The sequence below is a fragment of the Daldinia childiae genome (genome assembly GCF_008694065.1).
Source record: "Daldinia childiae strain JS-1345 chromosome Unknown Scaffold2, whole genome shotgun sequence".
In the NCBI taxonomy this organism is placed as follows: Eukaryota; Fungi; Ascomycota; class Sordariomycetes; order Xylariales; family Hypoxylaceae; genus Daldinia; species Daldinia childiae.
The window spans coordinates 2,139,589-2,245,316 of NW_022984643.1; the positions used below are offsets into that span (position 1 = coordinate 2,139,589).

A 105,728-nucleotide genomic window follows, 5' to 3' on the forward strand; every position below is an offset into this window, starting at 1 on the left:
AGTTACTTCCTAAGACCTATTCAATCATTTCTTCATCAATTACGCATCGTTGTTCAAATCCTACAGAATCATCTAAGACAAGTCGTCAGCATCGTTGTTTTAAATTCAACGTGCCACCAAAGACCGTTAGATATCAGAATCTAAAGATGGTCTAGGTTATGTGACTCGCATTTTCGGATGATGCACTTGACTCTCGCGTTAAATGCCCTACGGTTGATTCGTCAATAACTTTCCTGATGTATTTTACCGTCACTGCATATGGCTTTATATGGCCTTAAATCGTCTCCAAGGGAGTTCAATTTAGTACTCACAATCTGCATGTAACCCCTTTTAACTAAGACTCCTACAACCTCACATACCTCGTAGCCCATACTACCGTCACCGTCGACACGAATCGACTTGCACTCAAATGGATCTTTTTAATCTACCAACTCCAATTTTAAATGCCGGCAGTATTGATTTTTCACTTTCGGCATTTCAAAGGCAAGTCGGGGTTTCCTTTGCTGGGCGCTTAATTTGCTTTTGCAGAGATGTTAGATATTCTCACTCAGGATCTTCTGTCCTCTTTTCGATCTAGAAACTGACAGTCCGCTAGGTTCATCCAGACCCTAGCATTGATTCGAGGTACTCATTACAATGGGTTGGATTCTACAGTTTTACATTCACAACTCCCGCATCGTCGGGTGTACTGCCCGAGTTAACCTGTCGATAGACTTGGGTACCCCCAGTCCGTTATTAGACAGTCCGGCGCATGTCTGATTTAGGGACATTGGATATGTCACCGTGTCATCGTGTCCGTGACACGTTTCTAGATTTCTTCTACATGTCAGCGTCGACATGTACACTCTGGCCAGATGAGTCGTTGACGTGGACCTGATGGGTCGGATTTCGTCAACTATCCTATCCCCAGGCTGAAAGGTTCCCTTGCTTATATAAATCCGAGTCACGATCTTACCGGTGGCATGTTTTGGTAAGTGGTCCCAGATCTGATGAATCACAATATGTTGTAATATAAGTATTGCTATTGTGATTTGTATACGCTAGAATTTCCTACTTAAATAACAATGTGGCGTGCTCTCTTGGGAGTTTTCCTCTCCATCCTCAGTACAGGCACATTCTTGTCTCATATCTTACCCGGCTGCTACTATCATGACCGTCGGACAACCAAAAACGGCGCTATCCGCTACCCGGGAGAGGCCCGGAATCTATTCGGTAAGTGAAGGCGCAAAGGATGCCTTCAACTATCTCTTGAAATCCACCAAGACAGAGCTTCCGAGAGGGTTCCTACAATACGCTGAGGATGTCAAGTTCTTGAGATATTCTCGTACCGGGGATACGGCGTGTTTTCCGTGCCCCTTGCGTGAGCAAGAAACAGTAGCAGCACTTAAAGCACTGGAAGGATGCGCTGCTGCCGCGATTGCAGATATCCGGGGGCAAAAGCGTGAAAGATCGATTAGTGTCACCTTAGAACGTGTGACGTCCTTTCTAATGTCTACATATCTCACCAATATCGACGGCTTGGATAAGTGCAACCCCAAAGTTAAGGAACGAATTCCGAGTTCGTCTCACCTGATCCCCGTTAGGTAAAATTTAGAAGCTATCTAGCTAACTACAATGTTAAGACACCGATCTAAACCAAGCTCAGTCAATTCTATATCGACGCCTATCAGCAGGCCTATACGAAACAAGGAACCAGGGCGAGTACTATCACATCCACGGATCATTGGAAGCCACCAAATCTCTAAAGATGATTGGTCTTCCTGCTTTTTCCCCCGGTCTAACAGATTACCGTGATTGTATTAGCACTATCGAGGGGGCAGTCGGGAAGTTTTCCGGAGCTGAATTAGAAAAGCTGAATCGAGAATATCGCCAGGCAGGCGTCCCCGTCCTCACCAATGAAAATTTCCAGAAGAGCAGCCATGGCCAATCGATGGCATCTCTTCCATTATTTACCGTAAAGCCCTTGAGCATTGATACGCCACCTGTCCCATTTACGGAACAAACCATTTGCAGACCAAGTCAGTGTCTGCAGGGACTTCGTGTTATCGAACTGTGTCGGGTAATTGCAGGACCAACTATTGGTCGATCCCTAGCAGCGCATGGCGCATCTGTCTTGAAGGTTACATCGTCGCAGTTACCAGACGTCCCATTCTTCCAATTGGATGTCAATATCGGGAAACACACGACATCGTTACATCTCAAAAACGCAGATGATGTCGAGATTTTCGAGTCTCTCCTCGAGACAGCCGATGTGATCATCGATGGGTACCGACCGGGCGTTATCGCGAGGCTCGGTTATCGTCCCGAGGATCTTGCAGCGAAAGCGGCTCAACGCGGCAGGGGTATCGTCTATGTGGCAGAGGACTGCTTTGGCGGTATCGAAATTGGTGCCGAATGGGCGGGCCGTCCGGGTTGGCAGCAAATCGCCGACTGCGTCACGGGCGTGGCATGGGAGCAAGGTAGGTTCATGGGCCTCGATGAGCCGGTCATCCCACCTTTCCCCATGTCCGACTATGGCACGGGGTGCGTCGGTACTGTTGCGGCGCTCTCAGGTATCTATCGTAGGGCTACGCAAGGTGGTAGCTGGATTTGTCGAACTAGTCTATCACAGTACGACATATTCCTTCTATCTCTCGGCACGTACCCGACTGAGGTCCAGAACCAGCTACGCCGCGAGCACGATCCTAACTTCTTCGAGCTACGTCACAACGATTCTGTTGACGAGATTAGCCAACGAGCCCTAGCCAGTGTCAAGTCGCTACATCCGACGCTCTTTGCTAACCATCTCATGCAGAGCACGTATAGCGAGGGGTTCGGCGGCATTGTAGCGTGGCCGAAGGAGCCACTAGCAGTGAGTGGAATTCAGATTGGCTACGTGAGGCCGACACGACCGAATGGCTATGATAAGCCTACTTGGGAGCATTGGGAGAGAGATGAGTCTCTATTGGATGCCTGATATATTGTTGTCTAAACGGAAGCTTGCTTACTGATGGTTTACGAAGGATCTAATGTGGTCACACGGCAGTAGCGGCGGTTATCGTGCCTTTTTTATCATAGCGGGCGTCGTGGTATTAATTGTAGCTAGCGTTGCATAAAGTCTCGTGTGTTATATGAAGTCAGCAGCTGAAGGATATCATTCCCAGTGTGATATTGAAAATGTATCACCACTATTCAGAAAAGCATCATACATGTACGCTAGTTTCTTACCGACACTTTCTAATGTAGCGCTCTCTTATTATCATACTATACACGATGTACCAAGCTCCTAAATTCATCTATACCTACCTAGATGTATCCTCTAAACATAATTTAACTATACTAAAACCTGAAGACTAGAACAAAACTAACGATGCCTAATGCTGTGAGCTCTCAACAACAAATAAAAAGAATTAGCTTCTCGAAGTATACCTAAAGTACTTATTCTCCACAGTGAATTATAGTATCTCATCTTAATATAGATAGGGAAATGTGGTTGGAAGAACACCAAGTGCACAACATCAGAATCAACACGTGACCCAACACCTAGACGAGTGAGAACCTACAAGATCGCATATGATAGCCTAACAGGCGATGGCGGTGATACGGACCTCTTAGGTCGGGACCGAAGGGATTGGATAACCTGATCTAGTCCACCCTTCCACCCTATCATTGATAACCCATTTTGATGTTGTAATCACGGGGCAAGAGTATAGTGGTCTGTGGACAGCATGAACTCATTTGTGTGATAGAGGTGATAGAGGTGATAGAGGTAACTTGGTAGCTGTGACAAGCAAGATTGATCACGATGTTTCACCACAAGATCTTCTATCTCACCAATAACGTATTAGGATCAAGAGATTGCTTTACATAGGACGGACTCGTCAGCTCTCGCACAGGTTCCACCGAATCTCCCCTCCTGCCCCCCCCTTTTCCCCATAGTATAACTGCGAATTGTAGTACGAATGTACAGTTCGTAAACGAGCGCCGGCTTCTTGTGATAGGGAGGAGCAGATAAGACGTAAACGGCAACAAATGACCCCCAGGCTGGAAGAGGTACAACGATACACGTATAGAATATCAAAGAAACTGGAATACCCCGTCTTCGAAATGAGCCTCTTACTACGCACGAAGCCATCGTACATCGGCAAATCACATATGACGTGCCCTCGAGTTCGCATGAGAGTCAGGCGATCTGATCTGCCCTACGCGCCCATATATATTACCTCTCTCACCCACCAAAAACAGATATTAACCCGATAATCAATGCCCAAACACCTATAGTCTATTAGCTGCCAAGCCCAGCTGTCGCCGGCTACATGCAGGCAGGGGGGAAACCTTCCAAACCAACGAGTAAGCTCATTACGTCGCCAGCCATTCACTCGTATTGTCTTGGATTTACCGAGGCAGGCATAGGCGAATGCGAACGAAGCCACTGATTTATGTAGATACCTGTGAGTGGGTAGGTAGGTAGGTAGGCAGGCAGGCAGGCAGACAAAGAAAGTCAGTTACAACATAAGAGGTAGGTTGGGTAGTTAGGTAGGTCGCTCGAACACTGCAGGGTTCGAGATCACAGGCCGAATATGTAGTGCACTACTAGATATGTGGAACGATCGCAGTATGCCAGCCAAGATGTCAGGTCGTCCAGTGCAACAGCCCTACATCATCATACTTCACCTACCACATAGGAACCACAATGTAATGCCCTAGATATCTGTTGGTACTCCGTCTCCGAGCGCACCGAAGCTACGGAAACGGATATTCCACGAAGTTATGACCTATCGTTATTTTCCTGGTCAGTCATATCTTTCTGTTTTGTAACTTCTGAACTCAGTAATTATCTATCAAAATCCAATACTATGACGAATACTATGACGTATATCTAACTTACTTGCTCATTCAAATTACCATACCACATGCATTAGGTAGGTAGATATGATATACATCCATAGAGTAGGCATAGGGTAGGCATACTGTACGCGCCCATCCCCTGTCGCGAGCCGAAACTATACCAACGGAATGGCGTGACTGGGATACGAAGTAGCATGCACTATAAAGCCTCTCAACACGGAGATTATATAGACGCCATTCTGTCAGCGCCCATTTCGTATTCGACGGCTGGCATACAGACAGCGGGCGTTGGCATTTTCGAAGACACTGACTGCGCCACCCCTTTCTCGAGAACACATATCTACCACATACTTGTATTAAGAACGAACGCCCATCGCATTGTCGGACAATTATTACTTACCGCTGACAACGGCCTCTTGCATCAAGTCTCACTTTTAATCCATCACTCCTTTTTTGCTGCTGTTAACCGAAAGGGGGTATTGAAAAACATCTGATTCCAATTCATTGATTACCTATGTGCTATTTATTTTGCATATGTCGGAATTAGCTGTCCGAATATTAAGGGTTAAAATATACTTAATGAGTTTTTAAATCCACATAGCACGGTGTACAAAAATAAAATAATCAGACATGGAATGGGGGGAACATAAAGACAAAAAGTATATTCATCACTGTAGTGAACACACGCAAAAAATATAGTCACGCCGTGGATCGAACACGGAACCTTCTCGGGACTTTGAACACATCAATGTGAACGAGAAATCATAACCATTAGACCACGCGACTTGTTAAAAATTTGGGCTATTATTAGCTTACTTGTAGGTCGACAGCTTGGCCGGCAGTTCTACATTTTCCTAGCTTATTTCTGCTTGGCCGGTTTTTTAAAGCTTGATGACTAAAGTGGGGCATTGAATTTATCTTTCTTAAAGGGTAGAAGCGGTCTGAGGGATCAGCCTATCACAAATGCGATAATGTTGCTATCGAATTCCTATTACAAGATAGCCTCCGTAAGTAGGACCCAAAAGAAGCAACCGCTGGGGGGGAGTATTTAAAAGTTCAAGCTCCTATTAGAATATCAAGCTCTAGCGACTCTAGCGACACCGGTTGAATCGACGATAACGTCACAGTAGATAACTTAGGTATAATAACTCCACCGAGAATCAATCTCAGAGAACCAAAGTATGGAGAAATCAGACGAATAATCAACACTTTCGACGATCGACTGGGATTGTAGCATTGCGTCGGCCCGAGACAATGCTGCAGCTACAGTACGGCTTCATAACTCTTATATCGTAGACCTTGTGTTATGAGTAATACGTAGCGCTATCGGATTTGATTTCATTGACAACTGATATATCTATTCTACGTGATGCAATTAGTCTATTGCGACCTTGATTATCAAGAAATACCTGTCTTCTGATAGGATAGAGCCAGACCATCAATGCCTAAGGGGGACATCGATGCTCCGGTCCCGTTCTAGTCCTCGAAATAGTTGACCGCAAGACGTCGGCAGTCTTGGTTCGCCTATACTATCGGACGTACGCATACACAAATCTATACTGAGGACGCCCTTATGGTGGAGTTATAATATTTCATAATGTAGACTGCATGAGAAACATTATAGTGTAAATAGCGATGTCGGAGCGTCTGAAATACTGTGATAATTTGAGTTTAGGGGCGTATATCGCTTGGGGAGCTTATATTGTCTGAACGCGCCGTAAGGTTTTGGCTATGAACATCTATAGCCATAATTTGCCCTGTTCTGAAGCCAAAATCTTATTAATAACAACATACATTCTTAAATCTTGTCAATAACAATATCAATGCTTTCGATCATACCTCATCAATAAACATGACGACAACATCCTCCTCAGAGGGAAGCTCGAGCTCCCAACCCGAAACGAAGACTAGCTCTACAGTACTTGTAAGAGAAAATGCCACAAAAACGGACGTTCCTTTGGATACTATACCTTTTGACGAGCCACCAGATGGAGGATGGCTTGCGTGGTCTCAAATCATACCAGCCCACATCGCCAATATGATGTCCTGGGGTTACGGGACGGGTTTCTCAGTCTTCCAGCTCTATTATAAACAGACAATGAATCTGCCGGCTTCGCAGGTGTCTTGGATTGGCTCGATACAGATATTCTTATGTTTCCTCGTCGGGATGGTATCTGGACGACTGTCAGACGCAGGATACCCACGGCACTTGTATGCTATTGGAGCTGTAATGTGCATATTCGGCATGTTCATGACCAGTTTAGCGAACACGTACTGGCAGATTTTACTTGCCCAGGGGTTCTGTCAAGGTATCGGTGCTGGGCTGATGTTCATGCCTGCTACTGCAAATGTCGCTACATACTTCAAAAAGAAGCGCTCGCTTGCCGTGTCCCTTAACGGATGCGGATCGAGTAGTGGCGCTATCCTATACCCAGCCATTGTCCAATTCTTGACACCAAAGGTTGGTTTTCCCTGGGCAGTTAGGATATGCGGATTCATAAGCATTGCTTTGGCTATCGCTGGATTCAGCCTCTTGAAGCCGCGGAAACTGCGGAGAGCCCCTGCACCGATTCTCGACTTAAGTGCTTTCAAGAATATCCCATATACCTTGTTCACCGTGGGCGCATTCCTCGTATATTTCTCTCTGTTCACCATGTTAATATACGTGAGTCCCTAACCGTTTTGTTTTGGTAACAACATGTGGTTTAGGTGCTAACCATATTCCATTAGATTAACTCGTTTGCTCGCGAGAGTATTGGACTAAGCGACCTGGAGTCCATCAATTTCGTGCTCATTAATAATGCAGTTGCCATGCCCGCGCGTCCCTTGTTTGGCTGGATCGCCGACCGCTATGTCGGCCCTGTCGAAACTTATGGCCTGAATTGCTTTGCCTTAGGGATCATGGCGTTTGGTTGGATAGGTGTCCATAAGCGGGCAGACATGTATGCTTATTCTGTCGTTATGGGGTTTGTGAACGGAGCTGCTCAGGGAATATTTTCGAGTGCAGCTAGCAGCTTTGTTGAAGATGTGGGAAAGATGGGGACATGGATCGGGATGACGTTCGGCCTTTGCGGCTTTGCTACTCTATCCGGACCTCCTACTATGGGCGCTATCATTGATGCTAGCGGAGGCAAATACATATGGGGGCAGATTTGGGCGGGATCAACAATTGTTATTGGAGGTACAATTATCCTCATAACATCTAGACTGGTAGTACGGAAGTCGAGGAAAACAAGCATTGTATAAAACGGGATGGGCGTGGAATATCAAACCAAATCTTTACAGAGGTTGAAGCGGATCATATGTCTATAGTAACTGACCATATTTCCCTGGGGCCATTGGGCAGGTTATTTATGAGTCAAATAAAATAGTTGGAAAGGGAAAGTCTTCCTATAATAGCTAATGATAGACTAGATATTAAAGAGGAGAACACATTACCTCTTAAAATAAAGCTGACTTTTTGGATTGTTTCTTATAACACTCATTTCTGGGGACTAAGGAAACATCTTTACACCTATCGTTTATTCTGACTGATTCTAGTGGCGAGAATGTCATCGTAGAGGGAGGCCTCGAGACATATTGTGTGGTTTGTTTACAGGATGATGATGATCACGGGACGGATGTGAATTGGAGGGTTGTGTGGCTGATAGCTGCGCCACAAGCCACATTGAGTTGACTGCCGCTAGCAGGACAGGGGTCTACATGTTACGCATAAAGCATGGTAGATCGATTAACCTTAAATGGGTTAATGCATTTAATCTGCCGTTTGACATCATCATTTCTCTGACTTGTAATGACTTGGCTGGGCTGCCTCTCGCATGATCGATCACCAATCACCGAGGGAAAGGGAAAACTTGAAAAACGTCACAACCACATTCAGGGTTACGTATGTACCTAGATAGACCGCCATTGTCTTGTTAGTTGTCATTACAAGTTTCAATAAATAAAAGTCTTTCAATCTTCCCTTTGTTCCCACTGCTCTGAGGGAGAGTTTAATATTTTGAAAAGTGTCTTGGCTGCGAATGCGCAACTAACAAGTCACTTAAAATCAATAAGCAGCAGAAGTATACCATACACTCATCGAACGACACGACAACCGTATCTTCCTTATTTAACCTACTACTTCGACCATATTTAACAACTCTCCACCAATACTTCTACCATTAGACAATCAATTCTACTTCGATTCTAAGGATAAAATGGCGGGCGTTATCGCAAAATTTGTATCGAAAAAGATCCTGAAGGAGACAGCAGGGAACCAATTCGGAGCAGCAGTAAGCGACATGGTTTCTCTTTGTTACTGCTATTGACTTAATAGCATAAACACGGCATTAGGTCAATCGTATAGCAAACGATACTAACATGATATAAATTAAAGGACCCGTACTTCGAACAAGTTCCAGCGACAAGACTTGATGGCACACCAACAGGGAAGATTAAGAAAGTTCGCAAAGCCTTACCGCCTGGCCTTTCAGAGCACGATGCGATGATCTTGACCAAGGTGAAGAGAAGAGCATACCGACTAGATATGAGCTTTGGGAGCTTCATGGGGCTGAAGTTTGGTTGGGGTAGTGTTATCGGTCTCTTCCCTTTGTAAGTAACTTGGTTCATTTGTGAATACTTTATTCGCGTGCTAATAAATATACTTGATAGTGCTGGAGATGTCGTCGATGCCCTTCTCGCGATGATGGTTGTCCGTACTGCCAAGCAGGTTGAAGGAGGGCTTCCGGTTCATATATGGGCCTGGATGTATGTGCTGGTACTTATAGATCTTATCGCCGGGTTGGTCCCGTTTGTCGGAGACATTGCCGATGCCGTCATTCTTGCCAACACGCGCAACGCGGTGGCATTAGAAGATTATCTACGAAATAAAGGCAAGAAGAATCTTCGCGCTAGTAAATTACCGGTGCCAGATGTGGACCCCAGCGATCCGGCCGAGTTCGATCGATTTAATTCGGAGTCACCTGAGCGCGCGTCGTCTCGAGTTACACGTCAAGGTGAAAGGTCTGGAGGTCAATTACGAACAGACCATGTTCCCCAGGAAACTGGTGTCGCAACCGAATGGGCCCAACCGTCACAACCCGCTCAAGCCAGGGTTCATAACGATCGACGAGGAGGCTCGAGCAGAAGTTTCTTTGGATTAGGTAGCAAGAGATCTCGTCCAGCTGATATCGAGACTGGTAGACGGAACTAAGGACCCGCTAGAAATTACGAATTATGGGGTTCAATTAAGAAGAAGATCAGATCGCGTTAATTACTTTGGAGGGGTTTCTACATACGCGTCACGCCACTACGAGTTTGGTTATTCCGTACGATACCATTCATTATTATTATTCGATTTAACTTTTATGCTCTTCACTACCTATTCTTGATTATTTCGAAATTGAGAAACGGTAATTCATAATGTAGGATGAGCATAGTAGGTCTAGGTGCAATGGCAAAAAAAGGTAGACGAAGATACCATACAAACGGGCATTATGTCATAATGGAGGGGGTTCATATTTAATGAGATAGCGGCTGGTATTAGATTTTTATGAGACAATGGATTGGATTGCACTATCTGAAACGACAAGTTCTGTTACTCTGTACCATTACGACTGAACACTGTGTTGAAAAACATAGCCTATCGTATATTTATATGGTGTAGCTCGTAATCCGAGGACAAGTAACCGACAAGGCCGATATTAGGTCCGGAGTCAACCCGTCCAAAGTCGATGATGATTCGCAGTGTCGAGTAATCATTAGCTGATCTTGAATCAGCTAGAAACTAGGGATCTCACCCATACCCCATTGGGTTTGCTTGTTTATCTAATGACTATGATCTGATAATCCTAGTTGGTGTATTATACATAGGTAAGTACGGATCCGTAGATATCCCTGCTTTGTGACACATGAAGCCAGTGCCGAGAGAAAAAAAGGGAACAGCTGGGTTAGCTGTAAGGTCGATAATAGGCCAATTGTGAAAACAGTCCTTACAACTGTTTTACACTAGGTTAGTACCTTGCGTTGTACCTTGTATGCTATATGGTATTTTGGTACGGCGTGGGTTGCGTGGGTACTTCCATACCAGGTTTTGGTGGATCGAATAAACAGTTCAATAACCGTTTACTTTTTTGACCCATATTTATACTGTTTATTTCATTTAAATATTCAAGATCAAAAACGTTAGCCATTCTTAGCGTTTACCACTATTTTAATATCAAATAATATCTAAACGTTTAAATTTTTTTAAACGTTCAACTTTTTAACTATTTAGCCTTTCGAATATTCAATATAGCTTCAAATATTCAAGCATTTATACGTACTCCCGTCGTTCCCGTCGGTCTAAAGACCTTTATCACGGCCTTATACCCTTGTCAAGGCCATACAAAACAAGGTCTAATTTAAAATCAAGGTTGTACAGGCAAATCTGAGGCAATACAGGTATACAGGTCTATATAAAGGGCCCTCCTTTCCTTCCCATTCATCTTTTTTTTCTTCTGAGTTTTCAACTTCTTGACCAACCAGCCAGCCAGTCAGTCAGTCAGTCAGTCAGTCAGTCAGTCAGTCAGTCAGTCAGTCAGCCAGTCAGTCAGTCAGCCAGTCCCTCGGCCATCTAATATTTTGGCTAATCATACATAGGTAACCAGTCTCCTAGCTAGTCTTTTACATAGTCTCCTAGATAGTCTCCTAGATAGTCTCTTAGATAGTCTCTTAGATAGTCTCTTAGATAGTCTCTTAGATAGTCTCTTAAATAGTCATATATATAACCAATCTTTCAACTAGTATCTGTATTTATAGCCATCGTAATTTATTGACTGCCTACCTGCCTGCCTACCTGCCTGCCTGCCTGCCCCCGTATCTGTATGATACACGTACCTAATTTATACCTTCCCGTGGCTCCCGTAGCTCCCGTGGCCTTCCCGTGGCCTTCCCGTGGATTTTGTAGCTCTTTCTATAAACGCTATAACGCTTGAAAGTAAGTGAAACGTTTGGGAATATAAATAGCTATATACGTAAACATTCCAATCACTTTCAAACGTTGAAAATAACTTCAATAGATATAAAATCTTATTCGTCGTTCACTTAAGTCTTGATTTTTAAACGTTTAAATATGAAAATGGTGAAATAACGGTAAAATAACGGTTTATTCGATCCACCAAAACCTGGTATGGACCTTTTTCATAGTGTATGTTAGGTACATAGGTAGTCTGGTAGTGGAAGCTGCAACCCCTGGGCAACGCGTGAAAAAAAGTGGCGGGGGGGTTTAGTCGCGTTTTTTTATCGCGTCGATCCCAGCTAATATTAACACGTGACTCGGCGCGAGACAGCTTTTAAAAGATCTTGGATCCGACCTATTCTAAACACGCTTCTTGTCCTTGCATCCCAACAATAACGATTACTTCCACTTAACGCGTGATTATCATTCTTACTTGGTGATCATTGCAAGTCAATTGTCTACTCCCCTTGTTCAATCTTCAATTGCAATTCCTACTTTCAACCTCACATCTTCACAATGGCCTCTACCATCACTCCCTCCAAGAAGGTACATACCGTCGCTCCCTTAGTTATTTTCATGCCACTTGAAAGAATTGTTGCTAACTTATTATGCTATATAGGCTACCTCTGCCATGGAGTCATTGAATATGGACTCTCCCATCAAGAAGCTAGACTTCTCCTCCGGCAAGGAGAATGCCCCTTTCGACTCCAACATCGATGCCCTTGCCAAAGAGATTGATTCACACCAACAAATTGAGAAGAAGCAAGAAGTGAAGGTCGCAGTTGCACCCACTATCAGGCCTGAGGAGGCTGATGAGCCTATCCTACAAGAGAACCCTCAGCGGTTCGTCCTGTTTCCCATTAAGTACCATGAGGTGAGTAACGCGTCTTAGACGCGTAAAGTGCTTTTTGACGCGTCATATACTAATTTACCCCACAGATCTGGCAGATGTACAAGAAGCATGAGGCGTCCTTCTGGACTGCCGAAGAGATCGACCTGTCCAAGGATCTTCACGACTGGAACAACAGACTTAACGATGACGAGAAGTTCTTTGTTTCTCACATCCTCGCCTTCTTTGCCGCGTCAGACGGCATTGTCAATGAGAACCTAGTTGAGCGATTCAGCGGCGAGGTTCAGATCCCTGAAGCACGATGCTTCTATGGTTTCCAGATCATGATGGAGAATATCCATTCCGAAACTTACTCTCTGCTCATTGACACCTATATCAAGGAGCCCGCCCAGAAGACCCATCTCTTCAATGCCATTGACACTAGTAAGTCTGCTTTCATCCTCATCTAAACTACCATATGACTAACCTTTATCTAGTCCCCTGCATTCGCAAGAAGGCTGATTGGGCTCTGCAATGGATCGCTGACAAGAACTCTACCTTCGCTCAGCGTCTGATTGCCTTCGCTGCTGTTGAGGGTATCTTCTTCAGCGGTGCTTTTGCCTCCATCTTCTGGCTAAAGAAGCGTGGCCTAATGCCTGGTCTCACCTTCTCTAACGAGCTTATCTCGCGTGACGAGGGTCTACATACCGATTTCGCCTGTCTTCTCTTCACACACCTCAAGAACCGCCCCGGCAAGGATGTCATCGAGAAGATCATTAGAGATGCCGTCACTATAGAGCAGGAATTCTTGACAGAGGCTCTACCTTGTGCCTTACTCGGCATGAACTCTAACTTGATGAAGCAATACATCGAGTTCGTTGCCGACCGTCTACTCGTCGCTCTCGGCAATGAGAAGATCTACCGCTCTTCCAACCCGTTCGACTTCATGGAGAATATTTCTCTGGGTGGCAAGACTAACTTCTTCGAGAAGCGTGTTGGTGACTATCAGAAGGCAGGTGTCATGGCCAGCACTAAGAAGAATGAAGACGTGGCCACCCCTGCAGAGGGCGAGAATGGAGGTGATTTCACCTTCGATGATGACTTCTAAGCTTCTCACCAGCTTGATGATCTCGCTCCTCTTTCTATTACGTCTTTTTTCGATACCCCCTTCTCTCATTCTCGATTAGATCCGCCCTTGTGTAATACCACATTCACGCTACTACCCTCAACGCCACTCCTACCAGGTAGAGCTTAGAGGGTCTTATAATACAAAACTATAGACCAGTGAGCAATTGTCTCGGCGGTACAATTAAGGTTGGATCCATTGACCGGGTGGTCTGTTGGATCTTCAACCCTATTTTTCCCTTTTTATCTGTCACAATACGGTCATCATCATTGGGCGTTATGGCGTTGCTGGCCTCTTTACAAATGAGAGATGGCCCACGGAGGAATGAATGAAATAAACAATAAGCTCCGAATGGATGGACGGACGGATGGGGCAAATGACTTGATGCATGAGACGCGGACGTAGTGATAGCTCAATTGATGCAAATGAAGATACATTATATCGGTATTATGTGATTTGATGTTGCGTGATATTTGAATTGTAGGTAATGTTGGTTTAAGGCCATGTTTGTATATACTTATAAGTCCACTGGCATGTGTCCAAGCGCCGGGCTTTCCCTAACATGTCTCGTAATCATCAAGCTTTGAATATAATTCCAAATAAGTAACCTTATAGCAATGCTATAATGTAGTGCAAGGAACTATACGTCCCTCTAGGCTCTCTTTTGACTGGATACAGCCCAACATATGTAGACCTTCCGATCCTTTCCTTCCCTCCCTCCGTATTCATCATCTATCTATCTCCTCATTTCTTTCCACGCTTCTTCTTCCCCTTCCCACCACCACCACCACCTCCCGCCTGTCCCTGCCCCGGCGCCTTTCCACCACCTGTACTTCCTTCCGGCTGCGCCGGTCCTACCACATCCTCCCCCTTCTTCTCTTCCGCCGGCGTCCCCGCCGCAAGCGGCGCGTCGGCCATGACCTCGTCCGCGGCCTCGGGGAGCGGCAGCGCGGCCATGCGCGCTCCTAACGGCCGGCCTAGACTCTGGATCAGACGCGATACTTCGGCTGCCTTGGTCGTGCGGTACTTGAGACAGGCGCCGGAATGCGGGTCGTAGGCTTTGAGGGTGAGGGAGCCGCGGGGCGCGGTGGGAGCGGAGTCGGTTGTTGTGGAGGGGGAGGAGGTTGGAGCTTTTTTGGTGCGGCGGGGCTTGGGTTTGCTGATGTGGTATTTGGTTGTTATGCGTGTCTGTGTATGAGAGTTAGTTAGTTGGAAAGACTTCTGGCGCTAAGGTTTTATTATTTTTTATTTATTTTTTATACACAATGGGCGGTGTTGGAAGCGCTGCTGCGATGGTATACGTATGCAAATGTTATGGTATATTTGGGAGTTAAATGTGTGGCAGGCAGACATACGGTTGTTGGTCGCGCTTCGAGGAGGAGCGAAGACTGGTGCAGCCATTCCTGGCTCGTGGCGAAGTATGGCATCGCGAGTGAATACCGCTTTGCTGCGGAATAAATGCTGTCGGTTGTTCGTATAATAGTATGCAGGATAATTGGCAGGTTAAGGCACTTCCGAGATCTTCAGGCGCAGCTTATACTCGGTATGATGATTATAGATATACGATTTCGTGTCGTCGAGGTGGATTGTGGAGCTGGACTTGAATTTTGGCACTTTCACCCAATCGAATGACGATGAAGTTTGGTGTTGGTGGTGGGCGGTGGGCGGTGGATGGATGTGGGGGTCAAACAGCAAAACAGCTAGACAGGGATCTAGAGCTCTATGAAATCTCGCGGGGTAGCTCGAGCCTCATTTAAACTATACCAATACTTCATAATTGCATACCTAACATACCTTAGGTACTAATCGTCACAAAATGTTACGTCTTATATTGTGAGACAAGCCAAATTTCTATATTTCATACAAGCATCTACAACAAGAAGTTGCCGAGACGATGCCCTTTTAGACGCCTTTCGCAATGCAAAATCGGGGGTATCTTCCGTACCTAAGCCAGCCGCATCCTCACCTCCGTTCACTACTTATACTACTTCATGACGGATCCTGTCCATCTGCTGGTGGCCGGTAATCATATTCGTTCAAGTTCACAAGATCGCAATCATAGATGGACGCATCGACATCGACGTCGACTGATGAGCCTCCAGCCGCCTCCTAGGCATGCGGATCCGGTAACCAGAACACTAGATCTTGATCTGCCGTCGCGAAGAAGTTGAATCGGGGGTTGATGGCAACTACTGCCGCGGGCCTCTCGTCTTCTAGAACGTGAACTGGGTCCAAGATTTTATCGGACGCGTTACCTAGTGTATCCCACACCATAACTCCCTTTCTCCCACCACCGATGACAAATCTTCCATCATGTGTGAAGCAACAGTCGCCGCTACTCTCCACGCTGGCACCACTCGGGCCACCTCCATTAAGCATGTATTCTTCACCAGGCGCCAGCCTATTACTTCCGCCCTCGGTTTTTCGTAGGTATCCTTTCAGGCTGCCATTAAACGAATCTAAAAGGAAATGACCTCCTCCCTTCGTGCCTAGTAAGATAGAGCGTCCGTCGTTGGCAAACTCTAGCGTGGTCCAGCCCTGCATAGCATTATGAGGTTCAATTGAACCGCATGCTTCCACGATGTCGAATTCTGCAAATGGTGCCTTATCGAATTTTCGATGGTCATAGAGCAAGACCGCGCCACTGTTAGGCGATCCTACGGCGAAGACTTGTCCACTTGGATCGAAAGCTGCGAGATGTGGTGTGTTCAGATATAAAATGCCGGTCTCATTCTTCGTTCCGGCGTTCCATAGCCGTATAGTGTTGTCCTTGCTGCAGGAGATGAAGTCGTCGTTACCGGGATGCATTGCCAAGCATGTAACGGCAGCTTGGTGGCCTTCGAAATAGCGTATAAATGCATTATCGTGAGTCGTTAGGTATCGGATCGCATCTATGAAGTGTTGTTGTCAGCAAGTTTCCAATCAATGACAGGTACCGAGAGCTATAGTATCCTAACCATTCTGTTTTGTGCTCGCGTATATTATACTGGAGCTGTTATGCGTGAATTTAGCGTGTTTGACTCCGTATTTCTTGCTAAGGAGCTGCTTGTCATGGCGACCCTCTCGGACCTTGTAGATCTGGATGGTCTCGTCGCTCTCGGATGTCATCAGAAGCTCTCCAGGGTCGTCATAATCGAGGCTAAGGATGAAGGGTTGAGGCCGTCCATCTTTAATATCGTCGCGCTTAAATAACTGTAATTCGTAAGAAAAGGTTGTTAGACTGGGGGCGTACTTAAGGAGGGTACCTTCGTAGGTCTGAAGCTGTGCAGGTTGTCGGAGATAGCTGATGTGCTAGGTAGACCACCGCCTAGAGTACGGGTGATATTGAGGGAGGTGGATGGTGTACCGTTGGCAGGGGATGCGTTATCGGGAACGTCGAGGTCCATTGGCGTGGACGCCATAATGGAGATGGTTGGTGAATATTTCACCAAAACAAGCTCCGAAGAATACAAGTAACGACTTGTGTTTAGATATAGATCAATTGGGAGAGAGACGCGAGATAGATGTAACTTCGCAAGATGAAGCGACAAGGCTAAATTGTAGCCGCGCTTTAGTGTTTATCATTTATCGATTCATGTCCCAAGGACAGCAGACTGGAAGTACGCTAGTTACATAATGCGGTACCTAGGTAGTATATAATGTACATATATATGCTTTTACTGAAATACATGTGCGCATTAATATATGCATATACTCAGGTACTAACCTACCTAAGGTTACACCTTCAGGCAGGAGCAACTTTCCGAACTTACTAGATTTAAATATCATGCTACATACAAAATGTAACAGCTTTTCAGCTTTTATCAAAAGGGACTTTGTCCTAATACTAACTTAATCGCATGCTCACTACCTAGGCGATATGTCAGTTGCCAAAACCTATGGAAATTCAATCCAAGCTTCATTATGACCACAAATGATGCCTTCACTCCTCGACCCTTCGGGAGCAAAGTGAAACATGACAATGACAACATAATGGATTCATCTGTACCAGAAGTGTGGCATAAGCTCTTTGGACAATTGGTCTCTCATCGCAAAAGAATTGCTGCAGCACAGGATGTACCCGCCTATGTGATAGCCTCAAATAAAGTCCTAGAGCAGCTAGCTAAAATCCGCCCGACTAATAAGATCCAACTCCTAAAGGTGAAGGGCATCCGAGATCGGAAGGTTGAAGCATATGGCGACGAATGGCTAGAGATAATTGCACAAGACATTGCCAAGCACCCCAGGAAAAGCATTGCTCAGACGAATCAGGCTCCTCTTCACCCAAGGGACGATTACCAGAAACAGCAGGAATCGGGGCCATCCAAGGAGTTATATAGGCGTCTAGCAGAGTACCGGACGGTACGTGCTGCTATAGAGGACCGACCCCCGTATATAGTTGCTTCCAACTCACTCCTAGAAACCCTCACTAGGGAGCGTCCCTCGAACCAACGTGAACTTCTAAATGTTCACGGTGTAGGGCCAAGCAAGGCAGCTGAGTATGGGTCGGACTGGCTCCAAATAATCGCAAAGTTCAAGGCCGAATACAAGTCTGAATCCCCTCAACCGTTTATTACCGATACCCCAGCGACCTCGTATGCTGTGGAGGATATTCAACAACCGCAGCTAGGTGATCGACCATCTAAACAAAATCGGATCAGAAATGTTGGCCGATCAAAGGAGATTATATTGTCACAGCCTCTACCGGGTAACGGGCTATCATTAGAAGTTGATGGGACGCAGTTTAATGTTGCCGAAGCGTCGGCTGAGAAAGACGATGATGATAATTATGATGATTCAGACATCGAGGAAACATTCATGTCACTTATCGCGTCTCGTGAATCGCCACAGCCAAAGCGCGAGTGATCTAATAGCCCGGTACCTAAGCTAACAGAGTAGATTAAGTATCTGGAATATTATGTATAACTAGACGAAATGATCGGTTCTAGAGACACTATAAGCTCGAGGTGGTATAATCGACCACGGTTACAGTGTCATTGGGCTGAGAAACGTGGATAATATAAATTCATGTGTCCTTCATAGCCATTTAATAGAAGTCAATTAACGCCACTTCGACGGCAAACAAGCAAGAGCCCTTGAGTGTCATTTATGACATTAGCTGCAAGGAGAGTTTCTTCTATAAACCTGCAGGTAAGTCTTCCTCCACACCACATAGCTAGTACGGTCCGTAAAAATTTGTAATAAACATTTATATCTACGGGTACTTCATAATAGATATATAATTGTGAATACTTCTTCAAAGCCACACCCATATATCGCGGGAAAACATCTTGAATGTCGTTTAAATGGACCTATCAACGCTGTCTATCGAATCTCGCGCTCTTCAGATGCTACGCATTCCTTGATTGAAGGAAACGTGCAAGACTACCGAAGGGTGCAAGGATCGCTAATAATAGAACTATTTATGCACACCAGTCGCATTTCTTCACCGTTTTCAGAATAGCATATTAGTCACTTCTAAGGTAGGACAAGGCTGAATTGATCAATTATAGCTGGGCTTTACTGGTTACGGTTGAGGTCCTTAGCTGCGTAGGAAGAAATCCCGGATAGGTCACAGCGCAGGGTACCATCACCTCATATGTCAAACTTGCTGACAACTATGTAGACATCCTTACTACGCAATTTGTACTATAGTATATCCTAGACACCTCAATATCGTGTAATCATGGCTAATACGATTTTATAATCATAGTTACTTAGTCTAGATAGGTAATTATATCTTTATATTTATGCTCATTACTAAATTCAAGTTGTAAGACACTATTGAGTGCCAGATCAACAGTGATTACTTTAAGATCTAAACTAGAGACGCTATAACATACATTCTCACATTTACTACCTATGTATAAACTCAATATCGACCCCTTAAATTTGGGGGTTGCATGCAGATGCAATGCAGGTAGCATCACAGCGACTGTCAGGGGCCGGCACAGGGCATCGTAAGGTAGGTAGGCAGTATCAATGGTGCCTATGAATGCAAATATAATGAGAATGGCTCTGGATATTAGCCGTCTTCATAGTTCTCGTATATCTGCCTCTGAGAATCAAGATGCACTCGACGATGGAGGTCGTGTCGAGCACCACACCACAGCTCGCGACGGATTCTTTGGCGCCCGAGGTAGCTCCCGAGACCTACCATCCGCAGTACTACGAATATAAGAACTACAGCGAGGCGCAACCGCAGACCAGCCCGGTACCCCGTAAATCTGAGATAGCCGGGTTAAGGAAACCTACATTCTGGTTGCTAGTAGCTTTGTTTTCGGTGGTGGCGTTAGCGGCCGGATTGGGCACGGGGCTAGGCTTAGGTTTGAGGAGTAATGATAGTGCAGTTAATAACACAGGTTAGACAAGCCATGGTGGATGAACACAGCAGAGATGGTGATTCTGATGACTGGTCTAGGTGCTTCTGCGGATAGCGAAGCTATAAGCAACAGCGCTACTTCATCGCCGCATGCTGCCCCCTCGACGACCTCATCTACGAGCAGTGTATCAACTACCAGTACCAGCAGAACTAAGAGCACCAGCCCAAAGAGTAGCAGCACTAGCACGGCAATTATAGCCGAACCGACACCGACGGTCCTAGTGGATTCCAGGTGTCCCAGCCGAAGCGGCAGTATGATATTAGGGAAAAACAACCGACAATACAAGATAGCCTGCGACAGCGATTTGACGGGAACAGACCAAGCGTCACTAGTGGTAAACTCGCTCGAGGAGTGTCTTGCACTATGTGACTCGCTGAACTGGACTCAGAAGCGTGCCGATGTTGGCTGTGTTGTACGTGATATCGAGAAACCCTCCCCAAACTCGAAAATACCTTTTACTGACGAATTATTAGTGGAATGAGAAAGGGGTAGTCGGGCAAGTTGCTGGTACGTGTTGGTGTAAGGGAGGTAATAATATCAAGGTTACGTCTTTGGCAGGAATTGTGGTTGCAAGTCCGACACCATGAGAGTCCATCTCTGTTTTCTAAGGTTGTTTTAGTAACCTACATAATTCATTAATAGAAAAAATAAAAAAGTAATAACTAACTGCCATCTAAAAGAATCGCTAGCAATAGTTACGTAATTTAGGTACTACGTCAGAATAGTAGGTACCTCCTTAGGTAGGTAGCGATAAGATAAGAAATAATTTCTTAGTTACTAAAAGTTACGATGCATCGGTATCGATAATTCACTTATACGAATCTATATGCGTTTCGAATTGGCCGTAAGAGTCATTCTTGATAGGCTCATCCGGCATAAAACCTGATGAGACATCGTAATATTATTAATAAGACCCCGAGGTGGCTTTTCTATTTCAGCGAAACTTCAAATCCGCATATCATAAACCCGCGAAAATATCGCGACCCGCCCCCAAGGTCTATATTCGCAAAGGCACCTCTCCCAACCACACTTTTCCGAAATCCTGACGTCTCCTTACTACGAGCGTCTCCTAGAGATCAAAAGTATTGTGCGCAATTCCTACTGTTTAAGACCGTTCCATTTAACCAGCGCACGACGCTACGGGGGTCCGGTATGTTGAACTATGTTCAGGTCATTACGACCCCTACTGCCGACACACATGGTGCTTGCTTGTTGCTTCACTTTGACAACAAGCGCTATATAATTGGAAATATTGCCGAGGGAACGCAGCGTGCTGCCGTCCAGAGAAACATCGGCATACAAAAGGTCGAAGATGTTTTCTTAACAGGTGTGGTTAACTGGCAAAATGCTGGTGGCCTTCTAGGCACTATCCTCGTCCTTGCCGATACCCTGGCTACTAAGATAGATAGCCTCAAACAAAATATCGAAGAGCGTAAGAAGAAAGGGCTTGGAGTTCGTAATTTCCGTGATAATAGCGACACTGTCATGCCGAGGCTTAGGATTCATGGAGGCAAGAATTTGACACACCTACTCGCTACGGCTCGTAGGTTTATTTTCCGGAAAGGACTGCCTTTAGACCCTCATGAGGTTCGCGACGACCCTCGCTTAATCGAACAACAAGAGCTTAAACCGGATTGGGAAGATACCAACGTCAAGGTGTGGTATATACCTATCCAGTCGACAACGATTGTATCGACTAGCCCCCGAAAACGAACGCACGAGGAGTTCACGGAGACATCTGAAGTGGATGAGCAGCAACCTACCCTAGACAGTGAAGAAGACAGAAAGCTAGTTCAGACTGTAGTCACCCAAATGTTTGATTCAGACTGGAAGATGGACGCGCTGGTAGAGACTACTTTGCACCAAGTGAAGCAACCCGCGAAAATATACGTCCGGGGTGATAAAGGTCACATCCAAGTATATACAGGTCCCTTACCAGGAAGTGGAGAGGCGGTACCAGATATACCTGTGTTAATACGTCGACCATGGCCCGGAGCAATGGTACACGCACTGCCGCATACGAAACCTTCGAACCAATCCTTGTGTTATATTTTTAAAACACATGAACGACGAGGAAAGTTTAACCCTCAAGTAGCTGCAAAGTACGGCGTACCTAAGCAATCCTATAAACTGCTCACGAGTGGTCAGAGTGTAGTGGGCAATGATGGGGTCGTAGTAACTCCAGATATGGTTTTGGAACCGAATATTCCCGGGAATGGGTTTGCTGTTCTCGACATACCGGACCCTTCTTATATCGATGCGCTCGTGAACCGTACGGAGTGGTCAAATGATAGCCTTATGGAAGGTGTTCACGTTATCTACTGGATTCTTGGCCGTGGGGTCGTGAATGAACCCCGGCTACAAGAGTTTATGCAAAAGAAGTCGGCAATCAGACACATCGTGTCCTCACCAGACAGCTGTCCGAATAGGCTCGCGTTTGATTCGGTCACAACTCAAACTTTCAAATTACGATGTATTGACCCTGACCGGTTCCGCTTACCCATTTATGACAATAATGTCTCAATTTCGAACGCCTCGACGACGGATGTCTCTTCTCTCTACGAAAGTAGCAAGCTTGGGAAGGTTGTGCAATTTGCACCTCAGTACGTGCATCAAGATGACAAGATTATTCCATTCCCAGATATCGAAAAGTTAGCCCGAGCGGATATGAATGATGAAATATTAGAAATGGCTCGAAAAGCCAAGACGAGAGTTTCAGATCCTGAATTTCTAGCCAAAATCGAAAAGGTGGAATCAGACATCCCAAACCGAGATGCAGAAATAATTCCTCTAGGAACTGGCTCTGCTCTGCCATCTAAGTATCGTAACGTCTCTTCTACATTCCTTCGCGTCCCGGGATACGGTAACTACCTGTTCGACTGCGGCGAGAATACAATTGGCCAGTTACAGCGGGTTTTTGGCAACGAGCTCCCCGAAATCTTGCGAGATCTCAAAGGTATATGGATTAGCCATCTCCACGCAGACCACCACTTAGGCACTGCCTCCGTTATTAAAGCATGGCACAACGAGACGATTCGGTCAAACCCCTCTGCTAAGCTCTTCGTCGCGTCCCACACACATATGATAGACTGGCTGCGAGAATACGCTGACATCGAGAACTACGGTTTCGACCGTCTTCTGACTGTTATCTTTAACAAAGGGGATTCTCGTGTATTCTCGGAGGCGGAGACAGGGGCCATCGGGTTAGAACGGATTACGGCTTGTCACGTGAAACATTGTTTCGGTGCGCTGGCAACGGTATTTACTTTCCCGTCTGGGCTCAAGGTCGCGTATTCGGGCGATTGCAGGCCGAGCGACGATTTCGTCGAGATCGGAAAGGGAGCCACCCTGCTCATCCATGAGAGCACGTTCGATGACGAGCTTCAGGGTGATGCTATCGCTAAGAAACACTCGACTATGTCTGAGGCTATCGATGTCGGCCGCCGCATGGGCGCGAGGAGGATCCTACTGACGCACTTCTCGCAAAGGTATCAGAAGGTGCCTATAATGGAGGAAAACTTGGAGATTCGCGCCGATGCGGAACAGAGCAAAAAGGCGGAATTAGATGAGGTGATCCTAGTGGCATTTGACTACATGCGAGTTAAGCTAGGGGACTTCAGAAAGGCGCAGGCTTTCTTGCCGACCTTGCAGAAGCTTCTTGAGGGCGCGCTGGATGACCAATGATAAGTGTATAGATATTAGAAAGGTACTACACTGTCGCAACCAGTCCTTGTGTATGATCTAGGGTAGTGGTAGCTCACTCGCCTCGTGACTTGGATTTTGATATTAGACAATCTCCACTCCAATGGTAACACATTCGCCATATGCTCAATGGGGCGAGTAGGGGAGATCAAACGAATATGAAGATGTCGTCTTATATAGTATAAAATAGCACAATCATAGTTGGCTAGTCGTCTTCTAACAAGGATTAGATAAAATAAAAATAAATTCGACATTACCTGATGAATTCCCCCATGGTAAAGTATCGAATTAGCCCGAGCCATCCGATTGTTCACATTAACAAATTCCGTAGATTAAGCAATAGAAATCAAATTATATCTACGATAACCTATTCTAGCTTTCCTATAGCTATATGATTAGGTATCAGCACACTATTGGGACGAGAATAATATCACGATTCTGATAATATATATTGTTTTATCTATCTCATTGGCGTGCATATAAGGGGAGTAAGAGTCAACTAAATGGGCAGTTCCATAAAAACCAATCATCTATCCATATATTTAACCTAGCTACACCCACTACTCAAGCTTCCGAGGTCAAGCTCATTGTTGCCAGCTGTCCCGTCCACCCAGCGTCCTTGCCACCAACCCGCTTCAGCGGCGCCTCGATGGCGATAGGCGTCCACACAAGGGAAACCCCGTTGACGCCTAATACAGCTAAGAACTCTTCTTCCTTCACAACCGCCGCTGCGCCATCGGGGCTCACGCGCGCAAACGTCTGGTTGCCCCGCCCTACGATATCCAGGTCGATCCATGTCTTTAGAGGGACAGTAGTATTCAACCGGTAGTAGTTGCCCGAGGCGAAGAGAGTTAGGTTCGGGGTAAGCATGAGCGCGGAGTCCCGGCCGGAGATCAGAGTGGCGTCTTTATCTACTTCGTCGATGAGAAGGCGGAGGGAAAGAGTGTAGTCCCGGCCTTTGGAGGAGAGGGGCGTTTTCAGGAAGCAGGAGGAATTTATGGCGAAGGTGGAATCCGCGGTGAGTGGACAGTTTACTAGTCCGTCGTACCCGTTTCCGGACTGGTCGGTGACGATTATGTCGCCTAGTGTAGATAGGGGCGTGAAGTATTTGTTACTTAGGACCGACTGCGAGGTGTAGTTGAATATCGTCGAAGTAGCTGATGGAATCGCTCGGTCAAGGTTCTGTGCTGGGATAACAGGATGCAAAGTCGAAAACGCTTCCGCGAATTCAGACGCCGAGAGATCTCCTCCCCATTGCTTGTCCGCGAGTGCCGGGATCCCGTCTTTCCAAGCATAATAGGCTTCGGAGAAGACAGATGCGTTCGCACCGTAGTCATTCCATAAAGGCGTAACGGCCCCAAGGACCAGAGGGTTGGACTTCTCCGGGTTGTTGGCGGCGACTTTCGTGTCGAAGACGTAGGGCTGCCATATCCCACCTGTCTCTGGGTTGCCGTTGAATGTCCGGGCGACGTTTACGACCTGTGGATAGCTCCCGGAATATTTAAGGACGGTGTAATAGGTGTCGTCGGAGTTGAGGACGGAGTAGTTGTTCAGGATGTAATCGTGGTACGGGTTGTCCTCGAAGAAGGCCCAGTGTTGTACCGAGATATTGTTGTAGACGTTGTTGTATTCGGGCTTGGGAGGGAAAGTACCCCAGATGCGGATAGATTTCCCGGATTCTTGGTAGATATAATCTGCCATTTCATTAACGAATCGATTATAGTCGTTAGGATCGCCGGTATACTCGTCCGCGCCGATATGGACGGTCTTGGAATGGAACCAGTCGAGGAAAGTGCTCCAGATGGTTTTCATAGTAGGTATTGAGTCCGGATGGGAGATGTTTAATAACGACAATCTGCCTTCAAGTGCTAATTCCGGCTTCCATTGTATTATGACTAGTGCATGTCCTGGGGCTTCGATCTCCGGGATGATGGTGACTCCTCGTGAAGCACAAGTTGACTGGATCTCTTCGAACTGTTCTTTCGTGTAAGACTCATTCTTATACTTATTCAAGCCGGCCAGAGATTCTGAATCAGACCATAGACGGAACCGAGCGTATAGTTCCAAAGATTGCTCTCTAGTGTATAGGTCGACATTGTTATATAGATTATCACTCAGATGAAGCTGGAATGTATTTTGCTTGAAAAAGCTCATGTAAGAGCACAATTCGATGATAAACTAACCAGCACCTCCTGTTAGCCTAATCACTCAAATTCATACCGGATTGAACTTATACATGCCTCGGGAGGATAATAATGACGAGCTGCGTCGAGCATCATACCTCGAGTCTTCCACCCGGGAGCATCATCTGCTTCCCCATAGGATAAAGAGCCATTTGAGAGAACTGCTTGCTGCAAGATAGTTCGTGTACCCCACCATACACCCAAGGGACTGGCACCGGATACGACAACTCCTGAAGAGTTGACTGAGAGTGTATACCCTTCAGAAGTCAGAGAGCCGCTGGCATCGGTATACTTGCTGGGATCACCCAGTGTGAGAAATATGGTATCTGATGTAGATTCATCGCCAGCGGAGACGTCAATATCGAGACCCAAGACACTGTGTAAGTCGTCTACGAATGTTTTGGCGAAATCTTGTAGACTTGGTGGAATCAACGTCTCTCCGGTTTCATCACGACTTTCGGTATACTTGGAGTCTACCAACACTCCTTTAAGGGAAGCAATTGGATATGCTCCGTCATTAGAGATGGCAAAGGGGACAGTAGGTATTCCCGTCACCCTTGAGGTAGCAAGGACAGCTTAAAAATTGTTAGCTTTTAATTTGATAAGACTCAAATCATAGCGTAGTATCGACGAACCATTAGATAATGTGGTGAGCCACAGATAATAGGGATGAAGAAACACCATCACGTCAGCTAATTTCTATTGGTATTATATCTGCAGGAACAGGAACAGAAATCGAGATCAGCGAGACATCATACGGGGGAATACAGATTCTGCCCAAACTACTACATACGGTGGCAGGCTTATCATTATATCTATGAATGTCTTTTACTTGCAGCATGGCTTGCAGGAAGGCCTGCTTCTTGGCCATGGCCATATTGGATAATGGACGAATCATCTTGCTGTCAAGTTGATGAAAAGGAAGTCGGGCTTGACGATCACTTGAAGATTCATGTAACCTTAGAGAGCGGGGTTGATAAGAATCGAAGGAATAATAGTATTGAAATATAGATTATAGCAGGGTAACAATGAGATGTCTATCAATTGCTTGACCTTTGATTCTAATTTGCGATTGAGATGCATTCAGGTACCTTTTGAACATTAGGTACGTACCTCTCAGGGGTACATCATGATATGTTAAGTAGGTACCTAACTTATGTACCTAGCATTACCTCATACGACTTATGCAAGTCACACGTAACACGCGAAGGCTTAGTAACACTATAGCCCTAAAAGTAAGTCAAAAAGAAAGTGCCTCTTCTTAATCTCTAAGTTCGATAAGTTCGATAAGATAAAGTTGGTGGGGTTACTTTCAAAGTTAGTGGGGTTGACCCTGCCTGAGTCTGTGTCACCTCCAAAATTGTAAACCGCCATTCGACAGTCAAAATGTTATTTTGCAAACTTGGAACTTTATAACCTTTTATCAATCTTCATAAATTCCATTGACCTAGTGCCTTTACTATTATTATAAGTAGAGGCCTTACCAGACCAGACCCGTGGAAAACAATCCGAAAACAGAATTCCTCAAGTAGCTCTTATACACTCTTATACATACCTATATTAGGACATACCAAGCCAATATTCCAATAGTATTTCCAACAAAAGAAATTACACTTGTCGTCTTCAATAGCGCCGTCGCAAATATATATTCAACTATCTATCATGGAGAGCGAAAACTCCACCACGATACCACCATCGCAATCGCCTCACTTACCTAGCACCAATTCTCACGATGAAATAGCGAGCCGGGAAATCCCCAGAAGTCTAGCCGATGCCGATGCCGTCCCAGAAACTTCTGACGATGATGACGATCTAGACTCCGTCTTCAACGATTACGATGATTTTGATGATGGCCTCGGCCCAGATGGGGAACCAGACATAACGCGAAACTTCAACCGACAACAACCCCTGCATTCTAATCAGCAGAAACCTGCTGCTAACACCGCCGCTAGCGTAGATGATCAGATCACGGCTCTCTCAAGACATGCTGCTAAGATACGACTAGACGATGTCAAGGAGGGACAAGACAGGGAGAAGGATAAGGCCGATAGGGCTACGAGCGAACAGGTCCTTGATCAGAGAACCCGTATGATTCTTTACCAGATGATCAATCGCGGCGTAGTCAACGAGATACATGGCGCAATTAGTACGGGCAAGGAGGCTAACGTATATGGTGCTATCGCCTATCCTGATATCAACGGACCGCCCGTCCAGCGCGCTGTCAAGGTCTATAAGACAGCCATATTAAGCTTCAAAGACCGCGAGAGATATATTACTGGCGAGCACCGCTTTAAATCCGGCTCAAACAAGGGCAACAGTAGAAAGATGGTCCAGCTATGGGCAGAAAAGGAATATCGTAACTTGCAGAGAATACACTCCGCCGCCATTCCTTGCCCTGAACCTCTACAGCTCAAGCTCCACGTCCTCTTGATGAGCTTCCTCGGAGATAAGAAAGGATACGCGTACCCGCGATTGCGCGACGCCAACATCTCTCGCGATGATGAGGATCAACTCTGGAGAAAACTCTACGTTCAACTCTTAAGTATCATGCGACGCATGTACCAGGTTACGCGGCTAGTACACGCAGATCTGAGTGAATATAATATTCTTTACAATGACGGACAACTCTACATCATCGATGTATCTCAAAGCGTGGAGCACGATCATCCTCGGTCACTAGAGTTTCTTCGAATGGATATCAAGAATACAGGCGACTTCTTCCGCAGACAAGGAGTCGACACGCTACCCGATCGTACTGTCTTCGACTTCATCACGGAGTCCAAGGGCACGGTGGAAGAGCCAAGACTATCAGAAGTGATAGAGGAACTATACGCTTCGAGGTCGCAACCCGCTGACGACGAGGCGGCAGCAGCCGAGCTGGAGGTCGACAATGAGGTCTTCCGAAATCAATATATCCCCCAGACACTAGAACAGGTCTACGACATCGAGAAGGACGCACAAAAGATCGGGGAGGGTGAAGGGGACAAGCTCGTCTACAGAAATCTCCTCGCGGACCAGGTAGTAACGAAGTCGAGAGAAGCAAACCAGAACTCAGAAGACGATTCGGATGAAGGAGCAGCTCTCGATAGTGACGAAGACGACGACGATGAAGACGACGAGAGTAGATTCGAGAAAGGGACACCGCGGGGGAAACGGTTTGAAGATAAGGATGAGAAGAAGGTATGCTATGCATTAAATCGATATCCCATTTTCATTGCATTTCCCCCCTTCCGCCAACACGTATATCAGATTTATTATATTATTCTAAAGTTAGAGACATGTCACACTAATAAACTACAGCAACGCAAGCAAGCGGCTAAGGAGGCCAAGGCCGAGAAGCGGAAAGAAAAGATGCCGAAGCATCTCAAGAAACGCCTAGTTGCTGCAACGTCAAGAAAAAACAAGTAGATCCGGGGCTGCAGTCAAAATAAAAAAGGTAAAAAAAAGAAAACGAGGGTTCAGCCTGTCATTTAGTATATAAATACCAGCGTCAATGCCCTTAAACGTGCATAGTTCTTCGTGCCCTAGTATTCGGAAAAGGTAAGTCGTTTTGATCTCGTACTTTTCCTACCTCCAACCCAAAGCACTTAAGCAATCATATGACGAAATCTTGAAGCGCACAGTCTAGGCCGACTACTGCGTTTTTGCCAGTTTATGGTAATAACCGTGGCTTGGTTTTTGGCTGGAATGCGTACTGAGCTAGCTGTCCCCCCTTTTTGGCGGGAGTTATATGCGGATCAAAGAGAGCCCTGATGATTGCTTATTTAAAATTATGAGGTCTTCAAGCAATTCTCAAATTACATATGTTAATCTAATAGCCTATGAGGTACTTATTAAATGCCAAAGTTTAATCTCTTAGGAACAAATATTACTCTTCCAAAATATAGATGCTGAGGTACTGAATATAACTAAAGTATTAATATTTGACTATCTACAAAGAAGAATGCACAATATCAACTCTATGGTTCTCCGACACGCCATTCTATTTATGATCCTCCATCCAGTCTTGGGACATGCCGATTTCGAGTGATACTATCTATCGTTCTGCTTCAATGTTATATATGTTGTTATATATGCGACGAGCAGTACAGCTGGTTAATTGAGCCTCCGCCGAATAAGCCAACGGGTACCGTTAGTTATTCGTGATACGTTTATGTAGACTCGTGAACCACTTTAGTCAATCTGGAGTCTGATCCTAATTACCTCCGAAACTTTTCCTTTCTCTGCACACCATCCCAACCCTTATGCCCCCCACCCGTCCCTCCTCGTTTCCCGAGCTAGAAGCACTTCGTCACACATCATCGTCAATCTCATCTCGCAAGGCCAACACTTCCTCTCCTACCCATTAGTACTTCCATCTCGACGAGTTCGACGGCATACTCGGGCTCTCCCTCTAGTGTATCTCGTATTAGGTCCACAGCTGCTACTGTTGTCGTGGATTGATTTTCCCCTTCTCCGGTTGTGACTTGGATATCGGTATTGGGATCCGCGCCGTGCTGTAGTAACGCCTTGATGGCGGCAACCCACCTCTCACGATTCTCCATAAGCCTCGCGCTCGATGACGTCTCTAGCAAGTGCGTCATCGTAACGCTACCCCTTGAGAAGTAATTCCGTCCTGCTTTCAATGCCTTCGTCCACAGCCTCTCGTCATCGCGGGCGGATGCTCCTGCGTCGAATAGAATATCTAGTAAGCGGGAGTCGGGCATGTCGTGGTGGAACTCCGAGTAATCTCCACTAAGAGCAGCACAAGCGCTGATACCATCAGCCTTGGGGCTGACGACAAAAGGCAGAAGCTCCTGGGCCTTCTTCCTTTTTGCTTCACCACTTAATTTATTTAGTTTTGTATCGACGTATCGGACTAGGCTAGCCTGAACGGCGAGAGTCAGGAAGTCTTTCCGTTTAGGAGGCTTGCCAATATCCATTGGTTCGTAACTGGACCAGTGTTTCTTGAGAAGACTTGGAAGCCGACTCTCGTACCAATCGGGATCCTCGTGGAGAGGTTTGTGACTCTGCAGAGATGCGACCCAGACCCGTTGGCATGTACTATCTACCTCGTCCAGCAGCTCGCAATATTTCTGTAAATCATCAATCTTATTGTCAATCCTCTCAGCATACCGCATCACGTTCGAAACCAATAGCCACGCATCAGGTCGGACTCGCCAGCTTGGCCATGCCAATACCGGAGATCGCGTAACTCCGAAAACCTTGATGTGCCTTGCAAATCCGCTAAGTAGTGAGAAGTCCAGCTCTATATCATTGACAGGTTTGACACCAGGGAGTTTCTGCCATATGTCCTTGCGCCGTACCCATTCCTTAGCTGTCTGATCAGAAAAGACGACTCGCTTTCCCGTTTCTACAGTGTTGGAGTTGGTGGAAATCCCCGTCTCGGCAGTTAGAAGGCCGACGCATGATGTTTGTAGCCGCCTCTGCATTTCATCGGCCAGACCTTCGACAGCATCATTGTCATAAGGACGCTTGTTATCGTAAACCATCCTCAGCTCGCCCGTGTCAGGGTGCAGGTAGCCTTCTTCAGCAAATGCAAGTGTAATTAAGCTCAGCGGCTGCTGTGCTCTAAGGACAATATGAAAAATCCTAGATGCGCTGTGTTGGTCTTCGTGGCTTAGGTTTTGCAGCATACGCATGTACAGGCCGTCCGGTCCTCCGAGGTGCGACGGTAAAGAGTTCAACATGCCCCTTAAGCTGCGCAAACTGCAACCGACCACCATATCGATCGCTAGCCTCGCCCATAGAATATCGCCATGACTCTTCTGGGCTATCTCCCTGCAGAGATTATTGGTATCCGGTAACCCAGGAGCCTCATCTTCAAGTCGGCCTGCCACATATTGCGTAATGGACCGTTCTGTGTGGTCTTGGAGTTTGATTCTTGGAAAGTCAGCAAAAGCTTCCTCAAACACTGATAGTTCACGTGAGGTGATGATGAATTTCATATTGTCTTTGTTGCCCATGCTGTTGACGAGTTTCGAGATCTCCACGTGAGAATCCATAGCCCATTTGCTTTGGCCCCAAAACTCATCTCCTGTATTCTTGTAAGTGACGTCAAGTTCCTTTGGTTCATATTGATCCTTCCGATCTATAATGCGATATTCGTCAAGCCCGTCCATGAAAACGAAGAGGCGTAGGCTGTCGGACATCTGGGCGAAAATAGAATAGAATGCTTGGTTAAGATTGCGATTGCTGGTGAATAGTACTGGAGGTGGCCAAGGGCCATCGAAAAAGCTAGGAAAGGCGACTCTAATGAGATCACGTCTTGCTGATAGGATTTGGTATAAAATGCTACGCTGGAAGCCTTCGTAGGATTTCTGGATCGGACCACCACCTTCGAACATGAAGAAACAAGCCATGTTTAAATCACCGTTGCTCCCCCAGCCGTCGAGGAGTTGCTCTCTTAACTGTTCGGATCGCCATAGGTGCCTCATCAACGTCGACTTTCCAGATCCAGCAGTGCCACTAATCCACTACACAACCAGTTAATCAATGCTGCAAAAAAGTCTTACAGAAACAAAAATAAAAAATAAGTTGGCTAGTTATCTTAGTCCCGAAATTAGGTAGCCGTAGCTGAGGACTATATAGCCCTAGATGAATGGCAAGAATATATTAATAAAATTAAGGCACTTACTAGGACGGTATCATTAGATCTGAGAAATTTGGGGAGGGGAGATTGGTGAGGGTCCAGGATCCAGTCACACGTATCGCCATAGGCTGGGTCAATTCGAGACTCGCGTTCATTCATAGTGTCGAAGTAAAGAGCATTCAGGATTTCTAAACCCTAAGAGTTAGTAATGAAGGAATTATGTATATAAGGTAGAAATATTGGGTATTCTGTACCTTGATTTCGGGGTTCCCTCGCCTCGATTTCGGCGGGTGATAGGGCAGTTGCTGCTTTGACGAGATACTGAACAATCTGTGCATATCCTGGGTCGTCTCTGCTCTTACACCTTGCGAGGTCCTGATGGGTTACCATCACGTCGAGCTTTGATACGTTGAAGCCCTCGTAGGTCGCACAGTCTCTCGGGACCATCATCTGGATCGTCCCCCTTCCCAATTCCATTCCATCAGCATCCTTTACCACATCAGCCGAAGCCGTTATGGTCGTTGGCAGCTTTTCTCGAGCACATATAATTCTTATATCTCTCGAAATCATAAGAAATGTGCTGTGAAGGTTCTCGAAGGCTTTGTCGCTCTCCCTAAAAGCTTTCAGGAGCTGAGGCGTCGGCGGAGTCGGTGATAACAGAGCCGTTGTAGCAATGCATTCACCTAGAGAACGCTTTCCACCTCTCACATGAGGCGTACCTAAGAAGACGCATCCAATAGTCCTGGGGTATACGTTGCCTAGCTCGACGTGCGCACCATATATCCGTGACATTGCCGCCGTGACCAAGGCCTCTTTGACAACAAGACCACCTATGCCATGGCCTACAAATATGATGGGACGTTTTGTCCCAGTACGAATACGAGCAATATCCGCCAGCAGGTTTTCCGCTTGTTCGGAAAATGTACCGCTGGTACTCAAGGCTCCGACCCATCCCCATACAATAATTCTAACACCGGGGATGTCCTGCCCGAGAAAGTCGCGAGGAAAGCAGACGCCGGCTTTTGTCCAGGTCCCGCTGCGTTGGCCGTAGAGTCCATGGACGAAGACAATATCGATGCCATCGTCGCCGTGTTGGGTGCCGTCAAAGAGGATAAGAGGACCTCGGCCATCTGGGCGTATTAGGATCTTTTCCCGAGAGTCGAGTGTCGAGCTACTCGACCGGCCTACGCGATCTAGGCGTAAGCTTGAAGAAGAAGCCGGGTCGCGCGATCCACGAGCGGCACGAGCTATTCTAGCCAGAGTTTCCTTAATCCTATTCATTTTTCATCGGCGGTATCTCCCCCTCCTCTAAACATCCTAAACATCGTCAAGAAAGGATTGACGTAAATGATAGAAGAAAAGCAAACTAAGTGAGTGAAGTTTGCGCGATGTCAGACGGGGTGGGCTTTTAGTCGTGAGCGCTGACCTACATAGGGTCTAGGGCATATGACAACGACCCGTGCCGAGTCCATTCAATAGCTACCGGAAGGCTGCCGTTGGAGCCGTGGACTAATAGACTGCGTGCTTTGGGGATAGACATGCAGGCAAGGGGTCACGGACAGGTATGGACAAGTATGGACAGGTAATGTACATAGACAAGTACATAGACAGGTAGACAGGTAGACAGATAGACAGATAGACAAGCTGGGATTCGTGGGCCTGGCGGAGCTGCAAAAATGATACTGACACGTTCTCATACCCCTGTGTTTCCTCCCTGTCTCCAGACCCTTGTTCTAAGTAAGAAGCCCTGCTTCTCGACATAATTATCTTGGCAGCCATGTGCTTTTTGCGTGGTTTTGCGTTTTGCGTTTAAGGATTTGTCACCACTCAAGGAAAAATACTGCAAGTCATGTTTCATCCGTCGCATGTTACTCTTTGTTGCCCGTACCCAAGGAGGGGGAAGTGTTAAGATCACCAGTCCGGGATATAATTCCTGTAAGATTTTATTCCTAGTTTAGGTAGTTTATAAGATTTAAGTCAATCAATTATTCCTGCAAGTAAGAACTTAAGAACTTAAGAACTTGTTTTCATAATCAATCTGCATCATATACATAATATTATGTAAGTTATGTATAATACCTAACCTACCTTAGGTAACCTACCTAAGTCAGGTAAGAGGTATGTAAGCACTTTCTCTTTAGGTTAAGGTCCTTTTTTTCCCTTTCCACACCTCTGGGAAAATAGCGCGACAGTTGCATGAGTTAGTTGCATATTTAACCACGTTTATGTATGTTTATAGTGTGATTGCACTATTTGCACCGAACTTAAGGAAGTTACCTAACCTAACTTATTTAGACCTACATACCTAGTACCTCATAAGAGCGAAGTAGCCTACCGTATAATGTTTAGTGGATACAACATTTCGTCAGTTGTGTCACAAAACAAGGGTCTTACCTTTTCACCTTTCACCTTTTACTTGACAGGTCACATTTGTAATTCGGTCTGCATTTCGTATTAGGGTAAATACCTGGGTACATCTATCGGTTCGTGTAGCGAGCTTGCATTCCGTGATATCGGAACATTCAATGGTAGGTTACCGAGTATTATTCGCCACTTTTAAGCCTTTAAGCCGCGGCTCTGCAGCAAAAACTGTCATGTCTCACTGTCATGTCTCACGTACATCGTACATATGTATGTACCTAATGTATGTACCTAACTTTATCATATTTACATAATACCTAATATAAACCTCACCTCCTATTTAGATAACTACCTGTTAGAGTTAGGGTTTAAGACCTTAACGTCTAACTCCGCTAACCGCGCCGATGAAAAGAAAAGAAAAGAAAGAAAAAACCCAACAACCGCAAGATAATGGAACTAGTTCCGCTAGTTGAAAATAAATTGACAGGCCGAAAACTCCCTACAAATGTGGGTATAGCTACCCAATGTACATAGTATAGTATAGTATAGTATAGTATAATATAGTATGGTATAGTGTATAAGATAGTCCCGTCTCGACCGACTATATTATACCGTGCGATCCTATACTGTCCATACCTTGTTCCCACACCTTTTACACCTTCAGACTGACTAAAAAGTTACTTGACTCTCGAGAATCAAAGAACACCCCACGCAAACCTCCTATGTACATACATACATACGAGCCTACATACAACGTGAAATTTTGGGGTGGATCACGGGAACTGGAGGAGCCCCCTCAAAGCCCCTGCTACCCTGCTAGAGTTACGGCCCCGATTATTATTTAACTTCTAGCCATGGATGGTCCAGGTTGTTTTCCTGTTTTAGGTAGTCCGGCTTGGAAGTTCTAGAGGCTGGTCGACTTACAAAGATCACCGAAGCAAACATAGTGCCGAATCGGGTATCTGAGGATCAGAGGTTGGGGTTAAACCCGCGATCCTCATATTATTCCTCATATTATCACGAGATTCTAAAATTGTTCTTCCAGACAAGCTTCCGCATTTATAGTAGCCGACCAATCAGATAACTTTATGATAATTTATTACAGATTGTCAACCGTGTGTAACTAACACATGTTCGCTTTGACCGCTGATTTAAGCTTCTTTCAACTTCATAAATATATGTGTGTTTTTTTTTATTTACCTGTGTTATTATTATGTCCACTATATGGATCCCTAAGTCTAATGATATATCATGTGTGCTAGATCAGATATACTAGTCGTTGGCGTATTAGCTATGTTACCGTGTAATCCGCCGTTCCAACATCAGACGGTTTTATTCCTCTTGGTCTTCCGGCCATATTTCACATTTCCGTCCTAAGCATAATCTAGCGGATTCGGAACCTTGTTGGTAGAATAGCACATGAACCATCAAAGTGGATGTTCCCGTCGTTTTCCACGTTTTAATCGATCCTAAACTGGGGAGGAAATATTTCAATATCGCTTTCCGTGTGTTACATCACGCGAGTAGAGCCGCCGGAACCGTTATCTCCTTGTAGTTGGTTCTAGTTATTAGTTCTATATTCTAGACCCAATCTAGGGCTTCCTACTACCTCCCTCTACAACGCCACATGGTGTTAAACGTTTCTATTCCCTATTACGTTCCTCTTATGAGCTTCCAAATACGACTTGATGACGACCATCCGGTAGCTCATGAAACCGGCCGGCGAGAGTACGGATATTGGCATCCTGACGTACCGTGGACCAACATACATAACCCTTACCTACAAGCCGATTACGTAGATAGCCTCCCGTGGATGCCTCCCTCTATGCGGCTTTTCTATAGCCCAACTATAACTAACTAGGCTTTGTTCGACCAATCTGTTCCAAGAGTGACACACCATCATACTGTTTCTAGATATCACACTGCATTAGGTTGTACTAAAAGGTAGTTCTCATCGTTCATGTTTGCCAATATTGGCAACGACTCCTCCCTAGCTTTGAGTTGGCGTTGTACCAACCTGCTATCATCTTTAGCCGAGTCTTAGACTATATTCCCGAGTCAGCGGAACGCCAACATCGGCTCTCACTTATAAGAAGAGGAGAGCCGTGAGGAGGGCAATATGTCTATTCAACAAACACCAGCTATTCTCCTCTAACAACCCTCTAACAATCCTCTAAAGGACAAGAATAATATACACAAGATGAAGTCCCAAACAACAAAGACACAGTTATTACGCCTCCTGGAACGGTTGCAGTACAAATTATTATCTATATTTCCTCGAAGTCCCCTCCCGCAAACTATCAAGCCTAATGTCCACTCGGACCTTCGCAATGAAGCTCTGACCTTAGCTACTCAGCTAGATGGAAAGACCTTTCGCCTCCCTGACCTATGGAAACTCTTCTCAGAATGGCCACTCGCTGCTAATCCACACGCAGAGAGGCTCGAGGGCCTCGTGGACTCGATGCTCGAACGCATTATCACCAATGAGAAGAAGTTAAAAGCCTTGAAGAAGGCGGACTTTGGTCGTCTCATGTCCCTGTAAGCTAGCATATCCTAGCCTATTTTTTTTTTCTGTCAAACAATCGACTAATTTAGTCTTCCCGCACAGTTGGTATCCTGACGCGGAATGGCCCGAGCTTGAAATAGCCACCGCCTATTCAGTCTGGATTTTCGTGTGGGACGACGAGGTCGATGCCGGAGACACTGATGTGTCTAACGATGAGGAGCTCGCTCGAGCCTACTACCAGAAATCCCTTAGCACAGTCCACCGCCTTCTGGGCCTCGACGAAAGCGAGGGATCCCAGGAGATAATCACACAGGAAGAGCAGTCTTTACATCCCAACATGGCTTTATTTGCCGATGTTGGTCGGGGTTTACGCAACTCAACGGACAGAATACAACGAGAGAGATTCTACCGCGAGTTGGAAAATTTCATGATCAGCGTGGGTGTGGAACACGGACACCGAATGCGAGGCTCTATCCCTACTGTGGAAAAGTACCTCCATATTCGATCCGGGTCTGTCGGCTGTGCTCCTCAAATTGCACTTACAGAGTAAGCATCGAGAAACTTACCAGCATCACAAAGATTCACTAGTTACTCACGATTTGCTTTTTAGTCACATGCTTAAAGTAAGACTTCCCGAGTCTATCATGGAGTGTGCTCCTATGAAGGAGCTCTGGAAGGAAACCGTTGTTATGTGTCTTATTCTCAACGACATATACTCGGTACAAAAAGAAATAGTAAGCCCTACAAACAAACAAACATACAAACTTCATATGTATTAGTGCTAACGACTATCAGGCACAAGCATCGCTGTTCAACCTCGTACCAGTGATGTACAAAAACTGCAGTCCAGAAAAGCAAAATCTGGACACAGTAACTAGCGGGATTGAAGCGGCTCTGCGGGAATCTATGAGGGGATTTGAGGAGGCCGCAAAGGCCCTTGTGGAGATGGCGTCAGATAACGCCGAAGTAAGCAGGGACGTGCAGGCCTTTATCAAATGGTGTCGATATTTCATCACAGGGGTGTTACAATGGAGTTTGGAGTCGAAACGGTATGGAATGGCAGACTGTTTGCATAAAGACGGCTCGCTTAGCATAGTGCTTTGAGCAAGTCTGCATAAATTCTTTTTTATATACAGTACAAACGGTACATAGTCTCATTTGTACGGATTGGATATTCCATACATGGTATACATACCCCTATATAGGAGGTCTACTATAGGCTATAGGTTACATAGGCAGACTGAGAAATGCCTTAGCTCTAATACAAATACCCCATTACAAATACCTACCCCATAACAAATTGACGGATGGCGCGGATACAACGACGGGTAAATGCTTTATGTGCATTTCCTCGCGTGCTTTGACGGAGCGCTGGGACCTTCTGCATTTCGTATGTGGGCACGATAAACCCACTTCTACTGGTTTATCAGCTGAGCGTTATTCTTCCAGGGCTAGGATGTTAATACTTTTTCACACATAGGATTCCTTGCCCTGCATGTGTACGCCACGCGTATGTAGCTGGTGCTGCTGCTTCTGCAGTAGCAGGGGCGCCTTTCCTGAACTTCGGGTCGATATCACGCGGCTCGTCCCGGATGTGGGATAGTCCCCAAGCAAATCCGCGCTTCCGGACATAAGGAGAAATTAAGATTTGATGTAGTATCGCGAAGCATGTATTCCGCTTGAATTGTGGTTGCGTACCTCCTGATGTAGTATTTGGAAATATTATAGAATTGTCGTCACCGCTATGAAACCAAGACCCTTGAGGGTTCGTGCGGCGAGCAAATATCTCCTGCCGATTGGCGATTGCGTATTCCGATTCCCAACGTGACCCGGCCCGGCCCGGATTGCTTCCAACGCTCCCGTACGCCGGCTCACGACGTATACATACTATGTATACAATGTAGCTACCAAGTTACCAAGACATTACCAAGACATGTAGGTACCTTAGGTATCTCATACATACATATACTACGTGCATAAGGGATGGTACGTTAATCATTAGCCAACAACGAGACCGCTCTACACGTGTCAGTACCATGTTTCTTCTCTCCCTTCCCCACTGCTGGCCGAGCTAATCCTAGATATGATCAGCTTACATACGTATTTACGTGGTTATGTGAGATGTAAAGTGGGATATTCGGGTAGATCAATATGATTAGTTGATAAACGAGATTCTTACTCGGCTATACTACGTAGTATGTAGAAAGACTTAAATCTTCAACAGTCTTTTCAACAGTAACTATACTCTTTCTATAGAAAAAAAAAAAGACATCAAGCTGTTAGATAGTCTAGAGCTAACTCAGCTGTTTGCCTTTTATGTATGTTAGATGTGGGACCTCAATCTCGGTAGCTTTAAAAGCAAACATTTACGTGATCGTCATATAACCCTAAGTTAATACTATAGTAATACTGGGATAGTTATCTATTGATGCGACTTAATACTACTCGCTCACGTTTACCCCAGTTAATCGTGGTCAATAATTTCCCCGGATACAGTTAGGTATTACAGAAACAAAATGCTACCGTACCTATTACGACGTAAATAATATTATACTGTCTACGCTATTCGTGCTTCTATCCTAATGCTCTACGTAGATCTAAACTCGGTTAAACCCTGATTTTCCTTATGATTTAGTATAAACTAGTACGTACGTACATATGGATTGAGGAAAAAAAGAATGGGGGAGTAGAGTTCATATACTCGTCCAGCCTACAACAGACTCTGGACGCCACAAAACCATGTGCCATTCTACGTCACTCGTGAAGTTTTTTTTTTTCCCTTGCCATCATCTCCACCAAGACTATTAGAGAAGGGAGCCCGTAAGCTCAAATAAACGAGATGTCATGCCGATAATTCAAGTGTACCCTCCTCAACGCCATTCCATGCCGTACGTAGATAAATATGTCTTGCTTCAAGCAATGCTTACGCCGGCAGGGGGCAGAGGGTGTGCATCGAGATCTATCTCCTCGACTAAGCTGCGTTGGTGGGCACTCTCGCGTACCAGGTTCCCAAAATACTTGAGGGCTACCTCGCTTTCGCCCCGCACCTTCATAGTCTCCTCCTGTCGCTTACCAAGTTGTTCGACGGAGCGCGATAAGGCAACTCGAAGATTGTCCGCGGGGTATCGGAGTACCTTGCGCACTGAACTCGAGATGCGATTGCTATTTGCATGGACGTAGTCGATTGCTGTTAACTGCGCTGAGATCTTTTCAGACAAGCGGTGAGGTAGTGAATGCGGTATTTGCTGAACAACGTAAGCTGTAGCTGAGACGACTAGGAAATAAGAGTTAGCTTTAATTCCGTATCAATACACCATGGTAATACATACCTGCTAGGACTAAGCCAGGGACAATTAGCCTTCGAAGGTTGTCATTTCCGACGATCTTCACTATGCTCAGAGTGTGATCCATCCATCCCATACCGCCAACTAAACGCCCACCAATTGCAGTAGCAACGGTTAAGGCCATTCCAGTGCCAGCCATCTTCTCTTGCCGTTGCATCAGTGTAGACCAGTCGACAAAGTCCAAGAACTCGGTAGATACGTCGACTTGTTTCGCTAATACGTCACGTCTCCTTCGGAACATGACGTCAGCGCGGAAGTTGAGATCGTGATATTCGTTGCCGAGATGCATTATGCCGAGTTGTTTGATCATATTTACGCCGCCAACAGTCTTCGTCCGTGCGTACTCCTCACAGGACGTGACTGACTCTGAGATCTGAGATAGCATTGCTTCCTTCAACTCTTCGGCGTACTGGAAAACGTGGAATAGACCTGGATAAGGTACACCGGAATTGCCATCACCAGCGTGGGCAATGACTGAGTTGAGAGTAGTCCGGGTGTGGTCATAAATATCTTTACAAGTCTCCTCGATGGTTTGGTCCACATCCTCACTCACCTCAGCTTTTGCTTTCCTTGAAGCTTCTAGCTGAGGCTCAATGACTTCTAACTCGCTCAGCACTCGCTCCAATTCGGATGTGGCCATCTCGGAATTGACAGTAGCCAGTACGTTGACATCGTTGAGGATGTTGAGGAGGTAGGTTTTGGCGGGCGCAAGCTTAGACCGTGCTCGCTTTTCTAAGACGAACCGCCTTAGGGACTGTTCCAGCTTCTCAAAATCCCGAACCTTCTCCTTGTCCTTGCCTTTTCCTTTTGGATCATCACCAGGGTCATCGCCACCTCCACTCGAGCTACCGCTGCCTCCTCCATCTGGACCGCCAGGAGGTGAAGAAACCGGTATAGCATTGCTGGACACGAAATGTACGAGTTCGGTGGACTCTTTGAATGTACGAGGACTTAGACCATACACCTGATCTAGGATCATCTTCTGGCACCGCTCCTTGTCTCTGATGAGGTCATAACCGTTGACTACCATGAATATGTACGCTTTTTCTGCCGCAGCAGCCCAAATGAACTCTTTTGCAGACTGGGTGAAATGATTCGCAGCAGATACAACGAAGACAACCACATCAATCTCTTCCTGGCGCGCAAATACGGCCGTCGTCTTGGTCGTGTCAGAATTGAGACCCGGCGCATCAATCAAAGCAATATCGACAACGCCGTTATTGAGCAACGATTCATCAATCGTTCGCACATCCTTGATGTAAACTTTGCATTGCATATAGGTAACATTGTCGAGGACTATCTGCTCTAATTCATTTAGGGGGAAGACGTCATAGGTCGATTCGTCGTGTCGATTGTAGATCGAATCTTGATGGACTGCGTGGACCTCCTCAACTCCAGCATTCTCCCTCGCATCCAAGACTTCACAGAAAATGCTTGTGCATGGCTGCTGATCTTCCGGGAGTACCTTTCGGCGCAGTAGCGCATTGCAAAACGTAGACTTTCCGGCATTCAGGTCTCCAGTTACCAAAACCTTGCTCGATGTGTCCTCGATTCTTTCACGGAGTACCTGTAAATGCTTGATGGTAGAGCTAATCTTTCCATCCAGCAATGCGGCAATAGATCCTTTCTCAAGAGAATGGACGAGCTCAGTCTGATGTAAACCGCCTAACTTAAGGTCCAACTTTAGAATCGAAAACTCCTGGGCAATCTGCGGTGAAACTAGTCTCGGTAAATCTACTGCGTTTTTATTCTCCGCATCCCTACTAGATTCTGCAGTTTCGTAGTCTTCTGTAGTCGTCATGGATCGTCGCAATGGGCGCGAGCGGTGCGAAGAGGACTCTGGGCCCATAGTAGAGGTATGTTGAATTCCTGGACGTGGTGCGGACCGTTCGGGAGAAGCCCTTTCCGCTCTCTGGACTGAAGGATAATGCGCAGGCCAGGTGATATTTGTCTCTTGGAGGGTTTTGAGGAGATCGACGACTTTACTGATGGCGCGATTTAAAGACGATCGATGCTGATTGTACCACATCTGGTGAATAGCTGCTGCTTCCTTTCGGTGTTCAGAGTCCGGGCTGGTGGAAGAACGGCGTTGTAGCGGCATATCCCCCGACAAAGACGGGTCAGTTCGAGAAGAACCGACCTGTCGCCTAGATGAACTGGCATCGTCGCCTGCGATGCTACCGCCGTAGCCTGAATCATCGTCTATAAGTGTTTGTAGTCGTGAAGCATACTGCGAAGAACCGCTGCCGACGGTCATGTAGCCCGGGGCTCCGGAAGAAGACGGAGCTGATGCGGATTCTTCCTCACGATTCCGTCCGCGGCGGCCTTTGCCCTTGCCTTTTTGATTGCCACTCATCGCTTTCGTTAAATTCGTAAACTCATAAGTATTGCCAACTTCGAAATCGATGGTGAGGAATTAATCCTCTGGCTCTCGTATTGATTCGCGGGGTAGTTGTAAATGAAAGATTATTTGAGTAAAAAGATGAGCGGTGATAGCTTTTTGCTTTCTAGAATAGAGGCGACCTCGGGAAATTATGGCATGGTGATGCAGAGAAAAAGCTCTGATTGGTTGAGATGATGTGCGCTTAACAGTGAGTTGCAGCACCTATCGACCCATAACCCTGGATTACATCAGACTTTTAGACATATTGACCTACCTATAAATTGGGTCGGGCATTATGCTCTTTTATATGCATATATATCTCATATATGTATATAATAGTGTTTAGTTGCGGGTGTTAAGCGGGTGCTAAGCGGGTCCTATTACGCAACAGGATTGGACGTTATAAAGAGGTACGTACCTCCCCCAGCGTCACTGCATGTGAGGTTGATCTAAACTCAAGGTTCTCATTAATTGGTACGGATCCGTATTTACCAGGCTACACATCGCTGACCGCTGAGAACTTATTGGGAACCTATTAGGAATCAACCGAGATTTATGCCTATTGGGACTCCATCGACGTAACGATACGCGTACTTCACTTAGACTCGTCAAAATTACTAGAAATTAACGACTTATTCGCCGGCAATCCGATACCTTCTCTACTTGAGCACGGTTCCCAGCCGACTTGTGTGAGATACTTCGACTTCCGTAGCGATGAACGTAAGCCAGCAAACACAATAGCTCGCAAATGGTTATACGGGAATGGAAAACTGACTATCTACGGCTAGATCCTAGAATGGGCCTTCGGCAAGCGCATGACGCCTGCCGAGCGTCTACGCAAAAACCAGCGCATGATCGATAAAGCAATCCGAGAACTAGATCAAGTGCGAGTTAAACTAGAGAAGCAAGAGAAAACCCTCGTCGGCCAGATTAAACAGAGTGCGCAAAAGGGGCAAATGGGGGCAGCTAAGATCCAAGCGAAGGATCTGGTACGCACGAGAAGGTAAGAAGCTCTAGGACCTTGAACGATTACGTGGAGGATCCCACTAATACCCGATCACCCTTCTGCAGATATGTCGAGAAGTTCTACGGGATGAGGAGTCAACTACAGAAAATATCATTACGACTACAGGTCAGTCACTCCTAATCGCAAACCTATTAGCAGCACCACGCTGACGAGCACACATTTTAGACCCATCGAACCAACGAGCAAATGATGCAAGCAATGAAAGGAGCTACGGTAGCTCTTGGCAGCATGAATAGGTCGATGAACCTACCCGCATTACAACGTATCGCCATGGAATTCGAACGAGAGACTGCTATTATGGACGAGAGGCAGGAGATGATGGATGATGCGATTGACGATGCGATGGACGTTGGCATAGAAGAGGAGGGTGACGAAGTTGTGGAGCAAGTCTTAGAGGAAATTGGTGTCGACCTGAACCAAGCCGTAAGTATACTACTCACTATAAGTCGCAAACCTCGCTGTCTAACACTAAATAGTTCGGAGAGACCCCGACAGGCCTTCAATCCGAGAAAGTCCCTGAGGGTCGGATTGCCCAAGCTATCGGTGGCCCTAGCGGCGGTGGTGGAGACCCCGGGGATGACGATCTCCAGGCTCGCCTTGACAGTTTGAGGAAATAAATACGGATTAGGTGTAAGGCTTTACGTGCGACAGCGAAGGATTTACCAAAGACTGGACTTGTTGAGACATTAATATGCGTGGTTATGAGCGTGAGGTGTGGAAGCTTGGGATCTGTTTTTATGGACATTGTTTTATCTCATACGGGATAATATACATTACGAACACAGCTCATTCGAGTACCATCCTCAGTATCTCTAACACGCCCTCCTTATCTAGAGGAGCGGGATTGGTCTGCACCCAGCGATCCTTTAAACTGTGCTCGGCGATGCCGCTAAGTTTATCTTCCCCAATACCAAACTCACTGAGCGTTCTCGGCAACTCAAGAGCGCGGATGACAGCATCCATCAGATCACCAAGGTCAGCCGTCTCCTTTTCCAGTCCTTTTTGAGCAAAAATCTCTCTGGCTTTGGAGTCTTCCCAGAGGAGCTGGATAATGGCGTTCTGGCGTTCGACATTTGCGCCCTTCTTGTAGTTATATTTACACACGGCTGGGTTAAGAATACAACTCGTCTCGCCATGACTCACGCCCGCTGGACCTAATTGATGACCGATGCCGTCTGCAGTAACCAGAGTTAGAAAATTATATCTTCAAGAGCTTTGGAGTTGATTTAATGACGGGTATTAGTTTTGAGAGTTTCTAGCTACTTAAAGTAGACTAATAGAGCCTAGTTAGTTGAGGAAAGTCTGAGATTTCACTTACGACTTGCTCCTAAAGGCACTCCCCGACTGCATGCGCCCATAGCGTCTCTAGCACCGAGTTGACACTTCAATCGTGCCTCGAGGTCTTTAGGATTCTGCTTGCTCTTGATTAAACCTGGGATAAGCTTAGATAACCCGTCTCTAGCATCTTGATCTGCCGCATCGTCACTCTTCAGGGAACAAAGGGTTTCCACGCAATGATCTACGGCCTTGATACCGGTGCTTAGCCAGACTTTATCAGGCGTTGTCGTACTAAGCTCTGGGTCAAGGATAACTAGTGCAGGACCCTGTAGTGCTCCCGAAAAAGAGTATTTTTGTCCTGTCTCGTCGTTCGTCGCACCTGCAAAGGACGAATACTCCCCACCCGAGAGCGACGTGGGAATGCAAACAACTGGCACTTTTGATGGCTTGATATCATCACGCTTTTTTGGGCTTGTTGGACAGAGAGAGTCTAGCTCAGCATGAGTTGAGACATCGTTTGCTAGTGCCTAGTACATGTTAGTATCGTGGCCCCTTTATCACCAGTCACGGGATGTAAGCATACGAATGAGACTATTTTGGCCGCATCTGTTAGACTCCCCGCACCTAGTGTGATGATTAGGTCTGCATCGAGTTTTCTTGTGTCAGCTACAACTTCAAGTATCTCAGACCAGAGAGAATGCGGCTTCATGCCAATCCTAACACCGGCAATTTTATTGCCCAATCTTCTTTTAAGCTCGTCGAGATATGTTGTGTTTCCTGCAAGAGATCTAGAGCAGATAACATAGATTTTAGTTGCATGAAATGTAGTGTCTGCATGCTTAAGGAGTGATTCGACGAAGGGTAATCCGAAGCTCAGAAGCGGTCGCTCTTGATCTTTGAAAGCTGGGCCAAATGTCTCTGTCATGTTGGGCAACGTAATTTTGTTTTTTTGAATATTGTAATTATTGTAGTTACCGTCAAACTTTCAGTCTCATCCCGAGAGTGAAAATGAGTGAAGGCAGATAGAAGGTAGACAAGCGATTGCTTATATGAATGCTATTATTATGTCACGGTGAGACCTAATATACGTATGAAGCTATGAGATATATCGAATATGTCAGTAACAATATTACCAATCCATATGCAGAGTCCCCATCCAAACCTATTAATAATATTGATAGTGTAAGTTCTTTAGTAACACGCTCGGTTACTAGAAGTAGTAAATATTCTTCAATATTTGGTAATATCATGGAAGACTTGGTATGAACAACGTTTCTATATACTTCTAGGTCATAACAATGAGACTCATTGAAATAGCTTGTTATTATGGTAGTACTATCTAGGCAGTCGGTCTCGAAAAGTAATGGCGCAGTCTTGGCATTTTCTTTCAAAAATAACACCATATAATATATGTAAAGAAAGGCATAAAAAAAGGTAATAAAAAATAGAAAAAAATACCTATTAACTTTTTGGCTTTTATTGTTATTATAGGTATTTTTTATAATTTTATTGCTTTAGAAATAGTGGAATTATAAGTATATTAATATGGTATATTAAACCGATATTAAAGATATTATATTTAAAGCTATATTTTTAACGCATTATTATTTTGACAAAAAAACTAAAATGATAAAAAGTATAATAGCCTTTTATAAATAAAATGATATATATTATAATTTTATTACTATTTATTTTGCTTGTATAATTGGTGGTTTTATAAGAAAGGTTAAATGCCAAGACCGCGCCATTACTTTTCGAGACAGGCTGCTAGGTTAGGTGGATTAAATAAAAGTCGTCATTGTAGAACAAGGGGCGATTTAGACGTGGCTTTTTCGGATCATGCAGCTTTACGCCGTAGTGGGTAAATGATATCATCTGCGCGTTTGTCGGGTTCGCATTCGCTATTATAGATTTAGGAGACCGAATCTGTATTCTAACCTCCTTTTTACACATTATCCCATAGATGGTATCGACAATCATATTATCAACAATCACATATCCGAGTAGTTTAACCTAGTGGATTGGAGATGTGTTGAAGAAATATTAAGATAACTATACATATGTAGAAACGTGCATACATTATGAAGACAGATATATAGATGCATGTAGATAGATACCGAAAGTTAGGTGGGTACATGTAGTGATCGTCAAGTCTCCCAATCGGATTTCCCAATAAGATTTCCCCATTGGCTATCATTCCCCTTAAGGTGATTGCGATTGCGTCCCGGATGCTATTGTAGCTCCGAAGCGCCGGCGCCTGTGGTACCGCTTTCTGTGCACAGACCAATTGGCATTCTCCGTCTCAAGGTATCACCTTCCTTCAAGCAAGAAGCAAGCAACCTATTGAACCTACTAACCTAGCAGCCTAACCTAGACAGGTAGGGGTGGACCTGCTCAATAGATTCCTCCCCTCGTTCGTTCTCAATTCTACTATCCATCCGTTACATCACACCCAAACACCCCACGATTTATCGCTGTTGGACTTCGCGACAACTCTTGTATTTGTACCATACCACACCACATAAACTCTACACGTCTCAGATACCCTTTTCATCCAGAGCCAATGAGTACGTAACATAGATTAATTATTTGGTTAGTCGCAACTCTCCTTTCATTATCCTCTTAAATACCTAACCTAGTGACTTGACTTGATTCGAGTCTCAATCCCTGTCTCCTCGTCTCTACTTGTCTCTACTTGTCTCTACCTAATCTAACCTTACATTGCCCTACTTATCGCCCTACCTGACCTGACCTATCTTATTTTGCGCCTGTTTACTATTGCACAGCCCGATCACTCCCCCATTGTCCCTCGGTATTGTCTTCTTCTCGACTCCTCCATCCTGTCATTCTCTTATATTTGGTATAATCGCCTACCTTATGCCTTATGGTGCTAGGCGCTCCATTTTTAGTTCTACTTATTCATCGCTCCCTTACGGCTAAAGCTTCTATATCCCCCGAACAACAGGGTTCCTATACGATACAGTACAACATATTATGATTACAGTTGTCTAACCTAGTCTTTCTTAGCGTCCCACCGTCACAAGACTTTGGCCAAACGCCTCATATATGACGACAGTTCTATACAGACTCAAGTATCTTGTGCGCCCAATTCTTTGACGCCAATCTACAATAAGCCTTTGTGCAATCTTTCTTTCCCGCCTATAACACCTCCTATCACCATATCAAAGACCAAAAGATCTGCGCATTTCTCCGCATTGCTTAACAACCTAGGCGCATCTACATATTGACCTCATATCCCCCTTCCACAATCGACGACTTCAACTCCCGAAAATCTGGCAGGGAATAAGCGACGCAGTCTCTCTTCACAGGGAGGTCTGCTTAATAGAATGTTTGGCGGCGGCTCCAGTTCTGCTGCGGCCAAATCTGATACTGTTGTAGCCGACTCTACGAAGTCGGAGAAGAAATCCCCGTCTCCGGACCGAAAGCACGAGTCTACTTCGGGTGTTACTCCGACAAAATCTCCTGATCAAGCGACTAGCGGCGAGAAGCGCAGTGGAAATGGTAGCCCACCAGGGCGACATAATCCCGATACGGGTAATTCGGAGAAGAAGCGCAGGAGTTCTGGCGTCGGGAGCAAAGCCAGCAGTCTTATAGCCAGTGCCAAGAATAGCTTGAACTTCGGCCAGGCTGGAAGGACAAATAGTGACGCTAGCTCTCAGACTCCTCTACAGAAATTAGGCAAGCAAGATCAATCTCTTGCGGTACCTCAAGGCCAACACAATAACTCTGCTGGAGAATCCCTTCCCGGTCCACGATCTACCTTCCGCGTCGGTGTCTGGGAAGATAGGAACAAAAAATGCCGTCGTACAATGGAAGACACGCATGCGTTCCTCTACAATTTCCTGCATACTCCCGCACCCCTTATTGCCCTAGATTCGGGTAACAAGAGCCAAAAGTCCCAAAGGTCTACATCAGAGGACTCTAGCCAGCCTGAGTTGAGCGCGCAGGACATAGTAGAAACCGACAACGGCTACTTTGCGATATTTGATGGGCATGCTGGTACCTTCGCTGCAGACTGGTGTGGAAAGAAGCTGCATCTTATCCTCGAAGACACCATACGACGAAATCCCAATGTGCCTATTCCCGAACTTCTTGATCAGACCTTCACCAATGTTGATGCACAGCTCGAGAAGCTTCCTCTTAAGAACAGTGGCTGTACCGCAGCAATTGCCGTCTTGCGTTGGGAGGACCGGGTTCCTAGCTCAAACTCTGCGACCGGTTCTCAAGCCATCGCCCCGGCGGCTGCTGCTGCTTCAAAGACGCCGGATACGTTAAAGCCTCGGGATGCGAAGCTTGAGAATGATAGCGGTAACAATGCTATCGTCGAATCAGCTCATGCAAGGCTGAAGGGTACTGCGGTTCGGCAACGCGTTCTATACACGGCAAATGTGGGTGATGCTAGGATCATTCTATGTAGAGCTGGTAAAGCATTACGTCTTTCGTATGACCACAAGGGTAGCGACGAAAACGAAGGAAAGCGGATCGCGAACGCTGGAGGATTGATCCTCAATAACCGTGTGAATGGTGTATTAGCCGTCACTCGAGCTCTTGGAGATACATACATGAAGGACCTTGTAACAGGTCATCCGTACACCACCGAGACCGTTATCCAGCCCGAAATAGATGAGTTTATTATCATTGCTTGCGACGGTGTAAGTCCATTAGATATCCTTTTTTTCAGACTGTTACTAATAAGTGCCTAGCTCTGGGACGTTTGCGAAGACCAGGATGCGGTTAATCTCGTTCGCGACGAACGAGACCCGGCGGCTGCGGCTAAGAAGCTTGTTGACCATGCCCTAGCTCGCTTCAGCACAGACAATTTATCATGCATGATCGTTCGATTCGATAAGGCTGCCCTGCTAGAGAATCAAAACAATAAGGAGAATCCCATCGGTGTGGAGGGAGATATCTCTGGTGTGGGAGGCAAGATAAGCGAAGCCGATAAAATCGTGATTTCTACTAAGCAAAAGATTGCTGAAGGCGATTCACCGGCCGTTGGCGTATCAGCCAGTAACAGTGGTCGAGGCCATGATCTTATACCCATCGACGACGGAGATGCTTTCAAACCGACTATCATTGAAGGGCCGGTCGAGGAGGAGCCGTCGTCGATAGAAGACAGCGATGCGCCGGAGGTCACTGCAGACGCAATCCCGAACCCAGGCGGCCTCGCAACTTCGGATTCGACATCTCCGAACACGACTAGCCCATCATCAAAATCCTAATTCCGGTTCTTTTATAATGGGATTAGTGTACTGTTCTTAGGATCTCTACCAACAATTACAGACCTATTTTACATCCCGCCTCCGAAAGTTGCTGCCAAACTCGACTCTCGCGATACACTAAGGTTTTCGTTATTCATAAGGCAGTAGGGGGCATGTCTAACGTTTTTGGCATGATGTACATATTTCAGGTGAACCTTAGTCGGTACACGACCACGAAGCTACCATAGTCAAGCTGATAGCCCATGAAGATGGTTGGTTCCATTGGCCATTTCATATTTGTATTAGGGAGACGTCTTTATGGAGTAAACGAAGACCCGACCATGTCGGGGGACGAGGATAGCAAGTGGGCTGTAGAGCCTACCGGCGATGATGATTTAGCTTAACATGGGCTTATGAAAAGGTGTACGTTATAGGTAGTGGTCACAGCAATCAATGAAATATTGACAATATGAAAGCTTATATCCTCACCCATGGGAAGACCAGACTAGAGGGTGTGAACCTTTGGAGGAAATTCGGGTCAATTGTCTATCCTCAATGTTAAATTCGGGCTTTTGCCATCTATCAACATTAAAGCCATATCCTAGCTTCGACCTTACCTACTTAGTGTTTTTGCCGAGCAACCCTTTTCCGTCTCAGAGGAGCAAATGTTTGATTTGTCCGTCCCGAGTAGGTTGTCAGCCCTAAAGTATATTGTAAGTATGTATTGGCACTCGATTAGATATAAGAGGCATAAGAAAAAAAAGCTATTCTAGACTTCTCTCCACTGCTAGCGCAAACCAACACTATATTAGACATTCATTCTTAATAGTAATATTCTTTGTAGGATAGAAAATCTAGACTCCTAAAAAAAATTACGGGACATAACTGGGAATTCCTATTATAAAAAAAACAGGCAAGTTGTAGGCGTTAGTAAATAAGGTCTTGCTAAGTACGAGAAAACTCTCTCGGTGTTTCTAAGCCAGTCTTTCGGCTAGAAACGACTTAAGGTTCTTACGCCTCATGCATGCAGGTCAGTCTATTATATTGATTTGGCTGACAGTTGATATTAATTCTACATATACGTTTATCCTATCAGCGTACAGCCACATCGTCATACTCGGTGGTACTTTAAACAAAAGCATAGTGATACGAATGTGATTATAAGCCGGAGTTTTGGTACATATAACTACTCATTCAAGTCAGTTCTACTTGCTTAACAGGTACATATATAGGTCGGTAGTCAATCCTCTCATTTAACATGGGATACAACGTCTTGACAAGTCCGGTCGGTTTACGGTTCTTTCGGGTAGGTTTCTAGTTAATAGGATGTGAGCACACGAAAGTTTTCGGCCATCCGAATATAATATGCAAGTTATCTCATCCGTCGAGACGAATGTTCATGAAGTAGGCAATGACACGGGTTGTCCCGGGTCGCGACGATGTCACCCTATAATATGTCTTATGAACTAAGAACGCGGTATATTAGGTACCTACATGTGTCTCTAGAACTGAGCCTATGCCCTTTTTAGAAGAAGTAGTTTGAAGTTATTTACAAACACGTAAAGGTCGAATACTAATATACGATAATACTTGTCTTAACGGGTATCCTCATAGATTGCTGCGTATTCAAGATAATTTATTGAGGATCTTTTGCAATGAAAAGGAGATGGCCGAACAAAATCTTGGCGCCTTTTCCGAAAAATCGAGTACCTAGAATATTAAATAGGGGATCAATAAAAGCGAGAGACGGCCCTCCACGTTGTGCCCCTGAAAGAGGATACTGCACCGTATTAATTCTAACATACTGTGTAAACTATATCCATTTGCATTGTGCAAGCTGATTGGTTTATTTCGTAGGTGTCTCATTGCTAGAACTGTAAACCTTGAAGATTGCGCAAGGTCTATGCGTCGAAAAAGTGTGCGGGGCTCGAAGTTGCTCATCGCTCTAACCTGATATTATATACATACCTAGGTATGCACGTACATACATATGTGCAACAGGCACAATCTACTAATGCAAGGTGGTCGAGATTAGCGCTTCTCCGTTGTTACAGATTTAGGCTAGTGTTGGCCGAGATTTAAACCTTCTAAATTATTCTTCTACCAAGATCAGCTTAGCAATATATTGTTACATTGTACTATGAAGTTAATTCTAAAAGGCTTCTCAATAGAAAGCCCCAATGTTTAAGATACGGCATTCAACCTTGGACCTTGGAATGGAAATTGAATAGAAGACAGTACCTCTACCGGGTATTTCTTCCCTGTATTATCATGTATTTCGTACTTCGTACTTCATACTTCATTATGTACCTGTATATGAAATCCCGATTACTTAATACATCTATTCAGTACGCACTTTCCTAAGAGGTACCCAATCAGACAGTCTGGGTAGGGTAATCTCCTGTTAGGTAAGTACCTCCACAAAACAAGTGTGAAATCCCAAGTGCACTTCCGATGTTCCCCCTTTCTTCAACCGATCAGCTATCATTGGCTCATGTCTAAACTTACCACCACATTTTCACCCTGTTGAAATCTCCTTACCAGGCTCTACATACCTCCCAGCCGTATCTTGTCTCTCTTTCTACATACACATTGCTAGAGGTGGAAAGATAGAAGGTAGCTATTTGTCTTCTATCTTACTATTATTGTCACTCGTTTAATTCTTTATTAATATTATCCTATAAAGTACATTAAAGGACCTTACGTTTGTTTGTACAAACTTCGGTGAAAGCATCTTCGGCAGTTTCCTTAAATCGTTCCTCGCCACGGATCAACTCACCCTTTTATTATATTCACCAATTTTCGCTTCTATCGTCGTTAATAGTGTCTTCTGTCCTACATAACATAGCTGCAGAAGATTATCTGAGCCGTAGATGTCTTACTAGCGCTCGGGCTTCCGCACCGGGCACCACCCCCTGATCCCTGGTCTATCTACATAGCATGTGTAGTTAGCTACCTACCTACGAACGATATTACTATCCTTCAACCCCTATCGAAATTTCCCGCCCCCTGGTCGAACCCCATACCGCTATCCCGCCTATTTTCGTTTCGGCCGCTTCAACTCTTCTTCATCTGTGTACAGAAATTCGATTTATGTTATGCGCCTTGTCGTCGACACCATTTTTATGGTGACATCTCTGTAAATACTTTATCACCTTCGAATGGTGTTGTCTCAATGTCGAACCAGATTGCCGGTCCCTCGAATTGGCCCTGGTTCTGGTTCCGGATAACTACCTATATCTAATCCATCCTGTATCTCGCCTGCCGATAAGTTGGTTGTAGGCCGGTAGGATCTCGAATCGCATATAAAAAAAAATTTACAAGTCGACAAAATTTCCAGTGTAACACCGAATCCTACTAGATTAGCTGTCGCATTGGACGGCATCTTTTAAGAATGTCGTTGAATGGATTGGACGATGCTAAGGTTATAGAAGCCCACGAAGTCGCTACCACCGAACCTGGCGGATGGTATGAAACTTTTTTTTTTTGTTGTGCCAAAATATTCCTCATGTGGTAAATGTGTCGTGATCTACGTCGCTGTTCTTACCACAATGTTGCCTTTTATTTCCCGTCCCAAATCGTTTGTCTAAGTTTGCGCCGCTGACCTAAGTCTGGTCCAACTAACATAGGTTCCTTCTCAAATACGCCAATCGCGACGAAATCGAGCTTCTTGACCGTGGGAGTGGTGGCATCGTTGATGTTCGTGGTGCAATCGCAAAATACGAAGAGGCATCGCCATTGTACGGCTTCCTTAAGTATAGGCGAAGGAGTGTCTTATTAAAATACCAACCTGAGGATTGCTCGAGACTTATCCAAGGTGAGCTATTCAGCTAATCATACTATGCACCTATTGTCTAGTCATTTTCAATCTAGCTCTAGAAATAGAAGACTAAGCAGGATAAATTGCTAATTCGATTTGAATTGTCATGTATAGCTCGTGCAGCAGTGCATTTCAATGCTATTTGTGAGCGGTTTGCGCCGTACGATATCACTTTCGAAATTTCGGTAGCCAAAGATCTGAAAGATAGTAAGCTTTCTGCAGCTTGTTCGCTGCATACCGCTTCTGGATCGGCATCATCGTCCACGAGTTCATTACGACGGCGGAGACTGAATGAGATTGCTGAGGAAGAGGAAGAAGAAGAAAGGGAGAGAAAAAGGCAGTCCACGGTTAAGGAGGAAGATAAACGCGCATCATCTGTGTACTCGGTACCCGCTCACTCACCGCCTATAGAACGCCCTACCGTACTCGATAGTCAACAGATCTCCGCCCCGCAAGAAACCAGCTTTGCCTCAACAGCCAACGTCCCAGAATTTACAGGAGCTGACAGACCGACATCTCCTACACAGTCCGAAAGTGCTCCACGTCTATCCTCCCAATCCACGCGCCCTGATTTATACGGCTACGCGACATATGCATATGGTAAACCAAAAGTGAAGCTCGGTCCCCGACCATCTCTAGATACAAACAAAAGGCCTTCAACGGCGGAAAACTTTCGGCCCACTGCAGCCTTGCCGGCAGGATTTAAGCTATTCTCTAAGGGGACTAAAAAGGGGCAATCTCAAGATATGGAACAAGTCGAGAAGACTGAAGAAGCTGAAGGGGTTGCTTTGGATACCGCCCTCGCGCCATCTAAACTTATCCCTGAGGTTCCACAAGGCACTGGCCTTCAACTGCCCCCACGACCCGCAACGAGTTCGGGAGCTTCTATTAAATCAACCACTCAATCGCTAGCGCCCCCACCGACAAAGGAGGTGAAAATTACACCTGAGAAAGCACGACTTATGAAGGCCATGAAGCTGAGGGAAAAGAAGAAGATGATGAGTACTACAACGTCAGAACAGACAGCACCGTTAGATAATATACCTCCAGGCGAGGAGAAAGAAGGATGTGATACTGAATCTAAAGATTCTCTGCGAATCAAGGGCGACACTGGTCACCGCGCCGTATCCAACGCAGATTCGGGTATTGCCATTGATCCACCCACCCCGATGACGATCAATACTGAGGATACATCCGACTCCCGCCCAAATTCTCCGACGGGTGCAACATCATCTGAAATAGGGGCATCTACGAAAGCATCCTCCCTATCCGAGTCGACTGATGAAACTGTCCAAGCCTCGAAAGACATAAGGAAAGAGGCTGAGGAGGTTGCGCCCAGAGGTCTTCCAGGAATGGAAGATAGGCTAGAGCAGACTAAGACGAACACGGATATTTTAGACGCGAAGAATACTGAAGTTAGTCAGAAATCTCAAGAGAGTCCAGACCATCCTACACAAACAACAGAGCATTCGATCCCCAGCTCTGTCAAGGCGGATGGTCTTACTGATACCATCTCGCCGCCCAATTCAAAGGGTAACGAGCAACCACCGAGCGAAGAGGACACGCCTAAATCACCTTTGAGGTTACCGGTTTCGAAATTCTCTTCCAACGAGCCGCAAACTCGAGCTGAACAGAGATCACCAACAACTCCCCGCCTAAAATCAAAATTCTCTATACCAGATATATCTCTTCCCGCAGAGCCCATTCCCTCTCTACCGAACACATCCGTAGAACACCGTGAGCAGACCGGAGGCGAATCATTCCCGAAGGCTGCCTCGGAGATCACGCTTCCCCCGAAATCAGCTAAGCGCATGACCGTCGTCGGAACTATTCGAACTGACTTGACAAAGACTACGCCTCACTCTGAAGCCTCCGATCCTCTTCTTGACGATGCTTTGATGGAGGAGCTACAGTCAGCGACGTTACAAGAAGCTAAACCCATGCTCGTGTCCAAGTCGCCCATTACTCCCGTTTTCCCCAATTCTAGTTCTGTCCGGCCAGGACCGCCACTATCACGTGCTGTTTCGAATCCGATGCGTGGGCCTCTCCTGGCACCCAGTGATGTATCGCAGAGCAGCGCCAGAAGTGTATCGGCAGGTGGTGCAGCTCTCCTGCACAATATTACCCGACAGTCGTCGAGCGCTGGCTTGCAAGCTAAGAAGAACAATCTCGGCTCGAGCATTTCGCAGAGAATCAAGGCCTTAGAGAAACTTTCTGGCCCTGGCGGCCCTGGTAGCCCAGAAGATGTTCGTCCGAAAACCGCTGCACCATCTTCGGCTTTCTTCAGTGTTCGTAGGCAGAGCATTAGAGAACCGTCGAGATCTTCTTCCGTGATGGACCATGCCGGCTCTTCGGAGCTGCATACTCCCACCGCCGAACAATTTCAAGAAAGGCCACCTAAACTTTCCGGCGCAGAGAGGCGTGAGAGGTCTCGCTCGGTGGCCAGTCGATTGTCTATGTTCGAAATGCCAACGCAGAATTCACCTCGTGAGCGGCCTGAATCGATCCAAGTTACTGCAAGAATCGTCCGCGATCCTAGTCAAAGTCTACCGAGGAAGCCTGAAGTAAATGCAAGCCCCGGTGACTACCCCCAGCTTGAATTGAAGCAGTCACCACTCATTGTAGATTTACAAAGACCGGAACTATCTCAGCCTGTTCCCGAGCCAGTGCCAACCCCATTAGTACAGGTGTCCAAGGAGACAATTCAAGAGAGACGTGATAAAAAGTCAATCTCTGATGATGGCGAGAAGAAGCATCGGCGTTCTTCTTTGAGCATAGTCAAGGATTTTATCAAGGACCGCCGAACATCAACTGCTAACAAATCGACTGATAACTTAGCGATAATGTCTCCTAACGGATCAAAGTCTCCAAACAGGCCACCGTCAACCCATCGGAGCAATGGTGGTTTCGCGCGACGTTTGTCAATTTCAAGCCATCGTTCATCTTTCAGTCGTGAGCGGGAGAACTCAACGTCGACGCCTATCGGGTCGCCCGCCGTCCTAAGTGATAGTGGTTCTGGAGATGATGATAAGAAGAGTGATAAAAAGTCTGAGACACGGGCGTCTCGATTCATGAGGCGCTTGTCAAACTCTCTTAACGGAAACAGGAAAGTTACTAGCCCGCACATTTCTCCTACTGTCGCTGAGGAAGATGCGGATCAGCTTGTCGCTCCTACGACTGATGTCACCACGTCTTCTCAGCTAGCAGTTGTGACGTATATGGGAGATGTGAACGTGCAATTTCCGGACAACTTGCTATGGAAACGGCGCAGCATGTCTCTAGATACTCAAGGATTCTTATTCTTGAGTGCTATCCAAGGCGCTGCAACGGGTGGAAAGGACAAGGCTGTCGCTGCTGGTGCTAAGCGTTATCACTTGAGCGACTTCCGCGCGCCCTACATCCCCGATGTCGAGATCCAGGAACTCCCCAACAGCGTTGTCTTAGATCTTGTGGAAGGCTCCTGTCTGCAGATTGCCTGCGAAGACCGAGCCGGTCAGTTAAATATATTACATGGTAAGTGACACAAGCTCTATTCAATCTACTCTCATTTCTAGCCAGCTTTTTTACTGATATCATATATAGCTCTCCAAGACTCGCACCAAAGCCACAGCTCCTTCAGACAATAAATTCTTCGAGGTCTTTCTATTATTTCGAGTGGCCTACTTCCGAATGGCAAAAATTTCCTTGATTACGACAGATACCCGAACCTCTTTTCATCGTTGTGCCAATAAGACGCATTCTCTGCATTTCCTTTTGTACCCTCAGATTCATACAGTCTAACGACTCTTTTCATTCCGACAGCAATTGTCACCTCTATTTCCATTTTCTATAGAGTCGACCCAGCTTAGAACGGACATACGCTTGCTTAGTATGTTCCTGTGGAGCCTTGTACTTTTGTAGTTTCTCTTCTGCCTTGCCTCTACGGGGACTGATGTGTTTTGTTGCATCGCTAACAGCGGAAATGTGTTGATACTTACTATTCTGCAGTCTCAAAACTAAGGGGGGCTTCGTGGAAACCGGTGGGCAAGAGACTGTATGTAGAACGAGTTGGTATCTGGGCTTCTGTACATAGCAACAACATTGGCGTGCATTACAAAAGCCCGCAATGTATCTATTATTAAAAATTAAGTATGAAAGTCATCTAATGTAAAATCCCCCCATTAATTCACGTCGTGTCTAGCACGATGTTTCATGAGTCTAGAAAAGATATTACAACATCAAGAGGGGTGTGTCTGTCTGATAATATTTGGTGAACAAAGGAGTTGTCAATCCTTTGTTTGAGGAATAAATTAAGACTAAGAACAAGGCATTGTGATTTTGATACTACCTCTTTATTTATGATAGTCGTGATGAGGAAGCATCATTAACAAACTCCTATAACGGCATAACAAGTTATTATTGGAATATTTTGCCGGGTAGGTATTTAGCCAAAGATGCGGTCTTCATGTGATAGTTAGGCGTAAAACCCAGCATTTATCAAAACGTAACATCAAGATTCATAAAATCAAATCACAACTCCAAGATAAGATACTTTTAAGCCTTCAGCAGGAAACAATGGATCCTGCCTCCCCTAAGCCTCGTCCGAAGGGTGTCTTAAAGACGCTATCAATCAGCGTCAAACTCCCATCTCCTAATAGAGTCAAGTTCGACGACGTCGCCCACGACATCCAGACGGGAGACGAGGTGCCGCCGAGCCCTCGGACCCGCGACCAGTTCTACGACTCAGTGCTGATGCGTAGGAGAAGAACTAAGGCGCTTGCTCGGGCTCAGCAGATCAGGGCGGAGGTCGAGACGAAAAAGGCTTTTAAGATATGTGCGGAGGCTGCGGCGGCGGCTGCGGTGGCGGCGGAGGAGGAACGGAGACGGGCCGAGGAAATGAGGAACAAGATCGCCGAGATGAACCGCGCGGTCGAGCAAGCCCGTATTAAAACGAGGAAGTACGATAAGATCGTCGGATTCGGCTTGAATGAGGGGTGGTATTCGAATATGATCCTGTGCATGCAAGCTGTCTATTGCTAGGGGCTACAGATAGTTGTGAGCGCTTGGAAAATACTGTCGGGGGTAAGCCACTGTTGTTGATATTTTCCTTGAGCGTCTATTGCGTTGTTTTGTCGTGTAACTAGAGCAATGTTTTCTGTTGTGTTTAGAATCTTGGTTTAGATAACTATCAGTTATGAGCTTCATAAATATTTATGTACTTGTTTCAGATGATTAGACAGATAGTTTAGACATATTTGCAATCATGTCATCGATATTTTCGTCTTTACGAATCATCAACTCCTTACGATCGCCCGTAATAACTCCTGTAAGCACCATACGCAGTTCTGTCCGGTCGTCGTTCCACGATGATATATTCCATCTTAATCTTGACCGGTAGGGTATGAGCCCAGAAGCATCTCTTTGCTGTTCTTCTAACTCAACAAGGATCCTCATGCCGACAACCATCGCCTTATTCTCAAACCAGGGCCCGGATAGCTTCTGACAGAGGGCTAGTGCCCTCGACCGAATGTCGTAGTTGCGGCATTTGCATATTAGGGAACGCAGCATCGGTTGCAGTTTGTCTTCGAAAAGAGGCGGCATAGTACCAGTAAGCGGACTCCCTTCTTGTAACACCGACTCCGCGAGTACGATGATTTCGCGGCAGGTGGGGAGTTGCGAATCCCATATAGCTTCGCATTCTTCTAGGTCGTGGCTGTAATGAGAGTAGATGTTGAACATCTTCGCCTCTACTAGCATAGTTTTCCAACTCCAGTACTGGGCGAGATCCTTCTCTTGGTTTACTTTGCCTTCTAAAAACTCGCACCAAGTTTTTGATTGATCTTTAGCAAGCATCTGTTCCTCTTGGAATTTTATGAAATCTGTCGGGTTATTGAAAAGTCTGGCTTGGATAGTACGAAAGCACCAGAATAACATATATGTCGTGTGCCTTTCGAAGTTATGCTCTATCTGCTGTATGCTTTGGTCGCTGCTAGGAATGGCGTCTTTGCATAACCAGGTTCTTTGATATGCTTTATTTCTCAGTATGGCGGGATAAAACGGGGATAGCAAAGAGTTGAACGCAGACAGGCGTGCGAGGAAATAGTCCGCTTCACGGACACCCTCATCGTCTAGATTCGGTGGTAACCGAGAACCAAAAATCATGCTACCAGACAAGGAACTCTCCAAAGCGAGTATGGCAGAGTGCATAAGCCGATCGATGGTCTCCGTGTTGCCCTGCATCGCCTCGAACATGATGAATAAAATGCTGATGATCAGGATCGTTCGTGGCGCAATAGACGAGCCCTCGAGCAGCATTCGCCTTCGAAACTTTGAGATGGCCGTGGTATAAAACTGGAGTGCGTCTCTGTGGTATCTAGTATTGATAGGGTTGAGAGTATCTGTTGGGACCATCCAAAGGGACTTCGCCCCTGGCTGCTTCAGACGATGGATCTGGTCCATCATTGCCCGACACAGCGCACCGGTACCCAGAACGCAATCCCGTACACATTCATCTCTGAGGCTCTCGCGAAGTACAGTCCGAGTCCAGAAATTCTTGTACCCGTTCAGAGAGAGATTGCCTACAACGACGTTACGGAATAAGTCGAAGTAGAAGACCTCGTGCCCTTCAAGATCATGTAAACGTATCCCTGGAGCTAACTGCGAACCGGCATCGCCGCTATTAGATACCGGCACGGAGCCATTTTGAGTCCTACTATTTTCGTATTTGCAAGGCAGCCGGCTTCTCTGACAGCGAGCACAGGTCGGCCGACCTTCATCGCATTTAATCCTTCGGGATTTACATGTAGCACAGCCTTCAGCTCAGGTTAACAGAGCAGGTCCTCATGATAGACATGAGAATCAAAATAGACTTATAAAACGAGACCTACCGGAGCGGACTTTGGGCTTGCGAGTTCGTATACGAGGTACGGACGGGGCCGTCATGTTTGCAGATACGTAATAAGCAACAACGGCGGTGCCAAGCCTTCGAAAGCGATCGCAGAGACGCCGATGTAGAGGGTATTCAATAATGATATATTACCTGCAATTCAACAGAGTGATGGGATTACCTCTAAGCCAATCTGCCTTATCCTGACCAAGGCCGGCATGGCGGGGATCTACGTAGAAGTAGAAGTAGTATCATTTACGCTTACGCCGGACTAACGTCTCAGTCCGTGCTGGCGTCCTAGGTGGACGTAATCGGCCGGAATAGCTTCGGTGGCCGACGGACAAATTATTATCAGTGAACAGCCAGAAAGGGCGTTGGTATCATGATAATAAGAAGCGGTTAGACGTGTCAGTTAGAACAAGCCAAGGTTCTGTGCCGCAATGGGAAAACCCTTGGCATATACCATTTGAATACACTGGATGTGGTCTTCTTCACGTAGCGTAACATCGGCGTGCTGCGAGATGGATAGGGCTGAACCAATATAAATAAGGTACATATCTTCTATTCTTGGCTCTTTTATAGAATGACTAATTGATTTTCATTGCGATATATATGTTATGTATATGTTCTTTTATAAGAACTCGGTCTCGTGTCTAAATGGCGATGATAATATAGTTCCTTGTCTTGTTGGTGATAGTCAACACTGGACTAATAAGTTTCTAAATAGCTTATTGATCTATTTTACGTCGTAGAAACACTCGTACAGTCATATTCGCTTTGAGGCCCTTTCCTTTTCTTCGAGACATGTATTATATTACATCTCTATTACTTAATTTAGTAGAGTATCCGTAGAATGTCTTACGACTGAGACAGCAATAGACCTACTAGCATCTCCAGTATACATCTTAAATAATATATGATAGTAAGAGGCTCATCTTATATTTAATCTTTAGAAGAATACAGTGATAGTTTAGGTATACATCTAGATCACGGGGCCACACCCAAGTTCCAGCTTAGACTTCAATAAGATGCTCTAATTCCGAACTTGCAAGTGGGAAGTTGGATCATACGTAAGATGCGGAGTTTTACGAAAATTCGTTCATTCAAAACTCCGAGATCAAATACCGAAGTCTTTGAATTCTACAATATTTACTAAAACCATTCTAGTCGCGTTGCCGTCGATGTTTGCTACTCGCTACCGTTCAGTAGGACGTAGATACCCATCTATAGGGTTCACATTATGCCGGTTAACACAACATAAACGTATCACCCGGTAAAAGGGATAGCTATAGAAAATATGTTGGCTCAACTATCAATCCGAACGTTATACCCAGCATCATGTAAAGCCTTTTGCTAGGCTTACTCAAGACTACTCTGAGACATTGTAGACAAAGAGGGGTTAGATGGATATCTACGGACCCAGGCAGATGGGGTCGCAACTATTTACGTGGTGACATAATAGTTTTCATAATGATAGGCTCTAATCATGACGCTTCTTTATAAGTGATGATCACTGATCACTGATTGCGGCTCTTCGATCTCGAGTTTCCCATGGCAGCACAAACCCTACGAATTGTAGAAAATCGAAGCGAAACCCGAACCGAGAATACGATTTGTGGACAATTCCTAAGATCTGACCGCACTTTGAAGTTACATGCGGGTTGACTATCTAGGTAAGCAGCCAGGCACCTCCACTAATAAACCGGGATAGTATCTAGTCAGCATGCAATGCGACGCCGTGCAACTTTCCTAACTAAGGAATTGTTTGCGTTACTTCTTATCATATTTGGCGAACTCGACTAGGTAGCGCACGCAAGCTGACGTGCTAGAAGATGATCTCTAGGTTAGTGTAGTGTACTTGGTTAAGCCATCAGCTCCCGTCGATCCGGATCTTCATAGCATATAATTCCCAACCTTGGCACTTTGCTATCCATTTTCTTGGTATCGCATAGTCTTTAAGCCAGGGACATGAAGCTGAATTGGTTGTCGATTGGCCTCTTGGCCGCCCTATCCCAGGATGCCGGTGCATTGCAAATAAAGCGTGAAGCACCTCGGGATAAGCTTCAATATGGTGTCCACTACTTCGATCAGAAGATCAACCACTTCCCCGGCAATGAGGTGTTCTCCAAGTCCAATCTGAGCCACGGTACCTTCAAGCAGCGATATTACTTTGACAGCTCTTACTATAAGCCTGGTTAGTTTACATGATGTCCTATGCTTGATATAACAATGTTAACCTCTTTGCAGGCGGGCCTGTCTACTTGTACATCTCAGGAGAGACTAGCGGTCCGAGCAGATTCTCAAATCTACAGACTGGAATTATTCAAATTTTGATGCAAGCTACAAATGGCTTAGGTACGTCTCATATAGAAGAATAGAGATAAGATGTGGAAGAAAATAGAACTAGTACTAACGAGTTTTAAAGGTGTCATTCTTGAGAATCGTTACTATGGAGCTTCTTACCCCTTCAAGACCAGCACCACGGATGAGCTACTCTTCCTCACTACAAACCAAACCATAGCTGACAACGCCCACTTCGCTCAGAATGCTGTGTTCCCCGGTGTTAATGGAAGCCTCACCGCACCTAACACGCCATGGATAGTGTACGGTGGTAGCTTGGCAGGAGCGCAGACGGCTGCATCGATTAAGGTGTACGGAGACATCCTCTACGGCGGAATTGCCGCTTCAGCTCCGATTAAGGTGAATGTGGGCTATCCTGAATGGTATAACCCTATCCAGAAATACGCTCCTCAGGATTGTGTCACGCGAATTAATAAGATCGTGGACAAGTTTGACTTCCTTGTGGCCAAGAACCATACCAAGGCAATCGAGCAGTTCAAGGCTCTCTTCGGTCTCGAATCTCTAACGGACCACCGAGACTTTGCATCAGCTATTGCAGTGAGTTCCCTTCTTTTACCTCGTAGCCAAAACAACCCAGCCTTAGGCATGGGACTTTCATCCCCTACTTTGACTAGCTACTAACTCATATATAGGACCCTATAGGAAATCCCGGATTCTACCACTCAAACACGTGGCAAGAGCTGAATTGGAATTCCACTTACGGATCGAGGGACTTTTTCTACTTCTGCGGCAATGTTTCTGATATCGATGCCCCGGAAGAGATCAGTCAACTGGACGATGTGTTGGCGAACTACACCGATGGTGAACCCTGGACGTAAGACTCCCTACATGTCAATTTCTATCGAATTATCCACTCTGTTCCATTTCAGAATTGGAAAACCCATACCTTTATTTCCCGCACATGGTGTCAGTGGCTAATACTTTTCCCCTCCTCATAGCGGTCTTGGTAATTATGCCAATTACGTGAAGCGGCATACCCTCTCACTATGTCCTTCGGGAGACTATAATAGCAACGATTGCTGGGTGAGTAACCATTCCGTCCCCTCTTGCATAGTAGCTGCCCATAATATCAACTCACTCGTGACTAATTCTCGCTATAGGGAACTCAAAATGCGTCAGCATGGGCTAGTATAGAAAATACAGCTACACGCTCGTATCTTTACACAAGCTGTATAGAACAGGTAAGGACACCGCTATATACTAATTGATTCCTAAGCACGAACCAGAAACTAATAAACCAAGGGTGCATATATCGCGGCACCAAAAGAGGGACCGGCTTTATTGTCTCGAGTGATAGATATCGACTACGAGCAACAATGGTGCCGCTGGGCATTTGCTCCGGGGAAATACAACTCAATCCCCTCCACTCCGGACGTGGGTGCGTACAACGACTTCGGCGCATTTAACTTCACAGCCGACCGACTAGCATTCATCGACGGGGACCAGGACGTGTGGAACGACCTGTGCTACCACTCTAACTTTGCGCCCGCGCGTACGTCGTCCGACCTACACCCGGAGCTACTCATCACTGGGGCGGGTCACCATTGGGACTCGTACGGCATCCTAGATGTGGAAGCCGAGCCGCAGTTCATCCGAGAGGCGCACAAGTGGGAGATTAAGACGGTGAAGAAGTGGCTTAGAGACTTTGACGACTGGAAACAGTCGAAGAAGCTGTAACTAGGGGATGATGCTTAGAGTATTATTACCTAGCACGGATGGCTTATAGCGAATAATGGGATATTTAAAAGCATGATTTTTAGATAACTAGTTAACATTCATCATACTTAATGTATGCCTTTATTGGAGATATGGTCTCGGGTATTAAGCATTGATGCTCATTTCGTATTATATGGTTTGGTGAGAAACAGGCAGTACCTAGGAAGATCAAACGTAATGTTGTAAAAGACTGAAATCTTATGTAATAATGTTGCTCCTCGACTTCCTAGGAAGTTATTGAATTTATTACCTGTTAACACCAAGTGGGTCTCCACATACATAGGTACATAGTGTATGCTCGTGAGATGATTGGATGATTGGATGAATTTTCTGTAGAATACCACTTGGAATATAAAGCTATTTTTCTTGCTCGGTCTTCAACGGGGCGCATGGCCTAATGGTAAGGCGTCAGATTTCGGTTCTACGACGACCTCTGAAGATTGCAGGTTCGATCCCTGCTGTGCTCGAATTTTCAAGCCATCTCTTCAACCCAGAGTCCACTCTGGGATTTGATTTTTTTTGTATTTTTCTTACCTTTGGTCTTGGAATATAATTGCAAAATTTATTACTTTATTTTATATTTTTACCTACCTAGGTAGTATATAATATTATTCGATTGAATATATTATTATGTTTTCTCATTATTTAAGAGTCATATAGGTATTCATTTCTCTATATCTCGTTTTGTGCCCCGCGTTGCCCTGCTATCTGTACACTACATATGTTAGGTACTTAAAGGTAGGTAGATTAGGTACTTGAAAAAGTACGATGTCCGAGATCGGCCCACTAAAAAATTGCTTTGTGAGGGTTCATGCCTTCCTGTAAAGAATGCCGGTTGAAGCCGTGTACGGTGGACTATTATGACATTAGTGCCAAAATCAAGAAAATAGGTCAGGGCTGTCCAAAAAGGGTAATATATCGAGTGCACAGTGTACTATGCGGGGTATATACAAAATTGAATACATAATTTTTATATTTATAGTAACTTTTCGAATATTACTGGCATAAATTGATATAAAATATTAATATTTCATTTGAAGTATAATGAAAAATATTAAAATAGTCTCATAATATTGCTGATTTATTTCGTAAAGATAATGTGTAGTATAAAAGGAGGGCTATTATGTGTACGGGTGGTCATAAAGGGTATCACGTGCCGTATATGACTTATTGGATATTGATATAATACGCTATACAATACGCCAGCCAAAAGATATATATATGCAACTTGCATGATTATTTTCGCATTAATAAAGGCTATAAAATGATACTAATTATACTTTTTGAAATGGTATATTGGTAAAGTTATTCGAGTATTGAATACGTGTAAGTGTTGTTATTGAATTCGGGTATTTTGAGGCTAAGGTAAAGGCGATATCTGATTGGCTAATCTTTTAGAATAGGAAAGACTACATGTATATAGCTGTCTTAATATCTTTACGAATTTTGGGCCAAATCGCATGCAACCTGGACAGTAATTTTTGTCCTTTTTCAATCAAAATATTGACAGTTTTTGAAAAATATTCGGATAGATATTCATAAAGTTATTATGGTATAAGGTTAAAAGGGGTGTTAATTGTGTATACAGCGCATATTAATTGAGCTTACACTGTATTTTTGCTCTACTATTACCTTATTAGACATAGTGCCACCCATTTTCTTGATTTTGGCACTAATGTCATAATAGTCCACCGTACCGTGAGCTAAGGCTTTCATAGCCGGGGCCGACTTACAAAGAATACAAAGAATACAAACAATAACGGAGGATAAGTGCTTCTACTCCAACTCCCACTCCCGTTCCTCGCATACATTCCGTTGGCGGGTACTACCTGTTTATGCCGGCAGCCTTCTTACGTCGGCTAGACTTGTAGGACCAGCTGTCCACTCCTTTCAACTTTGGCAGTTGTTGAAGAAATTGCATAAATCGCGACTTTCACTATGTCGGCTTCTTTGCCTGGCAGTCGGGAGCTGCCCGAATCGCAATATGACTTAACAACGTATTGGGGTCGTGTCAAACAGACGGCGACCATTACAGATCCAAGGTATTACTAGCTTCCGATCCTTTACTAGTGACTATTCCTCTAATGTGAACCCGTTCGTTATAGAACCCTTTTCGTTGGAAACCATGGTCTTGAACAAGCCAAAAAGTTGTTGGTCGCATATAAGCAAGGCGAGATCAAAGATATGACGCCGGAATTATGGAAGGCGAAGAAGATCGTCGATTCTACACTACATCCTGGTATGATAGCATGGTGAACTTGACGTATTCCGTAGTTTCGAACTGCTGGGTTAATCGAGCTCCCTAGAAACCGGAGAACCAGTCCTCCTCCCCTTTCGGATGTCTTGCTTCGTGTTCTCGAATTTGATCGTTACAGCTGGAATGCTTACGCCGGGTTTAAAGGTATGTGTACCTTCCTATACTACGACCTGAGCAGAAGCAGCTTGAAGAGATACTTACCTGAAATGCAATAATAGAACACCGGGACTGTCCTCTGGCAAATCACTAATCAGTCTCTCAATGTTGCCATCAACCACGCGAACGCGAACAAATCAAACCCCCTTTCCTACTCGAAAATCGCCCAATCGTACTTCCTTGCCGTCGGCGCATCTTGTTCCGTGGCAGTAGGTCTGAATTCGATTATCCCTCGTCTGAAGGGATTTTCGCCGTCGACGAAGCTCATTCTCGGGCGGCTCGTCCCCTTTGCGGCCGTAGCGTCCGCCGGTGCGCTAAACGTGTTCCTTATGCGCGGCGAGGAGATGCGCACGGGAATTGACGTGTTCCCCGTGCTCTCGGAGGCAGACAAGGCGCGGCTGGCGAAGGAGGGCAAAGCCGAAAACGACGTGCCGAGCCTGGGCAAGAGCAAGAAGGCGGCGACGCTGGCGGTCAGCGAGACGGCGCTCAGCCGCGTCTTCAATAGTAGCCCCATCATGGTCGTCCCGCCGCTGATCCTTGTGCGCCTTCAGCGCACCGAGTGGCTCAAGAAGAACCCTCGCTACACACTACCCATCAACCTCGGTTTGATCCTCGGTATGAGTTTCCTCGCGCTACCGTTTGCATTGGCAGCATTCCCGCAGCGCCAGAAGATTAGCGCAGAGAGCTTAGAGGATGAGTTTCATGGCCGTGGAGGAGATGGGGGGATGGTCGTGTTCAATCGTGGAATCTAGACGGAATGGGTCATTATTCAGCGGCGTTAGTTAATCACGTTAGGCGTTTCTAGAGCGAAACAAGTCGAAGGGGATTATGTTTACTACTTAACACGGCCTTGATGATTTAGTTTGAGGGGAGAAGAAAACGTCAAACAAGTATCACATAGTTTGATGCCATGACATAGTACCTAACCTACCTATAAGACACTATACTTCGTCATAGATGAGACGCCGCATGGTAGCTCTATCAGCGTCACTAGACGCGGAGATAAGAGGGACATGAAATAGAAACAGTTATTAAACCCTCTTATTAAATAGCCTGGAGCAATTGCCTCCTTCAGGATGTGAGAAGGAAATTGGTTTCCGAGTCTCAGCTTCGATCGTCAAACCATCTTGGCGTGCTTCTTGACGCGTGCCTGGGGTACATGTGACGAGTTCGGCAATACTTCCAGGTTGTCCGTAGCCGGCAGGGTTTAGGAGGGGCAGGCATGCGCTGTCGAACCCTGGGGGGGCTGTTCTCTTACATGTTGCCTAATAATATGAATCTAAATACGTATCCTTCCATTCCACGAGGAGTGCTTGCTTGCTACAGGGGCGAGCTAGAGATCCTTTCTAAGATCTGGCGGTCTGAGCGCGACGCAGCTGTGTATTACCTTACGTTAGATATTCTGGCTTTATAAATGAATACATAGTGAGGAAGACAAAGGACCGTAGTATAGATTGCGGAGATAATGATTGAGGGTTTGTTATTTGTAGGGAATAGTATCCTATTTATTGCGCATAAAAAGAAAAATACGAAGTCTTCAATGGAGCCTCATGAAGGATTAACAAGGGCTGACGAGTGGCACTGCTGCCACTACATAGTACACCAAATAAGTCTCGATAATCATTTTTGTTACTATGGTAAAAATACGCCTCGCTTTTGAGATGTGAGACATAATTGTATTACTAAATGTATATCTATTCGGGTTGCTCGGCGTGCGGTTAAAAAGCCTGCCTATTCTGATGATGACGAAACGCATATGCAAAACTGGGTGCCTTTTTATAGGCCTATTTATCTGGCCAATGTCCGCTGGAGGATTATTTAGAAGTTGGCTCGGTCTAGGGCCCGGTCTGGGAATTGTATATATACCTACATAAAACTTTTCCCCAGGTGCGAATATTACATATATTATTAAAGGTACGACATTGAACACTTGTTCGAAAATAATATCTTAATACATGGTAACCGCCTTAATACTGGGCCAAAGGGACCACTTACATGGGGGAAAGGCGCGAAATAACCCCGTGATGTAAGAAGCGGACGACTTTTTGTCGGGAAGCGGATGACTTCATTAGGACGTGGGCATATTTAACTGCGCAGAGGAATGCGTAAGAATTGGACATCAAAAAGGTGTAGGGCAACGTAATAATTCCTCAAACCACTTAAATATAAACTAGACTTTGCGAGTCATGATATTACAAGGTACCTACTTATAGTCTCGAAACCGGACGACCTTATTTATTTGAGGTTGTCTTCATCTTCGAAGTTCTTTTTGTAGTGATAACTCAAAATTGTCGATCAAAAAGGCTTTGACATTTTTACACAAAGTTAGGTTTTGGAGCTGAAAACAAGTCGGGATTGAACGTTTCTTTGGAATGTGAATGTAAATGTAAATGTAAATGTAATTGACGATTGTCTGTGTACACCTTGGTGTAAGCTACCTACCTAGGCAAGCAGTGGGTTCATTTTAATTTAGTTTCTCGTCAGATGAAAACGTTGGCCCGTTGTCCCGACTCCCTTGGATTTACAGCGTGGTAACAGGGAAGGGATGAGGTCCAAGCCGGTGGACGAATGATATTTCCTACTAAAGAAAACGTCCGTGGGAAAAGACTTGTGATGCAAGGTGCTGATAAAATAGCAAAATTGGGCTTATTAAATGTAGGTAGGTATTGTTAGGCATTGTTATAAGATACCTTCCACTTACATAGGTAGTAACTAGGTAACTAGACAATATTATAAAGAACTGGTCCATCATCAAGCCAAATGCGCACGTCTTAAGTTGCCGGCTGATAATTGGAAGACTCGCGTCGTTCAAAAACAGCCATGGGCCGAATAATCCTAGACTGTGATTTATGCTCAAGAATCATGGGATGCCACGCAGGCAAGGCAAGGAAAAAAGAAAGAAAGAAAGAAAAAAAAAACCTCTCTGCTTACTTATTACGGACGGCTTGGGACGGGCAGAACGGGGACTTGTTCCTTCAAGTAGTCATCAGCTAAGAAGCAAAGACCGAACCGGACCCATTGAAATCGATAAGGCTGCAAGTAAAATCGTGATACTAGTTGTGTTGTACTGAGGTGAGGGGAAAAAGCTAATGCTGCAAGAGATGCAAGAGATGCATAGGCGACGCTAAAGAAGCAGACAAACTTGGGCGAACCAGATATCTAGTACCAATAGTATGTGGCGATATTTGCCGCCTGCGCCTCGGGGTGTGGTTGACGATGTTCGTTTACTGCTGGCAGAAAGGTTTAAGGGTCCTTTTTGAATGGACCCGATGGAATTTTAGTGTAGAAGGTATCTAAGGTATCTAAGGTAATGAGGTAGTATTCCCGAAGGGGTTCCACTGACCAGCCAATCCAACGCAATCACTTCCTGTGTAGGAAAGGGTCTACTTTAAAAGGGAAGAGAAGAAATCGGGATACGAGCGAAACGAATTAAGAAAAAACTCGACAAGATCAACTATTTCCTCATGGGAAAATATAAATTTATTAAAGGGATGTATGTAATTACTTACATCTGATATATGATGATATATGTATCTATATGGCTGGCTATCATTGTCGTACGTCCATATGTGGTAAGTACCTAAGTAAAAGGTTGCCGTATTGACGGGAAAGAAATCAGCGATAGAAAATACCCTGGAGATACCTAATATCCGTTGCCCATGACACTTGATACCTGATACCTGATTTCAATGTTTAGGTACATTAGATATGTATATATCCTTGAATGTGAGATAATGTTGTTTTTAACCATGTAGGTTAGTACCCTCTTAAGTAAGTTGGCTTGGTCGTCGGAGGCGATGGGAAGATGAAGACAGTAAAAGTTATAAAATATATACTGTAGAAACTCCACGGTTGTTGCCTTTAGGATCTAAGAAAAATCAATCTTTGGCTCCTCCCCCATACCGTGCGGGGAGGGTTTATTAATCTATTATTATTGGGGTATTTTTGGTACCAACTATAAAAAATGGTACCTACCTACATGTAGTAGATTTTACATGTCACACATGGAAGTACTTGAATTAGATAAAAGGTACCTCTTAATATCATCTATCGACGCTATGGGTTTAAGTTGTAATGATAGCGTGGTAATAAGTAATTCCTGGGGCGAATTAGCAGATGAAAAAGACCCACCGATTACTTCATTTTCACCATACAGCCAAACAGCGTGGGCGAAGTCCGAAACAAGAGGTAGAACCCGTAAATCCGTGAATCCGCCATGTAACTTCTTAACTTACATACCTAACCTAGTATGTATCCCCATGTACATATTCTATTTGTATGTGCATCTGTCAACTACATGCCTGTATTTTGCCTGTCTTTGCCCTGTATCTGCTGTATCACACAGCCTGATGCGTTATGAGAGAACCCACGAAGTAAATCATTACCAACACCTCATCCTGCATTGCGGCAACGCAAGACTTCGTTCACATTCACAATTCACATTCGAGACTAGATTCCTCTCTTCCTTTCTTTTTGCTTTGAATTGCTTCGAAGCACCAAGAGTGCTATTGCTTATTCTTGTCTCCTAGAGGTAGACAAGTATACATTTTCGGCCATCGTTCTTAATGCTGTCGTCAACACGAAGACTATGCCCTATTTCAACCAACTGTAGCGAGTACCTTCGTCACAGGCAGGTCTTGTCCTTTCACCTTCGAGAGCCAAACCGTCCATAATACTCGATCGAACAATCATCTTTAAACTGCTTTAATAATATAAAGGCATTGATCACGTGTATAAATTTACACATTGACAGCAAACGAGACGAGACGAGACGAGACGACGACAGAAGTCCTCTTACAAAGCTTTGCACTCCAACTTTACAATTTACGATCAACTATATTATCCTCGGTTACCGAAGTCCCGACCTTCGAACCCTCTTATGCTACAGATAAAAAAAAAACCGAACAACTGAGGAGGAAATAAAAGAAAAGGAAAAATAAAGATCACTGGGAAAATAACCTATTCATAATTAATTGTTCGCTTTAGAATTGCAAGTTCTGGCCTACCTCTAACATCACAGTATCACCTATCACCATATTCGGATTTATTCAGTTTGTACCCACTCTGCCCGTAGGTAGCAAGTTGTTTAGCAACTTAGGTACCTAAACGAAGGTACCTAATCGCCTATTGGTGCTGCCAACTCAGCCTACCAGCCTACGAACCTTGGAATTTGGTCGCAGCGGTTGCCGGTTGCTATTCCCTTCGCGATTAAACTGGTCTACTACTGGCCACTGGCCTACTATTACTGGTCGCTATCAAGAGCGCCCGCACTCTTTTTTTCGGGTAGGGATTTAAATCCTAGGCCCAACGTCGCCTAATCTACAGCGACGAACAAGTGCCTTTTAACCTAAAGAACCCTTAACGGCAGCGCAATTAGCCCCGAACAGCCACGAAACAGCGCGACATCAGTGAGAAAAGAAAAAAAAGTAACCTGCACTGGCCCCCCGGTACGTGTTGTACCTCTCTTGGAAAGTGCACACGAAACAATTCCCAACCATCCCAATCCTAGAACTCTCTCTCCACGGGATCTTTCACCTCCTCCCTCATAATTTATTGACATTTTGAATAAAATGTCAACGCCGACTACTGCAACGGCTACACTTCCTCCTCATTATCGTCATCATCATCACTCAACTCATCACTATCCGCCCTATCCAAATTTACAGGGCGGTAGTTCTTCATATAGATCAGTTGCTGGTGCTACTTCTGCAAACCCTATCCTCCCCACCCCGGCTTCGACTGCCTCGACAGCGACCGTCTCTAATCGACACCACGCTGCTTCTTCGTCATCTTCGTATACTACTAGTACATCCTACGCCACGAGTCAAACAATTCAACCCTCTACAAATGGAGTAACTGCATCAAAAGCCACTGCGAGACCAACCAAAGATTCTTCGAGAACCAATTCTACTCCTCGACTAGATTCAAATCACGCCAATATGCCTCCCTCGGTCGCCTCCGCCGCCTCCGTAGCCCAGTCCTTCCCCGACAGCCAACCGAGAAAACGTCGTCGTTCCAAGGAACCGGATTGGAAGAGTTTCTATAAAAACGGCTTGCCTAAAGAAGTTATTGTCATACATGACACCCCCGAGCCGGAGGAACAGAAATATTCGGTCGCTACTGTGGCACGAACATACGCGAATGGTGTTGGGAATAACGCTACCCCCCGTCATACAGCCAAGAGACGAAGAAAGGACGATGTTATTCAAAATGATGACTTGTACGAACCAAGTGTAAATGGTTCTTACCAACAAACCTCTACTAGTGGTTCTACTTCCACCGATCGCACGACGTCGGCCCATAACACTACAGCTGCTACCTCGCTCGGGTCTTTGTCCTCGAATAGTCAATATGACTACGAGACTCATAATACTGGTCAGAAGAGGAAGAGGACTAGGCAACAGATTGCCCAAGAAGCGAAGAGAAGGGAAGTCGAAGTTCTCGGTGATGCTTTCGTCACATACCGCCCTCCTCAGAAGCCTGTCAAGAAAGCTGGTGATGTGACTGTTAGGGTCGTTAATGATGTAAGTGGTCCCATCTTTGCATCTGTGCGTACTGATTATTAACTTTCATGTTTTAGCGTTCGCACCAAAGCGGTACTAGAGTCGACGACGATGACGGTCATTACATTGTTGTCCCAGATGCTGACCTCACATCACAATGTACGTTCCTAGTTCCTAGTTCTTCATCCCTATCTCGTTACTCATCTAATATATTATCAGATCAAATGGTAAAACTGTTAGGGCAAGGTACTTTCGGCAAAGTTGTTCAGGCTCGCGACCGGAGACGAAACAAGCTGGTTGCAATCAAAATCATCCGAGCTGTACAGAAATATCGGGACGCTTCCAGAATTGAGCTACGTGTACTTCAAACCTTGAAGGCCAACGACGAGGAGAATCGAAACCGATGTATTCACCTTCGAGACTGTTTCGACTACCGGGGGCACATCTGTATAGTAATGGACCTACTTGGCTCGAGTGTATTCGACTTCCTCAAAAGCAATAACTTTGTTCCCTTCCCCAACAGCCAGATTCAGAGCTTTGCTCGACAACTATTCACAAGCGTCGCTTGTAAGCAATTATACCTTCGCGACACCGTTTACTCTTACTGATTGGTCCCAGTTCTCCACGATCTAAACCTCATCCACACTGATTTGAAGCCGGAGAATATCCTCCTCTGTGATAGCGCCTATCAGACGTTCACTTACAATCGTAGGATACCTTCCTCGTCAGCTGGTGTGAGCCGACAAGCTACTCAGCGCAAGGTACTCCTTGACACTGAGATTCGGCTCATCGATTTTGGATCCGCAACGTTCCAGGATGAGTATCATTCATCTGTTGTTTCGACCAGGCACTACCGCGCACCCGAGATTATACTTGGGTTAGGGTGGTCTTTCCCCTGCGATATATGGAGCATTGGGTGTATATTGGTGGAATTTTTTACTGGCGATGCTCTCTTTCAGACGCACGATAATCTCGAGCACTTGGCCATGATGGAGAATGTTTGTGATAGTCGCATAGACAGTCACCTCGTACAAGCTGTCAATAAGATGGCTACACGAAGCACGGGCAACGCCGCATCAAAGTACGTTTACCGTCTTCACTTCGTTTGTGTACGGTTTCACTAATCTAGATGACAGATATTTCAAGCGATTAAGATTGGACTATCCTACTGCAGAAACTACGCGAGCGTCTAGGCGCTTCGTGAAGAATATGAAACGGTTAAGTGTAAGGCTTAGTTACTAACCCATTGTCCTCCTACCTCAGTCGCTGACATATATTTAGGATATCATACCGGCCTCTAGTCCATTTCTCAGATCCTTCTTGGATCTTCTGCAGAAGATTTTCGTCTATGACCCGGCGAAACGAATCACAGCTCGGCAAGCTCTTGAGCACGAGTGGTTCCGAGAGCCAGCCATCCCAGATGATGGTACTGAGGCGGCGAAGATTAGGTTAGAGCGTATGAGGGAGCACGAGTACCACCCGGCTCGAGGTCCGGCTGCGGGCTAATGGTAATGGGATAACGATTCCTCTATATTCCGATGATACGGCAGTGATACCAAGGCGAACCTGTATATTTGGGGTGGATTTAGGCCTAGCATACAGACAGACATTGCAGTTACAGCTTGCAAGTGCCTTTGCTTAGGCAACGGTTGGGGGGCTAAGGGCGTTCTGGCCAGCATTTTGTGCTAATAGTTTTCATGGCATTGAGCATCCGTTACATAAAAAATAGTCTATGACCTCTACGCCGCCGTAGACGGGACGACTTTTGGGACGTTTTCTCAAATATAGAACCCAACTCTAGGGAGCATATTATGCTGCGGAAGACGCGATATTCCCGTATTTCCGCATGTCCGCATGTCCGCTTTGTCGCCGAACGTGAGCCTAGCGGCGTGAATCTCGGAGCGTGAGCCTCGAACATAGGCACTTGAAAGAGAAATGACAAAGTCACTTTGGCTGTTTATGGCTTGGCAGGATAGCACTACTGTGAGTCTACTCGCCTCAAAGTTCCTAACCCTTTGACGGAAGCTAAAGGCAGCGTCATAAGTTTCTTTGAGCATTGTGTCGATCCAAGTCGAGCGGCGACCAGAATAATGTCTTTGTTCTACGAACGAGTAGTCACCGACTTTTTAATAGCTAAGGAACAAAAAAGTGTTTATTTATGGTAGATTAATGGGTCTGCTGCACAACTACTCGAGAGTTCACGTAGATGTTGCCTGTTTTCGATATGATTAGGAACAATGCCCGAAAATCTGAAGTACATAGCATTAACGCTCCGCGGCCAATTTACAGCAACTATTGGTTCCTCACTTACTATATTCCTGCTAGTTACAGAAAGTTATCTAAACTATCAGACCAAATAGACGAAATCAGTAATATTAAGATCACTTAGGATATTATAAATACAAAGATACACAGCACGGATGAGTATCGATCTTCACCACCCGTCCAGCGAGAACGTTACTCGCCTTACAAAGCTCTTATCCCGACGACCCGAGTATGGAATTGCTATTCCGTCGAGGAGATGGCTGAATAGGCAGGAGGAGAAAATAAAAAATCTTCCGGATGAATTGCTTTATAATTCGGGCTTATTAAAGCGTCTCTTCATGAAAATCACGGAAAAGGTGAACCCAGACGCAATAGATCCGAGGGCGATATTGTGTAAGACGCATTCCGTTCTCAACCCCTGGCTTATCCGTCGCTTTTTCTTAGCCGTCGCTTACGAGGTAACGGTTCATACGGACGTACTACGCTCATGGAAGGGCAAGGCCAGCCATCCAATTCTCGCTGCTTTCGTCGGACGAGTAGACTCTATTGCTGCCCTGTGGACAAATCCAGACTTATACCGCGAGTGCTATGGAACACCACCCTTTGAGAGCCACATGATCTTTGTTCAGTCTGGTTGCGAGGCTTGCATTCTAAGTGCTATGGGTGCTAATGCCCGTGTGCTTGCTGACTTGCGGACTACCCTTATTGACCGAGCCGAGAGACGTTCATCACGCTCATCGCGTTCATCGCGTTCATCACGTCCATCACGTTCAGCCAAGCGGCGGGCTAGGGAACCGAAACTTAAACGTTATGTCGACGAATGGATCCATCTACTCACGGAGGAGAGGGCAGCGAAATGCATAGCTATGAGCGACAGCGTACTCGAAGAGCTCAGGAGCGTCCGTTCTCAGCTTAAAGAGTGGCGACTTGAACGGAGAAAAGAACTTAGTAAAAGCAATGCAGCTTATACCGAATTAAGAAAGACGAGCGGCGGTGGAACGGAGTTGAGGTACGTCGCAGAAAATAAGCACTATACGAGGAGGACGAAGAACGGGATTCCTGTAGCTGTAGCCGATCTAGAAGGCGCGGAAGATCAGAGGAGGGCTGCGATGCATAGCTTGAAAGACAATGTGAAAAGTGTCTACAGGCCTGACAGTATAAGCCCCTACTCAGAGTTTGGGGAACCGACAATTGCAAGTGATCCTCTGCCATCTATTAACGAGGAGCACGATTTATCGGATGACTGCGAAGACCCGGATGATCTGGACGATATGAATGACTTAGGAGACCACCCGGACCTCGACCGAGATTTTGAGGCGGAAGAAAGAAGTAGGCTAAAGGTAACGCAGTGGTATAGTTCTCAGGTATCAAAATCTGATCTGACGCCAGACGACACCAAGTCGGTCTTATCTATGGCTCATCCTGCATTTCGGCCTCCAGGAGATTTCAGTCATATGTCAGCTGCCCCTTCTCCTCTCAATATAAGGAAGTATCGCTCGCGTAGTGCGCCGGCAATCCACGCTGCTGCTACCGACAGCGTCTGGACCGACGTCACGGTGTATACCGTAGATAATCCGAGGGACGTACCGCCCGTGCCGGAGATTCCCTCGCAGTATAGGCGTAATAATACCAACCGCAATAACGATGGTGACCGTCCCTCAAGAACCCGCTCGCCAACCCGTCGGCCTGCTACCGCGTTAGGTCACCGCTCGACGCAAAACCCTAGACAATCCACAAGCTCGTCAGTGTATTCCTCCGACCAACGAGCGGACGGAGGGAGTTTATTGAGAAGATTTATGACTGGCGAATCTGAGGTTACGAGGACCACCCGCCCGAGGAACAGGACTACCGGGAACGGGGATACGCAGGGATACACGGCTGTCCTGCCGCATCGGAGCCACTTCTTAAGCTCGGTGCCTGACTTACCTTCTCCCCAGGGTGATGGCCACGATCACGATAGTGGCCATAGTCGTAGCAATGAGCGTGGTCAAACTAATGACCGCCATCTTAGTCGTAGCCAAAGCCATAATCACGATCGAAGCCATCGCCACCATCGCACCCATACTCGTGACCCCGGCAACAGTCGTAGTCGTAGTCACAGTCATAGTCATAGTCATAGCCGCGCTCGTAGACATAGCGAAACTGTCAGAAGTCATGTCCACCCTGAGGACGAGGACGACGGCCTGGCGCCGGAAGACTCGCATAGCGTTGCGTTTTGGCGACAGCAGAGATGATTCTCGGTAAGCTGCTCTGGCTGTGTTGTGTGGCTGGAGATGAAATAGAAATGAGACGGGGGCGCTATATAGTATAACATTTCGTTATCGTGTTGGGGTCGTCGACGTTATATATATATATATGTGTGTGTGTGTGTATGTGTGTGTTAGACGGCCTGGGTCTTACGGTCTGAGATGGTTTACTAGATAGCGTTTCCTGTTACTCGCTTGTTTATACAGTATTGTGTTAGTACACGGATAATACAATGAAATGTCAAATTACCATTAGGCTCTGTGGCTTTTTGAAGTAGTGAAGTTGGAATTGTGATTAGGTTGTATGTCTGTTGTCAGCTTAGCCTGCCTATCTTAGGTGTATATTATAGCAAGGCCCTTTAACGACATATGTTTTTAGACTGGGATCGATGTGGTCTCAATAAGCTTTACGGTAGTTGGTAGTATAGTCGCCGTCAGCCCTTGCGAGGTTAGATTCGTCTGAAGCCACGAAGGCCTAAGTGACTCGAGCTTCGAAGATGAGGCAATTCCCATTTCCCACCCTTTACACAATCAGGCTTTTGGTCATGGCTCTTGTCATTCTAATGAGAATAGAAGCTTTAGACTAGATCAGCTATGACCGAATTAATCGAGGTAGTTGCTCTGCTTATCTCCTATCGAGCCCCCCCCCCTCCGCAACCAACTCATCCTTTGAGGAGGTCGATAGTGTAGAACAAGAATACCTTGGATAAAGAGCGTGTGAGTGTATCAATGGTCTAGTCTTAAAATGGAATATGTTTATGGTCCTTCATAGGAACGAGTTCCTTATTAGATTACTTTAGATGCTTGGATCCACCCTTGAACGTATATTTTCTATCAGCATATGGGCAGCATTGAGTCGTAGCCATGGCTTTGTTTGGGATTCTGGCTGTTGACTGGTCGAGGGCAACCACCACACCAATATTATATGAGATCAAGATTATTAGATTAAGAATCACCTTCAACCTCAACCCTACTGATTATCTTGTTTGCACTTAAGGAATGAATACCTGTCAAAAAGACCTATTACCTCATAAGGTAGTGAAGTTGGCCCTTGGCTTATGTGATAGGATTAGGAGTGTGGTCAAATCAAGAGGCCTCATAACTTATATCTTTCCCTTAAATATGAATAATAAATAATTTTCATTAGCATCCCTCAAAGCATAAGCTACATCATACAGCGGCAATAAATAACAGCGTCAAGCTTCTCGCATGCCCTCATGGTATACAACGCAGTATGACTTGACTTCACGTAAACTCCTTCGCCCAAGACCATATACACATAAACCTGCACCAAACCGCACCACACCCCTCGGCTTAGCGTAACTCGTGGTTTTGCCGCGGATTTACCTCGGTGCCTGGCCTTCGACGAAGTCGAGCGCCTGCTCCGTACTCACGCAGTTAATTGTGCTGTTCTTGTTGCGGAATAGCACGCCGTAGCACCTGTCGGCCACGTGTACGATCTCCGGTCGGAACGTCGTGCAGATGAATTGTGTGCCCGCCTCGGCCGATATGGACTGCAGGAGCCCAGCCACAGCTGTTCGGTATTGCGCGTCCAGATTGGCGTCGACCTCGTCGAAGATGACCATAGGGCTGGATTCTGTCTGTTGGAGGGCAAATATGAGACAGAGAGCGCAGAGACCTATTATACTTGTTAGTCTAGGATAATATTTTAAATAGTTAAGATTGTGCAACTGACTCTTTTGACCACCTGAGAGCTGCTGGATGCGCTGTTGCTCGTCCGCGGTCTTAGAGTTGAACGAGACGCTGATTCCGACGCCTGTATAGTTCTCTACGCTACTCCGCTGTTCCTCATCAGAGTCTTCCGGGTCGACTCGTCGGTCGGCTCTGCGTTGAATCACTAGACGGCCATGGCCAGCAGGCACTAGACGTTGGAAGATGGTAGCAAATTCTTTGGACACTTGCTTGAATGTTCGCTCGATCGCCTCATCCTTGCGTTGATCGAGGTGAGCAACTAACTCCTCGATTGACGCCTGTGACTGGTCAAGTTCCTTGCGACGCTTCAGTAGCTGGTCTTGTTGGTTGGTAAAGCTGTTGTATTGCTCAAAAGCTTTCTTGTTAACATGCTTGTACTTCTTCAGGGCATCATTAACCTTCTTTAACCGTGAGACAACCTATGATACAGAGTTAGCTAGGAATGAATGTGTTTTTTTTATTTTTATTTTTTTACAAAGAGTTAGGCTTACGGTCTTATGATCAAACCTCTCGTATTTCTCGAAGGCTTCTTCTGGCAAGACACCGAGGTCTCGAATATTCTTGGCTAGCTCTGTCGCCCTTGTTGTCAACAAAGCCTTCATCTGCCTGTTCTTGTCCATCCTCTTCTCTTGCTTCTTAATCTCTCTCGCAATCTCCTGTTGTTGTGCTTCCTTCTCAGCCTTTTGCTTTTCTAGGCTCGCAATCTCAGATTCGGCGGATTCAATCTGTTGATCGTTGACCTTAATCTTGCTCTGAACTGAAGCTGTCGTCGTTTGTGCTTTCTTGAGCTCCCGCTTGGCTTCTTTCAAGTTAGTAGTACCACTGGAAGCAGTCTCAAACGCTTGACTAGTGAGCTGATCGAGTTTGAGCTGGAGGTTTGTTCGCAGATCCAGCTCTAGTTTTCGCTTGCGACTTTCAAGCTCTCTCCGCTTATTGCTGACCTCATTCCACTCTTTTTGTAACTCTTGAACGGTGGCACCGAGGCTCTCAAGTTGTTTCTCCTCGTTAGCTGTCAAGACCTTCTTAAAGTCCGAAGCCAGCTCGGCTTCATGTGCGCTGAGGTTATCTTGGAACTGCTTCATGTTCCTCTCGACAACATCCCGCCGTTTGATTGCCGCTTCAAGTCGATCTCTTTCACGATCTACCTGGTTATTCTTTGAATTCAATTCTGCTCGCAGCGGTCCATAGCCATCTTCCATTTGTCGGAGTCTCTGCGCTAGTCTGCGCTCCTCGCCTAATGCGTTGGTGATCTCTTGGTCCTTTTGCTCTATTCTCTTTTGTATGTCGTTTGCCCTAGACTTTAGCTGATCGTATTCTTCCCTCCACTTGTTAACGGCTCGTACGGCTTCTAAACGCGATTTTCGCGTATCGATATATCCACCCGTCATTGCACCACGCTTATTACTGGTATCTCCGTCTGGAGTAACACCATGTACACCATGGCTTCGCGCGTATTGGCTGGCAATTGTGAGGTTTGGACAAATAATTGTGTTGCCGAAGACTTGCTGAAACGCTTTTTCATATTCGGCGCTGTACTTGATCTTGCTGAGCAACGGAACTGCATCGTTAGCTCTTGGAAGGTTCGGCATCCGTGGCTTTAATCTGGAGAGTGGCATGAATGTGATTCTCCCTCCGAAGTTTTTCTGAAGCGTACTGGCTAGATATGTCGCAGTGTCGTCGTTATCGACCACGTAGTGAAACAAACTAGCACCAGCGACCTGTTCTACCGGCAACCGGTACGCCTCGTTAACATCCAGGAGCTCAGCTAACGTACCGTACGCACCCGGGATGTCATTCTCGCGTTTCATTCGTTGTATGTATGCTATACCTCGAGAGGTAGCGCGGTCCATGGTATGAGATAGTTCCCGTTCGGCATTAGCCAACTCGCCTTGAGCGTTTGCGATGATTGTCTCCAACTTGTCGTCTTCTCGACGGAGTAGTTTTCGCTCTTCGTTGAGCTTGTCTAGGACATCTTTCGCATTGGTTACTTCTTCGGCGAGAGCTAGTCGATCACCACCAAATCCTTCGTTTCTATGTCGTAGGTCCGCAATCTCGTTCTCGAGCTGTTGAATAGTAGCTTGAATAGTCTTAACTTCTTCATCAGCATCGAGACGATTCGCCCTTTGCTGACTCAGTGTTACGTTGAGTTCATCTATTTCTTTTCGCAACCACGCGTCCCGCTCTGCTTTGCTTTTAAATTGACTTCCCCTGGTCTGCTTCGTAAAGAGGCGCTGCCGTCCAGCTTCTGCCGAATCTAAAGCTTGCTTGATTTCTGCCTCCTTCCGTTTTGCCTTCTCAAAATCAGGGGTCAGCTTCTTTAGTTCGGTCTCCCTCTGCGCTATTGTCGTCTTCACTTCGTCTAGCTCTGCATCATGTTGGGATCTGGCTTGGTCTTGAGCTGACATGCTGTCCGATAAACTTTTGACGACCAACTCGGCGTTCGCCATCGCCTTAGCACTTTCTCGGCGGTCTTCGTCAAGCTGCCGACGGTCTATACGAAGAAGCTCCATCTGTTGCTGGAGCTTATGTATCTCGGCGTCTAGAGTAGCGATGACTCTCATACCCGAGTTATATGCTTCGCGGTTCTCGTCCGTATCCTCAATGCCCCCCTGACGCGATTCTTCTAATTCTTCTAGAGCCTCCTGCGTAGCGACCTGGTCCTTGTGATAATACGCATACTCTAAGCACCTACGCTCGCGATCCTTATCCTGGTAATCACGCAACTCCTCCTTCTCTTCCTCTAGCTCGCTAAGACGTTCCTTAATATAATCTAGTAGTTCGTCGATCTTCTCCCTTTTATTATTTGTTTCCGTCATGATCTTAAGCGACTCTGCGCGGCGGGATTCGTAGACTTGAGTTCCAGCAACTTCCTTAAGTAGATTCAACCGGTCCGACTCTTTCATATTAGTGAGGGCCGTGACACGTCCCTGTGGTACGATATAGTAGGGGTTCGACCTCGAAAATCCGGCAGCCTCGAGCAGATTTGCGACATCTGCTTTGGTAGAAACTTTCTTATCGACCGAGTACTCGTCCTTCTTTAAACCAATTGTACGGCGTAGGACAACCTCCTTGTTTCCGGTCGGGAATCGGTCATCACTATTATCGAAGATAACTTCGACATAAGCAGACATAACTGCTGAGCCTGAGCCTTCGTGTAGTAGCGCCTGGCGTTCCTCGCGATTCATTTGGGTGTATGCGTCACTCAGGACGAATCGTATCGCGGCGAAAAAGTTACTCTTTCCAGAACCATTGCGACCTACGATGACATTCGTACCGGGCGAAAAGGGCTCCATGACCGTCTGGTCCTTGTAGCTATATAGGGTATAGACATTAGTATGGTAAAACTAAAACCCATGGGGGGCTATGATGATTTGTTCAACGCGCACCTCTTAAAGCCTTGTATGATGATCTGTTTTATGTACATGGTCGCGGTAGGCGCTGCCGATCGGGCAGCTCGAATTTAATGTCAGAATTATTGTCGCAGGATAGAATTAAACTTTAAAAAGAGGCTTGCGAATATTGCGATAACATAGGTTAGGGAATATTCGTCAATGTTCGTTAAACCTCGAAACTGACACGTAAAATGTACAGCCGACGCGTTTTCGAGCGCGGTGATTTCGGGGGTGGGGGGAGTGAATCTAGGCGGGATCATTCTAAGCTGCTAAAGAAGGTAACTGGTTTAGCTTGCTTGTGTATTAGCGTTTGCTTAGGTGGGTTAGTAATAAACTGACTGCCCAGTTTGCTAGCTCCTTAATCCGATTATGTTAGGAGATACCTAATTTAGGTACCAGGTACGAAGTAAATTGTAGACTGTGGCTTCGGTGGCTTTGCGGTCACATGTTTCAGGGATGCAGAAAGACGCTTAAGGATGGAAGATACGGAGATCCGGTCTCGTTTCTTTGTCTTAACCTAGACTTTTCTTTCTATTCTGATCTCGATCATCTGATTGTTCAACTAGGTACCTAGGTATTTAGATACTAGATACGGAATATTCTGTGTAGGTATACGTATAATGTATATATAAGTTAATAGCCCTATGAACTTATTGAGTTATGAACCTCTTTAAACCCCATTTAGTTGCAGCTGTTTTACCAGGTATGTACCTAATTAAGTTTCCCAATTGCTGGTGTTCTAGGTGGACGACGTCTCTAGGATGAAATACATAAAGAATGTCTATGCACGTTTCGGCCCTGGATGACTGCTACATCGAACTAGGCCATCCTTAATATTCCCAACTACAATGAAACAATATACACAACTGAAAACCATAATCCGTACAATATTGAGAATCCAAAAGGAACACAAGCGGCTGTCATCGGAACTTGAATATAGGCCACCTTATTGTGCCTTGAGATATTTTAACGCAATCTTATCTCCGTCTGCGATTTTTCATTTTCTTGACTGGCCAGATTACTCGAAGTCTGATTATGTATATTGTGATAGGTAGGTACTAGCATAAGTAGTGGAGTATTGGTAGGCAAACGCTTTGTCCCGGCTGCCCGGCTATGCTTACCTTTTAGATCTAAGAAGCCTTGTGTACGGAAACACGCATTCATTGGTACAGGCTATAAAAACTCCGACCTAGGAAATCTTTGAATGAGGTTCGTCATGCATATACTATAGTCGCACATACCCGCGTATATACATAATTTGAGCGAGTACGGCGTTGTCATCGCCTTATACTCTCAGATTAGAGGTCGGGCTAGTTAGATGGATATCGTGATGTGCGGTTTATTAGCTCCAAAATATGCAAGTTGACTTCCACATTGGTGTTTTGATCGCCCCGTTGCAACCCCCGGCCAATTTGGTCGATCGCGCCAAGCTTGCGGCACAGAAACCGTAGGCTACCGAACCTGTCAATACCGACTGCAGGGCAGCTAGGGTCTAAGATGAAGCAGAAACGTGTGCCTGTTGACGATGATGAACATAGAGAAGCAAGTGAAACGGAGAACCATCGCCGCAATAATTAGTTTTTGGTATATGTCAGTTTTAGTCTAAATATTTACGTCTTCTAAATATTTCCCTAAAAGCGTAGAAATGGACACGTATTTGGAAGTCAATATTTGTAGGTACGAAGGAGTTTGTAGAAGCCAAGAAACTCGTCATTCCAACAAGCCACCATAATTTTTTTAAAAGAGTGGATCCCCTACGGCTTTAGCCACTAGTGCAATAGGTTGATTGAGCTAAGGAATTAAGCGAGAAAGCACGCACTTGGACAGGTGAACTACGAAGTACATGATACAGGAGAAGAACATGGCCGAAGATCTTAGTCGACTTCTCTTTCTAGCAGCTTTTGCATGATGTCCTCTACTTTTCTAAGAAGGTTTCGCAACTGGAAACACGGATTAGTATTTTGTGTGATGCTGCATTCTAGAGCTAAATTATCCCAAAGGGGATCTTCACAAAACGAGGTGACTTGTAGCGATCATAATGCTGTAATACAGAATAACGTTGATAGGAATACATGTCTTTCAAAGTGAAAGGTTCAACGCGTGGACTTGAGCTTATTCAAGGCTATCAGGCTTGACTCAAGTCGACTCAGCTGCTGACAGCTGGTAGTGACTTCTCAATTAGGAAAGGTGGCTATCTTATGGTTGGAGCTCAGACCAGCAGGGGCCCCCAAGGCAGATCAAAACGTGTATAAAAGTATCCATACATACAGGAATATTAAGGAAGCCGGTGCCCTCATCTGCGACGACTTGCTGCTGCACATCCCGCCATATTTTTCTGACAGGCACAACAGACCCCGGCCACCCTAATCCGCCCAACCTAAGCAGCCAGCAGCCAAAGTCAATCAAAGGCGTGCACGCGCCACTACATTAGCAACTATCAAAAGGTGATATTCTGACATCCACCCATTACGCCTTATGGCTTGAGAATCTTTAGAGCCTCTCTAAGGTAATTATTTCGGTTGTCAAACTTCAACGACTGCAATACTTTCTGCAACGCGCCTTTTTTTCAGCGTTATTTTCCGGTTATAGTTAATATATGCCGCTTGGTCATATTTTTTTTTCTTCTACTTCTTTCATAGTTCGCCTATCTTACTACAACGAACGAACTTATTAGCTGCCGCATCGCTGATCGTTAGCATCGCGATACTACCTGCAGGGTATGTGCCTTTCCTATTTTGACCCATATATTCTTTCATTCTCACTTCTTGATTACACACCACTGTTACACAATTAACCTTGCATACCTCACTATTGTACATACTTCTTTTTTATTGGATTTCTCATTGCACTTTAGTCTATTATTATTCATCCCGATCGTTTCCCTATCCTTTCCCAATACACGCCATTATCGCATATGGAAGGGACCGCGACTTTGATTTAGTTACGGCTCCTGTCGACGTCGAGAGCGCTTTTGGACCAATAAGAAAGAACAAGTGTTTGCTTCGAATCGATGTTCCTAAAGGAACACTTTTTTCTCTCTCTCTTATTGAGGCTTAGTCACGTAGGAAACAAGAGATGCAGCAGATGCAGCAGATGCAACAGAAGTTGTATTGGACCTAGGCTACCTTGCTCAGGTAGCAAGTTCAAAATCACAATAGTCTCCTTATTTATACTCGACTTACACTTACAATACATGTGCATGTTCAAGACACAAAGTCCTGCATCCTACATCCAACATCTCAACATCTCACCCAATTACTTTCCCCTATACTAATGTTAAATATTTTACTATTTATCAGATGATACTCAATGCTAATCAACGCCTGCAGATCGTTATTATGAAATGAATCTCTGCCAGGTATTGGCACTGTAGCCTAGGCGTGATTTATGAAAATGGCGTCAAGGTGAGTCCTATCTACCCTCTCACAGCGTGAGTTAAGAAACACGAGCTGACCCATAGAACGTATTACAGGCTTGACCGCCTCGTCACGTAAGTAATCATTTGTTTGTTGTTCGTCCTACCTACGTCCAACCACCGAGGGGGGTAGCTGCTATTGAAGCTCGAGTATATTCCCATCCGCGTTGTTATTGACACTTTAATGAACTCGCCTATGCGGCCAAAGGTCAACTGGAACAGTCGAATTAATAAGCTTTGCTATTCATTACCTTATATATTTAATTACTAACTCTTTATAGAATCCTCGAGACAGGCAGTACGAAGTTAATTAAAGATACTGCCGTCAACCAATTAGCTGATTGGCAAAAACAACACCCCGAGGAACTCTTCAACCTACTATCTAGAGTTGTACCTTACCTTCGTCACAAGGACTGGGACACTCGAGCTACTGCGGCCAAGGCTCTTGGTAAAATTATCGAGAACGCTCCCTTTTATGATCCTAATGAGGATGAGGATCCTACCATAGCGAAGAAGGAAGAGGTCGGCGGTGAACCCGACTTGGTGAAAAAGGAGGAAAACGATGAGCCGCCGTTATCCTCCGATGAATACTTCAAACCTGAGGCGTTAGATGTCTCGATTATACTCAAATATGGTCGTGAATTACTGAGAACCGGCAATGTGGATTACGGACTTGCAAGTCTTGACCCTCAAGCGCGGCTCGCGCATCAAAAGAAGACGCTTACGGGCCGGCTTGGGCTGCTGGGAAGACGATTCGAAGATGAAGAAGTTCCGATTACGGCTGAAAAATCAGCCAGCCCTTTCACGCTGCAGGATCCCAACCCTACTAATGGTGTAACTCGTCAGGATACTATTGCTAGTGTTGGGTCTAATCAACCAGCCGAAGAGTCTGGTTTAAGCGCTCGACAGCTAAATGTTCTTAAGAGAAAACGGAAGAGAGATGCACAAAAGGCCGCCCAAGGGAAAAGTGGATTTGGCGACTTATCTATACGCCGTTCCTTTACAGCAGGATTAGAGGGGCTGGACGATACACCTATGCCAGATGCCGATACGAAGAAGGGCGGAAAGACAGACTATTTCAGTCTTGATCGACCAACCGACGTCAATGAGGATACCAAGATCGTCTCCGAGTTTAAAGGGCCAATTGTTACCATTAAATCAGAAATCGAGACAGAAGACGAGCTTCAAGGGTCGGAATGGCCGTACGAACGCCTCTGTGAGTTTCTCAAGATCGACATATTCGATGCGCAGTGGGAGACACGCCATGGTGCTGCACTGGGCCTGCGAGAAATACTACGGGTACACGGTGCCGGAGCTGGGCGGCTAAGAGGGAAATCGAGAGTCGAGAATGATGCGTTTAACAGAAAGTGGTTGGATGACATGGCTTGCCGACTCTGTTGCGTGCTCATGCTGGATAGATTCACAGATTATGCCTCCGATACATCTGTCGCACCAATTCGAGAGACCGTTGGTCAGACTTTGGGCTCATTCCTGAAACACGTGCCGCCGGCGTCTGTTTATAGCATTTATCGAATTTTGCTTCGAATGGTGATGCAGCAGGACCTTGGTTTGGATAGGCCAATCTGGGCTGTCTGCCATGGTGGTATGGTAGGCTTGCGATATGTTGTTGCGGTGAGAAAGGATTTGTTACTCCAGCACAACGATATGATTGATGGTATAGTCCAGGCTGTCATGAAGGGTCTCGGCGACAGCGACGATGATGTCCGATCTGTCAGTGCGGCCACCTTGATTCCCATAGCCCAGGAGTTCGTCAAGCTTCGACCAGGGGCACTCGACGAACTAATTTACATTATGTGGGAAAGTCTATCCAGCTTAGGAGATGACCTTAGTGCTAGCACGGGTAAGATCATGGATCTATTAGCTACTCTCTGCGGCTTCCCGGAAGTCTTAGAAGCAATGAAGCATTCTGCCGAACAAGACGAAGAGAGATCTTTCACGCTATTAGTTCCGCGACTTTATCCATTCTTACGACATACAATAACCTCGGTTCGTCTTGCCGTCTTGAAAGCTCTCATGACGTTTGTCAATCTCGGCACAGAATCCCAAGGTTGGCTTGATGGAAGAATCCTCCGATTGATATTCCAAAATATGCTCGTGGAACGTGACCAAGAGACTCTCCGCATGTCCATGGACCTATGGGCTGCTCTAGTTAAATGTCTAGCGAAGGATTCAGATAAGCTGGCGCACGAGTTTGCCCCACATATTGATGCTCTGATGCAACTTACTCTACATCCGGTTGGAGTCTCGAGACATCCTATACCTATGAATGGTGCGCTCTTCCTTAAACCATCCGGAGGCACATACTCAGTACCTGGTTTCGCCCCTTCAACTGCACGTAAGGGTTCCGAGCCGGAGGGAGAGCGAGCTACGAAGAGGCGAAAGAAGTCCACCAAGGCGGACGATCCGCCCCCAACTGCTCACTCACACGATCTCGATGGCCACATGATGCAAGGAGACGTAGACCTAGTCGGCATCGACACCCTTATCCGCTCTCGTGTCTCTGCTGCTGCAGCAATGGGCTTGATCATGTCGTTTGTACCTACGCAGCATCTAGAATCCTACGATGCTACGCTCGTCCCGGGATTAGCATCATCATATTCATCTACTCAACTTGCGGCGTGTATAGTGATCGATGAATACGCTCGAAACTGCGTTTCATCTCAAGCCGAGACGTCGAGATATATGGGCGAATTGCAAAAGATCATAGATTTAGAACGACCTTCCCAATATCGCGATCTAGTGAGTTATGTTCAACGAGTACGTTCACAATGCCAACAGCTCATGAGTCTCTTTAGAGACCATGGTAAAGTGCCTCAACACAAACTTCCAGCTCTTCCTGTTGTTGTGCAAGGCGAGGCAGAAGCAGGCCCGGGAGCTTTTTCTCTTACTACGGCTGAGAAGTGCATCAACGAAGACTTTGATAGATTAAAGAGAGTTATGGTACCAGCGCAACGCTTGATTGCTAATCAGCAACTCAACGAACTTCGCGCAGCTGCGGTAGAAGCGATCGAGGACGCCAAGTCTATCAAAGACACGCGAGACGTTCGTATCAGAGCCGCAGCGGCCTGCGCTCTCATAGCAATGAAAGTGCTCCCCAAGAAACCAAGCCCTCTAATCAAGGCTATCATGGATAGCATCAAGCTGGAGGAAAACCAGCAACTCCAAACTCGCTCTGCTGACACTATTGGCCGGCTAGTCCAATTATTCACCGAGAAAGGCCGGCGGGGCCCTGCCGATAAGGTCGTTTCCAATCTGGTCAAATTCTCCTGTGTTGAGGTTGCCGAAACGCCCGAGTTCCCAGTTCACGCAACGAAGACAAATATCATCCTATCAATGCAAAAAGAGGAAGACAGAGTTGACCATGGGCCAGACGCTGCTAAGTTTGCCCGGGAAGCTAAAGGCGCTCGCATCACCCGACGGGGAGCGAAAGAAGCTCTCGAGATTCTCTCCCGTACGTTCGGCGCAGATCTGTTTACTACAGTCCCGAGCTTGAGGGGTTTTATGGAAGAACCTTTGATAAAAGCATTTTCAGGCGAACTGCCTGCTGAAGCTAAGGATCCTGAGGATCTGTTCGGACAGGAAATCGTAGATGCTATGTCGGTTATTAGGACTATGACTCCGACGTTAAACAAGGCCCTTCACCCATTCATAATGCAGCAAGTACCACTTGTCATCAAATCACTCCATTCAGAATTATCCATATTTCGATACATGGCTGCGAAATGCTTGGCCACTATCTGCAGTGTCATCACTGTAGAGGGCATGACTGCCCTCGTAGAGAAAGTGCTGCCTTCTATTAACAACCCCATAGACCTACAGTTCCGTCAAGGCGCGATAGAAGCTATTTATCACCTGATTGCCGTCATGGGTGACGGTATCCTCCCTTACGTCATCTTCCTCATCGTGCCTGTATTAGGTCGTATGAGCGACTCGGACAACGATATCCGCCTAATCGCGACCACATCCTTTGCTACGTTGGTGAAACTAGTACCCCTCGAAGCTGGCATCCCTGATCCACCTGGCCTCTCTGAAGAGCTACTAAAGGGTAGAGACCGCGAGAGAACGTTTATCGCACAGCTCCTTGACCCCAAGAAAGTTGAGCCGTTCAAAATACCAGTAGCAATCAATGCTGAGTTGCGTTCGTATCAACAAGAGGGTGTCAATTGGCTTCATTTCCTAAATAGGTACCACCTCCATGGTATCCTCTGTGATGATATGGGGCTTGGAAAGACGCTTCAGACGCTTTGTATCGTCGCAAGTGATCATTACAACAGAGCAGAAGAGTTTAAAAAGACCAGTGCTCCAGACGTGCGAAAGCTCCCGTCCCTCATTGTCTGTCCGCCAACACTCTCAGGACATTGGCAACAGGAGGTAAAGACGTTCGCGCCTTTCCTGAATGTCACCGCTTTCGTTGGACCTCCTACCGAAAGAAGGGCCAAGGCAGCTCAGTTCACCTCGACCGACATCGTCATTACTTCATATGAAGTTTGTCGTAATGATACTGACTATCTCGAGAAGCAGAGTTGGAATTACATTGTACTTGATGAAGGCCACTTGATTAAAAATCCCAAAGCAAAGATCACCCTTGCCGTAAAGAGACTCGCTAGTAATCATCGATTAATCCTGACCGGCACACCGATTCAGAACAATGTCCTAGAGCTCTGGTCGCTCTTCGACTTTTTAATGCCGGGATTCCTTGGAGCCGAAAAGGTGTTCTTAGATCGATTCGCTAAGCCCATAGCCGCTAGTCGCTTCAGTAAAGCTTCTTCCAAGGAACAAGAAGCTGGAGCTCTAGCGATCGAAGCTCTACACAAACAAGTCCTACCATTCTTACTTCGTCGTTTGAAAGAGGAAGTTCTCGACGATCTTCCTCCCAAGATTCTCCAAAACTACTACTGCGATCTTAGCGACCTGCAAAGGAAACTATTCGATGACTTCACCAAGAAACAGAGTAAGAAGCTCACGGAGGAAGCTGGCCGTGATGACAAGGAAGCCAAGCAGCACATCTTCCAAGCTTTGCAGTACATGCGAAAGCTATGCAACTCTCCGGCACTTGTTATGACGCCGAGCAACAAACTCTATGACGACACCCAACGCTTCCTTGCGAAACAAGGAACTAGCGTAGAAGACCCGGTACATGCTCCCAAGCTGACCGCTCTCAAAGACCTGTTGGTTGATTGCGGTATTGGAATTGAAGGTACCGATTCGAACGACCCTCTCTACCAGCCAATAAAGCCGCATCGCGCGTTGATTTTCTGTCAGATGAAAGAAATGCTTGACATGGTCCAGAATACAGTATTGAAGCGCATGCTTCCTTCTGTTTCATATCTACGACTCGACGGTTCTGTCGAGGCGAATAAGCGGCAGGACATCGTTAATAAATTCAACAAGGACCCCTCCTACGACTGTTTACTACTCACCACCAGCGTTGGTGGCTTAGGTCTCAACCTTACAGGAGCAGATACTGTCATCTTTGTCGAGCATGACTGGAATCCTCAACGAGATCTCCAAGCCATGGACCGTGCTCACCGAATCGGGCAGAAGAAAGTTGTCAACGTTTACCGGTTGATTACAAGAGGCACACTGGAAGAGAAGATTCTGAGGTAAGTACACACATATCTGCGCTTAGTTTAACACCTACTAATTGCTGGAATATAGCCTTCAAGCATTCAAGATAGATGTGGCATCTACCGTAGTGAATCAACAGAATGCCGGCTTAGTAAGTAAAATTACTCATTTACTACGTTGAAAAGGTACTAATTTGCTCTCAAGGGAACTATGGATACGGACCAAATCTTAGACCTCTTCAGCCTAGGTGATTCAGGACCGAGCCTGATATCAGATAAGCCTCAGGGCACTATCGAAGGACGAGAAGAGGATATGGTGGATGTTGAAACAGGAGACGTGAGAGCACCAGGCAAGAAAGCATGGGCGGATGACCTAGGAGAACTCTGGGATAACCGTCAGTACGAGGAAAGCTTTGATTTAGACGGCTTTCTCAAAACGATGCAATAATGATTGCGATTTTAAAACTGACGAGAGTTCCGAGAAGGCTATGCATCAGGAGCAGCATCGATAATAACGGTATGTCTATGGGTGAAACGTATCAACATTGTATTGTGTAGTATTGTATAATAGGAAGAGCTAGCCATACGATGCATTAACTACCCTCGTAGTAGGGCTCGATTAAATATATTGACTTTACTAAAAGATGCGTTGCTGACTCGAAGCATATCAAGTTTGACCAATCTTCAAAGCTGAAATGCAGGTTAAGTTTACTCAAGTTTGGATTTAATTTTAAGAGACCAGGCAGATATGTCTTCTAGGATATTATTTGCAGCCCGGCCTATCTGGTGACTTCAGTCGGCCCCACCTTCGGCACATACTACCATATTAGGCAAAATTTCCCGGAAGCTGTCGCTCTGCCCCGCGCCGGACCTCCGGCTTCACTAATATTCTCTAGCTGGACAACATAGCTGCTGGCTTCTGACTGCATTGCATCCGGACAAATCGGTAGGCAGTCTGCAAGTATGCAATATCCCGAAATCCTTTTTCGATGTATTTAATTATTTCAATATTCATGAATTTCAGACCCTATTTTCTGTAAAACCGTGAATTTATATTAACCCATTCTTGATCCCGAGAAGAATTCAACTTGGAATCAACGCATATCGTCGCCGGATCCCAGGTCTCCCTAAGCCCTAGCTCCGGCCCTGACCCTATCCTCGCAACCGCAACACATATACCCCGATCAGATATTCAGCGGCCCGTTCACATCATCCACCACATCAACCCCCACCCTGATCATGTCAAACCCCAGCCTTGTGTTCATATCGTGTGTGTACATCTCCGCAACATACAGTGCCTCGGGGGTTCTCGCTACCTTCTCTGCTTCCCTGTGAATTACCACCGCATGTTCCGCCCACCAATCATCATCTACCGGCCATCGAATCTCCTCCTTGACCCTTGAATGTTCTAAGAACATGGCGCCGGCGTGCTCGTTGGCCAGCCCTCTCTCCGTGAATATGGCTAGTGGTAGGCGATATCGTTCGATTTCATCATTAAGAATGCCTACTTGCTCGTGAGGCATGACGGGAATGGAGCCATCACTCTCTTCGGATACCTGTTGTGGTGTTTCTATGGTCCCTCGCGTGAAGAATTCGCACTCCACGATATAGAGAGGTAGTTTGGGCCTATTAGCAGACCACTTTTTGAGTGCGCGCTCCTTCTTGGTGAGGTCGTGCTGCAGATCCACAAGGCGCCTCTCCACCCACAGAACGCACTCTTCGCCGTTGGTTCGCGTGAGCTCAACTTTGAGTAACTTAGACGGGCTATACACATAGACGAGTCTCCGGGTTACGGCGGCCATACCACCTTCGATGTTATCATGGTGTGTTATTTCATCTAGTTTAGCATTGGCTTGTTCACGATTTACGAATGATCCAGGCAGCTTCTCGGGATCGTTCTGGTTGGTCCTAGAGAATAATACATATTCCCATTTGTGTAAATAGGAACCTTTCTCATCTACCTCGGCTCCTGTCGACACGTCACCACTTTTACGTTTCGACGTAATAGGTGCTGCATCAGCGACTTGGTCTGCGATGACCGGATCTGTGACGACTGGACCGGCGATAGCTGGAGTAACGACGACTGGATTTGTGATAGCTGGAGTAGCGATAAGAACATTCGTAACGGAAGGGGCATTAGCAGCAGCCTTGTCACTTTTTTTGGCCTCGGGAAGTATGCTTGATCGCTGATGATGATCAAAACGAATAGGTATCCTGTTTTGCAACTCTGCGACGATGGTAAGCTTCTGCATTGACCTATCGTAGGTCGCTCTCTGGTGCGGTGGCATTGTTCAACTCGACTGGGTAGATATATTGATCGAGAACGGCAATTCTACGACTAGTATAGGCACTTCTAAAGCTTTTGATATATCTGTATTATGTTTGTTATGAATAAACGTTGGATCGTGAGAACACGTCGGGGGGGGGGGGGGGGGGGGGGGGGGGGGGGCTGTGGATTAACTCTCCGGTAGCTAATGAAGATGATGAAGACAACGCTTACTTCCATTAATGGCTATAAGCTATGTAGCTACAACGAGCGCATGCATACTGCTTTTAGACGTCTAGAGTACCTCCTTCGAAAAAAACAAAGCTAGAATGTCGCCTAACATGAGAGACCCTCAGCTTTCTATCCCCAGCCCCTACATGCCTATAGCATTACTCTACCTGATTAGCGCCGGCGCCAAGTAGCCGACTTTGATCAGGGGAAAATATACCGCACACGCCTTCTTATAACAGAGATATAACTACCCTCGACGCTCGGTAGTGCCCAAGGAAAAACCTGAGTCGGACCATTTTAGTTTACCACAGAGAGATTCGAACCAAGAATTGATCTCCGGTTAAGCCCAAATCGTTCCTTGTTTTTCATACGTGTGTTGGCATTTTCTAGTACCAGCATACGACGACTGATGCTAGCTTGTCCTTCTCGGATGTTTGCAATATTGTTGTTCATAACTGATATTTGTACTGGGCTGAGATATAGAAGTGTTAAGTTAAATAGTGGGCTGAAAATATCTGAAAATATGGTAGTGTTAGGTTGGATGGTGGGCCGAAGTAGCCACCTTATATATCAGAAGGCACTGCTCTACATACTTTATGTAATGTACCTACCTCAAAGGTAGTTAAACTTGAATGCGCGTTTAGGGAGCATGGGTCGCATTAACTCGTGGTTACCTAGCTTGAGCTGGAGGCTATCGGGTGGTTTGTAATATTGGATATGACAACTTGTCAGACGAGCAGGTATGTGAAGTCACGAGCTGGGAAGGATGTTCACAGGGGAGGCACGATTAGTCGCTATTGCTAGATTATGAGGGTTGTGGGTATCTATGAGTATGAGACTACTTCTAGCTAAGAAGGAACAAAACAGCCTGATTACCTAGGTACATAAGTACCTACTTGGTCTTGGATCTTGCCTTAAATGATCTCAAAGGATCACTCTTACGACCAGTTATCCGCCTACCCCTACCTTTTGAAACTCGGCTTTTCCTTCCCTTCCCATCAAGCACCTTCTTGAATGGTACAAATCCAACCTCGTTAGGGGTGATTGCCTTCTTCCCATCCTTTGGCAATAGGTAGTCAGGGACATGTTTGAGATGGGGCTGGCTTCTTGTTGTACGAAGTTCAACGTCATGACGAAGATGACGTACTTCCAAAGGATTCTCCTCGAAGTGGCGCTTCAAACTTTCGCTCTTGAGTAACTCTTGCTTGAGCTCTCGTAGCCGCGCTTCCCTAATAGCTACTTTTGTGACGGCTCTTAGAGCATCATTCATTCGGTAGCGGAATGCCTCTACGGCCTTCATGTCAAAATTATAAGGTTTGACTTCCTGACCTTTCTTAGCCTGCTGCTTGACAATCCTAGATAACACCTTCTCGTCATTTTCTGCTGTCTCAATGCTGGTAGGCATGTGCTTTCGAAATTTATCTTTGGGGACAACAAAGGATAATGCCATGCCCGTTTGCCCCGCGCGCGCAGTCCGCCCTATCCTGTGTAGATAAGAGCGAGATGATAGTGGCAGATCGAAATTTATGACGACAGCAACATTCTTGAAATCGATTCCTCGAGATATTCCGTAATTTTTATCGCGTCGTGAAGATTTGCGTTTCTTAGAAGTAGGAACAATGGCCTTAATTTGTTCACTGTTTTCCGGCATCTCACTGGTGACATCTCCACGAACATTACTAGAAGCCTCCTCACTGGTCGATTCAAGTTGGTCCTTTTCCTCGCCTACCACCTCGTTTTCGTCCGAGGCAATAATAATGTTGTAAACTCCCCTGTTAAACTCCTCGACAGCATGGATTCGACAATTGACTGGTAACTCAGAGTTCAAGAGACAACTCCGTATTCCGAATTGCTCAAAGAACAATTTGAGTCGATAGCATCGGTCAACATCGCTGACAAATATAATTGCCTTGCCTTTAACTAATTCTAGCTTTACCATGCAATAAATAAGGAGGAATTTTTCGTCCTCACCGCACCTATACATCCGTTAGCATTACTATTCAAAACAAGAGATGCGCAGTCATACTTGACAACAAATTGCGAAACACCACCTCCATCTTCATCAGGCTCAACTAGATCCAGAACTGTCGGGTTTCGACAGAAAAGTCCCTTTAGGGTGTCAACTTCTGGCGTGAGCGTCGCACTCATCAGAGTTGTCTGCAAACCCTTTGGTAGCGAAGCGGCGACATTTTGTAGGTCTTCATCGTAACCGTATGATAATACAAGGTCTGCCTCGTCTAAGACTAAGTGTGTAAGTTTCTCCACAGACAGAGCGGAATTTTTGATATTGTGCCATGTTCTTGCGGGTGTCGCAACCACTATATCAGCCGAATCTGAGAGGACGGCGCGCTGGGCAGCATCGGAAAGTTTATCGGAGAGCTTGGAGACCTTGATCTCTCTAGAGCAATACGAAGTGAGAGATTCGAGTACTTTGGCGACTTGTGTTACTAGTTCGTTTGTTGGGACTAGGATAAGAGCGGCCGTATAGGAATCTGGTGAGGTCTGGCCTGGAATTAGTCCTACCCTGTCATGTCTGATCTGATCTGATCTGATCTGAAGTAGGTCATGCTATGTTCATACCTGTTTGCGCTTGAGGATTGCTTGGAGAATGGGTAGGGTATAAGCGGCAGTCTTCCCCGAACCTGTCTTAGCCTTTGCCAGCACATCACAACCATCGATAGCCAGCGGTATGGCCTTGCTTTGAACCAAGGTTGGTGTATGCCAGTTTTGGCGGGCTGTGGCTTGAAGGAGTCTGCTGTCGAGGCCGAAATCTGCGAATGTGGCGGTTATGCCGGCGCTCGGGGTTTCAGCATTGGCGGTTGAGACCGGCGCATCATTCTCGTCTAACTTGCGCTTCATGATGTTGGATTCACGGTAGCAAATAAAAAAAATTGAAGTTGGAATGGTTGATATTTGCAATGATAGCCTATCCACTTCAATAGAGTCTTCAATAGAGTAGATAGATAGTCTAAGTGGGCTTAGAAAAATAATTCCTTATCTTATCATTAATTGCGGAACTTGGAACAACTATTTTACCTTGGGCTCTTATGGGAGTACTAAAGTACCTATCTAGCGTTATTGTGCTTACATAAAAAGCCATGGAGCTTTTAGGTACCTAAGTCAGTTAGGTACATTAATACGAATCCGTACTTCGTACGGAGGTCCCTTTCAAAAGTTTTTACCATAGGAAGATGGGCACTCTCCCCCCCCCCCCGGTAAAGCTTCGACCAAGCTTGGCAACAATTACTTACTTATTTAACATGTATATCTTATTTTACTTTAACAGGTATTATTTCAATAGGATATAGTTTTGTTAAAGTAAATTCTATGACTTTTTAAAAACGTAGTTACATTATATGAAAGAATTTTTTTCGATAGCTTTTTTATTTTAAAATTATATTTGGCTGTAAAACCTACCTATAGTAAACCTACGGGATAGTAATGTATACATCTTTAAATCACCCGACAGTTGCCGACCAAGTATCAAACAGCTGGCGACAATCTTGACAGGGGTTCCATATGGTAAAAACTTTTCAAAGGGACATCCCATCCGTACTTGTGGTTCATTTCAATCGCTGTCCTTAGCAAAACCCTTCCCCTTTTACCAATACGGAGTGTAATATTGCGTACTGCGTAATCATTCTCCGGCAGTTGAAATTGGATTGCTACATTAGGTACATAGGTACATATGTAGGGGTACAGGCAGACAGGGTAAATAATCTGTTATTATTGGATGAATGCGCAAAGTCCACACGCCCTCTCCAAACCCCCCGCAAGTCAATTCGAAGAATTTCATCCCTAATTCACACATTTCTGAAGTCGACTAGTAGACAGACGAACCAAGCTTTTGTCGCTGAGGCTGTCGACGTTCTTGGCACCGGCTGGCTCATTAAGTTTGTTCCAATTGGTCAACACCGTGGTCGCCGCACCACTAAAGCCAAGAGTTTTGGCCAAGAGAACCCCTACGACCTCGACTTCAATATAACTGGTGTAACTTTCATCTGTGCCTTTCAACTCTCTTACATATGGCACACTATCCGTACGCTAGCGGGTAGTAATACTTGCTACAGAACAAATAACTAACTAACTAGCCATTTGATGGTTTCAAGTTTCATCGGTTCAGTATAATAATTTGCCAATCTACGAAGTTACGAAGTGGACATTTTGCTCCGGGTACGAATTACTATCGCCATAAGGTTAGGTTGATATGATATGATATGGTATACTATCGATTGCGCACACTGTAGCAATCCTATGTATTGGAACCCCAGTCTCGAGTAACCAGGCTTGAATGAGGGTGCCACAGCAATCTCTTGTCAATTAGACATCTTATCGCAACCCTAGGCGAGCTAAACGATGTGAGGCTTCTTTTCCCGTGGGGTTTCAAGGATTTCGATAAGATCTGCATAATACTACATAGGTGCGATTGACTAGATCATCCCCGTTATTATAGCCAATCCCTTGTTGCTTGTTGTTGAGAAGGCCCATAACTAGAGATGACGTTAAGATTCATCTCCGAGAGAGTCTTAACACTAACTTTAAGCTTCGAGGCTTCATCATATCTCGCCTACTATGTAGTTGATATTTTGATAACTTAAGATTTGATGGATATCGACCTCTTCGCCTCATCAATCAACATACCTAGACATATTATGTACAAAGAGTTACGACGACGAAACTGACTTACAATAAATGCTAAGCGCAAGTTATTAATAGAAACTACCTAAACTATATCTCTTCATATTGTTTCTGTCATGTCTTAGCTATTTCCAGAAGCGATGATCTCTGATAGGACTCTTCTTGGCACCGGTATCTTCTGGAGAACCGAGACGGGAGCTCCTTGAGAAGATACCCCGACATCTTGGCAACTGATCTGTTTCTGTTTCAAACACATTATTGTTTGTTTGCTCAACGCTAGGATAATAGATCAATATATGGTTGGTATAATTCATCACGTGCTGCACTTCCAAGTCCATCGAGCGGCGGTTTCATCTCTGGTCAGTGCTGAAACTGTGGCAAGGGACTACCGTGCGTACGTCTCTACGATAACCCCCAGACTCGCGTATGAGATCGATCACTAACGAACCGCACCCGGTGAGGCATTTTCGTAGCCGCGGTATTTGGCCGTATCTTGGCTAAATGTTACCGTCGAATTATATCGAGGTAGCCGTAAACGTCGACTCGAAACGGATCGACATTATATCACGGGCCTTTTTGTCAGAGAGACCCCTACCGCTAATACAACACTTACTCGGCTTATGATAGGCCAATTCATCTGATATCAAAGCTTCGTTGTGGATGGAAATCTTAGTAGCTACTTTCATGACAAGCTTCAGATTGCCGCCTCGGGCTAAATAAGGCAACTCTGCTATTTCCATAGCTTGTTTGTGGATCATCTTCCTTGCAAAATGGTGTCTCCCGGGGCTGCTTCAGAGTTAACTACTATGTAGCCAAGAGTTTCGCTATGGTCGCCGGTGCCGTTTTCCTTTCCGCCCGTTGGGGAGTTGTATAAGTAGAGACTCATCCTCAACTCTTCGGAATGGACTTTTGAATTGGTCTGTCACTCTCGCCACTTCCATCCTCTCTTCCCTCCCTCGCCTTCCGCATATCTCTTTTTCCTTCCCCCTTCTTTTTATTTATTCTCTTCAATACAGCTGGGCTGTACAAAGGGTCATAATGGCACCCAATTTCAAGAAGATTAAGGTGTTCAGCCACCAGAAGGAGGTAGCTCCCTCTAGCCTTATCGACTCTACACTCGATGGGTCGTCAACCGAACAAGACCTAGAGGCGGGTAGCTTCTTAACTGAAGCTCAAAGGAATAACACGATCGACAATAACAACCACGGCGACAACCCGTACTTGGACGAGTACAGAGCGTGAGTAACTCTGCAGTTGAAATGTATTTGCTAGTTATCGACTAACTTATTTATCAGTTTGGTTCGTTATGTCGACACGTACAGAGATCCACGTGCGGAAACGGGGGAGGAAGATTTCTCCGAACAAGACCAGAAGAGGCCATGGTGGGCATTTTGGAGGGGTGGCAAGAGCGGCTATGCTCGTGCGTCTCTGAGTGACTTTGAGACGCCGGGTGACTGGTTGAACACAGACATCAGAGAGGGTCTCTCGTCGATGGAAGTCGAACGGAGACGGAAATATTCTGGGTGGAATGAGTTGTCAGCCGAGAAGGAGAACATGTTGATCAAGTTCATCGGTTTCTTTCGTGGTCCTGTCCTATATGGTTCGTGCTGCGTTGCTAACTGCCCATACATGTTCATCAACTGACAAATCCGATAGTGATGGAAGTTGCCGTTATCATTGCTCTGGCTATGGAGGACTGGCTCGATGGCGGTATCATTATTGGTATTCTGCTACTGAACGCTATCGTTGGTTGGTACCAAGAAAAGCAGGCTGCCGACGTTGTCGCTAGTCTGAAAGGAGATATTGCTATGAAGGCACATGTCGTCCGTGACGGCCAGGAGAAGGAGATCAAGGCCAGGGAGCTAGTACCAGGTGACGTCGTAAGTTCTTTTTTCACGATCCTCTCATGAGTTCAACATAGAAGCTAATTGTATTAGATTATCGTTGAAGAAGGCTGTGTCGTTGCGGGTGACGCTCGTCTTATCTGCGAATACGACAATCCCAACGGACAGGCTCAGTACCAAGCGGAGCTTTCAGCTCAAGATGTCACATCGCCGCGTCGGGAGAAATTTGAAGAAGAAGCTGATGAGGAGGGAACTCCCCATGTGGGTCACGCGATTGTTGCTGTCGACCAGAGTGCTATGACCGGAGAATCTCTTGCTGTTGAAAAGTACATGACCGACACTGTTTACTACACTACTGGTTGCAAGCGTGGCAAGGCGTACGCCGTGGTCACCTCTGGCGCACAAGCTTCGTTCGTGGGAAAGACTGCTAGTCTTGTTCAAGGAGCTAAGGACTCTGGTCACTTCAAGGCTATCATGGACTCTATCGGTACTACTCTGCTCGTTTTGGTCGTCTTCTGGATTCTCACTGCCTGGATTGGTGGATTCTATCGCAACCTCCATATCGTCTCCCCAGAGGAAAGCTCAAACAACCTGTTGACCTACGCGCTAATTCTACTAATCATCGGTGTCCCCGTTGGTTTACCCGTCGTTACCACCACTACCTTAGCTGTTGGTGCCGCATATCTTGCTAAGGAAAAGGCTATCGTACAAAAGCTGACAGCTATTGAGTCGCTCGCTGGTGTCGACATTCTCTGCTCTGATAAGACTGGTACTCTAACGGCCAATCAGCTTTCCGTCCGAGAACCTTTTGTTATGGAAGGTGTTGACATCAACTGGATGATGGCTGTCGCCGCTTTGGCATCGTCTCACAACATTAAAGCCCTCGACCCTATCGACAAAATCACTATCCTTACTCTCAACCGTTACCCTAAGGCGAAGGAGATGATTAGTGAGGGCTGGAAGACTGAGAAGTTTACCCCCTTTGACCCTGTCTCTAAGCGAATTACTGCTATATGCACTCACAAAGGTTAGTTTCTTTTTAAATCCATCCCATCTTTCATATTTTGAATTTCCTCTAACCCTTGACACGCAACAGGTGTTCGGTATACATGCGCCAAAGGTGCGCCTAAGAGCGTTTTAGCATTGACGAGCTGCAGCGAAGCGCAAACTGCCCTTTTTAAGGAAAAGGCTACTGAATTTGCTCGCCGTGGCTTCCGTTCTCTTGCCGTTGCTGTCCAGGAGGAAGATGGCCCATGGGAAATGCTCGGCATGATCTCTCTTTTCGACCCTCCCCGTTCCGATACTGCCCAAACTATCGCCGAGGCTCAGGCTCTTGGTCTCTCCGTTAAGATGCTTACTGGTGACGCCATTGCTATTGCTAAGGAGACTTGCCGCATGCTTGCTCTAGGCACGAAAGTCTACAACTCTGACAAGCTACTACACAGTGGTATGGCTGGTACTGCGATCCACGACCTTTGCGAGAGGGCTGATGGCTTTGCTGAGGTATTCCCTGAACACAAATACCAGGTAGTTGAAATGCTTCAGCAACGAGGTCACTTGACGGCTATGACTGGTGATGGTGTCAACGACGCCCCGTCATTAAAGAAATCGGATTGTGGTATCGCCGTCGAAGGCGCTACCGAGGCTGCCCAGGCCGCTGCTGACATCGTATTCCTTGCGCCAGGTCTCAGCACCATCGTATCAGCTATCAAGATCTCCCGACAAATTTTCCAGCGCATGAAGGCTTACATCCAATACCGTATTGCCCTCTGCTTGCATCTTGAGATCTATTTGGTTACCACTATGATTATCATCAATGAGACTATTCGTGCGGACCTGATTGTCTTCTTGGCTTTATTCGCTGATTTAGCTACGATTGCTGTTGCTTACGATACTGCGCACTACGAAAAGCGACCCGTGGAATGGCAACTACCTAAGATCTGGATAATAAGTGTTGTCCTCGGCGCTCTACTTGCTCTCGGTACCTGGATCCTCCGCGGCACGCTCTGGCTCCCCGGTGGCGTTATCCAGGAATACGGCGGCGTACAAGAGATCATCTTCCTCCAGGTATCGCTTACGGAGAACTGGCTTATCTTCGTCACACGTGGCTTCGAGACATATCCTTCGTGGCAACTAGTCAGCGCAATTTTCGGAGTCGATATCCTTGCGTCTCTCTTCGCTGGTTACGGCTGGTTCTCGGGCGGTCAGGGTGAACCCTCCAGCCCAATGTCGCTCTCTTCTAAGCTGTCTGAGAATGGCTCTGTGGATATCTTAACTATCGTTGTTGTCTGGATATACTCAATTGCATGCGTCATTGTCATTGCTATCATCTACCAGATGATGACTCGTATGCAGAGTCTCAACGACCTAGGCCGAAAGAAGAGATCGGCGCAGGATACGATGATGGAGAATATCCTTACACATCTAAGTAAGGTTGCGCTAGAGCATGAGAGGGATGAAAAGGGTGGCGACCGCTTTTACATTGCTCAGAAGCAGGTGGTCGAGGAAGAGGAATAGAAATAATGGTTAATTAATGTATGATAATAATTGTCTTCTTTTATATTGTGTTATACGGCGTCTTTGCGGGTGCATCTGATACCAACCAGTCTTTACGGGAAGAAAATTAAATAAAACTTCCTTTTTTTCCGATCTTGCTTATCTAGCGGTCTACCATCTGCAGCTAGTTTTTTTTTTTTTTTTTTTGTTGTTGTTCAAAAGTGATGTATTTTGCCCCTGATGCGTTTGGTAGTACAGATCTGTCTTCTCCTATCTCCTATTCTTGAGTTCCTGGGTTCTTGGGTTCCTATTCTTGGGTAAAATTAAACTCATAGCCTCAACCAAACATGAGGTATTCAAATACGAGCTATATAGATAAATGTCATATGCACATGCAAATTTGAATCTTTTTTTTTTTTTTTTTTCAATCGTACAACATGTTCCTTATGGAGTTGCATACATCTATGTCGTGTACCTACATGCAATGCATTGATGCAGGTATCCATGGACTCGACTATCTTAGCTAAGAGATGCAGAAGGCTATATGTATGTACATAGGCATATACAAATATACTAATGTTGTTTACTGGTTACATAAATACCTAACCTAGGTATGTTAGGTATGCATATATATACAAATTTTGAATGCCTATTAAAGTCTACCTAAATACTAAGCTGTAGTATTCATATATATATACCTATATATATTATAAAAGGCTATTAGAATCATTATATGAATCATATACGGAAATATTTATTTGAAGATCAAAGTATCTTTTGAAAGTCACACAGTCGGAAAGTCGGTCATGGCTGTACGTACTACGATACTACTGTATTTTGTGCATAATGGTGCACATGGACGTATCCCAGTAACTAAGATCAACTTGAGACAAACGATAATCCTAGACCGGTTAGCGGCTCGTGAGTTATCGTGTTGGCGGGGCAACAGCAACGGAAAAAGCCTGGACAGAACAGCGGTGATTTCTTAGATTTAGCGGCGGGAACTTGTATATTTGGTGTATATTTTGGTGGGGCGATAGCGGTTGGCTGGCTATCCCCCACTCCCCACCAAGCCACTCTCCCATGTCTGTTTACCTCCGCCCGCCATCCAAATAACCTCCTGCAACCTGTGATCAAGAACCTCGGTCACTGTTATTATCATCACAACATTTTGTTCTCTTCTCAATTTTGTACAAGGTAGAAGGTAGAAGAAAGATAATCTTTTACTTGGTACC

General features: G+C 45.7%; 25 protein-coding genes across 25 annotated transcripts; 15 read left to right on the forward strand and 10 right to left on the reverse strand.

The window, feature by feature from the left end:
• Positions 1–1,149: 1,149 nt before the first annotated feature.
• On the forward strand, positions 1,150–2,956 carry GL218_01496 (Formyl-CoA:oxalate CoA-transferase; the record flags this gene model as incomplete). Its single annotated transcript, XM_033577968.1, has 2 exons — positions 1,150–1,558; positions 1,623–2,956. 2 exons carry the CDS (start codon positions 1,150–1,152, stop codon positions 2,954–2,956), a joined length of 1,743 nt encoding a protein of 580 aa, XP_033439176.1.
• Positions 2,957–6,679: 3,723 nt separating this feature from the next.
• GL218_01497 (Riboflavin transporter MCH5) lies at positions 6,680–10,021 on the forward strand (the record flags this gene model as incomplete). The annotated part of the gene is made up of 5 exons (XM_033577969.1): positions 6,680–7,492; positions 7,558–8,008; positions 8,995–9,101; positions 9,206–9,420; positions 9,481–10,021. 5 exons carry the CDS (start codon positions 6,680–6,682, stop codon positions 10,019–10,021), a joined length of 2,127 nt encoding a protein of 708 aa, XP_033439177.1.
• A 2,301-nt stretch (positions 10,022–12,322) lies between these two features.
• On the forward strand, positions 12,323–13,743 carry GL218_01498 (Ribonucleoside-diphosphate reductase small chain; the record flags this gene model as incomplete). Its single annotated transcript, XM_033577970.1, has 4 exons — positions 12,323–12,352; positions 12,426–12,680; positions 12,746–13,079; positions 13,133–13,743. 4 exons carry the CDS (start codon positions 12,323–12,325, stop codon positions 13,741–13,743), a joined length of 1,230 nt encoding a protein of 409 aa, XP_033439168.1.
• Positions 13,744–14,505: 762 nt separating this feature from the next.
• On the reverse strand, positions 14,506–15,188 carry GL218_01499 (WD repeat protein; the record flags this gene model as incomplete). Its single annotated transcript, XM_033577971.1, has 2 exons — positions 14,506–14,949; positions 15,117–15,188. 2 exons carry the CDS (start codon positions 15,186–15,188, stop codon positions 14,506–14,508), a joined length of 516 nt encoding a protein of 171 aa, XP_033439169.1.
• A 682-nt stretch (positions 15,189–15,870) lies between these two features.
• On the reverse strand, positions 15,871–17,162 carry GL218_01500 (WD repeat-containing protein 82-B; the record flags this gene model as incomplete). Its single annotated transcript, XM_033577972.1, has 3 exons — positions 15,871–16,652; positions 16,719–16,953; positions 17,007–17,162. 3 exons carry the CDS (start codon positions 17,160–17,162, stop codon positions 15,871–15,873), a joined length of 1,173 nt encoding a protein of 390 aa, XP_033438354.1.
• A 571-nt stretch (positions 17,163–17,733) lies between these two features.
• GL218_01501 (aTP-dependent DNA helicase RecQ) lies at positions 17,734–18,606 on the forward strand (the record flags this gene model as incomplete). Its single annotated transcript, XM_033577973.1, has 1 exon — positions 17,734–18,606. One exon carries the CDS (start codon positions 17,734–17,736, stop codon positions 18,604–18,606), a length of 873 nt encoding a protein of 290 aa, XP_033438355.1.
• Positions 18,607–19,810: 1,204 nt separating this feature from the next.
• Positions 19,811–23,807, forward strand: GL218_01502 (Ribonuclease Z; the record flags this gene model as incomplete). The annotated part of the gene is made up of 3 exons (XM_033577974.1): positions 19,811–20,066; positions 20,162–20,535; positions 21,252–23,807. The coding sequence occupies 3 exons, from the start codon at positions 19,811–19,813 to the stop codon at positions 23,805–23,807; spliced, it is 3,186 nt and encodes a 1,061-aa protein (XP_033438352.1).
• A 582-nt stretch (positions 23,808–24,389) lies between these two features.
• On the reverse strand, positions 24,390–26,692 carry GL218_01503 (Beta-hexosaminidase; the record flags this gene model as incomplete). Its single annotated transcript, XM_033577975.1, has 3 exons — positions 24,390–26,003; positions 26,066–26,583; positions 26,644–26,692. 3 exons carry the CDS (start codon positions 26,690–26,692, stop codon positions 24,390–24,392), a joined length of 2,181 nt encoding a protein of 726 aa, XP_033438353.1.
• Positions 26,693–27,670: 978 nt separating this feature from the next.
• On the forward strand, positions 27,671–29,416 carry GL218_01504 (Serine/threonine-protein kinase rio1; the record flags this gene model as incomplete). The annotated part of the gene is made up of 2 exons (XM_033577976.1): positions 27,671–29,188; positions 29,309–29,416. 2 exons carry the CDS (start codon positions 27,671–27,673, stop codon positions 29,414–29,416), a joined length of 1,626 nt encoding a protein of 541 aa, XP_033438350.1.
• A 902-nt stretch (positions 29,417–30,318) lies between these two features.
• Positions 30,319–31,500, reverse strand: GL218_01505 (uncharacterized protein; the record flags this gene model as incomplete). Its single annotated transcript, XM_033577977.1, has 1 exon — positions 30,319–31,500. One exon carries the CDS (start codon positions 31,498–31,500, stop codon positions 30,319–30,321), a length of 1,182 nt encoding a protein of 393 aa, XP_033438351.1.
• A 5,661-nt stretch (positions 31,501–37,161) lies between these two features.
• GL218_01506 (Germacrene A synthase) lies at positions 37,162–38,017 on the forward strand (the record flags this gene model as incomplete). Its single annotated transcript, XM_033577978.1, has 2 exons — positions 37,162–37,499; positions 37,570–38,017. 2 exons carry the CDS (start codon positions 37,162–37,164, stop codon positions 38,015–38,017), a joined length of 786 nt encoding a protein of 261 aa, XP_033438349.1.
• A 2,362-nt stretch (positions 38,018–40,379) lies between these two features.
• On the reverse strand, positions 40,380–43,167 carry GL218_01507 (Mitofusin FZO1; the record flags this gene model as incomplete). The annotated part of the gene is made up of 2 exons (XM_033577979.1): positions 40,380–40,741; positions 40,797–43,167. 2 exons carry the CDS (start codon positions 43,165–43,167, stop codon positions 40,380–40,382), a joined length of 2,733 nt encoding a protein of 910 aa, XP_033437910.1.
• Positions 43,168–43,908: 741 nt separating this feature from the next.
• Positions 43,909–44,838, forward strand: GL218_01508 (DOA4-independent degradation protein 4; the record flags this gene model as incomplete). The annotated part of the gene is made up of 5 exons (XM_033577980.1): positions 43,909–43,914; positions 43,983–44,197; positions 44,266–44,326; positions 44,387–44,644; positions 44,698–44,838. 5 exons carry the CDS (start codon positions 43,909–43,911, stop codon positions 44,836–44,838), a joined length of 681 nt encoding a protein of 226 aa, XP_033438356.1.
• Positions 44,839–45,007: 169 nt separating this feature from the next.
• GL218_01509 (Aldehyde-alcohol dehydrogenase 2) lies at positions 45,008–46,424 on the reverse strand (the record flags this gene model as incomplete). Its single annotated transcript, XM_033577981.1, has 3 exons — positions 45,008–45,396; positions 45,540–46,026; positions 46,083–46,424. 3 exons carry the CDS (start codon positions 46,422–46,424, stop codon positions 45,008–45,010), a joined length of 1,218 nt encoding a protein of 405 aa, XP_033438357.1.
• A 2,422-nt stretch (positions 46,425–48,846) lies between these two features.
• Positions 48,847–50,742, forward strand: GL218_01510 (Protein phosphatase 2C like protein 1; the record flags this gene model as incomplete). Its single annotated transcript, XM_033577982.1, has 2 exons — positions 48,847–50,172; positions 50,224–50,742. 2 exons carry the CDS (start codon positions 48,847–48,849, stop codon positions 50,740–50,742), a joined length of 1,845 nt encoding a protein of 614 aa, XP_033439303.1.
• Positions 50,743–54,115: 3,373 nt separating this feature from the next.
• On the forward strand, positions 54,116–58,167 carry GL218_01511 (uncharacterized protein; the record flags this gene model as incomplete). The annotated part of the gene is made up of 4 exons (XM_033577983.1): positions 54,116–54,189; positions 54,351–54,538; positions 54,656–58,054; positions 58,124–58,167. 4 exons carry the CDS (start codon positions 54,116–54,118, stop codon positions 58,165–58,167), a joined length of 3,705 nt encoding a protein of 1,234 aa, XP_033439302.1.
• Positions 58,168–59,752: 1,585 nt separating this feature from the next.
• GL218_01513 (uncharacterized protein) lies at positions 59,753–61,462 on the reverse strand (the record flags this gene model as incomplete). Its single annotated transcript, XM_033577984.1, has 3 exons — positions 59,753–60,419; positions 60,579–61,332; positions 61,408–61,462. The coding sequence occupies 3 exons, from the start codon at positions 61,460–61,462 to the stop codon at positions 59,753–59,755; spliced, it is 1,476 nt and encodes a 491-aa protein (XP_033439304.1).
• A 1,912-nt stretch (positions 61,463–63,374) lies between these two features.
• GL218_01514 (putative serine protease EDA2) lies at positions 63,375–65,444 on the forward strand (the record flags this gene model as incomplete). Its single annotated transcript, XM_033577985.1, has 7 exons — positions 63,375–63,600; positions 63,654–63,761; positions 63,832–64,304; positions 64,400–64,581; positions 64,706–64,790; positions 64,868–64,948; positions 65,010–65,444. The coding sequence occupies 7 exons, from the start codon at positions 63,375–63,377 to the stop codon at positions 65,442–65,444; spliced, it is 1,590 nt and encodes a 529-aa protein (XP_033439300.1).
• A 1,977-nt stretch (positions 65,445–67,421) lies between these two features.
• On the forward strand, positions 67,422–68,648 carry GL218_01515 (putative mitochondrial transport protein fsf1; the record flags this gene model as incomplete). Its single annotated transcript, XM_033577986.1, has 4 exons — positions 67,422–67,525; positions 67,589–67,722; positions 67,790–67,884; positions 67,959–68,648. The coding sequence occupies 4 exons, from the start codon at positions 67,422–67,424 to the stop codon at positions 68,646–68,648; spliced, it is 1,023 nt and encodes a 340-aa protein (XP_033439299.1).
• A 5,187-nt stretch (positions 68,649–73,835) lies between these two features.
• Positions 73,836–75,905, forward strand: GL218_01516 (Dual specificity protein kinase lkh1; the record flags this gene model as incomplete). Its single annotated transcript, XM_033577987.1, has 6 exons — positions 73,836–74,420; positions 74,477–74,558; positions 74,619–74,966; positions 75,018–75,480; positions 75,536–75,623; positions 75,681–75,905. 6 exons carry the CDS (start codon positions 73,836–73,838, stop codon positions 75,903–75,905), a joined length of 1,791 nt encoding a protein of 596 aa, XP_033439301.1.
• A 4,348-nt stretch (positions 75,906–80,253) lies between these two features.
• Positions 80,254–84,047, reverse strand: GL218_01518 (Chromosome segregation protein sudA; the record flags this gene model as incomplete). Its single annotated transcript, XM_033577988.1, has 4 exons — positions 80,254–80,549; positions 80,607–81,042; positions 81,115–83,935; positions 84,010–84,047. The coding sequence occupies 4 exons, from the start codon at positions 84,045–84,047 to the stop codon at positions 80,254–80,256; spliced, it is 3,591 nt and encodes a 1,196-aa protein (XP_033439306.1).
• A 3,361-nt stretch (positions 84,048–87,408) lies between these two features.
• On the forward strand, positions 87,409–93,466 carry GL218_01519 (putative helicase mot1; the record flags this gene model as incomplete). The annotated part of the gene is made up of 5 exons (XM_033577989.1): positions 87,409–87,419; positions 87,488–87,505; positions 87,712–93,054; positions 93,110–93,170; positions 93,224–93,466. 5 exons carry the CDS (start codon positions 87,409–87,411, stop codon positions 93,464–93,466), a joined length of 5,676 nt encoding a protein of 1,891 aa, XP_033439305.1.
• A 736-nt stretch (positions 93,467–94,202) lies between these two features.
• On the reverse strand, positions 94,203–95,306 carry GL218_01520 (uncharacterized protein; the record flags this gene model as incomplete). The annotated part of the gene is made up of 1 exon (XM_033577990.1): positions 94,203–95,306. The coding sequence occupies one exon, from the start codon at positions 95,304–95,306 to the stop codon at positions 94,203–94,205; it is 1,104 nt and encodes a 367-aa protein (XP_033438421.1).
• A 1,101-nt stretch (positions 95,307–96,407) lies between these two features.
• On the reverse strand, positions 96,408–98,374 carry GL218_01521 (ATP-dependent RNA helicase dbp9; the record flags this gene model as incomplete). Its single annotated transcript, XM_033577991.1, has 3 exons — positions 96,408–97,491; positions 97,542–98,017; positions 98,096–98,374. The coding sequence occupies 3 exons, from the start codon at positions 98,372–98,374 to the stop codon at positions 96,408–96,410; spliced, it is 1,839 nt and encodes a 612-aa protein (XP_033438422.1).
• A 2,817-nt stretch (positions 98,375–101,191) lies between these two features.
• Positions 101,192–104,514, forward strand: GL218_01522 (Plasma membrane ATPase; the record flags this gene model as incomplete). Its single annotated transcript, XM_033577992.1, has 5 exons — positions 101,192–101,391; positions 101,449–101,753; positions 101,810–102,033; positions 102,091–103,024; positions 103,094–104,514. 5 exons carry the CDS (start codon positions 101,192–101,194, stop codon positions 104,512–104,514), a joined length of 3,084 nt encoding a protein of 1,027 aa, XP_033438423.1.
• Between the last annotated feature and the right edge of the window lie 1,214 nt (positions 104,515–105,728).